Source organism: Sinohyriopsis cumingii, chromosome 18 (assembly GCF_028554795.1).
Source record: "Sinohyriopsis cumingii isolate HCF-2022 chromosome 18, ASM2855479v2, whole genome shotgun sequence".
Classification (NCBI taxonomy): Eukaryota; Metazoa; Mollusca; class Bivalvia; order Unionida; family Unionidae; genus Sinohyriopsis; species Sinohyriopsis cumingii.
In genome coordinates, this window is record NC_142978.1 from 30338830 (window position 1) to 30460725 (window position 121896).

Sequence of the window (121896 nt, forward strand, 5' to 3'; positions counted from 1 at the left end):
ACTTCTATTAATAATGATTATGATATTAAACCCATACAAATGTGGACAGATTAAATGTTTTTCGATAATGAATATTAAATAATCTAAATCTACTGTTTAGGAAGTAGATGATTTAGAAGGTAATAAAACTGTTGGTACATTACATCGGCCCGAATTAATAAAAGCAAAACAAGAGTTCTATAGAACTGACCAAATAGTAAAATGTGACTGTAAAAAGAAAGTGGCCCATATAAAATGGAAAGCGTATCACCCACAATTTAATTCTTCTGAAAGATACTCAAAATTTAACCATCAAATACGGCCTGTGTTTTATCATATGCAACAAGCTGATCCCCTTGACGCAGTCACGCATTTAACAATCCTATAATAAATTCCAATATTTCACTGTACTGAGTGTAATGAGTAATAATAGGTTATTGCTTTTCTTGGTATATATTGCTTTAACTAATTATTTTAGACCAAATTTGGTACCTAAAATGATTAACTGCCAAAATCAGATGTTTGTAAAATTTTCCTGCATAGTCATAAGTTGTACATTGTTCCAAGGTATTATTTTTCAAACGTGTTTGTATGGTCAATACCTTTATCCTGAGTAACAGTCCCATTAAAGCAAGCCCAAACACAACAATCCCATCAAAGAATTCCCAAACACAACAATCTCATTAACGCATTCCCAAACACAACAATCTATACTTTTAAGATACCTCTTCTTTGCTCTATCACAGGGGTCATAAACACATGCGGTCCGCCATACCGTATCCTGTGGCCTGCAAAATGATTGACGTCACAAGGTGAGTAGTATAGTGGGACCATTTTGGAACAACGGAAATCCCAATCAAAAAGGTCGTGGGACCCTTTGGGGACGAGATTTATAGGGAGAATGGAAATCCCAGTCAAAAAGGTCGTGAGACCTTTTGGGGACAATGGGGAGAACCATTAATATAGGGACAATAGGAATGGAAAAGGTGAGGTGCCGTCACGGTACTGAAAATTGGTAAAAATGTTGCAAGTGGCTGACCTCAATCGGGACCAAAGAGCGGGGAAAAAACATAGAACGCTTGGCGGGACATATACATATATAACACATACAACATACATACATAGATGGATGAACATTAATCTATCACACAAACAACTATACAACCAACTAAAAAAAATTAGGCAAGAAAGCAAACCTTTTTGAGGCATATGAGTGGCCCTGAAAAGGGCCTTTGGGTTTATGTTAACATCATTCCGTTAACATAGAGGGCATCGCATAGGTCTTTCGTCTCCTTCTCAAAGTTCTTCTGACTTCTGAACCGTAGATGAGGCCTCTCTTCACACAGCCTTGTCTCTCCACATAAATTCTTCTTTTCCAAAACGCTCGTATCTGTGATCTGGAAAATTATCCATATGATTTCACATACATGGGTATGTCCGTACGGAACAGCATCGGCCATACGAGAGTAGATGATTCTACGTTTCTCCACATCTTGTGACGATAACAGGTCAAGGGACTGCAGTGAACTGCGGTTATTTATATTTGTCGAGCGGATCGAAACGGAGTTTTTTCACCAATCCTAACGCATCACAAAATTCAGTCACCGTGCGGAGTCTGTGTTCCAATCCGAAGAGAGCGGTCTGTGACGTCACATTACCTTTATAGATACGTTAGCATATGTGCGCAGTGAATCCATGCGACAGAGTTTTCAAACATTGCCTTGGTCGTGACAAAGTCTTATGGTAGTAAAAGCGGATTACGTCCCGTTCCTGAGTTGTTTTTTTTTCAAAAACAAATACCCAACGGTCCTTTAAAGGGCCACCCAACTTCTCTCGAAAAGAAATAGTATTCATTTTGCCAAAATGAATTAAAACTCAAAATCCATTTTTTTCCCTGCTACATGATGTATGTGTGAGAATGCTTGAGTGTAGGTCCTTATTCTAAAAAAATCAAAACCATGAGACACTTACGTTTTTTGTCTGGTATATTCTGGTACAAACTTTACAATCCAATTCACAACACAGCACTTTAGAAAGTGTATAAACGTCTGTGTGCTTGTTCACTCTCTCTGTTTTTGAATGTTCTCCTCTTCTTCCTCACTTTCTCCTCGTCTTCTTTTCTTCTTTATTTTTCTCTTTCTGACAGCGATTTTGATGATGACATGAGCGAGTTCGAATCCAGAACCAGAGAGTCTACACTCAATCAAAGTTCACCACAGGCACCAGGAAAGCCTCAAAAGTACTATCACATTGGAGAGATGGAAAAGCGCTCCTCTAGAAAATTTACACGTACACGGTGAAGTTTAAATATTTCAAGTCTGAAGTACCATTGGATATAGCAGAGGGGTTCATCACCGAGGTGTGGGATTCTTTGTAAGCACACTGAAACGACAATGTGAAGCCAAAGAATACGATCGTTTGAGACATCGTTTGAGACATTCTTTCATCACGATCGAGTTTATCAGCCCAGCAGAGTTGACACCTTCCACAGTCATTGAAACGATTCAACACGTGCAAAAATCCAACGACAGGTTTCACTTCACCGATGGAAAAGCGACATTGTTTATGACCCATGCGTCTCTTCCCAAAGGGAACGGACAACAACAAAAGGTGTTATTGGTGGACGGCCTTCGCAGCCCCAAAAAGAGCCTGTTTCAAATTAACAACAGTCAAGACCAGATGTGTTTAGCCCGTGTCATCGTGGTGTGACTAACGTATGCCGGCAAGAATGACACGGCAGAATAGAAAAGAGCCTGGGTGAACATTAGAAAATCGAACCGAGCCAATAACAATGAGAAGAAGAACTCATGTTACAGCAAGCGGGGCTATCCAAAGACACACCCTGTGGCATTCCTGAAATGCAAAAATTGCAAGACGTCTTGGCTCCACACGACACTTTGAAAATGCACCCTCAAGATATGCGCGGACCTCTGTTGTTTCGAGGCAAATATTTCAAAGACAGAACATACAAACACGATGAATATTTCGATGAAATTACCGACCGATATGGCCCCATTCATGGGATACGGTTATTATCGTGAGAAATGTGACTATGGCTATAACAATCGAGAGCAACAAAAGCATTGTGGATCGAAATATGAGTGATGTTTGGCCTATCAACCCTGTCTGAATAAAGGACAAGAACCAGTGCATTGCCCTCCTTGTCAGCGCACGTTTGTCAGTCCGCCTGTTACCAACAACTAAAAACGCAAGGTTCACAGCAGAAAAGTGCTTGTCAACTGAGATTGTGCCCTACTTGTGGACAAGGAATACGTACCAATAATACCGAGGAAAGAAACGATGTCACATTTGTCATCAAATCGTGGACTTGGAACACGAACGATACATTAAAAAATACCATTCCACAAAGAGGTGGAAGATGACCAGAAGAAACAGAATTTCATCTTTTTCCATTTCGAATGCATTTAAGAAACCAGCATTCACATTCCTAATTTCTGCGTGGCTCATCGAGCGTGCGAGAAGTGCATCCAAGAGCCTATCCTTAGTCATTGCCCTTACTGCAGCAAGATTCCCGGAGGACGTGAAAAAATCTTTCGAGGACCGAACACACTAGCCGATTTCGCCCAATGGATCTTAGACCCCATCAACGAGACCTGGAGCCAAGAGGACATCGAACGTTACGGAGATTGTCACCGTCAAGCCACAGTGATAGCTCACAATTCTCGGGATACGAAGGACAGTTTCTTTTGAGATACTATACGGAACAGAGCACTCAACGTTCTAAAGTCGCCATGAACGGAGCCAAAATTATTTCCATGCAAGTGGAACAAGTGTAGTCTAAAGATTCGATGAGTTACTTGGCCATGCCATTCAGCCGAATGCCTAAAACGTTTGGAATGTCAGAAATGGCCAAAGGATATTTTCCGCACTTTTTCAATACCGAAGTCAATCAACACGCCGTTCTACCCCATTTGACTGAGGCTTTCTACTACGACCCCGACAACATGCGTACTGAACAACGAGAAGCGTTCTACGCTTGGTACCAGACTCACACATCGGACCCCTTCGACTTTCAGGAAGAAATGTTAAAGTATTGTCGTTCCGACGTGGACATTTTACGGCATTGCTGTGGAAAAAACCGAGAACTGTTGATGGAACACGGATGCATTGATCCTTTGAAGAAAGCCTGCACCATTGCCAAGGCGTGTTCCTTAGTGTGCCACCAACGATTCGTGCCCGAAAAAAACCCTGGCTGTCATAATCCCTCAAACGACGAACTTCGTCAAACGTTAATACTCGGTCAAAGCCCTGCGCTGGCTACATTACTTGTGCGATAACGAAGACAAATGGATCCAAATGTCCACAAAAGAGGAGGCGGAAAGTCCATCGGAATGTTTTCGGTGGATGGCTGGGACTTAGAAAACCCTCAGATCGTGAACGAGTTTAACGGTTGCTTATTTCACCGATGTCCCCTCTGTTACCCTCAATGTGACACTAAAAATCAGTTTTTACAACGGACCATGGAAGACTTGTACCAGACCACCATCAAATAACTCCAAAACAGCTTACAATAAAGTCCTGAAACTTTCCAAAAACCAACAGCATAAAACAAAACTTTGGAATCTGATCTTAAATACTATGGCTACAACATAAACAGGGTATATAAACTTAAGAACTCCCAGAAAATAGAAACGTCAACCACAATTATAGAATTCAACATACCACCACAATCAATTGTAAGACTAGGACCCTATGGAACTCGCTATCGTTTAGAGGATTATCAAAACAAGCACCGCTTTTGCGGACACTGTAAAGGGTGGGGTCACTTCACCACGTTTTGTAGGCACTCATCAAAGTATAACCACTGTGGGTGCCCGTAGGGGGTGGTGCAAAGGAAGTGAGCATAAGTGTGCAAACTGCATAGGGCCACACCACCCTAAGTCACATCAATGTTACTATACCACACGGGAATTTGGAATTGTCTAACTCATGGACCAAGAACAGATATCTTATAAAGAAGCCAGGCAAAAAACAATATTTAAGCAACAACAAAAAACCATCCCCGCCTATAAAACCCACCACTGAACCAAACAAAACCCTAAAAGTCAACACCCCCCCCATTAACATCAGCCCAAATAACACCACTAAACCAGAAAAGACTAAAAAGCAAACCAATACCCCTCCTCAAACTTACAACAGCTCAAATTACACTAGAGGTACTAAGGGAAATAACTCGGACATAGTTAAATCTCATAATGATAAAACTCACCCCCCCCATAGGACAAACCAAAACACATATCCACTAGAAGTAACATTCCAATTTATCAATGAATTTTCCAACAGCATTCTCAAAAATATAAAGAATAGACAAGTACCAACAAACTTTATGCCCCGACTACTAAACAAACTATCCACCTAATTCTTTCCAGACAATCAGGTATACACAAAAACAAATGGTACCTTTATCCATCCCAAACTACGTAAACGCCTGATACTGTGGCAGTGGAACTGCTGCGGGAGTAGTGAAGTGGGGCACTTTACCCTCAATGGGAATTAGCATTAAAAACACCCCTGGGTCACTTTAGCCTCAATGGGAAATTTAACATTACGAAAACACCTGGGTCACTTTAGCCTCAAGGGAATTTAACATGGGAAAATTTTTTGGGTCTGTTGAGCCTCAAGGGGAATTTAACATGGGAAAAATTTTGGGTCTGTTGAGCCTCAAGGGGAATTGAACATGGAAAATAATCTTGGGTCTGTTGAGCCTCAAGGGGAATTGAACATAGGGAATAAATCGTGGGACTGTCTAGGGACAAGGGGAATTGAACAGGGGATTTTTTTTAAAAATAAAAAAAATGGGGTAGGCAATTGAAAGTCTATCTCTTTTCGAGAGATGTGGGTGGCCCTGAAAAGGGCCTTTGGGTTTCTTCTTCTTCTTCTTCTTCTTCTTCTAACTCCTCCACTTCTTTCACCATCCCCTTATCTTTCCTAAAATTCCTTTCTTCTTCTCCTTCGTCTCTGGCATCCAGTCAGGATGGCCTAGCGCTCTGAATTTCTCCTGTATTCGTATCCAGTTATGGTTGAGTTTGTCTAAGTTTTCTGTTCTCTTTCTATTTTCTTCTTCTTTTCTTTCCTTAGACCACTTTTCTTTGATGTTCTTGACCTCTTCGGTCAGCACTTTCCTCATTACTTCTTCCGCTTTCTTAAGCTTGTCTACGCCCCACTTCACAAAAGACCAGTCTGTCCATTCTACAATGTCTTCTAATAAACACCTTACACTCGTCACATAAACTATGGCTTCTTTCAACTTGCCTACTTTCACATACGCTGGGTTAGTGAAACCTCTGATTCTCTTCTCCTCGTCCTCTATCATTTCTTTCACAATATCGATGGCTAAGTGGAGGCTGGTTACTTGTCTTGAGACGAAGTCTTTTGTCAGTTCATGCCTCCATTCCTGTTCAAGCCTTTCTGCTACATTCAATCCATCCACCATCCAATACCAACTTCCCATAAGGTTGATATACAAAGCTGAAGCTGCTGGCATCTTCTTGTTTGCTTATTCCGTGGAATGGGCTCCAATGGCAAACACTGTTAGTTTCATAGTTAAAGCGCGGACGTGAAGGAAAACATCCCCTACTTTTCTCATTTCATATTATCTACTATCCACATACGTGAAGCAGCAATAAAACAACCCCAAATCTCCTGTCCACACACGCAAAGCATTAAAATGAAATCCTAATCTACTATCACACAAACCAACTTAAGCTCTTACATAACCCAAAAATCTACTATCCACACAAACGTACGTGATCGCTTACAAACACACACACACACACACACACACAAATAAAAAAGAGTCAGTGTTTATATTCACACTGCTCTACATACACACACACTGGCAAATCGATTACTATTTCTTTTCTAAAGGTTTGGATAGTCCTGAAAAGGGCTGCTTGGTTTTGAACTCCATGGCACCTGGTTAATGATGGCACCTTCCAGGCCTGGCACCACACACACATCTTCTTCCCCAGTCTCTTTTCACTCTCTTTTGGGGGAGAGCAGAGGCGGGATAAGTGGCTTCAGAATCCCAATTTTCTGTCTCTGGGATTCTGAAATTTTCTCTCTCCTTTTTCTCCTCTTCTTTTTTTCTTCTTTCCTCCTCCTCTTTCATCCTTCCCTCTTCGACAATGACCTCCGCGGCCAGTTCATTTAGTATACGCCTGGCATATTCCAGTTGCATCTGGAGTTCTGGAAGCTTTACAATTCTGGTATTCATTGTCTTGTTAACGAATGAACAGGGTAGCTAGACTGCCCAGCGATTTTCAATTTATACTAAAAGCGCGGACGTGAAGGAAAACATCCCCTAAAACAAAATTGATATTATCTAGATCATGACCAAACAACGCGCCGACCTAAAAGAAACACTCACTCACTTTTTTATACTACCCATTACTAATTTAAAAATTTTCATTAATCACTTCAATATACTATCCACATACACAAAGCAATCAAACCCCAAATCTACTCTCCCCACACGTCAAACACAAAAAAAACATGATCATGATCTACTATCCACACAAACTTGAGCACTTACAAACACACAATCATATACACAAACACATACACTCAAACTATAAAAAGAGTCAGTGTTTATATTCACACTACTCTACATTCACACTTTGGCAAATCAATTGTTATTTCCTTTCTAGAGTATTGGGTAGCCCTGAAAAGGGCTGGGTTTTTTTGTTTGCTATGGCAATCTTTTAGTTTCTAAGAATGCGATGTCCTCTGACGATAGACTTTCTGACGATAGGTCTGCTTCTTCGGAAAGAGAAGAAGAACTCTTTGGTGTCGATACGACAATCGACAAAGCCTCTGTCAGGTTCAGGTTGCTGCTGCTGTTGCTGCTCTCTCTGCTGTTTCTGAAGTCTGTACTTCTCTGTCCATTCTTCTTTCTCCCTGTTCACTTCTTCTCTGAAGAGCTCTTTCTATCATGTCTTCAGTGACTTTTAGCATTCTCACATTCTGTATCTCTTCTGGCTTCGGTATCAGACTGTGTCTGACCCTATGCAAATTCACGTAGGCTTCGTTTAGCTTAGCTAGTTTGGAGCACGTCTTCGTAGGAGGATGAGTCGACAATGGATGGTTAGACTGGAGGCTGCCCCGGCTTTAAAGTCAAAGCGCGGACGAGAAGGAAAACATCCCTACACGGTTTTCGAGCCGGAACGTTCAATGAGTGCCATGAAAGGGATAGTAAGAAGTCAAAGAGCATGAATCAAAATTCTTATAGCCAAACAAAAGACAAAGGCATTTTTTTTTCAAAACACAACATTTTTTATTCAAAATCACTTAATACTAACAAACATCTATAACATTTTTAATAATAATAATTCAACAATATAACATCAAACATTTTTTTTCTAATTACAAACATTTTTTTCAATTGTCACTCTACTTTAAACAGGGTTGACAACGTTGTGAATAAAATTGTGATTTCCACTCTTGGAAGTCATTGAGTCATTGATGGACACTATGTTTCCTAGCTTGAGACAAAAGATAAGCATAATGGTCACAAAACCATCGATCTACTTTCACATCGTTTCTAGAAGAAGAACGAGGATCAAAATGAGTTACTAAATATTCCAACGAATAGCCCAGACAGTATCCATGCTGCTGCTGACCAGTTTGTTATTCAAGTAAAAGTCCACTTCGCTGAACAAGGAATGCATGAAATTGTTGACGGGCGCTACCCTATCATTGGCTCCAGGATTGGTGTTGTCCGTTTTGATCACTCTAACTTTCAAATACAGGTAACTGCTATTCAGATCGATGTAATCTTCGGCCTGAGCTTTGATGTCAAACTCGATGGGAGCAGAATCCGTCAAAGAGGAGACGGGATGAAATTCCACCCACTGGGATTCTTGCATCGTCATCATGGTGGGTGGCATGGCAAACAGATCCAGTTCCGACTTGGAACAAGCGCAAGACTCTCGGTGCATCATTTTTTCTCTGTGTCTCAATAATCGAAAACGTCTAAGTCTCGAACGGGTCTTCTTTTCTTTGTCTTTCTAGCTTTAGAAGTGTGAAGTCTGGTGAAAGGGTGTTTTCTTCGTCGTCTCTTTCTGCCTTGTCCTTGCTGAATGCCTGATTCGGTAGCGTACAGGGCATTTATAGGTGTTTCTCGTCGACCCAAAAGGTCTTTACCCGTTTGCAGCAAGACATTTTTGCCTGCCCTCAAGAAAGCTTCTTTGGGGTTTTGTTTGTCGATGATGACATTTTGGAGAAATTCTTTGCCTTGTGTCAGTGACGCATCTTTTAAGGCGTGTAATCCGCGTGTCACCATCGGTTTCAACACCGGAGCCACCGAACGAAAAGCCGATTTTAACATATCTCCTAAACCGTGTCCTCGCTGTCGAGCAACCCCCTGGTACACTGGATACATGACTTACGAGTCGTGAGAGAACCGTTTTCGAAAATGGAGTTTCACCGTGACTTTCCCTTTGGTGAATGAAATATTTTGTCCCAGATCTCCTTTTATAGCAATGTTGACCGTGTCCAAATAAGACTTGCTGACGGGGCAAATAGTGAGGATGTACAAATTCGCGGTGAACGTGATAAGTGTTTCCACCTTCCTCGTCAGTGGCCGTGGCAGAATCCACTTTGAAAGGAATGACACGCAGTAACGGCACGGAGGTGTGTCCCACCACGTTATACTCCACCACATCGGAGTACACAAACATCAAATTCAGTCCTTGGTTCAGTTCTACCAGGGAACGAAATAACTTGCTAAAAGACTCGTTGTCGTAAATGATTGGTAATTCGTTTTTCTTGAGGATGACCATTCTCATTTCCATGTCCCCGCCCAACATGTCAAATAATTCAGGACAAAATAAAATGGACACGATTTTACCCCCGTCAAATTTCATCAGGAAGCGACGAGCTGCTTTGTGGTACTCCATGGTGACACTTTTTTTGACACTTTCCAAAGCTTTCAGAAACACGACATTAAATCTGGAGGCAATGGTGCTGACCAAATGTTGACCACTAAAATAATAGCCTGCGGCAATGAACAAGTGGTAGGACCACTTTTGAGTTTTGTCATCATAGGTTTTGTGATCATATTTGACATGGGTATTCAAGTACTTTTGCACTGGCTCGTCATGAACTTCCACCGTAAAAGAATTTTGATTAGGAAGGACATTGAGGACTTGGGTCGGGTGAATGATTTCCACTAAAGCCACTTATCAATGGGCTTCGTGATCTAATGGGATGGCCTGAGGTAATTTGGCCGTGTAACAGCACAACGTGTTCTTGGGAAACACCTCCATGGAACTGTCACTGGGTAAGGTTAAGAAAAATTGGTTGTTATTGCTCATAATTCCAGAGTTCTGTGGCTGTCCTAGGGGTCACTGGACGTCAGAGGCGTGTCTCCTCCCAAAATGGGGTTATTGTTGTTATTGGAGTGGTGACTGGCACTGACACTGGACACAAGGTTCCCGTTGTTCCCGTTCGAGGTGAATTTCAGGGAGGGATTAGGAAGCAGGTAACCGATGCAACTGCTCAATAAAATGGTCCACAATTGTTTGTCTCCTTGTTGCAAACTCAAATTGGCGATGGCTGCCCCGATGACACAATACACCACAAAGATTTGGCAGAAAAAGACGATTTGCGTTTTAGGCACACGTTCTCCACACCACACCCACAAGGGTTGTTTTTGCAAATCTTGCAGAGAAGAACTGGGTGAAGGAGTGGTAGCAGTAGTAGCTGCGTCTGTGTGAAAGGGCATGATGGTCACTTCTTTTTATAGTCGATGACTTGCGAAGCGTCGATCCAAGAATCAAAACTGGGTAGATATCCTTTCCAACGTACTTTGACTTCTTTGACACGTCGTTTGCCTACTTTATGGGTTCTGCGTTCGAGAATGCTTTCGATGTCGTACACGTCGTCTTCTTTTTTGGTGACACGTTGTAACTCGGGCAAATAAAACGTTCCTTTGAGCACTTCTCCGTTCATTTCTTCCAATTTATAGACGGCAGGATGACGGCCATGCACTCGTCCAGTGACACGAAACAATTCGGTCGTCCAGTTAGGTAAGTAACCTTTGTCGAAAGTGCGTTTGGTTTTGCCAATGCGTACCCAATCTCCTACGGTCAACACTCCACTTTTCTTGGGGGCAGCCCTCGTCGGGGACGTACCAAACAGGCGCTCAAACACCAACACTTCGTTTTCGGGAGTCACTTCTTGCGGGGCACGTCCGATGCTTCGATGGTAAGATTGGTTGTACCCTTGCACCAGGTGCGGTAAGATGTCGATGTACTTCAGAGTGTGGTGATGCGTAAAATATTTCCACATGCGTTCTTTCAAAGTGCGTTGAAAACGTTCCACGATGCTGGCTTTGGTTTCGGGATTCTCGGTGGTAAAAAAATGAAAGTCACGTTTCATTAATTCTTTTTGGAAGGCTTGGTTCAGAAATTCGGTGCCTTTGTCCGTTTGCCATCGAAGAGGGTGACGACCACTTTGTTTCAACACTCGTTGCTGGGCTCGCACTAACTCGCAGCTCGATTTGTAAGTCAAGGGTAGGACCCAGGTAAATTTGGAAAAGACGTCGATGACACAAAACAAATATTTGTAGCCGCGATTGTAGCTGGCCAAATGAGACATATCGGCTAAATCGGCTTGCCATTGATGATCGATGCCTTCCACTCGGGTGCGAGTTCTGGAAAATTTGCGTCGAATGGATTTGTGTAAAGTGTAGGTAGCTTGTTCTTGTAACCATCGTTGCACTTGAGGTAAACGGAGACTTTTCAGTCGAGTTTTGGCAGCACGATACAATTTTTGAACTCCTGCGTAACCTGCAGGATGGGACGGATCGTAGTAAATGCTGGCTAACACTTTTTCCATTTTTTTTGGTGTGTTAATAAGTCACCCACTCTTCGGTGATGCTACTTTGGGTGGGACGAAAGGGTGGTTTGGAAACGGATTTACGTGCCCGATGGGCTACGGGAGTAGAAGTCAAAGGTAGTGGTGGTGGAGGTGGCAATGGAATGGCTTTGGTCTTCTTTTCTTTTTTCACTTCTGGTTTCCCTTCTTTCTTTTTCACTTCTGTCGAAGGAGGAGTGGACATCATCTTTTTAACCCAAGCTTTCATTTCTTCTCGTTGGGGTGTGGGGGACGGGGTCAACAAGGATGCTGCAATCTTACTTGAAATGGAAGCTGCTGACGGTGTTTGAAACACTTCTCGCATCTCTTCTTCCTCAGGTCTTCGTGGGGTAGCATCTTTGGTGACCCCTGGGGATGGTAGTAGTGGTGGTGGTAGTGATGATGGTGCTGGACTTTTCATCAAGGTCTTAAAATCTTTCAAAGTGGGTAGAGATGTTTCGTCTAAAGTTTTCTGGTGAAAGAGTTGCAGTCGTTGCAAGAGTTGACCGTACTTTTGCGATTTTTCTGTTTCGGACAAATCTTGGCGATCCATCAAGGACTGCAATTCGTGTTGTAACTGGGACATCTCGCTCAGATTGGGATTGGGAGGTAAATGCGGGGTGCGTTGTTCTTGCCAACGATGGTATTCCATCCATCGTTTGTAAGGCACTAAAGCTAGTTTTCGTCCTTCCATGGGATGTCAGGGGTCGATTCTGAGATCTTGGGACTTCCGAGGGCCTTTTTATCTTGCTCCCACCAGTCCTCCCAACATGGTTCCCAAGACTCCTTTCAGCAATGGACCTAACAAGAGAGGTAAAATGCCTCCACGTTGGACCAACATCTTCTTCTTTTGACGAATGGGGATTTTCTTTTGAACCATTTGGCGAAGAACGTGACGATGTTTGCCTAACATTGTTTCTGGTGTTTGGACAAAGGGATCGTGGCTTTCAACACGTTCAAACAACATTCGCACACGGTATCGATGACCTCTTTGGAGGCTGATTGAATGAGTTTTTTTCGTAGGGGTGGAGAAGCTTTGGACAGGACAGATAACATGTCCCCATGTTTGACTAAACGTGGTGGCAGTCCTTTCCTTTTCTTTCCTTGGAGTTGTTTAGAAGAGGGATGTTTTCTGGAGGGTGACATCTTCAGGAGCACCAAAACACTGATACCCTACTTGGTCACACACCTTTTTATACTGGAACGCGTCGCCACTGATTGTCATTACGTCGTATCAACTTGAGGACAGGCATGACACGTCGTGCAGGGGTACGCAACGGACTAAATCGAGCCAGTTCTTGCTTGGACAAATCCAGTAAACTTTGTAACATGCCCGATCTTTCTTGGACTTTGATTTTGGGAGAAGGTACTTTGTGAGCAGCAGCCACTGCCACTAAATTGGAGGGTTCTGCCACTGGGGAAGTTCTTGGGGTCATCAACGGAGAAGTTCTTGGTGTGATCAACGTCTCCAAGTACTCTTCAGTTCTTGGTGTCATCAACGGAGAAGTGGATGAACTTGAGGCTGCCCGAGACGCAGTCACCGCCGTGGCAGGTCGTGGTTTGCGAGTGTAAGGTTGCGTCCTGGCCGAAGTGCCTCTCTTGCGACTAGTTTTCTTCTGTGGACTTTTCTTTTTCTGGAGACTTTTTCTCTGTTTCTTTTTCTGGGGGCTTCTTTTCTTTTTCCGGGGTGGTGTCTGGTAAGAGGAGGGTCCCGCCACTGGAGAAGTTCTCCTTGGGGACCTGGTCTTTTTCTTCTTCTTGGAGCTTCGTTTGACTTTTTTCTTGGGGAGAACTTTGTGGGCATTAGGATCCCATCTTAAGAGAGAGCGAATGATGACCCCTCCTAGAGTACCGCTCCCTCCAGGTTTCAAAATGATTTGTTTTTTGGTTTGAGTGTCGATGCGGGGATTGGCCAGTTGGGTCAAAGCGACTTTGTTTCGATCAAAATAGCGTTTGGTTTGATGAGGAATCTGAATGATCCCTTGTAGTAATTGACGTGCCGTCACCGTGAACCATCGTAAGACTTCTTTGAGACTAGCTTCTAAGACACGAGCTCGTGTTTGTGGATTTTTTTCTCGACTGATGCCATACAAGGCACGAATCAATTTGACCGGAAGATGCGACTGAAGGGACGTCATGTTGACGTTGTGTGAGACAGACGAAAAGTGTCTGAGGTTTTTATAGATTTTTTTTGTGGAATGAAGTTAAGTCGAGGACGGTGACGTGTACAGGACAGGTCCTCCATCTTGGCACCAGTGGTGAAACAAGTGGGTACGAAATCGCAAATCATCGGGGGTCGTAGGTTTCAAATCGACGAGTAAATAGGCGTGTGGAGTTTGAGTGGCATCGTCGTACGCCTGAGTCAGCCAAGGCGTTCCTAACTGTTTGGCTAAGACTTGCACTTGCGATTTATCTCGAGGGCTTTTAAACAAGACCACCTAATGCGCATTGAGACTGATGGTGCGATGGGCTTTACTTTGTTGAAACAAATTTTGAGTGAGGTAAACGACACTGCCATTACGATGATGCCCTTTGCGCGTGAACCACAGTTAAATTTCTTTTTCGTCTTCTCCTAACATGTCGTCGAAAATGACCAAATGGGTTTGACGGGAGTCAGAGACGATGCCGTCGTCTTCTTTAGGAATGCCTTCCACAAACACGATGGAATCGCCTTGACTTTCTCGCAAGAGGCTGTACGCCGATTGCCACTCTTTGTAACACCACACGATGCGCTGAGGTAGTCGATCGATCAAATGATGTTTATGTTCGATCAAGCGTTTGACGAATTAGGTTTTGCCTGAACCGCTAGGTCCAGCAATGAGCATGTTAAAGGGATGGCGAAGATACAAAGCCTCCCAACTGGCACGATCTAAGTGTTCGTCGATGACTTTGACAGTAGAGGAAGAGGGAGCAGAGACAGCAGAGGTAGCCATAGTGTTAGGAATGTCACTTGTGACACGAAAAGAGACAAGACAAGGGTTTATATACTTTTTTCAGGACACGTTTATTGAATGTTTTAAACATGAACACGAAAGACAAAAATACATAAAAGCCAAAGGCTTAAGTACAACGATAAAAGGCACATGATAACCATCAACGTGGAATAAACACAAGTGTCTGGACAACATGTTTTGGGTAATGTTCTGACCAGTTCTATAGGGGGTAAGGTCACACAAGTGTCCTCCCGAAAGGGTCTTTCAGGCATGTCCACGACAGTCCTGTCCTGGGTGACGGGTTCTTCTGGCACTGTGACTAACATAGGTTGAAAAGTAACTTTTTTCCTTGAACAACGCTCGTGCATACTGGGCCACTTCTTGGGTCCAAGCCTCAAAACCCCCTTTTTTCCAGTCACGGACATCTGTCCAATGGGGGTGTAAGTCACAAGCTACACACACATCGTCATACACGTCTTGGGTAGCTAAAAGTTGACGAATCTTTTTTTCCGGTAGAGGTCGAGAAGTATCCAGATGAAAACGCAAGGCTTTGAGCAAAAGGAGTCTTTCGTGACCATTTAAGGCCATTGGGGTGGTAAGTACTGTTCGTAAAGAGTCCACAAGGAATCGGCTGGTAAACGAAATCCCAGAAAACAAGTCACTAAGACACACACCACTTGTCGACCCAAATTGAATGGATACAGTTCTTGTAATAATCGATGGTAATGATCCACGGTTTGAATATGGTCATTGAGTTCCTTCCACGGAATCTGTTCAATTACATGTGACATTTGACTTGTATTTTGACCAGCTCTCGGTAAATGCGTTCTCTCAACTCCACAGGCAAAGCACGAATGTTCTCTTGTAAAGTATCTATAAACAGGTCATACTAAATCCTCTTTTGTCTGACAGAAGAAATATACCGTTTGCACAGACATGGTTTTACTTCAGTGCCAAATTTAAATCGTTTAGTCACTAATTTACACATTACAATTTGTTCAGAAGTTTCCTCTTTCACTAAGTTGATATTGTGTAAAAGATGTCGGTAATTCGTTAACTCTTCCTCTGGAATTCGATGCAGTAAGTTTACATTGTAGTACATAGAATCATCAATAGCAAACCAATCCTTTTTAAAACCAGGGGGTTGTTGATCAATGTCTGTCCAATGGAACACTTTCAACTGAATCAGTCCTTTTATAGCATTCAGGTACCAGTGATTAAACATCTGGTGACGTAACGGATGCAATTGTTCTTTACGTTTCACTTGTATTTTGACCAGCTCTCGGTAAATCCTTTCTCTCAACTCCACAGGCAAAGTGCGAATGTTCTCTTGTAAAGTATCCATAAACAGATTATGGTAAGTTACTTCAATGTCTCGGTCCCACTAAGGGTAAGTAATGACAATTCGGTGACCATCGAGCATGTTCTACGTAGGCCGAAACTTGTGGTTCCCAGTGGTGAAGTGACACACCGCAACTGAAGCACTTGACTTTATCTCCTTCGCCCAAGTAGAACAATCCGGCTCTGGCTAATTCTTCGGGGGTCGGTCCTCCCAGATACTTAGGCCATTTTCCTTTGAACGATTGAAGACGATTTTCAAAGTCGCAGTATTCCGACAAACGTACATGGAACGAATATTCCTCTTTCACAGGTTCGTTTCGATGAGGGTTGGCTGACATGGACAGGAGTTTGCTCAGGGCTGGATGACATCCGTAGGGGGGTAAACGTGAAGGTGAACATCCACCTTTAAAACGAAACCCAGTAAAGTGTCCAAGAGGACTAGCGGCATCGCTTTCGCATCCCTCAGGTTTGACACGCACAGCATCACTTTCCATGATAAGGGTAGTGAGAACAAAGTTCCCATGATGCTTTACAGCACTGCTAAGGTCACGGCGTACAGCATCGTTCCCATCGCAAGGCTCACAATCGCATTCCACTTCAGAAGCCCCAAACTTGAATTGTGCCTTTCTAAACTTGTTTTGTGTTTCTCTGAAAGTATTCATCTTGTTCGCTTGGTCTTGGTAGTCACAATGAACTATCGATCTTGCCTAGGGTTCCTTTTTATATACAGACCAATACCGACGTGTCCATACGGTAGGGTGAAATGATTGGGAAGTCGCACTCGCTTCTGGTACACAATTTGATAGACTTTTTCCAAGGGTCGACTGACGATGTGGTGAGTGGGTAAACGTACAATCTGGTTGGGTTGATAGGTGGTCACTTTAAAGTGTTCATCCTCTCCAGATTGCAAGGCTTCTTTCAATACCCCAAAGTTGACCACACGACTGCTACGATAATTCAGAGTCAATCCTTTCACTTTACACTTCGTGTGCACTTCTCCTTGTGGGTCCCGGTATTCGTAGCCGTAATTTTTTGGACCGCCACTGACGAAACTTAGAATCTTGTCGTCGGGATGCTCGTCTGTCCAGGCTCCTAAACGGTCTCCTTCGATGTCAGGGTGCTGTTGACTCGGGTGATGGATGTAAATGCTACTGTCTGTGTGAAAGTACAGGACGCGTTCCCCTAACAGTTCTAAAGCTTCGTACAATTTTAAGCGAGCATGAGCTGTCACGTAAGCCGCAATGATGACATTTCCAAAAAGGTCGTCTTGTACAAAGTCCAGATCTTCTTCGTAATTGACCAAGATCAAATCCTCGCGAACGACGTCCACGTGTTTCATGTATTTGGTTTTAGGCGTCGCTGACAAGTGGCCTGGTACAAGTCTTCCATGGTTTGTTGTAAAAACTGATTTTTAGTGCCACGGTCAGGGTAACAGACGGGACATCCGTGAAATAAGCAACCGTTAAACTCGTACACGATCTTGGGGTTTTCTAAGTCCCAGCCATCGACCGAATGCGTTGCGATGGTCTTTTCGCCCCCACCGTTGCGGGCATGCTGAATCCATTTGTCTTCCTTGTCGCACAAGTAATGTAACCAGCGTAGGGTTTTGACCGAGTATTGACGTTTGACATAGTTGGTCGTTTGAGGACTGATGACAGCCACGGTGTTTTCAGGCATGAATCGTTGCCGGTACACTAAGGAACACGCTTTGGCAATGGTGCAAACTTCTTTCAAAGGATCGACCCCTTCGTGTTCCATGAACAGTTCTGGAAATTTTCCACAGCAACGTCGTAAAATGTCCACGTCGGAACGACAATACTTTAACATTTCTTCCTGAAAGTCGAAAGGGTCCGAGGCGTGAGCCTGGTACCAAGCGTAGAAAGCTTCTCGTTGTTCGGTACGCATGTTGTCAGGGTCGTAATAGTGAGCCTCAGGTAAATGGGGTAGAACGGCGTGTTGATTGGCTTCCGTATTGAAAAAGTGTGGAAAGTACCCTTTAGCCATTTCTTTCATTCCAAATGTTTTAGGCATTCGGCTCAAAGGCATTGCCAAGTAACTCATCGAATCTTTAAACTGTACTTGTCCCACTTGCATGAAAATGATTTTGGCTCCGTTCAAAGTGACTTTAGGACGCTTGGTGCCTTGTTCCGTATAGTATCTCAAAAGAAACTGTCCATCGTATCCGGAGAAATTGTGAGCCATCACTGTGGCATGACGATGACAATCTCCGTAACGTTCGATGTCCTCTTGGCTCCACGTCTTGTCGATGGGGTCTAAGACCCATTGTGCAAAATCCGCTAGCGTGTTCGGTCTCCGAAAGATTTTTTCACGCCCTCCAGGAATCTTACTGCAGTGAGGGCAATGACTGAAGATAGGTTCCTGAATGTACTTCTCGCACGCTCGATGAGCCACGTAGAAATTAGGAATGTGAATACCGGTCTCTTGCATGCATTCGAAATCGAAAAAGATGAAATTGCTTTTCTTCTTATGTCCATCCTCTTTCTCTGGTTGGGATTGGTATTTTTGCACGTAGCATTGATGTTCCAAGTTCACGATGTGGTGACAAATGTGACATTTTTTCTTTCCTGAACATACGTGTGCCTTGGCATTATTGGTACGTATGCCTTGTCCACACGTAGGGCACAATCTCAGCAGCTGACAAGCACATTTCTGCTGTGAACCTTGCGTCTTCAAATGTTGTTGGTAACAGGCAGGGCTGACAAACGTGCGCAGACAAGCAGAACAATGCACTGGTTCTTTCCCTTCGTTCAGACAAACATCCTGAGCATTTCGATCCACAATGTTTGTGTTGTTCTCGATTGTTATAGCCATAGTCACATTTCTCACAGTAATAAACATATCCCAGGAATCCGGTGATACTGGTAATGGTATCGAAATGGTCATCGTGATAATAGACATGAATGTATTTTCCATCCTTAAAGTCTTTCCCTCGAAACAACAGAGGCCCACGTACTTCTTGAGGGTGCACTTTCAAGGTGTAGCGTGGAGCTAGGACATCTTGCAATGTTTGCATTTCAGGAATGCCACAGGGTTTGTCTTTGGACAGGCCGGCTTCTTGCAACAGGCGTTCTGCTTCACTTCGTTGTTTGGCTCGGTCCGATTGTCGAATAGTTTTCCAGGCTCTTTTCCATTCTGCCGTGTCATTCTTGTTAGCATATGTTCGTCCCACCACGACAGCCCTGGCTAAACACATCTGGTCTTGAGGGTTGTGAATTCGGACAAGACTCGTTTTGGTGCTGCGAAGGTCGTTCACCAATAAGACTTTTTTTGCGGCCAGTCCCTTGAGGAGGAGAGACGTGGGTCATGTCCAGTGTGGCTTTTCCATCGGTGATGTCAAACTGGTCATTGGATTGTTGTACGTGTTGAATCTTGTCCATGACTTTGGAAGCAGTCAATTCTGCAGGGCTGCTAAACTCGATCCAAACAGGGGATTTCAAACCGTCGTGTTGTATGGAAAGTCTCAAGCGATCGTCTTCTTTGGGTTGACATTGTCGCTTGAGTGTGGTAAGCAAAGAATCACACACCCCGGTGATGAACCCTTCTGCTTTCTCTAACGGTACTTCAGCCTTGAAATCTTTGAACTTCACCGTGTATTTGTAAGCCGTGGTTCTAAATTTTCTAGAATGGAATAGTACTTTTCGGAGTTGACTAAGGGTGGTGAACTTTGTTTAGAGGGTTTGGATTCTGGTTCACTCATGTCCTCTTCAAAATCACTGGCATGAATTTGTGCCAAGACTTCAGCTCTGGTACGAGGCGATAGATCACGTTTCTGCCTCTTACTTTCTTCTTTCTTCTCAAATGAATTGGATCGTTTCATCTTGAGTGAAAAACGTCAAATGACTAAAATTTAAACAGCATGGACTAATTTATAGTCATGGCAGACCAGCGTATATAAAAGGGTGTGTGTCTTGTCCTTTCACTATTCATTTCACTCTCTAACCGAGAACAACGATGGAAGAGACTAGCCAAATCGAACGTTGCATCAGAGCTTTGCGAGGGGTCATTAGAAAATTTTCTTCAGACCAGCCTTCGGACTACTCTCCTTCTTTTCGAGATAAAAGTGAAGATACTTGCTATATCTGTCAGACGAAAGGGCATTGGTCTTCAGAGTGTCCAGACCGTCAAAAAAGAAAAACAGGGGTTTAAAGAGACAAAAGTCAAGATACCTGTTATTATTGTCAAGAAAAAGGACATTGGTCTCCAGATTGCCCCAAAAAGAAAGAAGAGGAGTCAGAAGAAGAGAGCGATTCTTCAGAGGAAGAGGAAGAAGAAGAGGAAGAAAACAGACAGGTGAAGAAAAAGAAAGAGGAGAAGAAAAGAAGAAGGGAAGAAAGTGAGGAGGAATAGGAGGAAAAGACTGTGACGGTGAAGAAATTTAAAAAACAGAGAGACTAAACAGTGAGACAGAAGAAATGAATGTACTTTTTAAAGTGCTCTGTTGTGAATTGTGAATTGGATTGTAACTATTTATAAAAGAATAAATTAGGTATAAAAAGGTAAGTGTCTTTGAGTTTTGATTTTAAATAAGAAGCTACACTCACGCACTCATATACACGTACTATAGGGGTAAAATGTTTTTTTTTTTTTTAGTTATTGGCAATTGAAAGTCTATCTCTTTTCGAGAGAAGTGGGTGGCCCTGAAAAGGGCCTTTGGTTTTTGGTGTAGGGGTGAGTTTAAGTAATCAACTTTAACTGCCTTAAGCCTTTGCCACGGCCGAGGCCTACTTCTGATGATGATGATTTGGTTGAAATCACTAAGGGTGGCACGGTAGGCTTAGTCACAGGGTTGGCGTGTTTAGCTCGGGAAGGTCGTATTCTCTTCGGTCGTGATAAAGAAGTCTGATACATTTGTTTCAGACTGCTTAACTCCGCTAAAATGTCTAACAGTACCGTGACCGTTTGATTTTCACCCTCTTGTTTCTTTGCTGCTGCTTGTTCTTGTTGTTTTTTCTTACCTCTTCTTGCTGTTGTTGCTGTAAAAGAAAAGCTTGTTCCGCTTCCTTTTGTCGTTGTATAAACTTCTCCAATTCTTCTTTCTGTCTCTGTCTAAAATTCTCCACGTGTGGTAATGAAGGTGACGAAGGTTCCGGAACAAATTCTTGCGAGGTAAGAAAATCCACAAAATCCCAATTCACCTCTTCTGAAAGTAAGTCCGGGTTCCCTTGTGTAGTCTCCACTGCTGATGCACCCCAATTGATCGTTTTCTGAATTTCCGTCATGTTGAATAACTGTCGCATGGATTGACAGCGCACAGGCGCTAGCGAATCTATATAGACCACGTGACGTCACAGACTGTTCTCTTCGGATTGGATGCGAGCTGACTGAATTTTGTAACGCGTGTTTGGATTGGTCAATGAACTCAATCCGTTCCGTTTCAATCCTTCCTCTACCTATAAATAAGCGCAGTTCACTGTATTGATTTACCTGTTCTCGTCGCCTCAGCATGTGGACTGACGTTGAATCTTCCACCCTTGTGTCAACAATGATTTTCAGGACGGGCATACCGATGTATGTCCGATCCGAATGGACAGTTGTCCATAGGAACGCCAGCAACCTATGGATACGTAGGATTTACGTGGAGAGGCAAGGATGCCTCAAAAGAGTCCTGATTTACGGTCCTACAGTGAGACGAAGCCTAAGGACAAGAAGAAATCACAGATGCCCTTTATGTTAAGGGCGCATATAAACCCAAAGGTCCTTTTCAGGGCCACCCACATCTCTCGAAAAGAGATAGACTTTCAATTGCCTACCCCATTTCTTTTTTATTTTTTAAAAAAAATCCCCTGTTCAATTCCCCTTGTCCCTAGACAGTCCCACGATTTATTCCCTATGTTCAATTCCCCTTGAGGCTCAACAGACCCAAGATTATTTTCCATGTTCAATTCCCCTTGAGGCTCAACAGACCCAAAATATTTTCCCATGTTAAATTCCCCTTGAGGCCCAAGAGACCCAAAAATTTTTCCCATGTTAAATTCCTTTGAGGCTAAAGTGACCCAGGTGTTTTCGTAATGTTAAATTTCCCATTGAGGCTAAAGTGACCCAGGGGTGTTTTTAATGCTAATTCCCACTGAGGCTAAAGTGCCCCACTTCACTACTCGCGGGATCATAAATTATATGCCCTAACTAATAAATAAAAGTGAGTCAGTACAACTAAACCATGGTATAATATGTCTACAGGAAACTCACTTATCAGAGGATGCCAAGAATATTCCAAAAATACCAGGGTATTCAACTGTATACTCTAAGAACAGGTCCAATGGAAAACAAAAAAATGGGGGGGGGGGTCTAGCAACATACATTATAGACTCACTGCACAATACCATCGAGGTTATCACTAATCAAAACTCTCACCCACTTAACCACATTGAAATACAATCCATTCTGGTCCACACTGGGCAACAATCCGTAAAGCTCCTGAATGTTTACGACACAGGGGACGACAACCCCACCACAATTGATAGCTACAAACATATGATTACCGACATTACTGAAAACACTATTATATGTTGGGACTTCAATGCGCAAAATATAAGGTGGGGAAGCAAAATAAATAACTTAAGAGGCAAACTACTGGAAAAATGGGCTGCCGCAAACAACTTGGTTATCATCAACAATGGCCCTGTAACAAGATTGGACCCAACTTCAGGCTCACTCTCCGCTATTGACCTTACCATCGTCACTCCTATACTGGCCCAAACAGCAACTTGGGAAGTAGATCAAGACAGCACTCTTGGAAATGATCGCTTCCCCATTATACTCACTCTAAATATAATGCCTCAATTTCAATCAACAAACAACATACCAAAATGGAGGTGTGATAAAGCAGATTGGCAACACTTTAGAGCCATCCTCTTAACAATAACCTTAGAAGACATCTACAATGGGGACACCAACCAATTTAATCTAAATATAGATAACGCCCTAACCTCAGCAGTAAAACAAAGTATCCACAAGACGGGAGGGCGAACAACTCAAACCCACTGTCCCATGGTGGACTAATGAATGTAAAATAGTCCTTAAAAACAAGAAAAAAGCTCTAAATAAGTTCAAGCACTCAGGAAATTCCAATGACTTTAAAATATATAAAATTAAGGAAAAGGAAATGAAAACTGTTGTTAAAAATGCAAAAGAAAAAATATGGGCAAAAATACTGCTCAAATATTGACTTTAAAACAAACGCAAAACAGGCATGGAATAAAATTAAAGTAATTAAGGGTAAAACAAAAGAACAAACGCCCAAACTGATTGGTAAAATCACTAACAAAGAAAAAGCTTACGGTCTGGCAACACATTTTACAAATATAAGTAGTAATACGAACCATACAAAAAAATGTCAAGATCACCGACAAGTAATAGAACAAAAACACCCAAGTCTATTTACTGATATTGGCCCCAAACAGTCACCACTGAAAGAAAGCTTTACAATAGCAGAGTGGACAGCTGCCCTAGCAACAAAAGAAAAACCCAACATCTCCTGGAAAAGATCAGTTCAGCTATGAAATTTATAAACACATCCCCAAAATAATACTAGGCCTCATCAACACTATCTGGTTAAATGGGAAAATCCCCAGTAATTGGAGAAATGGTAACACCATCACTATACCTAAGCCGGTCATGGATCCAGCTGACATCAATGCATAGAGGCCCATATCATTAACTAACAGCATCTGTAAGCTAATGGAAACAATGATCAACAATAGACTCTAATTCCACCTGAAAAACAATAACCTTATATCAGACAATCAAAGCGGCTTTCGCAACAAAAGGTTCACCTTAGAACAGCTTTTTAGACGTGAAGCTAGTATCAAACTCGCATTCAATTCCAAGCGCAAGTGCGACCGACACTTAATCGCAGTATTTCTAGACTGGAGAAAGCATTTGATCTAGCATGGACAAAGGGTCTAATTGCGAAACTAAACCTATACGGAATCACTGGCCGTATGCACAATTGGATATCAGATTTCCTGACATATCGTAAAATAAATATTAAAGTAGGGGACCAATATTTAGACACGTACAACTTAAAAATGGAACACCACAAGTTAGCGTACTTAGCCCCACACTTTTTAATATAATGATTAACGATCTCGATAAAGTAATCAACCAAAATACAATAGACCTATCCCAATTCGCTGATGATAGCGGGATATGGAAAGCAGGAAATCCCTTCAGTCAAAAAGTCAAAGAGCACATTCAAGATAATCTAAACTTGACAGGTCGATGGGCTGATAAATGGGGTTTTAAAATCTCTAACACTAGAGCAGAAGCAAGTATGCTCTCCCCACATAATCAAACTAACATAGAGTACCCAAACCTATACCTGCAAGGGAAATTAATAATATTCACCAAGGTAACCAAATTCCTAGGAATGTTCCCTAATGAAAACCTAACATGGAAGTAGAAGTTAAAGAGTTCACCCGTAAATGTAAAACTGATCTAAACATACTAAAAAAACCTCAAGGGAACTACGGGGTGAGGGGGTGGGGTGGGGGGCAATCAAGAAACCATTGTAACACTATCCAAGCCTCTTATAAAATCCCAAATAGATTACTGATGCCAAGTCTATGCATCAACTAAACAAGCAACACTTAACAAACTAGATTCCATACAACATAAGGCACTAATCATTTGCACTGGAGCACTAAACTCAACCTTCCTAGAGGAGCTCCAAATTTTCACAGGAGAACTACCACTGAAACTAAGGAGAAATGAAAGCATATTAAGACTTGCCGCACGAATTTCAATTTACAAAACAAGTCACCCCACCTGGAAAATTATCCAACATAGTAATATCCCTTTCAGTAGAAAGCTAGTCCCACAACCATCCGGTGCAAACAAAATACATTAACTAAACAAAGATCTCATCCTACCCACACTATAAGCTGAGCAATGCAGTTACCCCGACCCAAAACCTTGGACCGGAGGTAACCCTAATTGTAACACAACAGCCCTTACTTATGGCAACAAAAAGACCAGGCACATTATATAAGGACAAAATTATTAGCCCAACTAGAAGAAAAAAAAAACATAGGGTACACCAAGGTATACACCGATGGCTCCAAAATTACAAATTCGAACAAACCTGTAGCGGCAATAGTAATCCCTGAAACCAACACAGAATGCGGAGCTAGATTACCCGACACCTGCTCCATTTACACGGCCGAATTCTGGGCCTAATGGAAGCCCCTAAATGGATCCAACTAACAAACACGGGAGACAAGCAGTTATCATTAGCGACTACCTTTGCTACATTAACTCGATTAAATCAAACCACTCTATCACAAGAAATAACTTTATGATGGAAACCATCACTTAATTTAACAACTACTATATAGCAAACAAAAAATAGAGTTCATGTGGGTGTCCTCCCTCATCGGATAAGCAGGTAACGATACAGATCAAGTAGCTAAACAACATCTCCATGACCCTGACTCCATAGCATTATACTACAGCGTCCAAGAATTGTACATTATTATCATAATTAAAATTGACAGTAAATGGCAACAACTATGGTATAGCAGCAAAACGGGATGCAAGCTATACTCCATACTAAACAAGGTCACAAGACATAGCAAACCACCACAACTCTTTAGAAGTCAGGATCAAAAACTTATCAATAGGATACTAATAGACAAAACTAAATTAGCCACCTCGGGGAAATATTTGAAAACCAACACAAACTCAAATGGCAAATGCCCACACTGCCCACTCCAAGAAGATTTAGAACATGTAAGCAGACGTGCATGCCCGTATGGGCGATTACATCTATAATTTATTAATAATGATGATGATGATGATGATGATGAGTCTGGCTATCCATCATTGACTCGACAACATTCAAGATGAACAGACTCACAAAACTCTTGGAACTTCTGATGCACCTGAAGTACGCCCGGCGCTTGCTGCATGAGCTAGCCATGGAGGCTATTTCAGAGGAAGGTAAAACTGAAGAAGAAGAGGAGGAAAAGAAGAAGGAAGAGGAAAAGGAAAGGAAACGAACGGTCCTGCCTCACCTCATACTTAGACCTCTGTGTGAGGTCAAGCATGAGGCGAGGACACATCCACAGACAGCACCACCACAACAACGTCAACAACAACCACAGCCACTACTACCAGTACCAAGAGCCGCTCTCATCCAGACAGAAAACTGGAAGGAAAAGCTGTAGATACATCGGGAGCCACGACAAGGACAGCATCCCCGGGTGTGGCATATAAGAATAAGACAGAGGGAACAAATCATCAGAATCCCATAAACTGAAGATTGGGGTTCTGAAGCCACTCAAGAGTCATCTGCTCTCCCAACCACAACTGTGAATTGGGGCAACGACTGGTAGGTGTCATCACTGACAGGTGCATCTGAAGTTCAACAAACAGCCCTTTTCAGGGCAGACCAAATCTCTAGAAAAGAGACTATTCAAGTTGCCATTTTGGAGTGTATGTGGAGCAGTGTGATTATAAACACTCACTCCTTTACTGATGTGATTGTGTGTGTGTGCGTGCGTGCGTGCGTTTGTATTTGGTGTAAACTGAAGACATTCATGACATTACACACCAACATACCGAGGTTACACCTCCAACCAAGGTAAAAATCTTGATTCTCCCAACTATTTTAGCCTAGAATAACATAAAATCATGATTTGTATGAAGGTCCCCGTTTACACGCGTGGTACTTGTTTCTCGATTTTGGAACGTATTTTTCTTCCAAAGCTGGCGATACACACGCCCGAAACTATGTCCTCGATTACCCGGTTGGAAACTTGTAGCTAGATCTCTGATATCAAATTATACGTTGAAAAAAACGTATTATCTCCCATTAGATCCAAGCATCAGATATCAACTACTTAGCTGAACTATAAGAAGATAAACTGGTGCATATAACAGTCCCTGGTATTTTTTTTATTATTAATATTTCATGCATGTGAGACAATATTGTTGAGAAACTCACGATACATTCATACCATACACGTCCAGTACAGGCAAAAAAACATGTGACATGTACGAAAGAGGTACGTCAAAATACTATTGAAAATACGTATGAATTCATTGTAGAGTTGGAATGAAATTGCCTAATTATCCAACCCATCTGTAAAGTTAAAATGTCCCGTTTGTGGTGAGATTTTACACACGTAAAGATATTAAAACGACATCCTTGTTATGCAAAATTTATTTTATGATTATTAAATGAGCTATATCCGCCCCTATTTCATCATTTGCCTACTTGGTATTCAATCAGGAGAAAACAGATGTGAATCAAGTGAAAAATCCCCTTAAGGTGAGATCGAATTATCACTAAACGAATTTGGATGTTACATGCACAGAACATCAGTAAATATATAGAAAGATAAATATATTATACAGAGCTCAAACATTTATCATCAAGATGATCAGTCCCAGAATGAAACAGTTAATTACAGCAATATGTTTTTTATTATCACGCTCTTAAGACCTGCGACTACACATGCAAGCAATCATAAACTGTTGAATGCATTGAATGTTCTTTTAAATGTATATACTTGCTTCAGCTGGTGATTTTATGACTTTGCTTAACATATCATGAATTATATTCATATCGATAGTTCTGTTGTAAACGAAGTCTTATTAAAACAACACACAACATGTAAAAACAAGGTGTCAACCTATATTGTTTTTCCAACTTTAAAGAGGTTTTTAATAATAGCCCAAACGCTCAGGATGTTCTACTGGACCAACTTGTATTTATAACTTAAAAGAATATTTATTTAGAGCTGCATTAGACTGTAATATTCTTATTCATTTAGTCTTTTTCAGTATGTTTTATACAGAAGACAACGCAGAAAAAAACTTTAAAACTTCCAATCAGCGATACAAAACACCTTTACGCGGTACCTTGAATTAGCAAATGTATAAACTAAGTGATTTGGAAGGTGAACCAAGAAAGTGTTGTACCATTAAAGTATATTCTTGTTCATTCATGGCTCCAAAACAATAAAACAGGATAAACTGGTTGCAAAAAGGTATTAGAAAATTTTCCCTATCCACTAACTCTATACAAACATGTACTCTCATAGAACTCTGTTCTTCTCTTCTGTAATTATTGAACTTTACAGATATTTAGGAGGTTTCCATTTAGTTAACATAGATAAGTTGTTGTTGTTGTTATCGCTGTTATTAGTGTCTCATTATTCTTTGTGTTGAGGTTGAGATAAAACGCTATACAGATTATAACAGAAATAATGTTGTATACATAATCGATTCAGCCAAAGTGACTTGAAAATACAAAGTCTCCGTGAAATAGAGCATGGGTAACAGAAACATTCTTTCTTATTTTCAACATCTGCACATGCTTGAGAGAGAGAGAGAGAGAGAGAGAGAGAGAGAGAGAGAGAGAGAGACAGAGAGAGATTCGTACACGTATTATGCAACGAAGATATTACAGTTTTCTCAAAAAGTGAATAGTCATTGCCAATAATGTGAGTTTCCTGCCATAAAAGCTCAAATCCAGAGTATTGTTTCAAGCCAGGGGTATTTGCTTGACAAAGCGCTGTCAACCCTTTGCGCAATTCCGTTAGAAGTCTTAAGTTTACCCCAAATTTCCAAAGACTTCCATACAACTTCAATTGTAAATTAGAAGACCGACGTGTCCATTCTATACATAAAGCAATTCAAGACCACGGATCCCAAAACTTGTCAAATATCTATTAAAGAACAGCAAACATACAGATATAATTTCATGAAGGCCAGTGTCAGTGTCTTTATTTACTTTTTCGCTGATTCTTAACTTTAAGACTGCGATACTATAGGACTCACAGGGGCTCGTATCGTTGCTTACAATTTAGTATAAATTAATAATATTATATATATATATATATATATATATATATATATATATATATATATATATATATATATATATATATATATATATATATATATATATATATGACTGATAGTTAAATTTTAAGCAATGAATGATACAAGCACCAGTGATAGCATTCCGGTATCCTGCAAATGGGGTGATACTTACTAAGCTATCTTGATTGAAAGTATTTCTCCCCTTTTTTAAGCTTACTAAAAATTGCAGTTAATTCACCTATTTTGTGTTGAAAAATGCAATCTTCCTGAAAGCCGTTAAGATACGAACGCGATGCCTGTTTACCTCCAAAGAGCACTTTTACTTTCAGTTTGTGCCCTCAAGAACGGTAAGTCTGTCATAGCTTCCTGTGAGATGCGCCCTCTAGTAGTGGCGGGAAATCAAGGTGGAAGATTCATACAACACCTACCTAGCTTGGATTTTCATTTAAATCTGTCAGGGTAGGTATATTTGATTTAAAAGTAAGATTACCACAAACTGGGTTAGATTATCCACCATAAGCGGTTTTTTCCAGTTTGAAATCAGTTTAGGATCGTTTGTGAAAAGTTCAAAGTAGCTTTTTCGCATTTGTATCAGCGTCCAGAAGTCTGCGTCTAATTTTCGCTATGCACAGTTATCTTTTTATGTAATATCTGTCGTTTCAAATATACGCAAATAATTCCATAACAAGCCCACCAAATATCACCTTTTGGCTGTTATTATGAAGACGATTTTCTCAATATACTTGAATTTCTACAAACGAAGTTGCGGGTAATGGTAATAAACAATTTAGTAGAGGAGCGCACAGGGCCTTGTTAGAAATAAAGTTTTGTGTATCTGTCATTGATCGATCGAGGGTTTGAGGGTACCTGTAACAGTATGAAATAAAGGACTACACAGTTACTAGGTATTTCAATCCCAGTTTGCTTGTCGTGTTTTCGTTTACTAATTTAAACCTTGCACCAGGTGTGGTGTAGTATTGTAGTAAAAGTCACAGGGGTCATGTGAGCGTATTTACTGGTATAAATGTAAAAATTAATTTTAGTTTTAAATTTTAATTGTAATATAATTCTAACAGTTTATGTATATATATATATATATATATATATATATATATATATATATATATATATAAAAATAAATACCAACCCCAGTCTAACGCGACTGCTTCGGTGCCTTAGTGGTTAGAGTGTCCACCTCAGATGTAGGAGGTCGTGGGTTCAATCCCTGGCCAAGTCATACCAAAGACTTACAAAATGGTACTGATAGTAGTCCTACATGTAAGACATAGCACATGTTGATTTTGTTTAGGTGCTATGTCTTACTATCCAAATAACGGCTTGTACAGTGTGTTCCGATGTTGTTGACATCGGAACGAGTAGTCAAAGTTTCAGGAATATCTCACACGTCTGGCAGCATATATTGACACTCTTCCACTAATTTATGTGCAATTAATATACTTACTGTGCTGTCATTATCCTGCCGGAATGAAAATATGACACTAGCAAATGGATGCTTTTTCATGTTCCGTTGACATACATTTGAATTTGTTGTAATACGAATGTAGTCGAGGTATGCCGAAGTTTGTTTAAGTAGGTTCATGTGGCGGATATGTTTCTTGAACGAAATGAAACGTTGCTTTACAGTTCCAGTAGGCATATTATATTTTTATTCATTTCATTAATAATTCCACTTAACCCGATTTCAGCATTCCTGGCTTTCATTGCTTTCCAGTCACTGAAATGTAGGCCAATGAAACTTGAAAACGGGTCCATTTCTTTTGTGAGAATTTCAGTTTATTAGAGAAAAACATCAGAGTAAGTAAAGTCTGACTAAAACATTATTACCTTATTTTGTAGAAAAGGGCTGTTATTTTAGTTGCCAGTTGTGTGAGATATTCCTGAAAATTTGACTTTCGTTACGATGTTAGTCGACATCAAAACACACTAAACAGCCTTGTTAGTTAGGCAGTAAGACCCTGACGCCCAATACATAAATATCAGTGTCAGGTCTTACATGTAGGACTAGTACTGACAGCTGCCTCGCCTGTCTTTCAGCATTAAGAGGTTAGTAGTAGGACTGGTTGTCCTGGTGTCAGGATAATGTGACTGGGTGGGACATCATGCTACATGTCTGCGGCATGATGCCCCAGTGCTGGACATCACTATAAACCGTCACATTGCAGACATTGTAGCGATGTGACTGAAAAATTGTTAAGGCTACATTCAAAATCACACACGCCCGGTCTAACACAAACAAGATGCCAGTTTGCCTGGAAATCTGATGAAACTGTTGGCCATGTGTATAATTTTCATTGCAGCATCAGTACATGTCACACATTTTATATATTGTAAAAGCTAATGAAATTATCTGTAATGGGCATGTTTTTATATCTGGTGTTATATTAATGGAATTAGTACTTTACAATCATCGAAAGTAATAGAATAAACGTGTCATTGAAAATAAGCGTCGATCATGAATATTCATGAAGTTTTTAATCCATCCAGAGGCAATGTAAAAAATTTGGTCAGTTGTTGTAGCACATTCCATCGATATTCCTACACAAAGAAATATTCCCTCAAATTTTACACAGATTTAACCAAAAGTGCATAATATATATCCTCAAAATCTGCACATTCCAAGCTTTATTTTACTGCCAAATTTATATATCAGACTTGTTTTTAAACCAACCAGCAATTTAAAATAAATGTATAATCTGCATATTTTCTTTTTTTTCAAAAGACTTAATTATCGTGATATTATAAAGGAGGCCAGCTTTTAATTCATTGCAACAATACAACAAATACTTCCGCAAGTCAGTTATCAAAACACGGTCAGCACTTAATTAGGTTCTCAGAGAAACGGTCGCTGACATAGCTGTTACGGTAGATTGACGCATTTTACGTTTAATTACAAGAGGACACATTGCACTTATGATGATTACACTTAAAAGGAACTCAAAGATGGAAGTAGAACTCAAATTTCAATTGATAAAAAATTATTTAATTTGTTTTTTTTTTTTTTTAGTACTGCCTTCACTCTGCATGACATTTTCATTGATCAAAATTTCCTTACATATCATTAATTGGGGTGTACTAGGAACGTCGTTTGGAAAGAAAATGTGAAAAATTGTTGAGTTTTTTAAAATTTGATATTTCTTTGTATTGATTAAAATTTCAAGGTCCTATCTACCATTTTCAATGATAAAACGAGCGATACATCAAAGTTTCAATTACCAGTTTTGATCGCGATTTTCTTCAAGTTCAACAAATAGGGATAATTTTGGGGGTATTTTCGGGTTTAAAAAATGGGATCCACGCCTGACACCGTGTTATAAGCGCGAGTTATCGAGGGAGTGGTGTATATATATATGGTGGTTTTTGTTTTTTTTCTGGTACGGTCTTTTATTACTCTAGATTCTAATCCTTCTTCTGTCACTCTCCCTCTTTGTCTGTCGGGCTTTCTGACATTCACTTGAAATTCGTGTAGCTGCTTTGGGGTGGCCCCTTTTCCAGACTTTAATGCCAAATTTTGTGTGTTTGGCTGTCAGGTATTGCTTAAATGACGGTCTTCTTTTTATAAGCAATCATGCCTTCATTTGAATGGTTTTTGTGAAGGTCATAATTTCCAGGTATTTTTGCAAGACTTGATGTAGAAAGGTCTTATATGGAAAATCTTGTCATGTTCTTGTTGGCCTCTGGGTAGGTTGATGCTTGTTTCGTTGGTATGGAAATAGTTCCCTATTTTTTAAAATCTTTATCTTGTCACGATTTCTGGTATTCCTGGGATCCCCCCAAAAAATGCTGTTGTCCAGGCAATGGATCATTTGGGTATCTGCATAATACTTATGATGATGTATATTCCAAGATATGCCCACATCTCTGATGCTGGCTTCATACTATTTCAGGTCTTGTTTTTTGGTCCACCATTTTTTTGGCATAATCGTTTGCTTCTTTCACAAGCTTTTCCACCAGAGATTCAGGAAAAAACAAAGGAAAAAATCTTTTGTCATTGCTTAGTGGACCAAGCTCGGTTGTTGAACCAACATGGAAATCATTGATCTCGAACATGACAAGGTCATCACTCCAATGTGCAAGTGGGACTTAGTCCTCGTTATCCAATTCAAAATCACTTACATCTGATTTTGAAATGGGACTTAACATCAATATCTGATCCATTAAACTCATCAGTATCGCTTGCACTGAACCCTTCAAGGTTGCTCATATCAGAATCGGAATCCATCTTTGTTTATCTCAACTACACGTTTCGTAAAGTGCGGAAAAGCCCTTACAGTGTCAAAATTTAACCTTTCAGCTTTCATACTTGTATCAAAATGTTGAGTAAACAGTCCTCCTTAGTTATGATAATTAAAAAATATGTAAACTCCTGTACTTTCAACCAGTCGATGTTTAGTTACTGTAGCGGTCACATCCGCATAGATGGGACACTGGGATAGTAAACAAGGTTTATCAACACTGCATATATGTGTCATTGGGGTTCAGGAACTATTTACAGGTGACACTTAGATGTGGCAGTGTAGCTAAAATGTTAAAAGGTTAAATACAGTGACTTTACAAAAATTGCTTACCTTACATACTCACCTGCAGTTCAGTGTTATTTACCGAAAATTCAATTCGTCACAGGGGTTAGGGGTCATGTTACAAGCACAACATACTAACAGTTTAATAGATCTCGGAGTATTATTGGAAATTCTGTTTTAGTATGTACAAAGATAAGCTGTATATTATAATATTGCTATGTTGCCATGCCATTATTCATATCCAGAAATTGTGCCCTCTTTTACTTAGGCACTTTGTGAAAATCTAGACATGGCTTCATCCGAAACATCCAAGGAGTCTTCTGTGAGACACAAAGAGACGCCAGGAAAAAGTAGTCTTAAGTCGACAGGCCTCAAAGAGTCTTCCCTACAATCACTCAGTTTTGTCAAGTCAGATTCACCATCCAAACCCATTGATGAGGCCATGGAGCCCGTGGAAATGGCCCATGGATCAGGAAGTCAAAAAGGTATTTTTGAAAAGAATGAAATCAGAAAAAAAGGAAGAAGTGAGCAAATAAAAATAAGCTCATAAATTCATTTGTAATATCTTGAGGTTTATCAGTGAAGAAACCCAAACCAAACCATAAATATGTAGATTACATATTGTAATAATGAGGGTGAATACAAAAAAGTTAACATTTCTCCTTCAGAAGGCATTATTCAAAATACCTTGAGCATAGCTACATATAGTCTTATAAGATTTCAGATAAATAAATAATTTGGAAAAAAAAATCAGAAGTAAATATATATCTGCATAGCTGCCAAGTGTCCCTTTTCCGTATTTTGGACCTGAATACAGGTGTACGTTTTTTTTGCAAAAAATACGTTTTTTATTTTTTTAAAAATATTTAATAAATTCCTTGCAATTTTCAGTTTAGAGCGGGCACTCGGTTCCATTCTGATAGAAATGTATCGCGTGTATATAGGAATACAGTTCTACAATGTGATTGGTTCATTCGAAATCGAGGCTACAATGCTTGTCTTTATCCGCCATATTGGATTTTGCAAACAGTTACCGCTGTCACTGTATTTTATTTTCGATTAACCTTCCTCTTTCAGTTACTAGTGTTGCTGGCGATTTATTTCGCACACGTTTTCCAGACAGTAAAATCACAAAGGATTACTTGTATGCTAGAACAAAAACAGTTCAATAAGAAAATCACACAGAATTGAGATCATCAATGAAAGTTGATAATTCAGATTGATAATGATTGGGAAAAAAGGTGTGGAAAAGGCTACTATAAACAGCCCGTGTCTGAGTGTGTTGCACTCATGCACCTTCTGAATGGGCACCCGAATGAAACATGGTACAACACGTGCATCTTTGACATTAAATAATTAGGTAAAGCACTGTCCTACTTTACTGATGGTTGTATATGTTGTAAATAGTTACATATGCATTAATATTTTAAAAATCAGTATTTGTTCCAGAAAATCAATGTTTTTGTCACAAGAAGTCAGTATTTTTTTATTCGGGGGGTTGGCAGCTATGTATCTGAACTAGCAGGCTTGGGCACTAATGCAGACCTGCCAACTCTTACGATTTTGCCACAAGTCTTACGAAAATTACCCTTAAAATACAGACTTTACAACATACTTGCAAAAACTACGGAAAAATTGTTGTTGCCAAAAAATCCAGATAATTGGTTCATCCATGTTATATTTGGATCTGGGTTTCATCATAGCATTAGTAAAATTAGGGAACCAGACTAACTTTACAGCAGCACCCCAGATGCTTTTAAACTGCACCTATTTGTTGGTGTGGAGCATCTGCTAGATCAAACTGTTGATTATAGAAATTTTTTTGATCTTGTTTTAGATGAAAGGGAAAATAAGCTACTACGAAAGTGTTAATAATCAACACAGAAGAATAAAATGGATTATTCAGATTCTTGTGAATAAAAGATTGAAAGGACACAATTACGTTTATTGGATATCACATGCCAATTTGAGTATGTCTCATGGCGGGAGATATTGTCGTCATCATGTGAAATAAAAAAGAATTTCCAAGAATTATGTCAAGTTGAGAGCTAGCAAGAAGCCATTAGGCTGCATAGGGTTTGGAACTAGAGTTTGTGCAACTGTACTAGTGGTAAATAAAGTCTACATGTACTTTACAAACTTTTTAGTTGAACATAATGTTTGTCATCAATGCATTGAACTTTTAATTATGTTTTCCAGCTTTACAATAGCAGTTATAGATATTTTGTTACACCTTACTGAAAACTGGTCAATCTTACGGAAATATATCAACTGCCTTTCTGAGACTGACTCGTCAGGGTTGGCAGGTCTGCTAATAGACTAATACAGCATTATTGAACAGATAGCAAATCTGGCATTTTAATCAGTAAGCCACTGATTCAAGAAAGTGAAACTTAAGCAGAGCATTTTTTTGTGAAAAATCTTATTTTGGAGCCAAAGTATCCAAAAGACAATACCCATGAGCAGTCATTGTTTCCCTTTACTCTCATTTGCACTTCAGACCCCCACATTTTTAATTTGATCCCTAGTTTCGATACCAAGGAGACTTTTGACTCGACCTTGCACCCCAGGGGGGATAAATTGGTCATGAGCAGTGAAAAAAAAATGTCCATAATAAACATGAGGAACCAGTTGGCTAAGCTGGCTATGTATATGCCTCATCAGCAGGGGTGTCTAAGCACATAACTATATTCATACGCTGGTGAGGAACAGATTAATGCATATACAACAAGAGGCAACATCTTTTTAAAGATTCTGATTTCAGTAGGAATGTAACTGTGTATCTGGAAGAAAGATAAATGGATATTAAAGTGTTAGGTATATAGTGAACTATGGCCATTTTCCCCTCTCTTTTTGTTCTCTCCCCCCCCCCATTTTTGTAATAAGTGGGTATCCCCCCCCCCATTATATAAAATCATAGCAGCTTCTCTTAAGTGAAAGTACTGGAGTTGGAGCTGGAGAAGAAAGTATAGATGCTAAAGGGCAATGGTTAACATCTGGGTTAGAATGACTTCCTTTTTAAATATAATTTCCTTTTTGTATTACAGTTATTTATTTCTGTATTGTTTTTTATTTAAATTAGTAACTGTTGCAATACGTGTGATACTGTGAGTAGTCATTGAAAACTCAAAAATTGTTCATAATTTTTTTTTAAAAATCTGACATGTTCGATTTTCTGATTTTTCTCCTCATAAATCCTGAGTTTTAAAAATGCCACTCCCGCCTTTTGATTCATGATGGCTGCGCCTCCTTCGAAGGGAGCAAAAATGATGCAAAAATTCAAAATTCTGTGAAGAAACTGTTTTCACGTGATGTCACCAAACATGCACTTACATCTTATTCATTTTTTTTCCCTTAACACATTAACTTATGGTGATGGGTTTACATGGCGGGAGGTAGTAGCCTACTTCTGAGCTCTGTAGTGTCAAGGTCATGTATGATACACTAAAATGGGTGGTATTATAGAAAGGTAGACAGATGTAGCTCTACAATGATACCAAATAATCTGGAATTTCTAGTTGCACTACAAAATACAGGGGCCCCGAGTGGCTGAGTGGTCTAAAGCGCTCACCGTTACAGATCACTGCCATCTCACCTCTGTCTGCGCGAGTTCGAGTCTCAGCCTCGGCTAACGTTGGTACGTGAGAAAGCCTGCCAGTAGCTTCTCGTGGGTCGGTGGTTCTTTCCGGGATTTTCCAGGGTTCTTCCTCCACCAATTATACTGGCCGCCATGTATAGCCTATCTTGTGCTGAAAAATGGCGTTAAACCCTACAACAACAACAACAAAATACAGCGGGGAAAACCTCATTTTTTTGACCCATTTTTTTTTTCTACCCAAAATACGCCCATGGTAGGAGTTCGATGTTGTGTCTGGATTTTATACTTTTTGGTCTCAGATCTAAGGCAGACCAGTATGAACTGCAGACAGACAGATGAATCTTTGCAAAAAGTAGGATAAGATGGGCATTTGGAATAAAGAGTGGTCTCAATACGAAAATAATGGGTCCATTAAGCACAAAAAAAAACCTCCAACTTTTACCCTTCTGCTCATGTGTGAGCCAAATAGCTAATGAAAAACTACGTTTCTAACACAACTAGGTAGTATGTTATTGGAAGATCTCTTGGAAGTTGGTGTTTTAGGATGTATTCAGAAATAGCTTTCAAAATGTGTTTAGGATGTATTCAGAAATAGCTTTCAAAATGTGTTTAGGATGTATTCAGAAATAGCTTTCAAAATGTGTTCCCTACTCGATTTTTTTAGACAAAAAGGATAAAAACCTCCAGGGGTTAATGTGTTAACCACACAAACCTTCACCTAACAACATTGATCTTTCCATGTAATTATGAAGGCATGCCTCTTGTAAGGATCATATTACATCACATTCTTTTGGGCATGTACAACAAATAAGACTGAATTCATGACTTTTTCCCCTCGTTTTCAAATAAAAAATGAAATTCCAACCATCTTTGTTAATCTGTCATAAACAAATAGATCCATTAATAAACATGTATAAACAAATGGATTCACAAATAGAAACCTTTAATGATTTTTCAATTTTTATGGGCTGAAATTATTCCTCGTTATGGTTCAAGGGATAAAGTCAATCATTTCAAGAATATTTGGTTTTAACATTTGATTCAACTCGTGTCTGTTAGGCACATGTTTCTATTTTAATACATTTTTTAACACTTCTTGCTTTCATGCATTATCATCTGTCCATCACCTCCATCAAAAATACAATGTTTGACCATACTAATTAAAATTACTTTGTTATCTGTTACTGGCTCAAGGACATGCTTTTGCAAAAAGTATCAGTAAATAAATGTTTTGGCATAATACACATACTGTGAAATTTAAATTCCATAACTGTTATTCTATCCTGAAGATCATTGTCTGGAAATATTCTTTGAAGATCATTGTCTGGAAATACTCTTTCAAGGTGGCAGTCTTGGGAACATTAAATAATAATTGTAATGCCAGTAGCTGGTAAAGGAAAGTAACATTTACATTGGTCAGAATGTTACCATGTGATCAAAATGAATTGCATATATTTCTGTATGAACTGTAAGGAGAACTACTTTTCTTAGAATATCCACTTCTATAAATAGTCACGTGTACAGCACAAGATAAACACTGCCAGTGAAGGCAGACACTTTTAATGACACAAACAAAATAACATAATGAAATAATACAATTTCAGTTATAAGAGTTTAACGTTTTTTTCTGAGTTTATCGTGGTATAAACTGTCAGTTGCTGACTCGCAAAGCTTACATAGTGCCTGAAGGGTGTTATTAACTATATCCAGATGGGTCTTGCTTTTTATGCCCTATTGAGAGGCCTAATTATATCCAGATGGGTCATCCTTTTTTTCTGCCCTATTGAGAGGCCTAAATATATCCAGATGGGTCATCCTTTTTTTATGCCCTATTGAGAGGCCTAAATATATCCAGATGGGTCATCCTTTTTATGCCCTATTGAGAGGCCTAAATATATCCAGATGGGTCATCCTTTTTATGCCCTATTGAGAAGCCTAACTATATTCAGATGGGTCTTGCTTTTTATGCCCTGTAGAGAGGCCTAAATATATCCAGATGGGTCATCCTTTTTTATGCCCTATTGAGAGGCCTGAATATATCCAGATGGGTCTTGTTTTTTCAACTTTTATGGGGATAGTGCTTAAATCTGCTATCTAAAGGAAACTATGAGAACTTGAATTGCTCATTTTCTGAAATACTGATCAAGGATCTACCTAAAGATGTACTAAAATTCATAATATATTATTTTCTCAATATTTCAGAGAAGAATATGGCCAGTGAACAGAAAATTGAGAATGAGGTAGGACATGCCCTTTAATCTTTCTCTTTGCATTAGTGCAAAATTCAGATTTTTTCACAATGGTGGAGAGCATAAATGTATGCTTTAAAAAAAAAATCTTTCCACTAAAAGAAATGTATACATGAATTTTCAGTTTGTGAACAGTTCCTGAAAAGATAACAGTCATAAATGTTTCCTCTATGCAGTATGCATTATTAAGTCTAAGCTGTTATCTTTCAGCTGATTTTTTTTTTCCATTTTAAAGGTCAGTGGCCACCTATATTGTACAAACATGTGATATTATTATAGTTATAAACAAAATGCATTGGTTATGTATGCACACCATAAAAATGGTTAATTAGACTTAAAACTCCACTTTCTTTAATGAAAAAAATTATTCTGCAATCTCCGTAAACAATCGGTAGTTTACGCGTGCCAAAACCGGATGTGATATACATGTATCCGTTCTATTCAACCTGGCGATTCAAGTGTTTAATTTTCCCACGTAAATGTGTATGTGATATAGCGTATGATCCTGCTTTTGTACAGCAAATATGGTGCACAGTGTTGCATGCAGATGTAACCAAAAGAGTGATGATGGGAAAAAAGTTTCTTTTTCTGAAAGACCATGTTTACCAGAAAAAAGTGGATGTTATCTGTGGGATCGAAATGGGGAGGGATGGGAAAGTTTTATCATTTATGCCAGATTATAGTGAATTTGGACCAAAGACAATTAGGCCCAACTCAAAATACAATTCATTCAAACTTAACAATAGTTTGTACGTTCTTTTTCTTCAACAAAAACGTAGGTGTTATGTAAGATAGATTTTAGGCAAAAAACTAAATTTAAACAAACTATTTTGATATTCTTTGAAAGAAAATCATGCTTCGTAACGTAGATATTTATGAGAGAAAACAAAAACTGGCATATCTTGCTTGTTCTAATAAAAAAATATATACATTTTTTATGCTAAAAAATATATGCATCTGCACAACGACATTTTCAGTTTAAGTCTTCTGGTCAAATTATCAGCATTGATTTATAAAACAAGAATGCTTAACATAATATTCTACAGAATATATATACATTTTGTTAAGGGTAGCGTACATGAGATATAACAAATATACTTAATTTTAGGCTTCACGTTGTAACACTGCTGCATGCAATACACACTCGATTACACATGAGAGAGAGAGAGAGAATAATGTTGAGCATTTTGTCAGTATTTAGTTGCTGCAATATGAAGCTCTTACCAGTTAATTTTATTGTTTTTAATTTTCAAGTTGTCTTAGTGTGTGCAAGCTTAAATTGAAAGCTTGTCATTACTGGTCAATATCGTCAATCATATTTGCTCCATTATTCCATACAAATTAGAAAGGAAATAATTGTTTAATTTGTGCCCCCCCCATTCATGGTGCAAAAGAAATTGATAAACGTACGCTTGTTTGAAAATAAAATGAAAGAAATTAACCTTGTATTTCATATATTCCTTCTTTTTTCATCATGTGAAAATTATTTTAAAAACATATATATCCACGAACTTCATATATGTAGCAGATTCTAGATTGCGTATGCATCCTTAGTGTAGAGTGTATCACTTACGTCAAATAACAAAATTGCAAATGAAATGAAAATATCAACCGATTGTTTGAAGGCACCTGCCATTTATTCATGATAAGTTATTTATTGCAAACTGACCCAGATTATATTGTATCCAGGTTAACTATAAGATGGTATCTCGCAAATAATAAATAATTATTTTAAAATACATTCAATGTGAGTGCAAATGATAATCTTTTTGCTAGCATGGGTTACAGAAGTATTATTAAAGCCCTGCAAACATCAATTATGATTACATATGGCAAACAAATAGAAGCCTGGGTGATAAACACAACTGGTAGGGAGCAATAAACTGGCTGTTTAAACTTACCGACAGGATATCAGATACATAGTTTATTTTATTACAAAGCAAACCAACCCCTGAAACTGACTTTGGTACCTTTTTAGTGTGCCAATTTTTTCTTCTGAAGTTGGCCAACAAAAGGAAGTCAAGTTTGGTTCCTTTGGATTCTTTAAGTGTGCCAGTTTCTTTCTTTTTTTTTTTTATAAAGTCTGCCGACACAGAGAAGCCAGCATTGATTTATTTACCTGTATTAACGGAAATTTTCAAAATAAATTGAAACAATGGAACAGTTTTGAAAGTGACACAGTCTAGTGCATCGTACACACATACCGATATAAGGCTGAACAGTAAATTAGTTTTTATTAGTTTCATCGAAATGTTCCCTATCCATAGTTAACAGTGTTTTATTTTTCGACAACAAGAAGCATGTACTTCGTCTTCTAGGGATAGATGTATGTCATTTCCGGTTGGCCTCCTACATAGGTGGGAAATTGTAACTATGGGGAAGTAACAGCGTTGTATACTTCTATTTTGAGTAATTAAATTATTTCTTCATTACACTTGACAATTTTTTTGTTCTTTTTGTGTGAGTTTAACTACTTTTAGTCATGTAATGCAAATAAAAAGGATAATTTTGGAGTATGGCCAGTGACCTTTAAAGCTGATTTCCACTTTTCTCTTGGTCTGATTCTGATTCTCCTTAATATGGTCTGTTTTATTCTATCATCTTTGATCATTGTTTAAACAATGGTCTCTCCAACCTCATCCAGCAATACTTTGTATAACGATGATTGCAGTACTTGCATGTTTCAAGTTCTAACTGCATTACAGTAGCATCCAATGTGTTTCTTGCTATTGATCAGGTGGAGTCATTACAACTTGAAAAGTTTTCATGCTCTTGATATTTCACATTTGAATTAAATTGTAATCATTTCCTTTTATGCGCATAGTTTTCCTAATGTATAGTTCAGTCTTGGCATTATAGATATAATGGGCTGCAGAGATGGTCCTGGCTTTAAAAAGTTGTTGCCCCAAAAAATCACCAACCTCAATATTTTGTCGCCAATTTTCAAAAAATGTTGCCAGAACAAGTAGTGAATATTAAGTCTATTAATGTAATAGGCAATGAAAATTGAAAAAGATGGGATAATTGTTACTTTATTGGCAACAAGCAATACATCCATAATATTACAAAATAAATCATTGTATGATTGTTTTGCACTACTTCCATGGTCATTGCATCCTGCATCACCGTTAGTGCATAGGTATGATTGTTGACACCTGAAATAACTGCATTATCAGATGTAAAATATCTACTTTTCTGACATCTATAGTCTCTCTTTTTTAATAGAAACATCAGGTATTAAGCAAATCTATATTATGTATATTATTTTCCAAATAATAGTTTTGTAAAGAACTTTACATAACCCCATTTTAATACTAAAATCCTACAATCGTACTTTGCAATTAAAGATAAGTGATGTATAATGCGACCATCGATTTCATGCATTCAGGAATTAAAAGCCCCCACCCCCAATGGCTAGCTTCACAACATCTCTGTAAACCAGGAATTCTGATTATTTTGCCGCGCTTTGCATGCTTTGCTTGTAGTGAATTGCTATAGATATTTTTTCTCAACAAGCAAACTAGGATTGCCATTCCCACCAATGAAGCTTACACAAGTCAACACCTGGCATTAATGTACCGTATATATAAGCTTTAATTACCATCATTAAACTAAAAGAAGCAATGAAGAAACATCACCGAGCATATGTGGCCCCCCCCCCCCCCAATTAATTCGGAATAAATGTTATGTAGTAAACAGTGATATATGCATATATGAGTTAACAATAAGGAAATAAGGTGGGATATAAAATGTGGGAAATTGTTATCACGTGTATAGTAGCTTGAGACCACATTTGAACTGTTGACCTGAATATTCACCCATTTTAGGCATTGTTAGTTATAACAAAAAATGGGCATTGTTTATTTGTCAGTTAATTGCTAGTGCTTTCACGCACTGTATAACAGGCGGTTTCTTTGAAGTATGTCGCAGACGCTCGAGTCTGACCTTTAGCTATTGTGCCGTTTGGGCACAGTTGAAAGAATATGAAATGGGGGCACGTGAGGGGGATAGCGCATTCCACAGGGAGAAACGGAGTGTTTTTTTTTAGAATTTCACTTGTATTGGACCTAAAAAAATATGACTATTTAGTGAAAACATGCTTAAATGTGCTGCAAAACCTGCATGTTTTCGGATTCAATATCCTAACCTGGTTTTTTAAATAACTGATCGCTATTAACTAAATTTATTCAACGACTATTTGAATTCTTTGGAAATCTTTCTGTACACCTGAAAATTCAACACAGAGGGTCATTTTTCATTGGAACATATTCTGATTTATTGGAACTATTCTGTAAGTTAATTTAATTCTTTCACTCCTTTAACTTGTTTGTTTTGCTTTTTGTTGTTGCATAAAGTCCTATTCAAGTGTTTAAATGCATAGCACTAAACCCATGCAGCTATAAAGAACATTGCTAAACCAACATGTTTAAATGCTTTAAAATAACAAATCCAAAACAGCATGTTAAGCTGTATGCACAACATATTTTACCTGTACAACGGAGTCGACATGTATCTGCAGCATATATTGTACAACTGAGTTTACATGGATTGCAGTACAATGCATCTCTAGTTGTATACTTTTATTTCTTATTGGTAAGAACCCTTGTGGTGAGAATGAAGATAACAGCTGTGAGGACCAGAAAACCAGCATCATCCTGTCCAAAGCTATGCTGGAAGAGGAAAAACAGATTCAGAAGGAGATAGAGGATGAGGAGGACAAAATCAGAGAGGAGCAGAACAAGGTTGTAGGCAGAAGTATTGATATACATGTGTATAAACTTGAGTATTTTACATGTTGATGATTGGCCATGAAAAGTTAGCTTCCTTAGCCAGTACATGTAAGGAAAGGTGGTGACCTCATTTGAGTATGTTGACATGCATGGATAATTGGTAACCATATTGAGTACGTTGACATGTAAGGAGAGGTGAAGTATCGAGTATATTGACATGTAAGGAAGGTGGTGACCTTATTGAGTACATTGACATGTAAGGAATGGTGGTGAAATATTGAGTATGTTGACATGTGTTGGTACTTATGGTCTGCCATTAGATCTAATCCTGTATAACACATTTGTGAACTAGAAAATAGACCCATGCATAAATTTTGCCATTTTCATCAGTTCCATAATTATAATTGCCAGTTTTGCTTTATTAATGATGTATTGAAAAATAGAAGTTATTGCAATTTTTATCATAGGTTGATGAGTGTTCATTTGCTGGGTTTGCATGGAAATTGACATGTTTGAAATCCTCCGTCTAAATTGATTTGATGTAAGATACTTCTCATTATCTGATGGAATACGAAATGTTGAAACTATTTGCAGTATATCCTTAAATTTGAAATTTGGTTATTTATTTTCAAACCTAAATAATCAAATGAGATAGTATTGGTGTAATTAAATGATACAATATGGGAAGTAACAGATGGAGTAGAGTCATTTTATTTTAGTGGCAGGTGATCTAGTTCCATGTTGTAATTTTGTATATATTTATGCATTGATAAACAATATATCATACAAAGGGTTTAATTTCGTTAAGAAGAAAACATTCTCCTTTAAGATATGTTAAAGTCCTTGCATACTCCTTTAAAAGGCCTTGAAAAACAATTAAGTGGCACTGTACAAACCATGATTGAGATCTGTGGAATTTTCCATACAATTAAAGTGTCTTGAAAAACAATTAAGTGGGACTGTACGAACCATGATTCAGATTTGTAAAGTTTTCCGTACTATTTAAAGGCCTTGAAAAACAATTAAGTGGGACTGTACGAACCATGATTCAGATTTGTAAAGTTTTCCATACTATTAGTATGCGTTAATAATAACAATGCACCAATACAATAAAAGTGAAAAGTGCTTGAAATCTGAATTTGATTTTTTGCATTATAAGCAGTAAATGGAAAGAGCTGACCATGATCTTCAGACTAAACAATAAATACTGATAGAAATTATTAGTCTGTCACACGTGATAAACTAAATCAACTTTACGATCAAATTAGTGCTGTATAGAGAATATCTACATTAATTTAGTAGATAAACAAAAGTATTTCTTGAGTGAAGTGGAAACACGGCATCGTCATGAGAGGCAATAATTATGAATTTACTGGTAAGGATTGATGTTCCTTATTTTGTTTATTTCAAATTTGTGTGTGGCTTTGGCAAGCTTACAGTCTAGTTTGGTGGTAGACTCTGCATCCCAATTTCTATTGTCACTAAAAATTGGTTTGCAATTGACATTAATCATCACCTGATTTATCCGTCCCTTTCAATTACTATTGTATTATCTTCCATTATGATTTTTAGCTGTACTAGTCATAGACTTGAAGAGCCTGTGTTATGGTCCATCTTTCAATGTCTATTTGCACAAGTTTGTTATCACTACTTCTCCTAAACAACTTGAAACTTTACACACCCATTCATCTCATTATCTGGTTAGTCTTTAGTGAAAATGGTGCTTCACATATATCCATTATAGCCATCAGTGGCAATCTTGAAAATCAAGTTAACGCAGCTTCTCATTAACATTGGGTTTTCACTAAAAGACTTCTCATGACTTGAGGTTGGTCCTAAAATTACAATGTTGATGAGCTGACATCTAGTAAGGTTACGATGATAGCCTTATCGAAAATAGTATAAAAAATTGTGCTGATATGACATCCGATCTGACTGCTACAGTGGCCATCTTAAAAATCTTAATGTTATTCCTCCTGAATGGATGGTCATATTGAGATGGATTTTCTTTAAGTCTTATGATGTCAGCTTGGTCTTTTTTAAAAGTGGTGCTGCTTCAGTGTTCAGTATGGCCTCCAATGCAGTCATCTTGAAAATCTTGTTATTGCTACTCATCCTGAACTACTTGAAAGATTGCCTTGAAACTTCACACATATTCCTTTGAGTATCTAGTTTGTCCTAAATGAAAATGGTGTTACACAAATTCCATTATGGCCACAATTGCCATCTTGAAAATCTTGTTATGGCTATTTTTGAAAATGGTGTTGATCTGACACCAATGTGGATGCCATGGCAGTCATCCTCAAAATCTTGTTATTGTTACTTGTCTTGAATGGACGGACATGTCAACATGAAGTTTCTACAAAAAGACTTGTGATATATGGTTGGTCCTAAATTAACATGGTGTCAGTTTTACATCCAGTCTGACTGCCATCTTGAAAATCTTGTTGCTACTCCACCTGAATTGATGGTCATATCTGCATGGGTTTTTCGCTTAAAGTTTCTTATGATGTCTAGTTGGTCCTAAATGAATATAGTAACTGTTCGATGTCCAATATGGCACATGTCAGTCATCTTCAGAATCTTGTTTTTGACCATCTGTTGGCACAAGTTTGTTATCGCCACTCCCCATAATCTACTTTGAGGATTGCCTTGAAACTGCCTTTGTTCCATGGACTAGTTTGTCCTTAATGCAATCGATGCTGCTCTGACACTTTAAAATATCTTATTTGATTCTAGATGGTTATATAAACTGAAAGACTTATGAGCTCCTAGCTTGAAAATCACGTTATTGCTACTTCTGAATGAGTGGTCATATCTAGATGAAGTTTCCCCCTAAAAGATTTATTATGTCTAGTTGTTCCTAAATGAAAATGATGCCAATCTGACATCTAGGATGGCCTCCACAGTGTCAGTGTTGAAAGTCTTGTTACCGCTACCATGGATGGTTTTGTCAATTTTAGGTTTTGCTAAAAGACTTCTTAAGATGTCAACTTGGTCCTAAATAAAAGCAGTCAAAACTAGCTCCGTGTGGTCAACCCTTCTGTATGCAAGTGACTTTCTTCTAGAACCATCTGTTAGGACAAGACAGTCATTGCACGAATTAGAATTGGTCATACTTGTATAACCCAATCCTACATATTAAAGGGTGAAGAATTATCATATACATCCCTTGCAATGAACCCATTACTTTATAATTATCTTTTGTATTGTCTAATGGGCCTTTGTACATACCATTTATATTCCCTGTGGGGCCTTGTAGTCTAAAGTGCTGGCCTTCATAGATTACTGCCATCTTATCTCTGTCTGCTTGGGTTCTAATCTCAGGCTTGACCAGTAGCTTCCCATAGGTCGGTGGTTCTTAATGGGATTTCCCAGATACTGGCCGCTATTTACAGCCAATCATGAGCTTAAAAAGGCATAAAATCCCCCAAACAGACAAACATGAAACATTATCCTTGCCATCTCATTTAATTTTTGTCCTTTTTTCACTTGCTGATATTGAACACTTTTCAGACATAAATCATTATCATATAACCTTTTTATGGTGCTATGTAGCCTTACAGTACTGGTGTGCCATAAAAGCACTATCATTCAGTCATGGAGGGTGTTGAGAGCTGTCAAGACTCCAGAATCTTGATAACCATTAGTGCAGGTTTGACTCTATGCCATTCACCTTGTGTATTCTTTTATCTGAATTTCCTTTTTTGTGCACATATGCAGTTTCAAACAACAGACTTCTTAAACATTTGAAGATGCTTGCCAGTGATGTATTCTTGATACTGGGAAATGACACGGTTGGTTACAATAACATGATGCCATGCTCAGATATACCTAATGGGAAGACCTCAACTGTTCAGCACCACAAGATGGCTTCCAGTCATGGTCATATACTGTGCATTCTTTCCACACAAAAATTCCTGGTAATTTAGTTTTGACAGTTCTGTACCTTGGAAACTGTTGGATCCAGGGAATTAAATGTGAGAATTGAAAGAGCATATTTTAACTTGTGATTTTCTGTAATAACTTAGAAATTTGTAATTGTCAACAAGAAATGTATAATTATCACCATATTAATAGTCACCTCTCTTCTCTAAAGGTCACTATCACAGGCATTTTGGTGGTCCATATATGTTTAAAGAACATGTTACTGGTTGAATTGAGCTGTGGATTTTTGTTGGTGTTTATGTAAAAAAATGTAAAGCAAATGGGGATACAAACATTAGGCAAATAATCCTTGCATACAATCCATTATTTCCTTTGACAACCACCTCTTGCAATAATTATAATAAATCATAAAATGTTGCAGACAATGACAGCCTCTTTTAAACTGTTTACAGTTATGGAAACGCCTTGATGATGAAAGCAGGGAGCAGCGGTACAAGCGAATGCAGTTTCTGCTTAGCAAAAGTAACATGTACACCCAGTACCTTGTAGAGAGAATGAACAGGCAGAGGGAAGAAGACAAAAAACGGCATGCAAAAATGGAGAAAAGGAGAGCAAAAATGTTGAAAAAGAAAGAAGATGAGAGGAAAAAACAGGTACAATTAGAATAATGGCCCTCTGGTCTGTCAAGATGATAAGGGGAAAAGGGCTTGAAACTTTCATTGAATCTGGCTAATTTGGTAATGACTTTAGCAACCTAGTGGCAGTGTGTAAAACTTGCCAAAAAGTCTGGAAACGTTACTAGTCCTGTCCATAACCAACTGGTCCTCCAGTTTGTCGTGCTTGATGGCAAATTTAGTATGTTGATTTAGTTCATGAAACATGGAGCATGAAGAAAAACTGGAAATCGGATACTTATATGACATAATCAGATAGGGCTGTTCCATTTTAACATACTTGGTATCCAGGGAAGGCAGTTTTTAAAAAAATATATACCAGGGTACTTTGATTTCACAGAGTTCATATTAGTTCATCTATAGGTGAGTACCCAACTATAAACGTTCCTTCCCTGGGTCCTATGTATGTTTTAATGGAATTGCCCTCAGATATGGTTTCAAATCCTGACAGTTAAAAGGATGAATTTCTTAATTTGAAATTCTTTTTGCCCATTAGAGCATCAGTCCCTTTAACTGACTTGTTATAATTTAAATAAAACGGTGGATAGTAAAGTTTCAGTTTTCACCAGTCAGTTGTTTTGTGGGTGTGGGAAGATCTAGTGAAGATTCAGCACATCTGGTAAAATTCTGAATCTGCTGGATACAAGGAATTTTTTAATGGTGATTTCACAGAAAGAGTTCTTTTAGTGTCTAGTTCGTCCTGAGTGAACAGGAAACCATGTTTGCTTATTTGTTAGAGTGAATGATTTGTAATCTAAGGGTTGCAGGTTTGATACCTGCCCAGGCTAGAGTTGATTGTGCATCCTTGGGAAAGGCACTTTGCTTCCATTTCCTCCATATGATGTAGCTAATAATGTGTTAAAATGCCATAAAAACCCACAGAAAATAAAAGGAAATCTGAATGAAAATGGTCTCAACATGACCTCCAATATGGCCATCGTCATGAAAATTACTTCCCTTCAGAACAATAAATCATAGCATCATGGTGTTTTGACAAGCAGACTTATGATGATGCTTGCTTGGTCCTAAATGAAAATGGATCCACTCAAAACATCCCATGTGGCTGTCACAGTGGCAATCACGAAACTCTGTTATGGCTGCTCTACCTGAACTGTTGCCTCAGATGTGGGAGGTTGTTGGTTCGAACCCCAGCTGAATCATACCAAAGACTTATAAAAAATCATACCAACAGTTTCCTCGTTAAGCGCTCACCATTAAGAGGTTAGTGTTAGGACTGGTCAGCCTGGTGTCAGGATAATGTGACTAGGTGGGACATGATGCTACATGTCTGTGGCATGATGCCCCAGTGCTAGATGTCACTATAAACTTCACACTGCAGACACTGTAGTGATATGACTGAATTTTTTTAAAGCTGTTAAAAATCCAAATCATACATAAAGAGAGCAATCTATTTACTAAATAACACTATTACAGAAAACTGTATGAAAAACTATTTTGCTACTTACCTGGATCTGAAACTAAATTTTTTGTCACGAATCGGCTAAATCCATGTGTTGTATTACATCACTGTTAAATTCGTATTTAAAACTTTTTAAAGTGTTATTGATTTGTGCGTTTCCGGATACAACATTTTTTTTAGTTGAACAAAATCTCTCGCGTAACATTTTTCAGTCAAAGTTGAAGCTAAGCATTGGTCCTCAATTTATTATACTAAGCGCAATCTTGATTGAAATAGCAGCATTGATTCTTAAAAAGGTCACGTGGAAAGGGAGAGAAGTGTCCTCATTTGTGTTGTTATATAGTACATGTATGACTAGTAAATTGTAATCAACAATATTGTCCACTAGCCTCAAGCTGTAATCGTTATTGTGTTTCTTGATCTGAACTTGGAAACTGTTTTTCATTTTATGGGTACCCAGTTATCCATTTTATTACCTGGGTTATTATCACTGGACGAGTATCCGGATACCTGTTGTCATCTTTACACAGAAGCCATCTTGAAAGTTTTGTTATTGCTACTCCTGAATGGAGAGTCGTATTATCATAGGGTTTTCACCAGAAGACATTTAATGGTGTCTAGTTGGTATTGAATAAAAATTGTGCAGATCTGTTATCCAATATGGCTACCACAGTGGCCATTTTTTAAAGCTTTTCACTACTTCTGTTAGATATCACTGCTTCAAGGAACATATTGAAAATCTTATCACTAATTCTGCTGAATAGTTGATATTATCCACATGGTGTTTTCACAAAATTATTCTAATGGTGTCTGGTATGTCCCCGATGAAAAAGGTACTGATCTGACATCAATATGGCCATTGCAATGGCCAATTTTAAAATCTTCCCATAACAGAGATGGTTTGAACACAGACGTTAGATCAAAGAAATGGTTGTATCTTTAATTCCTGGAAATTCTTGTTTGAACACTTGAGTGCCAGTCCCATCAAGGGACCCTTGTTTCTCTTGCATGAGCAGATGTTGTTCAGGTTTGAATTTGTTTGTTACATGAAATAGAAGCATATTTAATTTTTTAAAAATCCACACTTAAAGTGAACCTTTAAAAAATCTTAAAGAGACTGGGAGAGATGTGGAATTGTTTAATTCAGTAATTATGGAAACCTGTACATGAATAAAGGCCATTATTGTTTTGTAGAGTAAAGCTCACAAGATGGCCACAGCATGTGCTTTTTGTGGTACTCTTGATGTTGTGTAAATTTTAAAGACAAACGATGCAAACATAATCTATGGGTTGAAATGTGAAGGCTAATGTTTTTATTGCAGGACAGGCCAGAGGATGACTGTTTGCATAAATATAAAAATGCTGATTAACTATCGTATAGGTACGCCTTATTGTTAAACTATGAAAAATATATCATCATTTCCTTGTAGAGGGTGTTGTGTTGACAATTCATTATTTTAAAATTTAGAATACTGCAATAGAATATAATGAAATTTGTAAATTATTTCAAATTTGTTTTTTTTCTTCTTTGCTTCAGGAAAGTGCCAAAGAAGGTATGTATAGTTTGCAGCCTTAATACTGTAAGCTGTTTAGGAAATTTCCACTGAAAACTTGGCAACATAAATTAGTTCAAATCTTATAACATAAAGGTAATTTTGCCAATTTTTGTCAGAGGTCATGTTACAATTTCAAGGTCAAATGTCTTTTCCAGAATTAATTCTAGATCTGTGTATATCTTTTGAATATTTCACTTTTCTATGAATTTGCATCAAGATCTGCTTGATTTTCAACTTGAAGTTTTCATTTAATATATATATTAAATACTTAGATAAATATTTCAGTCTGGGTATGGTGGGTACATGTCAACACAAATGTATCTGCTACTATTAATGTTAATGTAGTTAACTATTGCTGAAAAAATTACAGAATATTATCTGTAATATTATCATCATGGAACCTGTTGGGAAAACTGTAATCATATTAAACATTTTTTAATATTAAAAAAAAGTAAAATCGATCGAAATGTAGAGGTAATTTTTAGGAAAAATGTGCCATTCAGAACGAAGAGTTGTGGCTAATATATTAGGGTGTAGTATTGAGTATTAAATTGAATTCTCTACTATTGATCTCCAACTTTGGTAATAAATTGAATTGACTAGTTGACTGATTGTCCCAATATTGAATCTTGTATGTTATAATGTCAAAAACAGTGATGACACGAATCGATGGTAGGCACATGGAATTTTATTGTTCATACAATGATGTTAGAGGCATTCCTTGATGTGTTGAAACATGCAGATAAATACAAGTTGTACGTGAACAATATAGAACTGTATGATTTAGTGGTAAACTCTTTGATTAAAGACAATATCTGTAGACATGGATATGTTCCATGGAATGAAGATAGCCTATTCTATATTTGTTGCTAAGTTATGATCTTGGTTCTAAGCTACCCCTAAAATTATTAACACCTTAAACCCTGGAGTTTTTTGTTGTTTTAGTCTGAAATTCGAGTAGGAAAAACGTTTTGAAAGCTATTTCTGAATAAATCCTAAAACACCAAATTCCAGATGCCCATCTTATCCTACTTTTTGCAAAGGTTCATCTGTCTGTTCACAGTTCATACCAGTCTGCCTTTGATCTGAGACCAAAAAGTATAAAATCCGAACACAATATCGGATTCCGACCACATGCAGATTTTGAGTAGAAAAAAATTGGGTCCAAAAAATGAGGTTTTTCCCTTTGTATTTTATAGTGCAACTAGAAATTCCAGATTTTTTTTATATCGTTATCGAGCTACATCTGTCTACCTTTCTATAATACCACCCACTTTAGTGTATCATACATGACCTTGGCGCTACAGAGCTTGGCAATAGGCTACTATCTCCTGCCACTTAAACTAGTCACCTGGGGTTAATGTGTTAAGGGCCACTTTAGTTTGTGCATAAAATCTTTGTTTTACACATCTTTATCTTCTGTGAATGCAGTGTTGTTAATGATATGCTCCACAACTGAAGAACCTATATCGCATGTCCAATTTGGATAAGACATGTTTTGACATTCTTTTCTATATAATAAGGACAGGTCATGGCATAAAAGAATGGGATGAGTGGATAGAAGTTGTTTGCGGCCTTTCTGGAATCCTTTTGAATGAGAGCATGTACCAGTGTTTTTCTTCCACTGATCAAAGACCAGAAAGATACGCAGTCAATCAGCTGTCTTGTCTTTTAGCAGTAGTTTGTTATCACTACCCTTTTTAGAAGGAATGCAGTTTATATAACAGATTTGTTTAGGATTTTGCATGTGTTAACCTTTATCTGTTATTTTATATGCCTTTTATAGAGTTTTAACTTTATTAACTTTTAAGTTTCTATTGCTTAGTACTTAATTTGTGCGTGTGGTGGGGGGCTTTATCTCCTTTTCTTGCATTTCATTATATTTACATTGTTAGAGCTGTATAATATTCAGAACCGCATAGTATTGTGCTGACGTACTGTTAAATCCTACAAATAAAACATACTACTTCTAATCTGCTTGGAATGAGGTCATAAATAAACTCATCCCAAAGTTTGGTCCTAAATGAAATTTTGACCCTCAAATATTGCCACAATGATGGTGTTGTAAAAAATCTTATTGCAGTTGTCTTGATTGTATGGTCGTATCAACAAGTAGTTTTTCCTTAAAGATTTCTTGTGACTTTTAAATCGTTCTAAATGAAAATTTTGCCTCTCTGACATCATGGTCTCCATGATGTCCATCTGGAAAATTTTACTGTTACTCCTTCAGAATAGATGTTCATATTATTATGGGGTTGTGACGGAATTACTTCTTACGACTTGTAGTAGCTGGTTGTAAATGAAAATGGTGCAGATCTGACATCCAGTACGGCTTTAATGGGGCCATTTTGAAAATCTTGCCACTACTCCCTCTGAGTTGCTTTTCAACTCAGCATGAGTTTTTCACTTAAGATCCTTCTATGACATGTTTATCATCCTAAATTAAAATGGCATTGGTCAGACTGCCAGTCTTGAGAACCTTGTCATAGCTTGTCCTGAAGGGATTCCCATGATAACCTGGATTTTCTTAGCTTTTTGTATGAGGTGTAGCAGCACATGTGGTGTAAATTTGACATCCAACACAGCTCATCATAGAAATTTATTCCTCATCGTAATTAACTGGTCATATTGATATGAAGTTTTCTCAGAGATGTTTTCTGACTTGTAGATAGTCTTATATCATGTGATGTTTTCTGACATGTAGATGGTCATATTGATGTGAGATTTTCACACATAAAAATGCTTTCTGACTTGTAGATGGTCCTAAATGGTGTTGATTTCACGTTTTTTGTATTGACATCAGTTTAAAATAACTTGCAGATAGGCCTTAATGAAAATGCTTTCAATCTGGTATGGCCACCATGGCATCCATCTTGAATATCTTATCACTTTTCCATCTACAGACAATCAGATTGACATTTGAACTCCAAAGACCAATTTTAACATGTTAGCATCATAATATTCTCTAAGTCATCTAAATTTGGGTGATTAATGAATACTGTAAACTCTGCAAAATTGCCATGTAACAAGTAACATTTTTCACTTAAATTTTCTTGTAATGAAAGCCTCTCATAAGCTGGACTTTCAAGTCTTAAAATGTGTGAAACTTTTAAATCCCTTAAATATGAGGCTTTTTTTAAAATACAGACAGGCAAAGATTCAGATTTTAGATTTAAGCCATGTTTCTGGAATTAGGAGTGTCCATGCTTCTGTTCTCTTCAGGTGTTGCAGTTGAAGTAGTTTCAGAAAAGAAAGTTGATATTGCAAATCCTGTTTTATCACTGGACAGTTCTGCTGTTGACACAACGTCTAACAAGCCAGTTCTTGAAAAGAGGAGCCCCAGGAACAACGCAAATAGTGCTAATAACTCCCAGGACCTTGTAAGCTCACAAGACTCCCAAGGTAGATTTTTCTTGTCAGAGAGTATTTCTTGAGACACGACTCTGTAACTTCCCTTGACTATAGATATTCATTATTGACTGGTACTTTCATTTGAACCTAAATGAAGCATGAAAAATTTGGAACCTTACAAAATGTTCTTTTGGCAGCAAGACTAGTTATGATCAAAGCAGGTTTTCTAAAGTTCCACTGTATTTGGTAAGATTTGGGCTATATAAATGTCACATCTAGAACTTCAGAACTTTATTAATATGTTAACATAGCTGCCAACCCTCACGAATTCGGCATGAATTTCATGACTTTTTCAGTGATTCACTCCGCAAACCAAAAATTCACGAATTCTCCAATTCTCAATTATTTTAAATCTTCAATAAAATAACCGATTTCCCGTTAAGTGCTAGTTGTGATATTGGCAGTTTCTGAAACGGTCCGGTACTGCTGGTCACGATATTAGTAGAACTACAGCCGATTGGTACAGTTGGCCTGGTAGCAAGCATTTTAATCTATATGTACAAGAGTAGTTTTTCAAAGGCTTTTGAGAGAAACTGGCGCGTGACCGGAATATTGCTCCGCGCATGCATCACCAACACTGATTTGAGTTACTGTTTGGCATAACATGTAAGATCTTGAAAATGTCTTCACCACCAAGGAAAAAGAAATGTTTTGCTCAAAAAGTGAAGTTTAATTTGGAATATATCAAAAATTGGCCATGCATTCTGCCATTAAACATTGCAAAAAACACACAGAACTTGGGGAAAATTAAGAATTTGCAGATTTCAGCTCTGAAATATTTTAAACACGTCGGCAGATGACCTGCAAGTTACCAGTGCTGAAGCATTATTTGTGAGTTTTCTTGTTGAACACAATCTACCTTTATCAGCTGGAGACCATGCTAAACATTTGTTCTGACAAATGTTCCTGGACTCGAAGATCACTTCCAGATTTTCCTGCGGAAGAACCAAGAGTGCTGCAGCTCGTGTGCATTCCTCACAGCAACAGTGACAGCGAAAGAGTATTTTCTCTAGTGAGAAAAAATAAGACAGACTTTAGGGCCTACTTAGCTGCAGAAAATTTGTCAGCAATTTTAGTCCCCAAGATCAACCAGCAAGCAGGAAGTCTGAACTGTTTAGAAAACAAATGTGCGATCAAGCAGTTGAGTAAGTTCAAGTCTGCCACAGTATCACGTCTTGATAAATAACCACAAGAACAAGTGAAGTTTATGAATACCATAATACACAGAAATGCAGATATTTCTGCATGTATGTTGTGTTTTAGTTCTATGTTGCAATCTTGATACAGTGATGTATTGATGGTCAGAGTGGATGGAGTTATTGTCATGGTATTTTTCACTAATTCATGTCCAGATTCACAAATTTTTATCCCTGTTTTCACTAATTCCAAGCCCGGAAGGTTGGCAGCTATCTCTTAATCTGAAAAGAATTTGACATCTTCCAAAAAATTTTGGAAATCAGTATTGTTGCGCACAAAAGACACCTTGCAGAGGTGTAAATAAACAAGTCAAATGTAAGAAACATCTTCGATAAAACATTTGATACATGTTATAATGTTTCTGTTAACTGTGGTAATTTTAATTCTCGATTAGATTTGTTAAAGTTTTTCTGCTATTTCCCATATATATATATATATATATATAATCAAATTTTTTCTGTATACCCCTACTGGGTATAGAGTAATTCCAGTGTCCATCTGTTCCTCCATCCAAAACTTCTTAGCGCAGCTTGTCTTGCTGTGTGCAGTGGATTGTTTTATGGTCATCACTTGAAGATGCACATAAAAAATGACTTCAATCCTTCAATTTTTGTTATAGCTATTTCTGTTTTCTTGTAGCTTAATAAAGTGTATGATGCAGTCTAGTCATAGCAACCAGACCTCCAATTTGTCTTGAAATTTGATACGTATCACAAAACTTGGCATTTATTTTGGCTATAATCTAATGATACATATATTAACAAATCTGTGTGCTTATCACTTGCAGCTGAAGTGTGAATGCAGTTACTTCTGTGGTGTTTGTTGGATTGCTGTGAAATTATTATACATATTGCCTTGATCAGAAGATATGTTTGTTAACAAATCAATGTATTAGCATCATTTTTGGCTCCACTGGTCATATATCAGAAGAGGTTATGGAATGACCTGTTGTCCATCATCCTTGTCTGTCCATTTGCTTGCACAAGTGTGTTATCACTATTCCCAATCTTCTTTGAGGATTACCATAAAATTTTACAAATATCATACCAAAATCGAGGATATCCAGTATGGCTGCCACTGTCGCCATCTTGAAAATCCTGTTACCACAGCTCCTGAATGGAATGTCATGTCAGCATGTGAATTTCACTAAAAGATATCTTCAGGGTTGCAGTTTAAGATTTCTCGCGAGATTTTTAATCCTATGCAGACAAAATCATGCAAAAATATAAGAATTGTGCGCATTTTTTTTGTTAAGATTGCATTTTTTTATTTATTTTTTGCTGTAAAATTCCTGGTTGTCACTCTTGGCGAATATGTTGTACTTGTATAGTTGTAAATACATCATGTATTTCTGTGTGTCATGTGCTCAGTTCTGATTGGTTAATAACACAGGTCAGAAGAGCATGTTTGATACAGAGGCTGGCTTGGCAGGACAATGTGTTAAATGGCTAAATCAGTTCAAACAGACACTTCATTATTTTAACAGTAACACTTCTAAGAACAGTCAGGGTATAGAAGTTTCTGACAATAGGAACAATGACAGTGAACAAACACTTCTACAGGCAAATCCCATATCAGACGATGCTGGTGATGATGCGCTTAAAGATGCTGCCGATGAAACTAAGGGTCCCTCTGACGCCAAGAAAAATACTCTTTCAATTCAGATTTTAAACAAAATCGACCATGGCAGGAAATGAATGAAAAAAATGAGATGCTTTGCAGATGGTGTGTAAAAATGGGCAAAAAAAAATACTTTCACGCTTGGAAATGCTAATTTCAGGACATCAACATTTGACAGACCTGTTGAATTACCAGCTCACAAACAGGCGATTCAGGATTTGAAACTGAGTGAAAATCTTAAAACTACATGCATGGCAGTTACCAGCAAGAAATCTGAATCAATTATTCATGCTATGTCAGTTGCCTATTGCTTGGCGAAGGAGAATATTGCTTCTCTAAAATATGGCTCACTTGGATTTTGTTGACTTTCTGGGTGTTGGTGTTGGCAACTTAAGAGTAGGAGGAAATGCAACATATTTGTCAAGGGGTTCTGTTGAGGAAGTTTGTTACAAATTTGCAGGTGGAGATGGCTGCAAGGTTTCCAAAGACCAGCACACAGGTGGCAACAGCATTTGAGGTTCTTGATCTGTGTAACCTTACATTCCTATCTCTGAAGAATAAGAAATTTATTGTTCTGACCAGATAAAAACTCTCTGTGATCATTTTGGTCAGGAGAAGAAATCAAAAGAAGCCATCAGTTCCTCTTTGTGTGACCCAAAACATGTTTTGACTATCATTAAAAGTGAAATTTACCCTTGAGACAAAATGTGCAGACTCGGGCAGATTGTACATTAACATCATGCAGGCACATTTCCAAATCTTCTTCAGTTAGCATCACTGGCCATGGTTATTGCCATACCAAACCGCTGACTGTGAGAGAGGATTCAGCAATCAAAATCAAACCAAAACTGCAGGAAGATGCCATCTGGAAGAAAGGGTTCTCAACAGACTCATGATGATTTCAATCGAAGGACCTCCTCCGAGAGACTTCAACTTTAACAAGGCATTGGTAGAGTGGAGGATGAGGAAGGACAGGTGGCAATTTAGGAAATAGTGATCATATTTGCAGAACAATGCAGTCACAATTATAGTCTGTCTGGATGCAGATGTATGTATGTTCCAGTAAAAAGTCGACTGTTATAGAAACCATATATACTTTTCCTAATTTCTTTTGATCTTTTGATTTTTCCTTAAAAATTAATTTTTGTCATCCATGAAAGAATAATTTGTGCACTTCTGATCTTTCTTAGTATGGATTTGTAACCAATTAAAATTAAGCATGCAACATGCAGGAAGTACATGACACTCTTTTAAGATTGGCCAGAGGAGTGACACTATTTTCAGTCTGTGGTTTGATTCTTTAATGGTTAGTGTGTAGATAGATTGCTATTAGAAAACATAAGACTTTGATTTCAGTTTTAAGTGTTATGCTATAATACACAGAAGACATGATATGATTTTAATGCACTTATTATACTTGCTATTGTACTTTTTGAATACAATGAGATTTTTTTACACCATGTTGGAAAGCCCCCCGCTCCCATGGGTACGTTGGCCCCCTCTTTTTTCAGATTCAGTTGGGGCAAGCACCCACATTTATCAGATCCTAGATGCAACCCTGCATCTTGTGAAGCCTAAATGGTCCTTGATAAAAATGGTACTAATTTAACATCCAATATGGCTGCAGCAGCATCTAGAATTTTTTTTATTGTTACCTTTCCAGATTAGAAAGACATTGTTAGGGGCTGCTGTGTGGTATTTGAGTTAGAAACTATAAATTAATAAATGAAATGAGTAAGTTTTGTGCCTTTTTATATCTTTGGTGCTTTTTGTTTTTAAAATCGGTCTGTGGGGGGTACAAGCAGCAGGGAATGTAGGCTGTCTTTAAAATGTCAGTCTTGTTAGAAAAAGAGTTATATACTTTTTTCCGTCATGGGGTAGGGGTGGGGTGCAGAAGTAACAATAGTATGTATATGTGAACAGATATCTCGCCATTCCTCAAGTTTAAGAGCAGCTTGACCAGAATTTGAGTTGGAGACTACATTGCAACTTCTTGCATTCATTGGCAGCAAAACTTCGCCATAATTGATGGTGTACAGATTTTTTTAGATTTCATGGTTGAATTTCATTTCCCAGTGTATAATTATCCTTTTGTTAAAACAGTACAACTCTCATGCCCAGTCAACCAATTCATGTAGCAATATCACCCTTTTTGTCAGTCAGCCTATTTATGTATGAGCAATCTCACCCTCTTGCCCAATCAGCTAATTCTTGTACCAACAATCTCATGCACAACTAATTCACATACCACTAATCTCACCCACTTGCCTAATTGGCTGAATCATATATCCACAAAATAAAAGCAAAATGTTGATTCATCACATTTATCAAATGACGGTCAATATTTTTGGGGTTAATGTTTCTGAACTGATAAATTAAGAGTTTAAATACTGGAGTAGGAATACACCCATTTTTATGTGTGATTATTTCTTTTGTACAAGCAGATATTAAGCAAGGACATGTATCATACCAATGTATCTCTTGCAGTAAACCGAACTGTTTGGAATATAAGAATAATCAAGGACATGTATCATACCAATGTATCTCTTGCAGTAAACCGAACTGTTTGGAATATAAGAATAATCAAGGACATGTATCATACCAATGTATCTCTTGCAGTAAACCGAACTGTTTGGAATATAAGAATAATCAAGATTTTTGTTTTTCAGCCACTTCCTCATCCAGACGAGGTAGGAAAAGAAAGGCAGAGACTTCCACCACAATAACTGACTTTTTTAAAGTAAGATCACAATTTGTTTGTATTTGTTGCTTGGTGTGAAGACCATAAATTAGCAGTGTTACTGCACTATTTTAATCATTGAATAGGAATGCATAGGTATATGTACAAAGAAGGCATAGGTACATGTACAAAGAAGGCATAAGTAAAGGTACAAAGAAGGCATAGGCATGTGTACAAAGAAGGCAAAGGTATATGTACAAAGAAGGCATAGACATGTATAAAAAGAAGGCATACATATATGTACAAAGAAGGCATAGGCATGTGTATAAAGAAGGCATAGGTATGTGTACAAAGAAGGCAAAGGTATGTGTACAGAGAAGGCATAAGTATATGTACAAAGAAGGCATAGGCATGTGTACAAAGAAGGCATAAGTAAAGGTACAAAGAAGGCATAGGCATGTGTACAAAGAAGGCATAGGCATGTGTACAAAGAAGGCATACATATATGTACAAAGAAAGCATAGGTATATGTACAAAGAAGGCAAAGGCATGTGTACAAAGAAGGCATAAGTATATGTACAAAGAAGGCATAATCATGTGTACAAAGAAGGCATAAGTATATGTACAGAGAAGGCATAGGTGTATGTACAGAGAAGGCATAGGTATATGTACAAAGAAGGCATAGGCATGTGTACAAAGAAGGCAAAGGTATGTGTACAGAGAAGGCATAAGTATATGTACAAAGAAGGCATAGGCATGTGTACAAAGAAGGCATAGTTGTATGCATACATGCCAACCATTACACTTTTGGCGTAATCATTATACTTTTTTTTCTCTCACTAAATTACACCTTACGCCTAACTGTATTCAGATTACGCTTTTTCGGTAAATCCCCTTCCCCCAAAATTAATAATTTGTTTTCTCATTTTGATTAACATCTCATTAATCCCACAGACCGTATTCTAGAAAAGACAGCTTTTGTGTATCTACGACATAAGAGTACGTTTGTCTGAAGACTTGCATGCACTTTCTAACAGTATTATTTTCTATTTATAGATGTCGTCCTATTCCAAGAAACATGCTTGTTTCTACTTTTAACTTGTGACCTCGGTTTCTGTTTATAGCAGCAGTATGGATTAGTTAAGAGAGAACTGACTGATTTTCTAACTTATTCTTTGTGCGCAGATTCTTTGTTCTAATTCATATATGGTACAGAACCTGTCTTATTATTTGGCGCTAAAAGTCGTCAGGTTTATTTTAGTCAATACGTGTGTTAGAGCAAATATATTTTTTCAAATAAATTTACAGATGGATTAGGAAAAGATGACAAACCAGTTTAGAGATAAATACATGAATTACACCATACAGCGTTCCATTCTAGGGCAGCTTCACACACCTTGCAGGCTGCATGGAAAGTATTTTAATATTGGTCATGGTGGTAAAACAAAGAAACCTTGAATTAGCTCGTTTTACTTACTCCAGTTCTAAGCTAATTTCCTTTTTACAGCAGAACTAATTTGTGGACATGAATTTTATAAATGCAGAAGCATTATCTACAGTGTTCTTAAGAGAACATGGACTACCCCTTGTGGTAGAAGACTACAGTGGTCCTTTGTTCAAATGGATGTTTCCTGATTCCAAAATTGCAGAAAATATGCATGGGCAAGAACAAAATCATCTAATATTGTTAGGTGTTTAGCAGAAGATACTTTTCCTAAAATTGCAGAAGCCATGAAAATTGGGCCATTTAGTATTGCAACAGACAGGAGTAATGATTATGTCAAAAAGTTGTACACAGTCTGTGTAAGAGACTTTGACAATGAAAAGGGCAAAGTTAGAGTGCTTTTCTTTCATTACCAGAATTAACAGTAGATTCCACTGGAGAAAACATTTTTTTCATTTGCTTGATAATGCATTGAATAAACATAAGTTGGCAGAACTGTATGGGGTTTTGAGCTGATACTGCATCAGTGATTGGAATTCATAAATGAGTCGCATTCACTGTTTTTAAAAATATCTCCATCATTGTACATATCAGGTTGTCTCTGTCATATAATGCACCATGCTGCAGGAAAGGCTGCTGATAAATTAGGAGAACTCCTGAAGTATCAAGTTGGCACTCTACCTGTCAGTGTATTTCATGTGGACAGAGTTGATATTTTCATCTTATTTCCCAGCTAGAAGACCCAATAACTGTGATATATAAATGTTCTCTTCTTTGTCAGGTTATGACAGGAATATTGGTTCTTTACCATTCTAATGCTGACTGTGAGAGATTGTTCTGTATTGTTGACAAAAATAAACTGAATTCAGATCCAGACTCAGTAACCCAGAATATAGTGCTCTACTGGTGTGCAAAACATTCAGTCTCAGCTGGTACAGAGTGTTTTCAAATGCAATACGAGTCTATTGCTTTTAAGGCTCAAAGTGTTATATTTGAAAACTCGAAGCAGTAATTGATGTTTGAAGTCCAGAGGGATAAATAAATCATTTTGTACATATGCTCATTGAATTCTTATCATGTTATATGTGGATTACTCTTTTTCTGCTTGGATTACTCTTTTTGTCCACTTGGATTACACTTTTTCCTCGCCAGAGGTTGCCATGTATATGTATGTTCAAAGTAGGCATAAGTATATGTACAAAGAAGGCATAGGTATATATACAAAGAAGGCAAAGGCATGTGTACAAAGAAGGCATAAGTGTATGTACAAAGAAGGCATAGGTGTATGTACAATGAAGGCATAGGTGTATGTGCAATGAAGGCATAAGTATATGTACAAAGAAGGCATAGGTGTATGTACAAAGAAGGCATAGGTATATGTGCAAAGAAGGCATAGGGGTATGTACAAAGAAAGAATATGTATATGTACAAAGAAGGCATAAGTATATGTACGAAGGAGGCATATGGTGTATGTACAAGGAAGGCATAGGTATATGTACAAAGAAGGCATAAAAGCAAAAACAAGTCGTCTGTTAGGAAAATTGTAAAACTATGTATATTGGGAACCTAAAAAGTTTGGTCTGCCTATTCTGTACACAGTTTTTTCATTAATTGATGGAATATTTCCCAGAATCGTTAGCTCTACTGGTCATAGACCAGACATTTTGTTAGTCATCTGCCATCTAGCACAAGCTTGTTTTTGCTCTTTCTTCTGAACTCCATAGAATATGAGCATGAAACTTTTCACATTCATTGATTCTAGTTGGTCCTGTTTAAAAATGGTATCCCATCAGCATCCAGTATGGCTGCCATTGTGGCCATATTGAAAATCTTTTTTGACACCGTTATTCCTGTACAGAGGGTCATATTGACATGAAGGTTTTCACAGAAAGACTCCGTATTGTGTCTGGTTGATTCTAAATGAAAATGGTGCCAATCTAGCATACAGCATGGGAGCAATGATGGCCAGGTGAAAATCTAGTCAAGCCTTTTCTGTTCACAGCAATTAACCTGTTATACATTTTTTGTTGTTGACGCAAGCTCTTGAAACCTTCCTCTATGCATTGGATGAGAAATCTTGTAAAGGCATACAAGAACTAGTCTGCAGTATTGTAACAATTATCTCATTGTTTGTACAAGCTGTATCTGTTAATCTCTAGCTCACGAAATGAGATGCTTTTTATTGATGTTTGCAATGACTAAAGACCATCACAATGCCAAGGGAGGTCACAACGTCCATTTTCCAAATTATGTCACAAAGGAGTCGAAACTCGCATGTGCCAAATATATCATGATAGAATATGGGGTGAGAAACATTTGGCTTTCATCCATTTTCTCTTCTCTGTGACCTTTTTAAAAAATGATACAATGCTAGTACTGCCCATTTTTGATACCCAGGCAGAGGAGACCCCAAGATTTCATGCAGTGGGCAAGACCCATGGCTCTCAATGGAAATAAATACTTTTTGCATGAAAAAAGAAGCAGAGTTCCTTCACAACATGGCTCAGTTGGGGTCTTACTCTGGCCTTTTCAGATAAAAGCTAACCCAAAACTTTTGGGCACCTGAGAAAAGTTTATAAGACCATTTGGGAAGAGAGTGTGGTCAAAAGCACACTGTGAGCATCTTTTTGAATCTAGACAGAATCCCTTCTTTTGCTTTTGGCTTTGCCTTGGATCAACAAGGACATATCTTGTCTCATTCTTTCCTAGATGTTCATTCATCTGGGCATAGCATAAAAAAAGCCTTGTTTCAAGTTTTTCTCCATCTAGATTGTACCTTGCTTAATGGTGTCGACCATCTGCGTGGAGTGTCAAATTGTAGCCAGGCATCTTTTCACTACTTGGCTCTTCACGATGCAGCCATGATCCTTTCTTGACCTGCATGTCCAATTCACTTGCCCCCATAGATCACCTTATTATTTTGGTCATTGCCAAAATTTGTCTGCCAATCCAGTATTCATAGTTTAAGAAGATACGAGTTTCATTCTCCACAAACGGAAGGACATCACTTACTGTAGCAGGGTTGTATCTAGGATGCATGATCGTGCAAACCCAAACCCCACCATCAATTTAAAATTTTCCATAAGATTTTTAATCTTGTGTGGGCAAAATCATGCCAAAACTAAGAATTGTGCACATTTTTTGTTAAGAATACATTATTTTAATATATTTTTGCAGTAAAATCCCCAGTTGTCACTCTCGGCTAATATGTTGTATAGTTCTGAGTATGTGGCTTATTTCTGTGTGTCATGTGCTCAATTCTCGTTGGTTAAAAACAAAGGTCAGAAGAGCACGTTTGATACAGAGGCTGTCTTGGCAGGACAGCGTGTTAAATGGCTAAAGCTCTAACACTTTTTCATTTTTTTAGCAGTAACACTTCTAATAACGGTCAGGTTGCAGAAGTTTCTGTCAATAGGCACAATGATAGTGAACAGACGCTTCCTCAGGCTAATCCCATATTGGACGATGCTAGTGATGATGTGCTTAAAGATGCTGGTGATGAAACTAAGGGTCCATCCAACGCTAAGGAAAAAAGTACTCTTCCAATTCAGGCAAGAAACAAAATCGACCATGCCTGGAAATGAGTGAAAAAATTTAGATGCTTTGCAGATGGTGTAAAAAAAACTGGCAAAATAGTTCTTTCATACTTGGAAATGCTAATTTCAGGACATCAACCATCGACAGACATGTTGAATTATCAGCTCACAAACAGGCGATTCAGGATTTGAAACTAAGTGAAAATCTTAAAACTACATGCATGGCAGCTATCAGCAAGAAATTTGAATCAATTATTCATGCTATGTCAGTTGCCTATTACTTGGCGAAGGAGAATGTTGCTTCTCTAAAACATGGCTCACTGTTAGATTTTGTTGACTTTCTGGGTGTTGGTGTTGGCAACATGAGTTTGAGGAAATGCAATATATTCTTCATGAGCTTCTGTTGAGGAATCTCATGTAAGTTCCTTTATTTTATTTACATTTTTTCTATTGAAATTTAGATGGAAAAATGGTGTTTACAAACAAGCAACAAAAACGATCAGGTTCCAATCGGTGCATATCTTGAGGAATCCCTGTGTTACTAAAAAGTAGCACCTAGCATCATGATTGGCCAATGAAATTGCATTTGGTAGCTAGCCATCATAAACTTCCTGTCAATGTTTAATGGTGGATAAAGCTTTTCTTTTTTAACACGTTAACCCCTGGAGCTTTTTGTCATTTTTGCCTGAAAATCAAGTAGGAAACACATTTTGAAAGCTGTTTCTGAATAGATCCGAAAACACCAAATCCCCAGTGATCTTTCAATAACATACTGCCTAGTTGTGTTAGAAACATTGTTTTTCATTGGCTATTTGACTCGTGCATGAACAGAAGGGTAAAAGTGGGGTTTTTTTGTTTGCTAAATGGAGCCATTATTTTTGTATGGAGACCACTGTTTATTCCAAATGCCCATCTTATCCTACTTTTTGCAAAGGCTCATCTGTCTGTTTGCAGTTCATACCGGTTTGCCTTAGATCTGAGACCAAAAAGTCTTAAATCCGGACACAAAATTGGATTCCAACCAAGGGTGAATTTTGGGTTAAAAAAAGTCGGATCCAAAAAATTAGATTTTTTAATCTGTATTTTGTAGTGCAACTAGTTATTCCAGATTATTTGGTATCATTGTAGAGCTACATCTGTCTGCCTTTCTATAATACCACCCACTTTAGTGTATCATGCATGACCATGACACTACAGAGCTCAGCAGTAGGCTACTACCTCATGCCCCATTAAGTCGTCACTAGGGGTTAATGTGTTAATCAATCTGGATTATTGGTACCTGTTTCTTTTGTCATGAAATTCTTTCCTGTCTAGACCGGTCACATTTCAGTATCACTGTAACGAGTTTTCATGTGTTTGAAATGATACAGTCGCTGATGTTTGAATAATTTCCTGAGCATGTAAGAAGTTGCTGTTGACATCGTGATACAGTACAGTAGTCAGACAAATCCCACCACTTGAAACTTTTTAAATGCTTTAGTAGATAAGTTATTATTATTTGCTCATTGCAGCAAATGACAACCCTGATCTGCTTATATCACAACTGATAGGGACCCATCATAGATGTATATAATACCATTTTTTGTTTTTGAAATCATCATATAGACAGGCATAATCACTTCCTTCATTACTATAATTGAGAGAGAGAGAGAGAGACTATAGTGCCATATTATTTTAGCATTTAAACACCTTGATGGGATTTTTTAAAACAACCGAATTATCACAGGCAACATCCATAGACACTCCATGGTCATAGGTTAAGGTTCTTGCACAATTTGCATCTGATTTTGGTCATTTTACATAATTTAATAATAAAAAAAATATTTGTTTTACGTTTCTCAAATACTTTAATAATAATAAAATAATGACAATAATGATAATAAAATACTTCTTTACTTTGATTTATCATTGAGCTTTATTTTTTTCCAGGATTGCATAGCAACAATGATAGAATTTGAGTTCATGCAGAAAGTACAATGTAGTCCATTCATTAGCATCTTATTTGATGAGAATACAGATATTTCAAATGCCAAGAAACTGGTCATTTATGTGTGTCCCAAACCATGTTTTGACAATGGTCTCTTCTTAAGACTATCATTAAAAGAGAAATGTACCCTAGAGACAAAATGGGCAGACTCTGGCAGATTGTACATCAACATCATGCAGATTTCCAAATGTTCAGTTAGCATCAGTGGTCATGGTTATGCCACACCAAACTGTTGACGGTTAGAGAGGATTCAGCAATCAAAATATAACCAAAACTGCAGGAAGAAGTCAGCTAGAAGAAAGGGTTCTCAACAGACTCAAATGATTTCAACTGAAGAACTTCCTCTGAGAGACTTCAGCTTTTAACAAGGCATTAGTAGAGTGGAGGATGAGGAAGGACAGGAGACTGTTAAGGACATAGTGACCATATTTGCAGAATAATGCAGCTACAATTACAGTCTGTCTGGATGCAGATGTATATATCTTCCAGTACAAGTTAACTGTTATAGAAACTACATGTACTCTACCTAATTCATTTTGAGGTTTTGATTTTTCCTCAAAAATTATTTTTTGTCATCCTTGAAAGGAAAATATGTGCTCTTCTGATCTTTCTTGGTATGGATTTGTAACCAATCAGAATTGAGCATGTGACATGCAGGAAGTACATGAAACTCTTTTAACATTGGCCAGAGGAGTGACACTATTTGCAGTCTATGGTTTGATTCTTTAATGGTTAGTGTGTAGATAGAATGTTATTAAAAACATAAGACTTTGATTTCAGTTTTAAGTGTTATACTATAATATACAGAAGACATGATATGCATTTAATGCACTTATTATACTTGGTATTGCTCTTTTTGAATACAAAGTGGTTTTTTTTAATGCCATTCTGGAAGGCCTTATGGGTACGTTGGTGACCCCCCCCCTTTCAGATTCAGTGGGGACAAGTACCCACATTTAATAAATCTTAGATGCAACCCTGCTGTCAGTATCTCACTGAAGGATTGACCACTTGAGCAGGTGAGCACCTTTTGTCCTCCCCCACCAGTATTTCTTTACGTAGATCAATCCCCTCATTATGAAGGTCATAGAAAATGCCTTTCATTTGCGATGTTATCGGGATTTATGCTCTGTTGGTTTATGACCAAGATAAAAGAATAGAGTATGAGTGGATATTTATCAAACATAGTGTGTGTGTATCTGAATAATGCCATTTCAAGAGCTTAGCAGTTTTTTCCTTCTTCCAAAAATATGATAATTACAGATTAAACCAAACTTGGCATGTGGGTACATCTGTACATTGTCTAAGTTAACTGTTCTTCTATCTATGAAAATGGTTTCAAATCCGTGGTGATGACAGAAAGGTTTGGACTGCATTTCTCATGTATCTCGTGAACATTTTATTTTGAAGATGTCAAAAAAAAAAAAAGGGTAATGGGTCCAACTTTGGCATTTTGGAGTGTCTCGAATAAAAGAGTACAAGTTGTAAAAGAATAAAAGGACAATCTAGTCATGAATTCATGTAAATCATTTTTGGCAAGTAAAGTGTCTATCCCTTTGAGGGAATCCTGAATACATTTTTTGGAAAGATTTAGAATTTATTGTTATTGGTATAGAAATATATCATTATTTTATTTTTAGCCCAGATCTGTGAAAAGTAAAACAGAAGAAGGTAGTCAAGAATCTGGAAGCGAACATCCACCTGACAACCCAGAAGCTGATCTTAATTTGAACAACTCAGCTATTAAAGAATCATCTATAGTGGAAAAGGCAAAATCTAATGATGGCTGCCCAGTCAGAGAAGAGGAGGAGCATAAAGAAATCGATGCAGTATGTGTCTTGGTAGATTGTACAATCAAGTATCCATCTGTTTTTCTATCCAATTAAATCTGTGCTTAGGTCATTGTTGATGGGCAATTTTGTACCATGTACCATGAACACATTTTTGGTGTAATCGTGTCACGGAGACTTTTTCAACAGTCATGGAATCCAATATTTTTCTCATTTTTTTTATTTTTAAAATGAAAACATATCAGGAAAATGAAACTTTTTATGGGGATTTGGAAAAATTGATTTGCCATTCAGAATAATTTGCCGTTTGGAAGAGAGCCTTATGAAAAAGAAGAGAAATGTTTATTATTTGAAATAGATACTGCAGCATATTACTCTGCATAGATGACAACCTATGACCATCATTACATTCTTTTTCATGGGATTGTATTAAAAAATAATTTATGACCATCACTACCTTTGTTTCAGGGGATTGCATTAGAAACAATCTTTGACCATCACTACCTTTGTTTCAGGGGATTGCATTAGAAATAATCTATGACCATCACTACCTTTGTTTCAGGGGATTGCATTAGAAATAATCTATAACCATCACTACCTTCGTTTCAACGGATTGCATTAGCAGACCTGCCAACTCTTAATATTTTGCCGTATGACTTACGAAAATTATCCTTAAAATACTAGCAAAAACTATGGAAAATGATTGTTGCCGAAAACTCCGGATAATTGGTTCATCCATGTTCTATTTCAATCCGGGTTTCATCTTAGATATAGTGAATTTAGTCAGGGAACCAGACTAACTTTACAGCAGCACCCCATACGCTTGAAACTGCACCTATTTGTTCATGCAAAGCATCTGCATGATCAAACTTGAATATAGAATTTTTTTTTAAATGGCGTCCAGAAAGCGATGCATTAAGACGAATGGGAAAATAAGCTTCTAGAAAAGTGTTTATAATCAACACAGAAGAATAAAAAGGATTATTTAGATTTTTGTGAATAAAAAGCTGGAAAAGACACAATTACACTCATTGGACATCACATGCAAATTTGAGTATGTCTCATGGCGGGAAATATGATTACCTTCATCATGTGAAATGGAAAAGAATTTCCAAGAATTATATAAAGTTGAGAGATAGCTTCAAGCCATTGCGCTGCATAGGGCTTGGAACTAGAGTTTGGGCAATTGTACTGGTGGTAAATAAAGTATGCATACTTTACAAACATTTCAGTTACAGTAATACCTCGTGCATTCACGTTTCTGGATTCGCGAAATTTTCATTGGTACCCTCTACGTACATGTTTTCTTCATTTTATTGAATTGTACCTTTGTTATATGACTTCTGTGACATATGAAGTTTACCTAGTTTACCTTCCTGACAATGACAAAGAAAACGTCAGTCATTAAGTTTACAGTCCCATTCGTTACTTGGTTTTACCTTACTGTGAGTGCAAAAGAAAACGGCAGCCAATGAATTAGTATAGGGGTAATATTAGTATACATGTACCGTACTGTAAATGCGCTAGTGTGGCAAATGCCCATTAGGCGATACTGTACTCTATTTTTACGTCAACCATTTATTTCTCTTTTTAAGGGTAATGTATTAAGCTAACTTTTAAATGCAATTAAAGTGCTTTTGGAGCATGATTTGGGTCATATTTAGGGTTTAAACCCTAGAAATAAGCATTTATTAGCATTTTTAGTGACTCGTACCAAACATTCGCAATTCCTCCTGATCCGCAACTGGTTCTGGAACCTAACCTCGTGAATGTTCGAGGTATTACTGTATATTTTCCAGCTTCACAATAGCAGTTATTGATATTTTGTTACACCTTACTGAAAACTGGTCAATCTTACGGAAAAAATCAACTGCCTTACTGAGACGGGCTCGTCAGGGTTGGCAGGTCTTCATTAGAAATAATCTATGACCATCGCTACCTTTGTTTCAAGGGGATTGTATTAGAAATAATCTATGATCATCACTACTTTTGTTTCAGGGGATTGCATTAGAACAAGAGTTGGAAATTGAAAGGTCCCTTGCCACCCCATCTCTGCTTACTGGAGGGAAACTTCGCAACTATCAAATTGAAGGGTTTCGTTGGCTAAAGGTTGGTAGCTTTTTTTTATATATGCATGTCCACATTATAGTCATTGTTTCTTGTTTATGGTGAAAAGAAGAATGGAAAAGCAACAAGTTCTGAAAATGTAGAATAGAACAGTGATAGGCCCTGAGAAGCAGTATAGAATGGCAATTGGTACTGAATATATATAGAATTAGAATTGGCCCTGAGAAGAATGGAATAGCAATAGACCCAGAAAATGTATAGAATAGGAATAGGCCATGAAAATGTAATAAAGAATTGCAGTAGGCTGAGGAGCATTATACATACATGCCAACTATTATGCTTTTGGCATAATCATTATACCTTTTTTTAAAAAACAAATTATATTGTACGCTTGTGTGTATCTGGTACTTTAAAAAAAAAAAAAGAAGGCAATAAAATGTTTGTCATTTATTCTGTCATCTCTTAAATTCCACTCATTGGGGCTACGAGTGGTCTAAAGCACTCATGGTTCTGGATCACTGCCATCTCGCCTCTGTCTGCATAGGTTTGAGTCTCGGGCCCGACTAACATGGGTACACGAGAAGGTCTGTCAGCAGCTTCTTGTGGGTTGGTGGTTCTTCCCAGGGTTTTCCAGGGTTCTTCCTCCACCAGTTATACCGGTAGCCATGTATAGCCTATCTTTGAAAAATAGAGTTAAACCCTATAACAACAACAACAGTAAGTTAACTCGTCATAAAAATTGGAGAATATTCTAAACAGAAAGACTGCTGCATAAGAATAGCATAAGAGCTAATTTGGCCATCATAGATCTACATCCTTATTTTCTATTTATAGCAACAGCAACTGTATGTATATGACTGATTTTCAAGAAAACACACAGGCTGCTTAAATGTGAAACTTTGCTATGCAGATTCATTATATTGATAATCAAGTTAGTTAGCATAGAAGTTCATACTTTGAAAGAAAATGGCACCAGATATTAAGTGAGACTGGCTTCATGGTTTGAATGAAATTTTTTTGGAGCTGATGGGTCTTTTAAACTTTGAAACCTGTCCGATCAGAAAAAGGAAACGAATTGGTGCACTTGGAAATTTGTGATGTGTGAGAATTCCTGCAAATCAGTTTAAAGTTGCGAATATGAAAATGCACTCTGTGTAGTATATAATTTTATTAAGCCATTCATCCTTAAAGTGCTCGTAGGACACAAATCAAGCTGGTAGAAATTTTGTAGCACTTGTCGCAAATATGTATTTTTTCATAACCTTTTTGCATCTTTTCTTTTTCTTTGGCTTGGCATTTATGGTTTTGTTAAACTAAATTTGATTGGCACATTTGTCCCCATAACAAGCATTCTGTTGTAGTTGTTTGTTGCCTGGCCAATTCCTTTTGTAACCATGTGTCAAGGAAGTTTTGTAAATGCATGATCATAATATTGAAGACCAAATATTAATGATTCCACATTCATTTTTAGATGAAGGTTTTGTTCGGCAAATACTGGCTGACGATTGCAATGAAGGCAATTTATTTTTAGGGTTAGGAAGTATATCAGGGCTGTTCCAGTAAACATATATCCCCTCCGGGGACAGCACTTCAGAAAAACTGTAGGAGGTTGTGTTTCGAACTATTTTGATTCTGACAGTGAAAGGTTGGTTCGGAAAATCACTTCTGTTGTGGGTTCAGAATGAGAAATCGCAGGTGGGGTTGTCAGAAAGTTTGAAAAAAAACCACGAATATATATTTAAAATCACATCTAACCCCCTCCTTGCGGTCTAACCCGAATAAAACATTGTCAGAAAATGATGCCAGTACATGCGAGTACACGTAATTTGTACGAATTCGCCTACTTTTAAAGCAGTGATATGCATTCAGCAAATTACGTCAACATCGCGGATATAAAAAATATGCTTTGCGCAGTAGGCAATATGTATTAAACTTTTAACTTTAAAAGTGAATTTCGCGACGTAATTCGCTCTGCCGCAGCGCTTGATGCGACATCCAGATATCTGGATACTTCGGTTCGACATGAAAGGCTGTTAAACTAAATTTGATTGGTTCATTGGCCCTGGAACAAGAATTTTATGGAGTTTCAGCCTTACTTTCTTCGTGGAAGTTTTACAAATGCGTGTTTCCAGTAAGGGCCACACAGGAAACCAAAATGGTTGAATCACAGCACGATTTGTCTTCAGATGACGTTTTCTGTCGGCAAATACTGGCTGGTGATAGCTATGATGACAATGAATTTCATGTATATCGGTCTGTTGGACATTGGGAAAATGTCACTGGAAATACCTGTGAGTGATTTTGAGCCCAAAATTGATGTTGAGTGCGAGTCCGATGTACGTGTTGGATGGACAATATGCCGGTTATATTTATTTAAGATACCCATGTCTGAACAAGAAGACTATGGGAATGTTGGACTTAAAACCCTAATACAGCATTATGGAAGAGAAAAATCTGGCATGAGAGGCAGCAAAACACTGATTCAAGGAAGTGAATCTTTGGCAGGGTTCATGTTAGTGAAAACTGACAGAGGTCTCGGAAACACTTACAATCGCGCGTATTTGGACACCAATTTTTTTTATTTAGGTGGGCGGTAAAATTCAAAGACTTGCCAGTCCTGCTTCAGTCACCTGCATTGTGGGAAAATGTGTTGATCAGTTAGCTGTGCTGATATTTACAATGACAGAATTTAGTGGTTGAACTTCTTTCCAAGCTTCTTATAGTCCGGAATTTCCATGCCTTTGCTTGTGGAAGTGATAAACATAACAGCATTTTTGCAAGATGTGCAATTCATGTTTCACTGTTGCCATTGTCAGGCACAATGATTGTCGTTGACATCTTCAGTCACAAAAGTAAGTTTTTAATCTTACTGTTTATTTTTATGTCCTTAATTGTATGCTGCAAATTGTAATTTTGAGTGCCGGCATCCAAATTGTGATTATCTTTTAGCAAAATTAGAATACACTGATACATTGGTTAAATTGGGTACAGCTGAGTAAACAACAATTGAATCAATATGTCTGCTTATAATAAAAATACTAGGACTTCATTATTATTATTATTATTTAGCCGTAAATCCGAAAATGTACTTTAACAATTCAGATTTATCAGCTCTTTCCTAAGAACTACGTCTACATGCCTACGATATATAGTAAAATTGGGAAGAGAAACAAATACTTAATTGTGCCTGAAGTTCTAATAAAAAGTAAGACGCATTAAATGCAATTCATTTTTGTGATAGAATGCAATTTTGTTATTTTTTTGTTTCTTAGTCAGTAATTTGAATTTCATCTGCCTTATTTCACAGGCTCTTAACATCTGCACAAAGGGAAACACCCTGGAATGCTGGAGCCTAATTCAGCAGCTTTCTTGGACCAAACTTGGGTGAAGACTGGTGAGATCCGAGATAGCATGGGTCATTCAAAATTTGGTCTTCTTGCCAAAGTGATGAGCCATGTCCTTGCCATCCCTTACAGCAATGCATCCAGTGAAAGAATATTTAGTTTTGTGAGGAAAAATAGGAAGGTATTGTTTGCTGAGAGAGACAGTTTGACAGAGTTATGCCTAAATGATGCAAAAGAGTAACAACCATGTCTCTCCAGGAGTAGTGTTAATTGATGTTCTTTACTGTTAAGTTTTGTCCAGTCTGTTATTTATATATTGTTATTTATTATCTAAAAATAAACCATTATAGAACTGAATTTGTTTGTTTGTTTGAAAACCATTCTTTTTTTGTAAACTTGTTCAATGTGTTTCTCCCTTGATGAAATCCTCCCTGCATTAATTGAAATCTCCCTGAAAATTTTTCAGTATCTCCCTCGAGGACTCTTGTTAGGGTTGGCAGGTATGCTCTTCCAACCAGTTAGGGCAGGAAAGACATGTGACCTCACAAGTGCTGGCCACATTTGACTCTGAACTCAACAAGGTCAGATATATTACTCCTGAACATATGGCTTATAAATACAAGCGATTTCCATTACACTAACCTTTGACGTTGAATGTAATGTCTCAGTTCGAGACAAAGTATAGTAAGATATTTGGAACACTAATCCTGTTTTCTTTTTTATTTATATGACATTGCCTTGTAAAGGATACCTCAGAGATTTCCACAGCATGAGTATAATCACATAATCTTTGGTTTTGCTGCCTTCATCTGGAGATACACGGTGTAGGAGACACACGGTGACTTGGATAGAGGTTGGGTGATCAGACATTTCCTCTCATTTATTCTCCAGATGTGATCATGTAATGTCTTTGATGGAGAAGAAATTTTGTAGTTTAGAATTTTTTTTCTGAAAATACTTTTCCAAACATGGGTACTTCAAATCCCTCTCACCTTCCCAACAAAACCGATCATCCTATTTTGGTTTTGCTCAGAAAATTGCTTGAAAATTTGAGTTTCGGAATTTATTTTATCAGTAGTTAAATATGTAACTTCACTTAAAACTACAGTATGTATAAACGTAACATACTTGGAACAAACTTCACTTAAAGTCCACTAAATCACATATTGGGGGCAAACTTGGGAGATGTGAAACATCTTAGGCCAAACAGAAAAATATGTGTTCTGGTCAACTAACAGTCCCTGTTTCTCACTGCTGACTCCAGCACTTTTTTCCCTCATGGTTTAAAAAATTTATTAAGAAACCTTTTAAATATGTATAATGTTTTGTTTTCCAAATTTTTTTGCCTTAGTAGTAGTGTGCAATAAATTTAAGTATTTATTTGTTTTGTGTATTTTTTTTAATGCTTTTTATTTATTGTAACAAAGTTAATTTTATTTCAGACTTTGTTCGAGAATGGTGTAAATGGAATTTTAGCTGATGAGATGGGACTTGGTAAAACCATCCAGTGTATTGCTCACATAGCACATTTGGTTGCAATGGGTGTAGTAGGACCTTTCTTAATTGTGGCTCCACTTTCTACAATACCAAATTGGTGTGCTGAGTTCACCAGATTTGCTCCTAAGGTATGACTAACCTTTTGCTGCATGTTGCTTAAAAGTTCTTTTCTTCCTATGCATCTAGTTACAGTGTTGCCCCCATTTTATTTTCTGTAGCAGCTCTGATAATGCTATAATTGCAGCCCGTGGCATTTTAGAACCTGATGAACACTATCAGGGTTGCATCTAGGACATGCGATCATGCAAATCCCCCCCCCCCCCATTTAAGATTAATCTTATATGGCAAAAATCATGCAAAAAAGAATTGTGTGCATTTTTAAAATTAAGAATGCATTATAAGAATGCATTATTTTATTATTTTTTTAATTCCTGGTTGTCACTCTCAGCAAATATGTTGTATAGTTCTAAGTACGTCACATATTTCTGTGTCATGTGCTCAATTCTGATTGGTTAATAACACAGGTCAGAAGAGCATGTTTGCTACAGAGGCTGGTATGGTGGGACTCTGGCAGATTGTACATCAACATCATGCAGATTTCCAAATCTTCAGTTAGCATCAGTGGCCATGGTTATGCCACACCAAACTGTTGACTGTGAGAGAGGATTCAGCAATCAAAATATAACCAAAACTGCAGGAAGAAGTCAGCTAGAAGAAAGGGTTCTCAACAGACTCGTGATGATTTCAATTGAAGAACCTCCTCCGAGAGACTTCAGCTTTTAACGGCATACTTAGAGTGGAGGATGAGGAAGGACAGGAGGCTATTAAGGACATAGTGATCATATTTGCAGAATAATGCAGCCACAATTACAGTCTGTCTGGATGCAGATGTATATGTTCCAATAAAAAGTTAACTATTATAGAAATTGCATGTACTCTCCCTAATTCATTTTGAGCTTTGATTTTTCCTTAAAAATTATTTTTGTCATCCATGAAAGGAAAATATGTGCTCTTCTGATCTTTCTTAGTAACCAATCAGAATTGAGCATGTGAGATTGGCCAGAGGAGTGACACTATTTTCAGTCTGTGGTTTGATTCTTTAATGGTTTGTGTGTAGATAGAATGTTATTAGAAAACATAAGACTTTGATTTCAATTTTAAGTGTTATACTATAATATAAAGAAGAGATGAGATGCATTTAATGCACTTAACTATACTTGCTATTGCTCTTTTTGAATACATTGAGTTTTTTTTTTGCACCATTCTGGAAGGCCCCCCCCCCCCCCCCTTATGGCTATGTTGGCTCCCCCCATATTTTGAGATTCTGTGGGGGCAAGTACCCACATTTATCAAATCCTAGATGCAACTCTGCACTATGCAACAATGGCAATATGCTTTAATATTTCCCATTCCTGATAAACTTTGAATAATTATGTCTAGAATCTTCTCACCTAATTCGCAGCTGTATTACTCAAATGACACCTGTTCTTACCTCTTCTGGGGTATTGAATTAAGATACCCGAGGATAATTGCCCATTGGCACATCTGTATATATTGTACTTAGCTTGACAGAACTTTGAGTGTGACCTTTGATGCTGCATTCACATGATTATGTAATCAGTCTATATTAATGAAATCCTCTAACACTGTGTGTTAAATATTTTTGTCATTTCGACTTCCAGCACAAAATGTGACACATTATGTTTTTAGCTAAGCATATTCTTGATAGTGAAAATTGGACATCACATCTTAAAACACGAAATTACCCAGCAAACAGCTTGACCCATGTTAGCTTGGCCTTGAAGATGGGAGAGAGATGATTCTGATTCAGTTGTTGGAATTTCCCCCAAATCAGTGGATCAGACGGTGAATCGTCATCATGCTGATGTTTAGTGCAAATGTACTTAGTTACTAATGAGTAAGATGCTGGGAGTGTGTGTGTGTGTCCTGGTGTACAGTTTTTAGGTCGGTACAATCGGTTATTTTTAATTTCATTGCAGTAGTTGTACTAGTTCTACTCATGATTGCTGTTGTCCATGTTATTTTCTCAAATGTGATGAGATTGTAATGAATGAAGATTGCATCTTACTTGTGTGTTATCTTACATTTACATACAGTAACAAATGAAAATACTTTATCAGTAAACCTTAAGTGAGGGTGGCCTTAAATGGATCTGTGTTTTCCAATTTTATCCATTTTGAAAATATGTAAATGAAAAGTGTTCATTTATTCCTTCTTTTATATTAAAATATTTCTCCAACAATAAACTGGTTTGTAGTTGGAAAGCATGAAATTATAAATTAAATGGGGACATTTGATAATGAATATAATGGTGCATTAAAACGTGTCATCTTTTTTTTTTTTGTGGTCAGTATTGCTGATAAAAGCACACAAATTCTCCTTAATTCTTCATCGTTGCCATAGATGAGCTTGAATCCAGGTTATGTCTTTGACATTTGGAAGAAATATGACTTGAATAGTTTCATAGTTTATTTATATTTAAATATTAAAAGTTTTAACATTACATAATGTTTGAACTTTATGATAATGCACGGTTGAACACATTTTCTGGCTGTATGATACATTTACCCCTATTCCATCAAAAATTCCTGGATCAGATTCTCTGTAAGACAGAAAGATATGCTGAATTTAGTACCAGGGGACTTCCTGTGTCATGTAGATAGAAAGTGGCTCCATTAGGATTATTATAAGTTAGATGGGAAATCTGATGTATTCAGAGTCAAGACTGCAAATAAAGAAACAATATGTATTTATCTTGCCTGCTTTGGATGATCCCAAAGTCAGGACATAAATGTTTGAAGGATGACAAGGCAAATGATGATCACAAGGTCATTGTTGTCACAACTCTTCTCACACAAATCTGGGGACAGTATCTTTAGTTCTGTCTTTCCACCATATTTCAGTTTATACTCTGTAACTTAATATACTTGTACATGATTTTAAGGTGTGTTGCATACCATATTGAGAAATCTTCAAGATCAGAAACTTTGTATACTTGTATGGCATTGATATGCTACAATGAGGTGGGGGATTTCATTTCTTTCTAAACATTTAAACCATTTGAGATTAAGGGGTAGAGCTTAGTATGTTTAAACCTGATCATTAGAGTGTGTTATGAACCCCATTGTGGGTCCTGTCTTCAAGGTCACAAGTTATTTTATGCATTCCCACTTTCTATTCCACTCTATAACTTTGGAACTTTTTGGGGGTTAATGGATGAAACCTTCTGTGCATTGTCATTCTGAGTCATCTTGTGTACCACGTTTGGGTCCATTTTTAAAGAATAATGGTGTATATGTACGTCATGGATGCCTTTATTTCTTAAAATCTGTTTGAAGTTCAGTGATGAAGCATGGGGCACTAAAGTTTCACTCTTTGACAGCATCTTACGTATTGCTGTCAGTTTGGTTTTCTCTAAGTCAAGATCATTGAACAAATTTTACACTTTTTCTGCACTTTTCCTTTAATGCCTCTTATGATATAGACATGAAGCTTGGTCTTAACAGAATTTTCTTGTAAATTTGAATTGGATTTTCCTGTGTTCCAGTTGTATAAGGCTTATTCTTTTACGGATCACTGGCATTTCAACTTCTGTCTGTGTGGGTTCAAGTCTTGGTTTCTACCAATGTGGTTATGTGAGAAAGCATGCCAGTAGCTTCCTGTGGGTTGGTGGTTCTTCCCAGAGGTTTTCCTGGGTTCTTTGCCAAATACAGTGGCCACAATGTATAGCCTGTCATGTGCAGAAAAATGGCATTGATAGCAACAATTGGATTTTACATAATTAAAGTTTGTGGATCTGTCAGTAGGTATTGTTGATATAAAATATTGCAAAGAAAAGTTTACTATCTAAAATTAAATATCTCTAAGGTCAAGGTCACAATAAATTGCTTCAGTTTTGGAGATAAAACAAACTTGTATCGTGCATCAACTGATTGGCATTAGGTTCAAAATCAGATAACCCACAGGCATGAAGGATCCATGTGGATTACAAATCAGCGGGTCAGTCACAGGGTAAAAGCATGTAGCATTTGTGAAAGTTTTATGAAGTTGGAATATTTTGTCTTTCCATAAATTAATTGTCAAATAATTTTTGTCATTTACCTTAGTGTCCCTATGTAAAGTACTTAAATTCAATTGCCTTCATGTGTAGCTGTACTAAAACACAAAGCAACATGGAGAAAAATGTAGATAATGACTAGCACATAGATATCAGCCACCCCTCCTTTTAGTTTGACATCTTTTTGCATCACTGTGCTCCTCAACAAATTAAAATTGAGTTTAGATTGCTATTTTTCAGGTGCCATATATTTTATACCATGGTAGCAAAGAAGAGCGGGACCGGATCAGGCGCAAAATTAGCAAGAGAGTTCCTGTAAAGAAAAGTATTGCTGTGCATCCTGTTGTCATCACATCTTATGAGATAACCATGCGAGACCGGAAAGTGCTCCAAAACTACGATTGGCGTTACCTGATTGTGGATGAGGGTCACAGATTGAAGAACACAAACTGCAGACTGATCAGGTTAGACATTTTAAAACTGTAGATAGGATCCATTTCATTGAAAACAAGACTTGTTACTCTTTTCTCAAGATGTATTTGGGCAGACTTTCCAAAAACAGGGAGCACTCCATTTATTTCTCTTATTTTATATAAATTTTACAGAATTTTAATATAATCTTAATAGGGTTTATGTTTTGTTTTGTACTTCATGTTTACATTTATTTGGAAGGGTTGAAATTGCTGGGGTTTTGCAATTCATTCTTACATTTTTCAAACAGCTACCTTGATTTTCCACCATATGGTGCTACTACAAACTAAATGATGGAATCATGCATTCTCCACTATTACAAGAAATGGCAGCATGGATCATGTAACTGTTGCAATTATATATTTTCAAATGTAGTGAATACTGTAATTTTCTGGTTATCCATTTTTATGCTAGAGTCAAAATTTATAAACTCTGTACAGCTGTGGCAAAAATGATGGACTAGTACCTTTGCTGTTGTTGCCACAGTTGATTAGTTTTTGTTGATTTAGTTTGGTTTGGGTTTTTTTTGGGGGGGGGTAACAATATATTAGGTGGAGGAAGAACCCTGAAAGATCACCAACCCAAATTGGTTGATCTATGACAAAAACTTGCTCCGTGAGATGTGCAAAAGCAAGCACTTTAGTACACTTGGGCATATGAAGCCTCTGTTGATTTGATGTTTATCTCCAGCAGCCGAAGTTATTTACACATGAGATCTCGGGGTTTCGGTAGATGATTATGGCCTTTACACCATTTTCAGATGAAAGAATCTATATATGGTAGCCAGTTTTAATGCTGAAGAAAATCCAAGTCCTTTTGAGACACCAAACACTGCTTATGTAGAACCACTGACCTTCCACAAGTAACTGTCAACATTCTCATTTACACATTGGAGGCAAGTAATCACAAGACAAGCATATTGTACCACTCGGCCATGAAAGCCCCTTAGGCCATAGGTATAAGTCTCACATGAAAGATTAGAAGTGGGATATAGAACATGTGACAACTGGATTGAAAGTGTAGAATGTTACCATAGCTGCCAACTGTCCCGCTTTTCCGTATTTGTCCCGTATTTTGGACCTTGCAATTTTCAGTTTAAAATGGGCACTCAGTTCCATTCTGATATAAATGTATCGCATGTATACAGCAATACAGTTCTACAGTATGATTGGTTCATTCGAAATCAAGGCTACAATGCCTATCTTTATCTGCCATATTGGATTTTGCAAACAGTTACCGCTGTCATTGTATCTCATCTTCGTAATATTCAACTTCTGATCATGTTGAATAGGAAAGCAGAACATTCAGAATTTTTTCCAGGAAAGACAAGAAAACAGAACTGGAAGGACAATTGTGCCATCTTGTTTAGATTTGTGAAACCATCTAGTAAAGGAGAAAACTCTACGTTTTGCAAATTGTGTAATGTGATTTCGCTATTGGGCTTGGAGGTGCCCATGAAATAAAGAGCACAAAAAAGCTAATAAACATCAGCTTGCATCATCATCATACACAACTTAGCCTGAACTTAGGACGTATATAAATACCAGAGAGAACCTTGATGTAATTCGATTGGAATTCGGTTAATTCAGTTTCTTTTGGAAATTAACCTTCCTCTTTCAGTTACTAGTGTTACTGGAACAGCCCTAATTACATTTTTGTTATGACATAATTTCATGGAGTGGTAAAGGATTCTGTTGTTTATACTGAACTATGGTTGTCTTTGAGGTATTTTGATTCATGGTTTTTAGCTAACATGAAATTAACAATTATCTGTATGCATGAAACTGACAGCTATCAGTATCACTGAGTGGAGAATTTCCGGTACTTGTGAAATTATTATCAGTACTCGTGAAGTTTACACTTATTACTACCGTGAAATTTATAATTATTGGCACCCATGAAATTGATAATTATCTTTATCCATTAAAAACTTTGAAACTTGAAAATAAATGCATTTTACTAATATGGTAGAGATAAAATTCTTATATGAAATTTCATTTGTTGGGGTTGTGACATTTTTTCTCCATTACGGTTTTGATGATGGCCAGCTTGACAGTCTTGTTATATCTACTTCTCCCCAGTGGATATTCATGGACATGGGGATTTCACCCAAAAATATTATAACTAGTTCAAAATGAAAACTCGGCAGATCTGACATCCATTATGAAAATCTTGTGCTTCATTCTAAACAGGAAGTCCTTTCAACCAAGAGTTTTGACCAGAAGAATCCTTGATGGCAGACCTGCCAACCCTTATGATTTTGCTGCAAGTCTTATAACAATGATTCTTAAAATACTGACGGAACAAAAGCAAAAACTATGGAAATATGATTGTTGCTGTAAAATCTTGATAATTGGCTCATCCGTGTTTGATTTGGTTTAGGGTTTTATATTTTATTTAGTGGAGTTAGTCATGGAATGGGCCATACGTTACAGTGGTGACTTGGACACTTTGAATGGCACATATTTTTTCATGCAAAGTGTCTGTATGATCAAACTTTATTATAGAATTTTTTGTTTAAATGGCATTCAGCAAGCAATGTTTCATTGAACATGTCGATTTGAGTGTCATCTGGGAGATATGATTGCTGTCGCCATGTGAAATGGAAAACAAATTCCAAGAATTACGTCGAGATATAGCCAGACCTGCCAACTCTTACGATTTTGCCGTTAGTCTTATGAAAATTACCCTAAAAATATGGGTTTATGGCATAGTAGCAAAAACTACAGAAAAATGATCGTTGCCAAAAAATCCAGATAATCCATGTTTTAATTGGACCCAGATTTCATCTTAGAATTAGTGAAATTAGTCGGGGGAACCAGACTAACTTTACAGCAGCACCCCAGATGATTTAAACTGCACCTTTTGTTCATGTGAAGCATCTGCATGATCAAACTGTTGATTATAGAATTTTTTTTATATGGTGTCTAGAAAATGATGCATGTTTAAGACAAAAGGGAAAATCAGCTTCTAGGAAAGTGTTAATATTCAACACAGAAGAATAAAAAATAATCAGATTTTTGTGAATAAAAGCTGGAAGGGACATAATTATGTCCATTGGGCTTCACATCCCAATTTGATTATGTCTCATGGCAGGAGATATGATTGCCATCATCAAGAATTATGTGAAGTTGAGAGCTAGCAAGAAGCCATTGAGCTTTATAGGGTTTGGAACTAGAGTTTACAACTGTACTAATGGTAAATAAAGTTTACACATACTTTACTAACTTTTCAGTTGAACATAATGTTTATCGTCAACTTTACAGTAGCAGTATATAATTTGTTACACTTTACTGAAAACTGGTCCAACTTAGAGAAGAAGAAAAACAATCCCCTTGTTAGGGTTGGCAAGTCTGGTTGGTCCTCATTGAAAATGGAGACAATTTGATCTCAACATTCCTGCCATCTTGAAAATCTTGTTTGCTGGTCTTCCTGAACAGAAAGTCATATTGTCATAAGGTGGCCATCTTGAAAATCTTAACTGAATGTATGGTTATTGTAGCATGAGGTTTGTACCAGAAGGCTTTTAACGTACATGCCAACCATTATGCATTTGGTCATTATGCTTTTTCCTACTAAATTATGCCTTATGCGCAAATGTATTCAGATTACGCGTTTTTGGTATATCCCCCTCCAAAATAAATTAATGATTTGTTTTCTCATTTTTATTAACATCCCATTAATCCCACAGACCGTATTCTAGAAGAGACAACTTCTGTGAATTATGATATAAGAGTACGCTTGTCTGTAGACGTACATGCATTTTTCTAACACTAGTATGTTCTATTTATAGCATTTGCCCATATTTCCAAGAAGTAGGCTGGTTATACTTTCAAACGTTTGACCTCAGTTTCTATTTATAGCAGTCGTATGGTTTAGCTAAGAGAGAACAGACTGTTTTTCTAACTTATAATCTTTGCTCGCAGAATCTTTGTTCAAATTGATGACTGGTACAGAACCAGTCTGTATGTATTTGGCGCTAAAAGTCAAGTCGGATTTATTCTAGTCAATGCGTGTGTTAAGAGCATAAAATGTTTTTCAAATAATCCCACAGATGGAGTAGAAAAGATGAAAAATCACTTCAGAGATGAATACATGAAATACATATTACAGCGTTCCATTCTAGGGTAGTTTCACGCCCCTTGCAGGCTGTGTGGAAAGGATTTTAATATTGGCCATGGTGGTAAAACAGAGAAACCTTGATTTAGCTCATTTTACTAACTCCAGCACTAAGGTAGCTTCATTTTTGTTTACAGCCGAACTATATTGTGCACAAAAATTTTATAAGTGCAGATATGTTATGTACCAAGTTCTTAAAAGAACTTGGACTACCCCTAGCAGTAGAAGACTACATTGGTCCTTTGTTCAAATGGATGTTTCCTGATTCCAAAGATGCAGAAAATATGCATGTGCAGGAACAAAATCATCTAATATTGTTAGGTGTTGAGCAGAAGATAATTCACTGAACATTTCAGAAACCATGACAATTGGGCTGTTTAGTATTGCAGCAGACAGGAGTAGTGATTATGACAAAAAGTTGTACCCAGTCTGAGTAAGAGACTTTGACAACGAAAAGGGCAAAGTCAGAGTGCTCTTCTTTCATTACCAGAATTAACAGTAGATTCCACTGGAGAAAACAATTTTTTATTTGCTTGATAATGCTTTGAATAAATATAAGTTGGCAGAACTGTATGGGGTTTTCAGCTGATGCTGCATCAGTGATGACTGGAATTCATAAAGGAGTTGCATTCTATATTTTGAAAAATGCCTCCATCATTGTTCATATCAAGTTGTCTCTGTCATATGATGCACCATGCTGCAGGAAAGGCTGCTGATAAATATTAAGGAGAACTCCTGAAGTATCAAGTTGGCACTCTACCTGACAATGTCCTTCATGGGACAGTTGATTTTTTTCATCTTATTTGCCAGCTAAAAGACCCAATAACTGAAAGATATAGATTTCCTCTTCTTTGTCAGGGTATGAAAGGACTGTTGGTTATTTACCATTCTAATGCTGACTGTGAGAGATTGTTCAGCATTGTTAACAAAAGTTAAACTGAATTTAGATCCAGGCTCTGTAATAAACCAGCATTTAATGCTCTACTGGTGTGCAAAACATTTATAGTCTCAGCTGGTATGAAGGGTTTTGAAATGCAATATGAGAGTCGAAAACTTGAAGCAGTAATTGATGTTAAAAGTCCAGAGGGATAAATAAATCATTTTGTACATATGCTTATTGAATTTTGATCATGTTATATGTGGATTACTCTTTTTCTGCTTGCATTACTCTTTTTGTCCAGTTGGATTACACTTTTTCGTCGCAAGTGGTTGGCATGTATGCTTTAATCATATGTAGTTGCTCCTAAATGAAAATGGTGCCAATCTTGCATCTAATGTTATTAGTTAAATGACCAACTTGAAACAGTTATTGTCACTACTCATCCTGAATAAATGGTCACATCAACTTAGGGTTGTCACCAAAAGACTTGCTATGATGTCTGGTTGATCCTAAATGAAATTTGGTGCTAATCTTGTACCAAATATAGCCATATTGAAAATCTTGTTATTGCTATAGAATATCATAGAAGCTTTCAATCCTTTGATCCCTGGAAATTCTGTTTGGCCAGTAGAGCATAATTTTCTTTGAGGAACTCATGTTTTATATCTGGTCATGTGAATAAGATGTTGTTGCCAACTTCCTACTTCAGTTTTTTCATCTCCTTTGTTAGTGGATAGGATATTCCTATGATAAGGCATGACATAATTTATTTTTATTTAATCTACATTGATTTTAATTGCAGAGAATTGAGAATGTACCGTAATACCCACCGCTTATTATTAACGGGAACACCTCTTCAGAACAACCTCGCAGAGCTTTGGTCCTTGCTTAACTTCCTTCTCCCAGAAATTTTTGATGACCTTGGCAGGTGAGTTTGATATTTAAGATTTGCACCCATAACTTGAAAAGGGTGAGCTCTGCTTATATGTGACAGTATTTTTTAGATTATAATGAATCTCTCTTTACTTAACCATGATGCATTATTTTGGCAGAATTTTCCTAACCTTAGGAGTACAATCACTGCTTCACAAAACTAGTCCTCTCAGGCTAATGTTTTGGGTATGAAAGCCAAAAGTTGTATGCCCACGTAGATAGGATTATGACACAATTGATTCCTAGATATAATGAGATTGGTGCTAGGTTGTACAGTCACGACACAAACATCCGAAATCAAGAGTAATACACACAACAGAGTAAGTTTGAGAGGTTTCTCCTCCGAATACATTCCCCGAGCACCTCAGTATTAGGAATATAAACCAGCGACCTCCCAAATCCAGCCCTACTCCAAGGCAAAAGTTCACCTTTTCTGTCTGACAAAAGACAGTAGTTGTCGTCCATTACCTCCCCTTGCCACTGCAAGGTGTTTAAATTTTTTAAGTGTCACTTCCATGCACAACCTCTTATGGAATAAAGCCCCCCCCCCCCCCCCCCCCAACCAATAATCTAAGTCTTTGTGAAACTCAAGCCTTTCATTCCAGATTTTGGATTTGTTTGGTCCAACATTGATTTCATAAACAGGTGATACATTTATTTGGACTAACATTGATTCATGAACATGTGACATACTTTATACTTATAATTTGGCAGATATTTAGTCTTTTAAAACCACATAATACAAACATGCTATTGTTGATGCATGTTGACTTCAAGTGTTCACACATGCTGTCTTTAGTTCGCTCATTCTGTTTATAGCAAATGTTATTTAGTAAATTATTTAATGATTAATCAAGACACTGACTTGATAATTTCATATTTCTATTTTTTATCATTGCAGAAACATGTCTTCTAAATGTAGTAAATACAAGAAATAGATAGCAGTGGAAGACATGCATGAGTTCTTCCTGGCATATACAAAATACACCTCTTTTTCCCCATGCAGTGTGTAGTTTGTTGCCCAAGGGCCTAAGTATAAATCCAAACACTGAATCACTTGGGAGCCTTGCTGGGGACATTATTGGGGTCTACTACTCACTCCACATATGTACATTTAAAATCAGAAGGCTGATGCCCTCCACCACTGTGACATTAGCAGGTTTGGGCAAGATGAGAGCAGATATGTTGTAGCTGGATGCACATGCCTTCCCACAAAATATGCATCGACTGGTACGGTAGATGGCAAAACATTTCCTGACTTAAGGCAAAGTTTTACCTCTCCATCCATATTTTTTACCCCATGTTTAGGCAGCCCAGTGGGCTTAAGCCCTCCACAAATTGGAGCATGGCCTTCGTGCCTTTAAGACTGGGTGCCAGTAGTATTTTCAAGTGGGGGTGTCCAGTTTTACTGTTTATGCAGAAATTATGGCTTCATGTATTTAAGGATGAGAAGCTTAGTGAAAGAAATGTCCCTGTAGCTAAGTAGTTGTTACACATGCATGGGGGAGGTAGTAGTGGAAAAATCCATCTGTCCATTCATGTTTCCAGCACAACCAGTACAGAAGCTGACCAGCCTGGCTTCTGCAAATGTGACAACTGGGCCGACCATCATTCATCTCCTGCTCCATCAACAGTTCCAGTATTCATTTATCTATTTGCTAGGAAAGACCAACAAGCACCCAGACAGTTACCACAGTCAGGTTGAGTGGCTGACTTGTGTTCTTTAGAAAGGCATCTACAAGACCCAAATGTCAATAGACCTTTGTTTTCACAGCAATGACTGCTGTCCAATTGCACCTAATATGCAGGAAACAAGTTTTTAAAAAATGCTGGTAGAATACAGTATTATTTTGAATGGACTAAGAATTAATCAAGAAATACCATAGAACTATGGCCACATGCAAAATCACCAGGATCTTGCTGAAAATGTCTGCATTTGACTTTAGCACTATGTTCCCACCATCATCAGAACTTGAACTTGTAGAGCCAAAGTGTCCTCAGCTTGATCAGTGCTTTTAGGTCTCATGGTAAGAGTGAAGCATTTCAGAAGAATGAAATACCAATGATATGAATTAATTTAAAATGTTATTTTGCTTAGAAACAAAACAATGACAGGTTTGTAACTGAGGAAAAAAAGACTGCCAACTCCCAAACTGTTTGAAAGCACCCCTTCAGGTACAGTGTCTTCACCTAGGCTTAGAGTCTACGTACCAGTCACCATTTTACTTTATATGCATTTAATTACTATATTGCTTGAGAAAAAAAACTTTTTGTCTTTTGAAAAGTGCTTTAAGTTCCAGATAAAATATGTTTGAGCCACAATTTTTTGGCAAAATATATACTTTGTTTCAGTTTTGAAACCTGGTTTGATGTGGAGCACATAGGATCTGATGATGTGAATGAACAGATTGTAGCAGAGGAACAGAGGAATAATATACTATCCATGTTGCATCAGGTAATATAGTTAGTTAAAAAATAAAACAACAAAAATACTGTCCATGTTGCATCAGGTAATACACTTAAAAATAAAAAATAAAAACAACAAAAATAATATCCATGTTGCATCAGGTAATACAGTTAATAGGTAATAGAAAACAACACAAAAACTGTCCATGTTGCATCAGGTAATACATTTAAAAGTTAAAAATAAAAAAATTAAAAAAAACTGTCCATGATGCATCAGGTAATACAGTTAATAGGTAATAGAAAACAACACAAAAACTGTCCATGTTGCATCAGGTAATATAATTAATAGGTAATAGAAAACAACACAAAAACTGTCCATGTTGCATCAGGTAATATAGTTAATAGGTAATAGAAAACAACACAAAAACTGTCAATGTTGCATCAGGTAATATAGTTAATAGGTAATAGAAAACAACACAAAAACTGTCCATGTTGTATCATGCCATACAGTTGAATGTAAATATCAAAATGCTGAAAGAAAACAAATGGGCAGTACCAGATTGATTTTACGTCTTGGATAAGAGACTAGAAGAGAAGAGAATCATAGAATTCTGATATCTTTTTTTGGTCCAGGATTAAAAATGAAATTAAAACAAGAATTTTTTTTCCCCACTAGGTAATTGTTTCATCTTGTTATGGAGTGTAATTTAAGTTGTAAATAATAATTTTCACATTAGGTTTGTTAAAATGAGTGGCTTGAATTTGTAAGCTCTCAGAACCTGATACTTCCTCTGAAGGCTATGAACATTTTTACATATGCTTAGCTCTGTGATCTTTCATCATTATCAGTTGCAGTATTCAATTGAAACTTTGGGATAATATTACAATAGGTCTGAAGATTATATGCCGATACATTAGGAGTTTTACCCATGTTACTACACCACAAAATCTTGTATCATGTTCAACGATGTTGAAATGTTGTGTGAACATGTGAGAAAGTAAGGTACAGAGTTATACTGATGTGTATATGGATGCAGGTGGGACACTCGGTTCCACTAAACAATTATTTTCCCATCTTTGCAGATCTTGGCACCTTTCATGTTGCGCCGTGTGAAATCTGATGTGGACATGGTAATCCCACCAAAGAAGGAGGTGCTGGTCTATGCACCACTCACAAAAGAACAGCAAGAGTTATACACAAGCCTTGTGGACAAGACAATCTTTCAGAAAATTCAAGAAAAGAATGTAAGCTTTTACTTAGGGCTATTCCATTTAAACATACCCCATGGTGGGGGGGTGGGGGGAAGGCACATTCAAAAATGGGTGACCACCCATAGAAGTGATTTTTTTCTACCACTACCAGTCATAGCAGTAAATTTTGGACACCCATGCCCATGCATAGAAGCAAATTTTGGAAATTCATTACCGTGCATACAAATTACTTTAATAGAAGTGAATTATATGTTGATTAATTTTTATTATTTGTAACTTGAATAGAAGTATTAAACTTAATAATCAGAAATAAAATATAATGGATCTAATCAATATTTATAATTAAAGATAATATGATAAATAAAAAACATTTTGTGAATAATAATAATAAAATGAGCTGTTCATTTTTGATCAACCGGGTATTTATGGTTTTCAAGTTTAAGGACGAAACATTGCCTTGACAGTTTATTTTGGATTAAAAGCACAATATTTACATAGTTTAAGATCAATATGTTTAAGAGCTCCAAAATAATAGTACCCAGAAATTATATATGAAATTTGATAGCAGGGCCATACATGTAAGTTTTAAAAATTATTTTCAAGTTAGACAAGGTAATATGTATTTTATATGAAGGGATTAAAGAAATTTTAAAAACCACAAGATGCCTGAATTGCTTTTATTTTCTGTAAACATGGAAAATGTTCCCCAACAGACTGCGAACATGCAGCTTTAATTGTCTTATATAAAGATGACACATGTCTCATATCACACCTTTTACACACAGCATCATTGGATACTCAACCAACCCATTTGAAGTTTTTACGTGTTTATTTGTTCAAACAAACATTACAAAACAAAAACATTACCATACTATATATATACGGTTGTTGTCTTTCCCAGGCATTATTGTTGTATCTTGCCCTAATTAGTCAAATATTACACCTGTAAAATTTCTGCAATTTTCAACCACACAAAACTCATTGGATCAGCAGTTGCATGTAGTTCAGAAACCATAAACAATTCCACAAAACAGTTTTCCCATGACAAAGAGTAATATTTTGAAATAAGGTAGTTTTTTACAAGGTCAACATATTTGTAAAACCATAAAAACCATTATTTTCACAGTGATTTGTGAATAATTTGTCCAAATTTTCAATAATTTATCTTTTCATATCTAAACTTTGCTGTCTTCAAATCAGTGAGAATGCAGATATATCATTGTTTTAGAGGAAATATTTCAAAACTCCTGACTTTTCTATGAATGTTTACATTAACTGGCCGGAATTGGTCTTTTTTCTTACAACTCACAGCAGATTCAAGTAACAGTGCATTATTTATGGAGAGTACCAAACTATATTTGGCCAGCCAATGGCAAACCCACAGTGAGTAATAAGATAAGAACAACATGCTGGGAACCAGTCCATTTCCGGCTTACATAGAAAAGTGTGAGCTTTTCAAATAAATTCACAGGAAGCATTCAAACACATGTACCGTCCACCATTTTTAATATTGCTCTTTGGTCACTTTTTGAAAATTCTTGACCTCATGTTATTTCATGCTGAAAGTTGCATATTTTTTACATATGGTTATATATAAATGTGTCGTGAACATTCAGCTTCAAGAATAATTCTTTTTTTTCTATGTTGCATGTACTTCTGAAGACTTTCTATGCCTTTTTATCACATGCCCCCTAACATTTTTGCATGAAATAGCATACTCATGAGACATACCAAGTTGAAATTGTATGTTACTCTTAAAAGCAATAGTGCATATTCAGTGTTCTTGGATGGTGCAACATTAAATTTTGGATTTCCAAAATTTGCATATTTTCATAATAATTCTGACCCTTGTTTTGAGCAATATTACATAGTTCGTGAAGTAAAGACAACTGTGGTGTCAGAGATAGAGAAGAAACTGGCACTAAGTTGGTTCTCAAGAAACATTTATGATATGTATTTGTTTAAATGGAGAAATACTACAGATTGATTCTCTATTCCTTGGCTTGTGATGACAATATTCATATTGATATTCACAAAATAATGGCATGAAAATTTTAAATGAATTTGTTTTCATTCTTCAAAATTCTGAAAAATATTTGAACTTGTACCTCTTTTTTTGTCCTTAGTAAACATGAACATTTTAATTTTAACACCAGTGTCTCGAGATAAAAATCCTCCCTAGAACAGATGACCTGACATTGATAATATCTCAGTGATCACAATCACATAATATTATCAATACGTCTAGTATCACTGAGTCAGTGAGTGATACTCCCGTCGAGTCTGTAACTTCGAAAATATATTACACAACAAAAGTTGTACAAATATTTTGTAATAAGTTTGGTATAATGAATGACAGTACGTCTGTATAATCCGATTCCTTGGTATAAATGTCTGCCTTTTCATACAATCGTTTTCGTGTGTTTTTGAACCCAAATTGTGTCATATTGTTGTCATTGTTTACATTTTGTACGTACCCATGTGCCGGGAAGAGTTACCGTTCTTGCTGGCATGGGTGACCTTTGAAAAAGACGTAATTTATGGGTTTTCCGCAAATATTCGCACACATTTTACCATTATTCTTGTAAAAAGAACTACAAAGTATTTAAAAAGTAGGCGTAGGTGAGCGTATATGGTCGCTTATTTTGTTTTCCAGCGTTTTGAAAAATTCGTTTTTTGTATTTTTCCCCGCTGAACACGTTGTAGAAATGGCCCAATGTCATATGCGCTAAATATAGACATTTGACCTTTCAACCAAGAATACATTCGGATGTAATAATGTCTGCTTTTTACATATTAAAGTGGAGAAAGTACTGGGTGTAATGAGGTTGACATTTTGAGAAAACGTTAATGTTGATCACCAGTGCCCTCTAGCGGCTTCCCCTGTTGCTACTAACTATTGAAGAATCAACATTGATCAAAAACTGCACGTAGCGTAATAAATTTGGTAGCAATGTCTGCTCAGGCATTCCACTTCATACTCCTACTAAAACTTTTACGTAGTATTTATAAATTTACGGAATGCCAGACCATTTTCCCACGCTATCACTCAACATGACCATGATTGCGCCCATTTAATATGCTAGTGCAACGCATGGAATACTGTCCCCGTTATAGTGAACTGAAAATCAGTTTATACCTAGGTTCAGTACCTCATTTTCAGTCAACCAATGAGAAGACAGCATTTCATTCTGTGCGGTGCACTTGCATATTAAGTAGGTGCGATCATGGCCATGTCGAGCTATAGCGTGGGGAAAATGGCCTGGCATTCCATAAATGTATAACAGTCCGTCAAAGTTTTAGTATGCATACAAAGTCTAATGCCTGTCAGAGCAAAACATAGGTACCAAAATTATTATGTTACGTGCAGTTTAGCTTAAAAGGTCACGTGAAGTCGCATGAGAAAGTTACGTCAAACTCTTAAGCTATGAATTAAGTTGGATATTAAGATTGACTAACAAAATGAATAGGTCTCTACTTTTTGAAGTTGTAAGTTTAATGAAATCTTTTATTACACAATTCAGAAATAATAGGTGCCCACCCATGCTTATGAAAGATGTAGTAATGAGAGAAATCCTTTGAAAATTTTTACATTTGCAGGGGCCCCGAGTGGTCTAAAGCGCTCTCCGTTACGGATCACTGCCATCTCGCCTCTGTCTGCGCCGGTTCGAGTCTCCGATTCAGCCAATGTGGGTATGTGAGAAAGCTTGCCAGTAGCTTCTCGTGGGTCGGTGGTTCTTTTCGGGTCTTCCCGGGTTCTTCCTCCACCAGTAATACTGGCCGCCATGTATAGCCTATCGTGTGCTGAAAAATGGCGTTAAACCCCACAACAACAACATTTGCTAAATCAAGACTGGATATAGGATTATTATAGATTAGGGAATTTTAATTGTGTTCACAAACTCATCATTTGATATCTCTTCCAATGGCAGAAAAACAAGGATGTTATTGAGCTGAATGAGAAAGGCCGGCCCAAAAGGAAATCAAGTTGTAAGAAGGTTGACTATAGTTTAATGATAGAGACTGCTGATGACTCCAAGATGCCCAGCAAGTGGAAGAAAAAGGAGGATGAGGAAAATATAGAAGCTTGGGTGACAGCCATCATGAACAACCAGAAAGCCAAGTCAAACAAGTAAAGGGAGCAAGAGAATGTAAACTTAACTTTACACCAACAATTTTAGGAGCACGTTTTAAATTAAATGTTTTCTTTAATTGTTCTTTTGAGGTTTGGTTCAGACTCAGGATTTCTTGGGTGAAATGAACACAAGCTCTTTTTGTGTCATAATGTCATACTTTATCTTTTTAGCTGAGATTTTCTTCAGTATTGTCTAATTGGTCGAATGGGGTAATAAAATGGGATTATGTGAGATTTTCTTTTGAAACGACAAATTGGTCTTATGGGTTATTTATGAGCTGAAATGTTTTTGAAAAAGATTTTAATTTTTTTTTTTTAAAGAAAAGAAGTGGCTGACATTTTTTTACATTTTCTGCAGAGTGTAAATATTGATACTTCGCCACGTCTTTCTGAGGAAAGACCTTCCATTGGCCCTAGCTTTTCCTCCTCTTTTTTGTTCGACTTAACTATTTCCATACTTTCCAGAATGGTCCTGCTTTTCTTTTTTATATGAAAATGCCCCTACTTCATACTTTTTTCACAAAAAATTGGTGGAAATGCCTGGACACAATTTCGAGTCTGATTTAAGTATTTCTGCCATTGGTCCATGTGGTAAATTAATAGATTGGTATTATGCACCATTTAAGAGAACAATGCTTGCTGCAAAATAGATAACATTTTTTGGGGCTGGTCTTAACAGTGCTTTGAACACATTATTGGCTATAATATGCTGATGAATTTGGAGTTCAATGCCTTTCCCAAAGACACACTGAAATAACTGTTCTCAGCAGATATCAGTATTACAACCCTTGGATACAAGTCTAATGCTATACCAACTAAACTACCACAGTACCCCCTCCAAAATAGAAGATTGTGACTAAAGTAACAATATGTGGTAGGTGCCTGGGTTCAATAATGCTTTCACTTTGGTGAGCAAGGTCTTCCATTAGATTTAAAGTTGGAGGGGGAGTTGCCAAAGTAGGCAGACGGTTTTGGGACCTCCCCTAATGGTACAACAGGTTTTTATTAAAAATAAATAGCAGGGTGTAAGTAAAAATAGCCAGGTAAATCACCTTCTTTCCGGCTGACAAGAAGGCCCGGGTTAGTGTGTAAATACCTCTGTGTGTACATCCAAACCATTGTAAATGCATCCACATTCTAGATTAACCTCAGTGTTCAAGGTTTTTACTTTCCTTTTATTTGAGTACCTTTTATCTCGTCTGCTTTGAATCTGGAATATGTTTAGAGTATTGTTTTTTATTACATTGATGCATCTTGATGTGTACAGTAGCAGTTTAGATGGATCATTGTGACAATACATTTCATGCCTCCCTGACTTAGGTTAAGTCGCTAGTTTTTCAAGGTTCTTACATGTTCATGGATACATCTTGGTTCATAAAATACCAAATTGCCTAAGTAGGCCAGTTGATGATGTAACTTTTGTTTTTGGCCAGTCTGTTGACCGGTATGGGCCACTGAATTTTTGAAATTAAGTGGTGTTGTGTCTTGGTGGGTATAACATCTTTGCACAAGTGGTACATTATTATGATGTATGTTTCATCTTGAAACTTTGCTAGGCTCAATTATTAGATTAGCCTGATTCAGCTGGTGCATATATATATAGCACTTTGCATGCACAGTGCATGGATAATTGTGGCATATAATGATGCATGTACTGTGTAGGGATTATGTGATTGAGATAATTGTTGCATATAATGATGCATGTACTGAAATGCCTTTTTCTCAGACTCCTTATGAATATTCCATAATAGGTTAAGCTGACAGATTGCTTTGGTTGACACCAGTCTTTGTGTTGGTAGATTGGAATGTAAATAAGGGCAAATACAAATGTATATGAACAATAAAAACCCACACAAATCACCATATATTTTCTCACCTTGATGAAGTTACTTACATATTGTCATGTACTCGGTCTAAAACATGTCAGAAAATAAGTAAATTATTATGATCACTTGATTAAAAGTAAAAACTAGAGCTAATAACTTTTAAATGTAACTTCAAAATTAAATTGCAATAAAATTTTGGCAAATCAGCTAATTTATAGGTTTATATGGAACAATATTTGGAAATTATTTATTGGTATGTTGTACATTCATGTTGGTCATAAACTTTAACGTGAAGAATTACATATCATACTCAATACATTTGCTTACATTAATTATCTGTAAAAAGTTTTGATTGCCAGTTAATGAATTGATGCTTGAAATTAGAGGACATTATAAGCTTGCAAATACCAAACTGCGCTTTATTCAAGATAGTAATTGTTCACTAGACTTAAGAAGGAAGCGATGTTTATATAGTCAATTTCTCTGAGTATGGAACGTATCTGCTTCAGAATGTCTGTACCCATATTCAGAAAATAGTATCAAATGAACTTTTTTTGGTAACATCAGTGGAACTAAAATATTTGACGTGATAAATGTTTTTGTAGATCTTCTCTTAAGGAGGAGAAGGTGTCGCAGGTGACAGTGCGGCTAAGCAACATCATGATGCAACTACGGAAGTGCTGCAACCACCCATACCTCCTGGAGTATCCCCTGGAACTGAAGACGGGGCAGTTCAAGATCGATGAGAACCTTGTGAAGGTCTGTGGCAAGATGATGATGCTGGACAGGATGTTAGAGGCACTACAGAAAAGGGGACACAAGGTGAAGAAATCATGTGGTAGTTCTAATGACACTAAGGTTCATAGTTTAAGAAAGGCTTCACTTAGAAAGTGCAAGTAGAGGCACTACAGAAATGGGGACACAAGGTGAAGAAATCATGTGGTAGTTCTAATGATAGGTTCTAAGATTAAGAAAGACTTTACTTAGAAAGTATAAGTAGATTTTAGGTCTCCAGTGCAGTGACATGTTTTAAAGGGGACAAACATGCAAAACTGAAATTCGCGCAAACTTCATATATAATTTGCTATATGTATACGGTTCATTTTCTGAAAATTTGTACCTTTTATTCTTACTCGTTACGCAGAAATTTATGGAAAACCGATCATCTCTCCCGATCTGTCTTGAATAGAAAATCATGCTTCCGTCTGCCTGGAAAAATGGCAGGTGTGACGTAATTTGAGACACTGTGTACACACAAATAGCGGAGAACTCACCCTGGGAGAACTCATCCCAGGTGTCAGGAGAATTCGCCCCATGGTGGTCGGAGAAGTCGCCCCAAGGATCATTTATAATAATTCTGAGATGTCGCCACATGGTTGTTAAGGTTTTATTTATTGTTGTTTTTCTTCAACTTAATAACTTGTTAAATCTATAAAATTTGCAATTTTTCAACTTTTCCATTTGATCAACTCTGCTTCTGTACTTTACAAAAAATAAGTGTTATCTGTCCCTTTTGCTCTGCTCAAATCATTAGATGCATTTTATTTGGAAAAATAGAGTGGGTGTAAGCATGATGTGATGTCTGCAGTTTTATGTATGAAAGGGTTCCAGCCTAATAACCCAAAATCGACTGAATTGGCGATGACCGTCATAAGCCAAAGGGTTATAGTATCATCTCTCTAACTGAACAATTTAATCTGATTGTTCATTGAGATTTGCTAACCATTGATGAATGATACTTGAACTCTATAAAAGCATTATTGATGCCTACCCAGGAAATCCGGTTGCTATTGAATTCAACATCATGGCTATTGCACAGAATTCGGACGGTTTCTGAAAGCTCATCGTTTAGTTTATTTCTTCTTTTTTGACAGTGTTCGTAATTTTTATTATTTCTCAATAAAATAAACTATTTAAAGTTGAACGAGAAGTTTAAAAAATATTTCACTACTAAATTGCCAATGCACAATAAACATGATTACGTTATTTTAGTATATATAACAATACCATGATCACGCGTACATTTTGTTACCTTAAATGCATATTTGAACTGCTTAACATACTTGGGACATAATGAGAAAATCATCTTTAAAAACAAACTTAAATGTCACATTTAGATCCTGGACTAAACTGAATAATATTTCACATGGTCCGAATCAGCTTGGAAGTTTGGAGAATCAGCCAGATACAAAGGCTGAATCAGTCAGCGATTTGTACTGAATCAGCCTGGTCCGAGTTTGAGAGTAATTACCACAATAATGAATAATGTTAGCATAATAGATTTATCAATCAAGAAAGTTAACAGTAGAATTTGTTTTAAAAATTGTATCTTGGTGTTCCGGTGCATGTAGTTACAAGAAATCTAACAAGTATATACACAGACTTTCAATTATAAGTGATTTATTTTTCTATTATTGACATTACACAAACAAAATGAATGCAGAATGGGAAGGAGGGGTTTATTATACGAGTGGAAAACAGTCTTGAACGTAAGTTTGGAAGAAAAATGCACATTCATCCGATGCAGTTACATACAAAACCAAACATGCATAATAAATTGATGTTGGAAACATTGAATGAAAAAGCATAAACATTTCTTTAATGTTGTTTCATTTGGTAGATAATTTCTTGCTTTTCAGAGATGGAGGGAAAAAAAGAGAGTAAAATAATTGAGGATTGTTCCAGAACTGCTATTATTCACACAATTTAGAGCTGCGCATTTAACTATCTTATTTCTACTTGACACATCGCTGCACATACTGAATACAACTCTTATATGTTAATCGTCTCAAATGACGTCACATCCTGTTTGTATGGAAGGGAGCTAACAAATTCGGGGCAGATTCTTTGCGTTTGATCTTGGAATACAGGACAATATTTTGTATGAAATGTTTGCAAATACAATAGATGCAAAGAAAACAATAGTCGGGATAGATTATATACACAAACTACTAAATATCCTTTAAGAAAGGCTCGCAGTTGTGACTTGATTTTTGGATCTTATGTTTGTTCAGGCATGCAGTTTTAAGATGACACTACACACTGAATCACTTAAATTGTCAACAGTGGAGAGGAAACCAAAACTGAGAAGGGTCTGCAGTATCGTATGGTGTTAAAATGACGATGGATGATAAACATGGATGGAGATTCACATCTCTTTCATTAGTTGTATTCTCTACCTTCATCATTATCATTTCTACTGTGGGCTTCCTCTGGCCCTTTACAGTTTAAGCAATTTGGTATGCAGGGTATAGAGATTTTGAAAATACTTCTGCAGTTTGCATTGAATTTTGTCTAAGGCTTTATCAAAAGTGCCTACAATATGCTGGATATTTTCAGGTGTTAATCTTCTCCCAGATGACCAAGATGCTGGACATCATTGAAGATTTCTGCTACTTGAGGAAATATGGATACTGCCGCCTTGATGGCACATGTAATCTGACTGTTAGGAAAGAACAGGTACAAAACCGTATGTTTGAGATTACTTTACCAATGAGACAGATTTTGGGATAGTCCAGGTTTGATATCACTATGCTAATGAGTTTTTTTGTTGGCAGTCCAAGTCTCTGACATTACTATGTCAGTGAGACTGATTTTGTGGCATTAGAAGATGTTACAACTAACTTGATATCAAAGAAATGTCAATTTGCTGCCCCATTCATACTATATGTACTTGCTTGTAAGTTGATTCCAGCAAACTGTTTAGATGAAAATCTGCCTTCGTAATTTGTGCTGGCAGAACTAGATCTATGCATCACGTTAGGAGTATTTTGTAGAACAATTGGCTTAGACCCTGATGTGTCAGTAAATTATGTGAGAGCTGATAAGAGTCTGTATTGTTTGCAGTTGGACACTTCTTGTAAGCTAGTACATATATTAAGTGATGTTTATATTTTGTAATCTGGCTTTTTGGTGTTGATACATTTTGCATAGATGGATAGCAGGTTTATCTATAAAGTATGTCACATCAAGAAAAACTCGTCCTGCTGCAGCATAGGACATGTAATCAAAGGGTCACAGATTCATTTACTATCCTGGTCACATGCCTTGGTATATCCTTGGCAGAGGTAGTTACCTCCCATTTCCTCAGCATGAGATTGCCAATAATCTGTTGAACCTGCCATGAAAACCAAACAACTTCACTGTACTTATTCCGTGTTGGGTCAGTGGTTCTTTGAGACTGCTGCCTCTAGTTTTAGAACTGCTTGAATTTTGGAGACCGGGGTAGAATTGAGATATGATGAGTTCTAGCTATGATCAATCAGTATCCAAGTCATTAACCTGTGCAGTTTTGCAAAGTTTCTGGAGCATTGGTTAAGGAAATATAAATTATCAAATTTCATTCCTATTGCACTGGATTTTATAAAAATTATATACTAAGTGCTACAGTACTGGGCAAAACCTGCTTAATTAGATGCACAAATCGGTTTTTGGAAATTTTTTTATCCTGGGGGAAAAAAGATGCTAGGATAGGCAACAAACAGATGGTCTTCACCATTACTCTGATATAACCTTACTGCAGGCCACAGTAAAATTACCTGTGGGCCTGTGGTTGGACCACCTTTAACTAGCACATCATTGCTGTACACTGGAAACTTTTCTTGTATGCATTTCATGGCATTGTTCACAGATGAGATGAAACAATTTACAGAATTTTCATGGTGCCAGTGCACTATTAACTATCCCATTTTCAGTTTACATTCTTACCAAGTGTTGAGGTCGTGGGTTCGATCCCCAACCGAGTCATACAAAGAATTCTAAAAATGGTACTAACATTTGCCTCGCTTGGCGCTCAGCATTAAGAGGTTAGTGTTAGGACTGGTCAGCCTAGTGTTAGGATAATGTGACCGGGCAGGGACATCACGCTACATGTTTGCGGCATGATGCCCCAGTGCTAGATAGACATCACTATAACCTGCCACACTGCAGACATCGTAGTGATATGACAGAAAAATTGTTAAAGGTATGTTAAAAATTGAAATCACACACACACACCGAGTGTATTATCGAGGGTGGGGGGTTGGGTTGTTAAAATAAGTAAAATTGAAATGTTTCAGCATCACAAAATTAGTAACTACTTGTATTTTTATGCTTCCTGCCTTACCCATGAAGGGTTCATATTGGGTTGCTCACATTATAGCGATCAAAAAGTTTTGTTTCTGCTCAGTAATTTATGAAGGACTTGTTGATTGAATCCAAAATTTGGTGTGAGGCTTGGCATTAACATTACCTTGGTCCAGTTTGATTATTTCGCTTGCAGGCATACATTGTATGCTTTACAACTTTTGAAGGACTTGATGACTTGGAATCTTTATTCAAATTTGACTTTTTTTGATAAATTTCTATGATATGGGCATCTTGTTATCCTTCATTTTCTGGTCAGTTACTTTTAAAAGATGAGGCTGTTTCAGTTAAACATTCTTGAGATTCAGGAAAGGCAGTTTCACTCTCTTGAGCAGTCTCACGTAGATGCAGTTTAGAATTTTGGTTCCTTTTCTTTGAGTAGAGTACTGTGGCTTGTATAATATATTAAAATACAAAAAAAAAAAAAAAACAGCCTAATATTGGTACCATGTACGCCTAAATGGTACAGCCCTTAATGGATTGAACATGTATTAAAACGATGCTTTTCATGAAGAAAATCTAGGTCAACAGAGTAATGAACCCTGTCTGATTTAAAACTTTGCCCTATAGTTGCATTATATTCATGGGTTCATATCTTTTATGGACACATTTGTAGTTTTAAAAATATTGTTATGGAGTTGTGGTCACTTTATTTAACATAACAACAAGGGTATGCCCTAAAAGACAGTGTTACATTTGGGGTATAACCAGAGCTGTTATTTCTATATATTTGCGATATTTTCTTTGGAAAATTCTTGAAAATAATGGACTGTAATATAAGTTAAACAATTTATGGCAGGTTCTTTCTGGGGTATAGTTTCACATTCCAGACTTTCATCCATTCATTAGAATATCTATATGATGACAGTAGTAGGGCATTAGGGGAATTATATGTCACAAACGTGGTAGATATGTATGTGACAATGGTGGTAAGGCATATAGGCTAATTATATACATCACAACAATTGTAGGGCATGTAGTGTAATTATATAATAACAATGGTAGTGCAAATAGGGGAATTATATTTATTACAACTGGTAGGGCATATAGGCTAATTATATACATCACAACAATGGTCGTGCATGTAGGATAATTACATATAACAATGGTAGGGCATAAAGGGGAATTATATTTATTACAACTGGTAGGGCATATAGGCTAATTATATACATCACAACAATGGTCGTGCATGTAGGATAATTACATATATCATAACAATGGTAGGGCATAAAGGGGAATTATATTTATTACAACTGGTAGGGCATATAGGGGAATTATATATATCATTACTGGTTGGGCATAAAGGTATATGTTCAGTACAACTGGTATGGCATATAGGGGAATTATACATATATATCCCAACAGTGGTAGGGCATATTGGGGAATTATACATATATATCCCAACAGTGGTAGGGCATATTGGGTAATTATACATGTATATCCCAACAGTGGTAGGGCATATTGGGTAATTATACATACATATCCTAACAGTGGTAGGGCATATTGGATAATTATATATACAACAGTGGTATAGCATATTGGGTAATTATACATATAACATTGGAGATCAGGGCCACTTTCTATTTCAAATATTAATCCTTTTTTTATATATTTTCTACATGATTCAGATCGAGCAATTCAACAGAGACTCGGACATGTTCATATTTCTATTGAGCACACGAGCAGGGGGTCTTGGAATAAATTTGACTGCTGCTGACACGGTCATCATCTATGATAGCGACTGGGTATGTATTAAATTGCATAATTATTTCTTGTAGATGTTTCAGTTATAGAAAAAAACTATTTTAAGAGGTTGCTTTAGTACAAGGGGAACTGCATTTTGTGCAGTAACCTGGATATTACAAGGTCAGATGTACCACTACAATTTTAATTCTTTTGTTTTAACACTTGATTTTTATACCTTAGTTGTTAGATCCATTTGTAATTAGTTTGAATTGGAAAGACTAGTATCATTTATTTTTATGGCTTTAAACATTTCCATGGTTACTTAACTTCGTGGTTTTGCCTGTGAAGGTTTGTAAGTATTTAATTTAATGGATTAAATTCTATAAATACCTACAGTAAAGAACACAAAAGAACAAAACATGGAGGACAGCAAACAACACTCACTTTAATGGTTAAAACAGCACTACCACCTGTATCAGCAAACACCCATCAAGATACATTACATTCAACATCAAAGGAAGATGATGCAGCTGGCAAAATAAAGCTACTAAGCAGTTATTAAAATACATATTCATAATCTCATCTTTACAATACTGTCATTAAAGGTACACCATCAGCACTTTTCTGACAATTATAGCATTGACACAGTGTCTTAAAAGTGGTAAAACTCAAATTAGATCCCTATCAGTTTTTTGAATAATGTCATCATTCCACATTTGAATCAAACGCGTGACCAACTGCCTCTTGCTCAGGACAGTTAGCAAGCAGTGTTAAGATCTGATCAAATTATCAGTGGTGTTGAGAATATTGGACTTGTTTAATTCAACAATTTAGAATTATTTCTCCAACTACAAAGCAGTAGGATTGCCATGAAATTTGACTTGTACATTCATCCCAGGATCTAGTTTTTCCTGATGAAAATGGTGCTACTTTGACCACCAGTATGACTATCACAACTGTCATCTTGAAATCTTGTTATTACGACTGCTTCATGTAAATCTTGAATTATAGTTATCTGCTCCTTCCAATCAACATGGGGTTTTCACCAATAGACTTGTTATGTTTGGTCCTCGTACATTACGTTTGGCTGCCATGACATTGGTCTTGAAAATCTTTTTGCTGTTATTGCTGAAGGGATGGCCATATTGACATGGACATTTTTTTACCAAAGACTACTAATGATGTCAGGTCATTCCAAATGAAAATGGTGACAATCTGATAACCAGCATGTCCACTGCAGCAGGTAATTTGACAATCTTATTGTCCCTGAAGAATATCTCTAGTTAAAAGGAATTAATTGTCTTATCAAGCATTCTTACAAATTCTCTTTGTTCAGTAAAGCACGAGTCCCTTTCAGTTAGCTCACTTGGTCAAAAGCTGTTTGAGTTCATATCCTGGCCCAATATCTGTTACCATCCACAGTGCTATTTTCAACTTATTCTTCAGAATTGTTTCTTAGGATGTGCTCTATTCATTTGTGTCCCAGGGTGGCATCCTTTCTATTGCATGGCTTCCATATTGTCAATTTCTTTCTTTAGAACAGCTTATCTGGTTTTGATCAATGTTTTTAGGAATTGTTCTTATAACGTGCTTTATAACAGTTATACAATAACACAAGTTTTCCTCTGTCTTTAGTTGTCAGATTTGTAGATGGCTTGTGCTTGGGATAAGGAAGAAACCTTATCAGTTTTGGGCTCAGGGTCACAGTGACTGCAAGAACAAAATTGGTTTCTTAATAATTTATTGAATTCCCCATAATCTACATTTACCCGATTTTGTGGAAGTCTTGCACATTGGGTAATGATGAACCCTGGTTTTTTGGGGGGTGGGGTGGGGGGTGTCACTGAATGAAAGAACAAAAATGGTTTACATACTAGTTATGTATCATCTGCAGTTACCACACCTGGACACTGAAAGATGAAGACTAGTTTCTGCACAATAACATTAGTTCTGCATCTTATATCTGGACCAAACTTTGTGGATGACATGTACTAGGGGTAAAGAAGAAGCCTGGTTGTTTTGGGGTGAAGCTGTCACTGGTCAGGGTCACTGATAGAAAAAAATTATTTGCAAAAAAACTTATTTTGACCACATACCTCATCCAAAGTTTGTGGAAAGCTTGCATGTGGAGTAATGAATAACCCTATTAATTTGGGGTACATCTTCCTTGCAAATTTTAGCATCCTATAATGGGTATTGATAAAGTTTGAACAGAAAAACATCTGGTAAATGGGTAGCCACATAGTGGGAACCATGGGAGATAATTTATAAGAGTTGGTTTCCTTGTCTTAATGAGACCACATTTTTCATCTATCGGTAGGACTGCATTCCAGAGACTGCAGAAGGTAAGTCCTAATGTTAATGTCATTGGGTTAGCATTTTTAGAGAAACATAATTTACTAAAACATTTATGTTTTTGCAAGTCAAACAATAATTGCAATTGCTCATGGTTAGAGATTAAATGAGCAATTGCCCACTGAAGGAATACAGTCATGGTACCTGTAAGCTGTTACCTGTGGTTCCACACAAGCGTAACATGATATATGCTGTGGGTGGACAGTTCATTGTACAACCTGAAATCAAGGAGAGAAATTGTAAAATATATAAGAGACTTGACGGGAATATTTGATATGAATAGTGATGTCTTTATTGTTATGCTATACTCTTTCAAGCCAAGTTGTACATTATCTTTCTTTACGATTAGAAGGAATTTTTGTTGCAAAATAAATTTATAAGAATTATATCCCACTACAAACCAATTAGCTCTTGAATGCCAGTGCTTTTAGTAAGGTTTGCAAAAGAAAGTAAACATGTGATTGAATGTAAAATTGTATGAATCTAAATCAGGTTTATACAAAAAGTATTTGGACCCTAAGATGCGATGTTTTGGGAATTGAAAAATTACAGGAACATATCAGTGTTTTTGAGTAATTCTGGAAGGTAAAACTGGATTTTCTTGTGCCAGTAATTCTGGCCAAAGGGAGGTAAAAATAGATTATCGAGTGCCAGAAATTTTTGTATTGAATTATTACAGCATTTTGGCTAGAATTGCAAAGGACATTTTTGTTTTTGTTTGTTTTAATGGTATTTGTAACATTATTGGTTGTATCATGCTGAGGAAATGTGAGCTAAGTGCGTTTCTCTATGATGCACCAAGGTACCTGACTTGGGCTGGGCCAGTATTGAACTCACAACCCTTTGATCATGAGCTTCATGCTGTACCAGCTAAGATACTGCAGTTTCCATTTCAAAGGACAAGTTACAATAGGAAACCATGTGACATAATCCTTGAATTATGCTACCTTGCACTTGAAATGAGATCAGTGCTCACAGTTTCTATTCCTTATAGATCCAGCCAGTGTTATCAAAAGTGTAAAGATTATAAATAACGCTTGAAGCTGTCGTGATAGGTACTGCAAAATGCCTTGTATAAATTCTAACTTTTGTGTGATGTGTTTAAAAAAAGGCATCAGATGTTTTGTCAGTTGGTTTATCATGTAAATTGTTTCTAAGTTTATTTATTCCACATTTGATAATATGGTAGAAGTACATGTATTCAATATGGATAGGGAAATTTGACAAGTCATTAACAGTAAGAAAATGTTTTCAAATAGGCAAATCCCAAGTTTGCCGTATTCTAAAAACTTAATTTCTAAATGCAGAATCCCCAGTGTGATCTTCAGGCTCAGGACAGATGTCACCGTATTGGCCAGACCAAGCCTGTAGTTGTCTACCGGTTTGTCACTGCAAACACCATTGACCAGAGAATTGTTGAGAGGGCTTCTGCCAAGCGTAAGCTGGAGAAGATGGTCATACATAAAGGTAAGACATTCAATCTGAGTTTGCAAGTTTTTCAGTGGAAAATCACATTGCTGTTCGATACTAAATGGGTTTCAAAATACCTGTCATTCAGGGATTTTAGGTTTTATTCATGAGGAATTCTGTAACATGCGGCAAACATTTCATAAAGATATTTCTGCAGGGATGGAATTTTTCTGGTTTTAGCTGGAATTCTTGATTTTTAATGCAAACCAGTTGCCCTTGTTTTGCTAAAATTTCTGTCTCTTATGTATTTTTTTAATTAAAAGTCTGAATATTTTTTCTTTCCATATAATTCAAGTGGGAAAGAAAGTAACAAAGTACCAAGACACCATATAGCAGAAGTTAACTGTGCATGCAGAAGGTTTTAATGGTTTCACTATTTGTGCATTTTGTTGCAGTGTCTCATACTCCTGATCTTTTGAAATAATTTCATGGCTTCTGCAAAATTTAAATTTGTTAAAAGAGGAAACTATGGAGATCACTAAATTTGACCAGTCAGTATTTAAAAAAATGTTTACAGTGGGGCTGGTTTATATATTCTGGCAGACTAAGACTTTAAAATTTTGCATTCAAAATGTAAAGCCACAAAAAACTCCTGTGCACAAGATTCCCAGTTAGAAAAAATAAACCGATTGCCTTTAGTAGCAGGACCTAAGCAAAAATAGCTGCAAAATTCTTTCCCACCTTTCAAAAGGAGGCAGATAGAATAGTAGTACTTGTATGTTGATAAAGTAGTTACATTTATGTACTTGTATGAACAAAGTTCAAGTTAATAAATTATAATAATAATTAATAATATTTTTTCTTACATGATTTTGAAAGTGTTGTGCATGTTTTGAGTTACTTTTGAAATTGCATGCTTTGCACATGCCCTACAGATGCATGGAAAATTATCATTTTTTTATGTGGGGAGGGAGGCTTATTCCATCCCTGTTTTAGGCACACGAATTACTGTTTGGAAAGGCTGCATGTTTTGTATTCTTTTTCTATGGGCCAATCAGCAAGAGTGAATTTCAGATGCATAAGACATACATTTGAATTATGTGCATGTATTATGCTTGTTTTGCAGTTTGTGACAATGAAATACAAACTTCTACTGGCCCATATATGTTTAATTGCAACTGTTTATCAGTCTTTTTACTTTTTATTTTTTGTAACATTTGTCCTTTCTGCCTGATGTTAATCATTAATCTTTTTAAATGATACCAACATTAAAAAAAATAAAAACACGCAACTTGCAAATAAATAATTTGAAAGTAAAATTTCATTCAGTTCATTCTGATACCACACACTATCAGTGAACAACATGGATAACAAGTCAGGCAAAAGTTGGGAGAAATGATTTTAAAAAATTCCAACTGTGAAAAGTTCTTTGAATTTTAAAAATATTGATGAAAGTTGGGAAAACCACAGGAATTGTCTGCCACCACTTGACGCCCAAAGCAATTATGTAATTGAGTCATAACCGATCTAATCCTGAGTTAAATGTATCAAGTTCCAACCAGAATATTTGGAGGTTGCAGCATGGATTGTTTGGGTGCTTGCCATAAACATATTTGTTGAGTCAATCCAAACGCTCAGTGCATTAGATTCATTTAGTAGATTTTTTTCCACAGACAGCTTTATGTCCATATTTTATATATCACTTGTTATGAAAATCAATCCAGCATCACACGAGGGCAACATGGTGGCGGCAAATCTTAGCCGCTTACCAGATGGCCTTTGTTAAATTTTTTGTTAAATCGAGTCATATCTGCATGAATGTGAAAATTATCTGCATGAAATTGAGATGAAAATTATTTATTTTCTCCGAAATTGAGAGTATTAAAATCCTTATATTTTCAAGCTGCTGAAAGACAAGATAAAACTATGGCATTTATGAAATTTGACCTGGTATTCGGATTTGCATTGCTAGTCACACGAGTACAAAAATCTCACAACCCACATTTTCAAATGTTGTAGAAACAATAAAACATATTAAATGAAAGTTGTATACTGGTTGTAAAAAAATACAAAAATGAAAGAACACAAAATTCTCCATATTCCTTGAACAACTATGGTTGTTTTGTTACATCACGTGACTACCACGTTGATGTGCTCTCTTGATGAATCTGACTGGTCAGATTGCTGTGGCAGCAACAGATTTCTTGTCGTTCTCGAAATAAATACGTTGAGAATTATATGTTCTTTTTGTTTTTTTAAAAAAAGGTATCTGACTTTCGTTTTATATGAATTTTTGTACAACAACATTAAAATCGAATTTGTTGTTAATATTATGTGATGATTGGACTTATATGCAGTTGTTTGAGATGTGTGACTAGTAATCCAAGTAATCTGGTGAGTACCGGGTCATTCGTCTAGTCTGTCAGTGGATTAAAAACGTAATGATTATAATACTTGCCATTTCTGAGAAAGTAAATAATTTTCCGTCTGATTTCATGCAGGTATAAGTTGTTATTACATTGTTTGAATTTGCTAAGCCTGATGGCATGAGACTATAGTAAAAGTCACACAGGTCATGTAGGCATTCAACACCAACTACGTAAGTAATGGGTGTCAGTTTTTAGATTTTGATTTTGCATACCTTTAAGAGGCAAGTATTCACTTCATTTGGATTCTTAAAGACCCAAATTCCTTTAGAAGGTCATTATTTAGACATTTTTGGATGAAATGAACCTAAAGGTGTGATCCATTACAATCCAGATTGAATGTCACACGCTGTGATGTCACAAGGAAAGCTGCGCACGTTGATAAACATTCTTACTACCCTATATTGTGACGATTCTGCTCAAAGTGATCTTTACTTGACCCAAGTTTAGGACATGGCCACCATTGTAAAATACCATAGAGATCGATTATTTTCATCTGGAAGTTGCTTGATGACAGATAACATGTAGAGTATTCAATAATCGGGATTGAATATACTTTGGTTAATGAAAATTAGTGTTAAAATTTAAAGAATAATTTACATTTCATTTAAAATGAGTAAATGCGCATACATGACTCATGTGACTAATACTGTACCATATGCTACTACTGCACTGTGGCAGCAAATTCTAAATTTTCTATATGCAATTGCTCTGACCCCAACCTGAATATCCAAATGTGAAAAATGACGTGGAATCTTCTGTAGAAACCCGATTATAAAATGGACTGCTGTTCATTTTAAGCCAAATTTTTTGTCCACAAAGTCTAATCTCTGACTTGAACTTTGGTGCGAATCTGTTACACAGTGGCATGTAGAATTCTTAAGAATCAAAGGTTTGAAAGGAAACAAAACTAATTTATGTTCATTATATTGTTTCCACATAGCAACATAATGCAGGTCAGCAAAGTAAAGTTAGAAATTTTATTCTGTAAATTGAAATGACTTTACATTCCAAATTATAGGAATATAGTCAGACTTATTTCATGTGATACATTTTTTGGTTTTGTACATATCTTTTTTGACAGATGTTTTGGAGAGACTTGAAAGAGAAACATCTTTATATTTAGAAAATGCAAATTTTATAATCTAAAATGCATTTTAATTCTGTTCAGTAAGTGTTATCTGTGAACCTTGAAATTTTTTATTTCATCCTGGAAAAACCCTGGAAATGACCTGCAAATTTATCTTTAGAAATTGTGGGAACCGTGTGTTCACCCTTCCCAGTATTTTACTTACTTTTACCAATAATTTTTTTTTTCCCTTTAATTTTCCTGAAATCCCATAATTTCCTGTACTTTTGGTATGAGCAATACCAATAAATGTCTTAAGAAATTGGGAGAAAAGTACATCAGATGATTTATCATGATGGCTACTCTCTGTACAAAAGGTAAAGGAAAAGAAGTAACAGTCCGTTGTCATCCATCATTCAGTGTCCATCCATTAGTACAAGTTTGTTTTCGTTACTTCTCTGAAACTGCTTGGGGGATTGCCTTGAAACTTTAATCTCGCATCTCATGGTCTTGAATGAAATGCTGCTGCTTGAAAATCTTGTTATTGCTACTCCTCCTGAATGGATGACTATATGAACACCGGGTTTTGCTAAAAGATTTTTTATGATGTCTAGATCCTCAGTGAAAATGGTGCTGATCCAGGATTTAATATGGCCACCAGGACAGCCATTTTAAAAATCTTATCACTCCTGAGTGGATGGTTGTATCATTGTCAGGTTTTCACTAAAACACTTAATATGATGTCTAGTTGGTGCTTTAAAGAAATGTCGTCAATATGACATCCACTGCCTTAGCATGGAATTTTCACTAGAAGACTAGTGTCTAGTTGGTCCTAAATAATATTGAGGCCAATCTGACATCTGACTCATTGCAATAAAAAATTATATTGATATGGGCTTTCACCAGTATGGCCACTTCAATAATAATCTTGAAAATCTTGTTATTGCTGAATGAAAATTTATATTGAGAATATATTTTATCTATGCTTTTCTACTAATCGATAGGCAGGGCCCCTAGTGGCCGAGTGGTCTAAAGCGCTCTCCATTAATGGATCACTGCCATCTCACCTCTGTCTGCGCCAGTTCGAGTCTCGGATTCAGTTAATGTGGGTATGTGAGAAAGCTTGCCAGTAGCTTCTCGTGGGTTGTCGTTCTTTCCAGGGATTTCCCAGGTTCTTCCTCCACCATTAATACTGCCCACCATGTATAGCCTATCGTGTGCTGAAAAATAGCGTTAACCTCACAACAACAACAGCTACTAATCAATAGATGTATCAACATGGGGTTTTCAGCAATATTCTTCTTATGATGCAAGTTAATCCTAAATGAAAATGGTGCCAGTCGTACAGTCAGTATAGTTGCCATGATGTCTGTCTTATACATGTCAACTGTTATGCTTTTGGTATAATTATTTCACTTTCTCTCCACCTAATTATATCTTATACTCACCTGTATATGGATTATGCTCTTTAGTTATATTTATATATATAAAAAAAATAATAAAGTGATTAAAAGCTGCCTTTATTATAATCTCTTTAATCCTACTCGTTATATAATTTGGAGAAAATTCTATATTTGTAGATCCTAGACCTACATGTGCTTTTCTTATTTTCAGTTTATAGCAACATTATCTGAAACAATTCCAAGAAAACAGACTGGTTTCTTCATTGTGATCATTTACCTCACTGATTCATTAAATTGATAAAATATTTTGATATCAACCAGTTTATCCTTTCAAAGAAAATGTTGAGCGAAACAGGCTTTATTGATGTTATTTGTGGATGTTATATGACTAAAATTGTGTTAAACAGAAGGGATTATTTGAAATTCAAAACATGTCAGATTAGGAAAAGGACATTATTGCTTTACAGATTTGAAAAGCGGGCTTGAGATGGACAATTGGTCTGAAGCACTAACCATTACCAATCATTGCCTTCTCACATATGTCTGTGTGAGCTGGAGTCTTGGGCTATGGGTATGTAGTATGTGGGTTGATGGTTCTTCTCGGGTTTTTCTGGTTTCTTCCTCCACCATTTATGCTGGCTGCCATGTATAGCCTATCATGCACTTATTGACATTAAATACAAAGCAACAGCAAATTTGAATAAAAGAATATGAGAGTGATGTAATACAGCCCTCTGAGCACATCTTCATGCTCATTGCAGAATTGTGGACTTGACTTCACAGTCATTCAGCAAAAGTTAAACATTTGGATTATTTAAATAATTTGCAAGTATGTTTTATGTTTCTATTCTTGTACTAATTCACAAGGATTTTGCCCATTTGTTTCAAGAATTTAAACCAGCAGCAGACATGGGTTAGTAGCAAAAATAAATGTACAGTTCTCATACAGTGTCCTGTAATTAATGGCATGTTAATTATAGATCACACTTTGTAAGCTCAGATTATGGAATTTTGTCAATAGCAATAATTATGCTTATATCTCTGGTTAGCATGTATGCTGTCTTGAAAATCTTGTTGCAACTTCTACTCTTAAGTGGATAATCAGCATGACATGGCCTTTTCACCAAAAGACTTCTAATGATGTCCACTTTCTCCTAATGAAAATGATGCCAAGCTGACATTCAGCATGCAGAGATGCTGCTAAAGCATGCGATTAGTTACTACCACTCTAGGCATTTTCCTGATCAGACTTTAACTACCACTCGAGAGATTTTTTTATCGGAATTTAATCAGAATTGTTGTATAGGCTTGTGTGAATAATGTGTGTTATTTCAGTTGAGTGAAAGTCAAGGTTATTGGCTACATGTATTTACCAATCAGATCTGATTGCATCTTGGTTTAAATGGTGGTTTAGGGTATGGGGACAGATTTGCTTTGATATTTGTTTCTTAGGAGCAGTCATGCTCTTGCAGATGCATATATTTATTGATATTTTACAGGAAAGTTCACTTCAGGGATGGACAATTTCAACACAGACATAAAAGTTTTGGACCCAGAGGAGTTGATGGCATTGTTGAAGTCACGTGATCATGAGATGGAGGTACGTGGCCAGGAAGGGAATGTGATTTCAGAGGATGAGCTTGAATTACTGCTGGACAGGAGAGACCTGTATGAGAGATTCCAAGAGATAACTGCTGCATTGAAAGGTGAGATTATCTGGTATATTCGAATGTACAGGTGGTTTTGATATCAGACATGCCTTATAAAGAGCAGCTGACAGATATAGTTAGCAGTGCATAATTGGCTTCCTATCTAGATATGTTCTGTCTTTAAGAAAAGATGAATATATAAATTCAAATCAGCTGTGTGCTGGAGAAAGGGAGCAGTCTTGTGTACCAGGTAGTTATAATGTATATGACATTAATTTTGAAATTAAAAAAAAAAAAAATTGGTGTACAATTCTGCAGTGCTGAAAACTTCCTTGGGAGCATTGATTGTTTTACATACGATTTTATTAGATTTTGATAGATGATTAAAAATGCATTGGATAACATTACCAGTGTTCCCAAAAAATCAGCTACCCCAACACTCGGGACCCCTCTAATTTCAGATCGGGTCCTTACTGTATTCTATGGTAGGTGGCTGTAGGGCTTGTTAAAAAATTAATTTGCCTTAGAAAACTTTGATGAAATGCACAAATGGTATTTTCAATCTGTAAACATGCCTGCCACAACAGGGTGCAATCTGAATTAGATCACCTCAGTCATACGTGAAGTCGAGATCTGATTTTAATCCAACTGTAATGTGGTGTGTCATACTGAAAATGTGATTTTGTATTCCCAAACCTTTTGACTTACTTGTGTTTCAAGAAAACACAGTAATGAAAAAATTTTGAAAACTGAAAGAAAAAACCACACCACTTTAATATATGCATATTACTTGTAGCATGTATAAATGGTAAACAGTCATGATTGGATCTGATGTAAAACTATCTCCTTTGGGAAGTTTAAATAATTGGCTGACAGAAGCTAGTGAGATGTGTTTGAAGACTGCAGTCGGTGAGCCCATTGTGCTTATTTGCACAGGTAAAATGAGGAAGTGGAACAACCCAAAATAGATCAATGAAAGATGTACTAGATGAATGCAGGAGAACAAAAGTAATTACATATCCTTGCCTTGAATGAGAATGTTTAAGCCTTTTGTATTATATATTTCTGACAGGTTTGTGAACAGCTGCAATGTTTCTTTAAGTCAGATTTTACTGCATGGTCATTTCAGTTGTCAGAGTTTTGTTCAAGTGTGATGCATTTTTTAAACTAATTTAGGAAGCAATTATCTATTAGTAAAGCTGAAAATAAAAAATTTCAGAACTCTTGGATGACGTTTTATTTTGTGAAGCATGCCAGCCAAATATGGGGGGGGGGCTATTAGGTCTTTGCACACACTGCAAACAACAAATCGATATACATCAACTTGGTTCTGACCAGGATTCGCTCAGAGAATCCAGGAGAGAAGTTTGAGCCCCAGGACCATCCAGCCTTTAGTGTGTAGTGATGAACACTTATGACAATTGCATTACCATCAAACCCCCCATAGAACCCTATAGCATGAACATTTTAATTGTAGCATTTGAAACGTTGTGTGACAAAATAATATTAAATGGGGGGAAATTTTGGGCATGGGGGAAATTGAAATTCAGGCTTGTTGAATTTCAGTCAAGGCTTGTGATTTTTGTTTTTAAGTCACCAGCCCTGGGTCTGTGCCTAAAAAATATTTTTCTTTGAGCACTGATATTACTATCTTAACTCATGCATAGATTTGCCAGGATTTTCTAAGCTTGGCTTGCAGATGAATCTAAAAGACTTGCAGGAATTTCTAAGCCTGACTTGAAGGTAAATGTAAAAGACTTGCATGAATTGCATTTTGCTTGATCCCAATTTAGAGAAATCTTCTGAAGCTTTTGTAAAAGTTTTAATGTAATCCTTTTGTAGTAAATAAGGATATGACCTATAATTGTTGGAGTATCAAATGACATTTATTTTGCAATGGTAGTCTGGGGTCATTTTTAGTGATAATGGGTCATTTAGGCCAGAATACAGAAAATCTGCAATAAAATTATGTCTTAATGTTTCGTTCCACTTTTAAAATTTCTTATCAAAAAAATTAATTTGATCTGTGTCAAAGAAGTGTTTATTCGTTGCTTCTGTGTGAACTGATAAACTGTCTTCAGGCATCAAAGGGAGCAATCAATAGTTGTTTTTGAAAATGGCAGACCAGCTTCATGTGAAGAGAAAACTGGCACAAGTCAAAACGTTGAGTGGTAGCCTTAAGTTTCTAAAGATTTATACAGATATGTGGCCGTTTTGAAAAAAATCTAACAAAGGAGTTCATTATGATCACTGTGGTGTGTGTGAATTGGATTGTTCCAATGCACATGTTTTAGAAGTGGCATAAAAAGACGTGTGCAGATCCCACAAGGAATGGGCCGAAGTAAAAACCATAAATAAATTTCTGTCTTCATTTTGTAAAGCACATTGTCTGACAGTGAGGAAATGTACATTATCCGTAATGAAGGGATGATAAGTGAGCTTTTTGCAAAGTTAAACTTGCCATTGAAAACAGCTGTCTCAGAACACCAGGATTTGAAGAAAACGTTACTGGACATCAAAATCACAACAGGGAAGGTAAACATGGTGGCATAGTAGAGTGTTATAATTAGTCTCTCTGTCCAGCTCACAACGGTTGAGCTTTGCATTGTCACTTTAAAAGTACTGTGCTATGGAATTCATATTCCATGAACACATTTCTAGTTAGTAAATAATTGCTTCAACTACATCACTCCATTTTTTCTTTTTTTGTCAGTAAAAATGCTTCTTTTGTACTAGGAAATCTGAGCAGTCCAGTGAAGAAGAAGAAAGTGAGCCCAGTGCCTCCTGTCTCATCAGAAGTTTCGAGTTTATTCAAGGTGCTCCAGGTGGTGGAGGGTCGAACTTTTGATCCAACAAGGAAGAAGGAAGAGGAAATGGAGGATGATATTACATTATGGTGATCACTGTAAAAATGCCTTCTATTACAGTGTTCGAACCAAGTAGTGTTAGGTTTTCCAGTAGTGTGTACAAGATATGACACTTGAATTTTACTCATCATTAGCTCACGTTCCGAGTTCCTCATTTTTTAACAGCTTGTATGATTCCTGCCTGCATATCAAATTTATAGCATTTCAACACGCACTGCAAACTGTTATTTTTGTTTGAAGTTGGAGCCTAAAATTGATAAGAAATTTTTCAAATAGTTATTATGATACCCTGTGCACTGTTTTTCACAGTAATAGGTTTATGCATCAGTTTTCTGAATTTCTGAAGCTGATATTTTCTTGGTGAAATTAAACTGATGGTTTGAAACTTTAACTATGATAAATGGTGTATATTTTTGCAAGCCATTTATTTCTTGCATGGATACATTTCACTTATGACGATTATTAAAATGTTTGAAAAATGATTGTCATGTGATCATAGTTTAGTTTGTAATAGGAAAGGAACAAAAATATTCATAATACAGCATTTAAGTGAAAAAAATATAAACTCCACCTTTGTGGAGCAATGCATGGGCAATGCTTCAGATTTGACAGAAATGCCAACAATTCCAATTTTAGCAGAATATTTCCTTATTTTAAGCTGAATTTACACCATTACTATGATTTGTATCAGATTCCAGTTCACAGAAACTTTTATACATGTGAATCACAACTTGAATACTGATCTAGATATCTGAAATGCTTAATAATGTTTAATTAAACATTGTCTGAAAGCGTACCTGAGTTTGCATTGCAAAAGCAATTTAATATTTACCAGTACGAAATCAAATTGGCTTAGTGCCCTGATTCACTTGGAAAAATTGAAGAAAGATGTCTGAATGATCAGTTGAAAAGAATACTTGGGCCAGGAAAGATAACTGAAGAAACATATTTTAAATCCCCCCTCCCGTTTTAATTATTTTGGTTTACTGCTTAAAAGAAATGGATAAAATAAATACGAAGTATGCTGATGTGTATGTTCAGATTCCAAATTTAAGCTCTACTTGTTATAGACCAGAAAAGCCTATGAGATGACCTTTTTATTTTCATTCTAGCATTCAGCAGTCTGTTAGCACAAATATGCTACTGCTTCTGCTTCTTAGCTTGAGTATTATCTCATGATGCCTAATACACACCCACCCCTGAATGACAGTGGTGCTGCTCAGACATCCAGGATGCCTATTGTGAAGGCCATCTTTAATATCTGATTATACCTGGTTTGGCCAGCACAGCTGCAATTTTGAAAATCTTGCTATTGCAAAAATAATAATATCCAAGATGGTTTCAGTACTCAACAGTTCAGTGATGAATTCCAGTATTGTCTAGATTCAGTTGAGCATCAGTCCATTTGAGGGTTTTTTGTTTAAAGCTGAAACTCCTATCTCATATCAGTAGTGGTTGATGTGTCTATATTTAATACATCACAACTATCCTATTTTAACTGTTCTTTCTTTAGTTAAATGTTCCGCATTAATCGCACTGTTGCAAGCTATACATGTTTTATGCACTGTTTCTGCTTAAATGTACAAGCTCAAAGATCACTAACCCATGTTATGTACAGGTTTTATGTATTGTGCAATTAAACTGAACATGGTGCTTAATCTGTTTTAGAGATTTTATTACCATTGTGTTCAGCCTAAAATATTTTTACTGGGATGGAGTAGAACAAATTTTCCTTTTTTATAACATGTAACCCAGAAATTGTGAAGTAATTTTCAAAGGAAATCCATATCCATCTCAGTTTGATGCCATTATATTTGAGCTTCACATTTTTTTAATATATGTCACCATTTTCCCCATCATAGAAATGGATTAATCTATAAATTATACATTGAAGGGAAGAAGGCGAAAGAATGGGAGAGAATGTTGCCTGTGGTATTTACAAACATATATGTGTGTGAATAGTGAATATAATGATGGTTTATTTGACCATTCATTGAACAGCAGAACTTCAAAAAAAGAGTACTGTTGTAATCTGGCTTCCTCGTTGGGCTGGCCACCTAGATAATACCTTGTTCAGTTTTTGAAAGCTTCACCCTATTTGTATGTGAGTTACATTCTTAAAATATTGTATTGTTTGATCCTTTCTTTTTCCATCTTTTAAAACATGTTTAATAACTGGTTTGCTGTTATTTACATTTTCCTGTATTAGCCAATTACGTCACAGAATACATGTTTTGGATTACAAGTCAGTTTTATAATGGCAGACATTGTAGGAGTTCAGATAGTTCCAAATTTATGAACTGGCGTTGAATAAATTTGAGAAATGTGTTTGTTTCATAATAGCTTCAGTGAGTGATTGGTTGAGGTTGAACAATAAATAGAAAGAAGTGAGATTTTTCTTGCCTTTTAAGCATTGTAACATAACAGCCCAATTTCCACAGGAATGTAATTGATTATAAACATTTGTATTTGTGAAAATGAACATGTATGTTAACATCATCAATAAAGATGAAAAAATTGGAGGGGAAATTGAGATGTAGCTTTCCTAATTTTAACTACTGTAAAATCTAGTTTAATGTTAGTAATAAATAAATGCTGTTGCTTTTAAGTTGCTTTTTCTTACATTTGTGGAAATTTTGAAATTGCCCCCATTCATGTAATAAAATTCCAACTTCCTATTCTAGTATCAAAGATGCATCTGGCATTTTAGATACAGGTTTCTATATAGTTTGAGTGTTTACACTTGCAGTCCATAATATAATTATTCACTTTTTATGATCTCTTCTGATTTTTTAGGCATTGTTATTCTGTTGTGTCAGCAGTGCCCTTTACTTAATGATACAGTAAACCCGTAATTGTTCATAAATGTGTCATAATTTCAGACCTACAAGCCATTACGATTTGTGCACGTCTTACTGAAATGACCCATAAATTAATGGAATAATAGCAACAATTATGACAATACGATCATTGTTTTCAAATCTGGAAATTGTCTTGTACTTGCATGATCTGGTTCTGGGTTTCATATTAGGTTTAGTGGAGTTTGTTATGGGATCTGTGACCTTTACAATAGTTTCGCGAATGCTCCAAACTGCCAATATTTTTCAAGCAAAACATCTGCATGATCAAATGCATGCTGATAACATTTTCTAGAAGTAGCGTCCAGTTTAAAAATAAATAAAATATTTGAAGATGAAGGGACATTAAGCCTCCTAGAACAGTTAAACAACATTGAAGTATCAAAAGGATTGTAAAGATTCACAAGGAAAAAGTAGGAAAGGCAACAATTAATTTATTAGAAATCGTGTTGATTTGAGTATGTCATCACCACCTGAAATTAAAGAAACTTTAAAGGAAAAAAACAAATCTAAAGATTATTTAAAGTTGAGAGAGTTGGCAAGAATCCTTTGAGATCCATAGGTCTTGGAACTGCAGTTTCTGAAGGTGTACTGGAAATAAATAAGGTTTAATTGTACTTTACAAACTTTAGTACTTAAACATAATGTTGGCCATTACTGCATTAGTCTCACATCTCACTCCTGAACCTTTTAAATGCATGTTTCCCTGTTGACAATAGCAGCACATTAAATTTCTTTACACCATATTGATAATTGGTCTATTTGCAAAGGTCTTGCTATAGTTGGCAGTCAATATTTCAATACATTTTGGGTGTTTCCAGATGCTTGGGTATTTGTGGTCTTCCCATTTATTTTTCAAATTTATTTTGGTTACCAACTCATTCTTCTACATATAGTTTTGAAATCTCCAGTTTCATGATCCAGTGACTGCCTATATGTTGGAAACTTTAGACCGTTAAGTGGGTATAACTGGTGGAGGAAGAACCACCAACCCACGAGAAGCTACTGGCAGGTTTTCTCACATATCCACATTAGCATGTAATTATGTAGAAAATAGTATCAGAAAAACTATATTTGCAAGTTTTTTCTCTTGTATTTTCTGTTTGCTATAAAGATACTGGAGAGCCTGTATGCATTTATTTTCTGAAAATGCTTAATTTTCAAATTTATGTGATCATTCTGATTTTACTATATCGACCAAAGGGCATAATTATGAGGAAAAGGGGTAGTTTATTAAGGTTTTGTCGTGAAATAAGATGAGTGCTTTTCTACACCTGTTTGGCTTGAACTCGTGCAATCATACTTGTTTTATTTCCTTGCATCCTCGAAGAACTTCAGGATATAGTGTATGTTGAATAGTTTTGTTGAGTATCAATGTTATTTTCTCATCGTTTGACCCACACACTGCAAAAAGAAAAATCTGTGTTATCATGCTTGTATTTTTAGTACTATTACTATTATTATTGTTATTCAATTTAATGTTATTATTCAGATCTTAAGTAGAGTATTATATTATAATTTTGTCCATCCATTAGCATGTTTGTCAATAGCTTTGTAATGCTTGAAGAAATTTTATGAACTTTTGCCCAAGCATCCTCAAGGCGAAGAGACTGTGTTGTATAGCATAGTTAGTACCCCATCCTCAAGGTGAAGAGACTGTGTTGCATAGCATAGTTAGTACCCCATCCTCACGGTGAAGATCATGACAAGCAAATTCATTTATTTGGAGTTCAACTTCTCACCTCTGAAGATATTTTAATGAAACTTGGTGCGTGCACACACACGCACACGGTGTGCATCAAATACCATAACTATGCCTGCTCTATCAAGTTCAAGGGTCACAGCAAGGGTATATAATTTTTATCCTTGTCTAGGACCAAACTTTTGTAACACTAAAAATATTCTAATGTATCCATGACCATCATGATTAGATGGTGAGTCATGTAACAAAGTTAAGGTCACAACAAGGGTAAATTGAAATCCCTCCTTATCAATATTACAGTAGTAATGTTCCTGGTTGAAAGGTTGTGTTCATTTTATGGGGTGTGGGAAAAAATTACATGACTGGGTCAAGATTTACAATAGTGTGTTCAGGAAAAATCACATGACCGGTTCCATTGTAAGATCAGAATTTTTACTGTAATTAGTAGCCACTATCAAGAAAACGATTTTGTAATGAAATTGATTTAGAATAGATAAACAAATCATAGTTTTGTAAGAAAGTATAAATGCATGTTACAGTATTATTAAAAAGAAGAATGTTTATATTTATGATATTTGTTAGAGTTGGTGATGGTGTAGAATTAGTTCTTTAGTCTGCTTAGATATTTAATACCTCATTTAAACTTTAGTTGAAACGAGAATGACATATATGAAACAATTGTGACTAGTGTTGATCTCTGTTTTATTTCAGAAGTTATAAAGAAATACGTAATAGAGATTTTTAAGAATAAAATTATGATCACATTTTTAGTCATTTATTTTTTATTATACGTCCCTCATGATAGCATGATACTATTGGATTTAAAATTAAATAGTAGCATCTTTAAGTGTAGCTGTTGAACATGAAAAAATGCAATGACTGTTAGTAAAAACTGCTTGACCTAATTTGGTTAAGTTTGACTGGGATGTGAACGGAGTTACTTTTCCCACCCCTTTCCAACCACAGACGTAACAACTCTGTTATGTCTTAGAAAGATGAGACTTTTTATTTTATCAGCTGTGCTGGTCATTGATCAGAAAAGCTTATGGAATAGTGACTAGTCCTAACTCCTTGGA

At 36.8% G+C, this 121896-nt stretch overlaps 1 protein-coding gene across 1 annotated transcript; it reads left to right on the plus strand.

Moving 5' to 3' along the window:
• The first annotated feature begins 29365 nt into the window (after positions 1 to 29365).
• LOC149776306 (lymphoid-specific helicase-like) lies at positions 29366 to 121584 on the plus strand. The gene is made up of 22 exons (XM_089942780.1): positions 29366 to 29444; positions 33792 to 34008; positions 39324 to 39361; positions 43969 to 44112; positions 48441 to 48641; positions 51620 to 51635; positions 54861 to 55040; positions 60536 to 60606; positions 69154 to 69342; positions 71302 to 71412; positions 76157 to 76339; positions 80530 to 80753; positions 86562 to 86687; positions 89045 to 89147; positions 90182 to 90343; positions 94243 to 94442; positions 96877 to 97093; positions 99611 to 99730; positions 103024 to 103140; positions 106744 to 106903; positions 113244 to 113450; positions 116130 to 121584. Exons 2-22 carry the CDS (start codon positions 33813 to 33815, stop codon positions 116291 to 116293), a joined length of 3129 nt encoding a protein of 1042 aa, XP_089798906.1. The 5' UTR covers positions 29366 to 29444; positions 33792 to 33812; the 3' UTR covers positions 116294 to 121584.
• Positions 121585 to 121896: the final 312 nt, after the last annotated feature.

Bases quoted from the DNA above. Each gene is read 5' to 3' on its own strand.
- LOC149776306 (XM_089942780.1), top strand. From the start codon at position 33,813: ATGGCTTCATCCGAAACATCCAAGGAGTCTTCTGTGAGACACAAAGAG. The intron at 80,754-86,561 runs GTTAGACATTTT...TTTTAATTGCAG, and splicing joins ACAAACTGCAGACTGATCAG to AGAATTGAGAATGTACCGTA. The intron at 94,443-96,876 runs GTAAAGGGAGCA...ATGTTTTTGTAG, and splicing joins CAGAAAGCCAAGTCAAACAA to ATCTTCTCTTAAGGAGGAGA.